Below are 144,179 nucleotides of genomic sequence, written 5' to 3'. Positions count from 1 at the left end.
CTTCATCAAGTCAGTATTTAGTTAGATATTATTTTGGACTATAGAAAGAAAAAAGAAATAATATAATTTATTATAGAGAGATGGTGCTTTAGCTCATGTAACATATTTAAAAGGTAACCACCTTAGTGTCTAATAGAATGATTTAGTGGTTCTTGTGGTAACACAAAACTTTTAATGCGTTATTATTTATATAAGCATTATTAATATAACTTCACCATTTAATAGAGGTAGCCTTTCTAAAAACCTGACAGAGAATGGCATTATAAAGAATAATGTCAAACTATCATGACTTTGAAAGTTAATTCTTTCTATAAGATAATGCTTTACATTTTCAATGATATATTATTCAACCATATATTGTTTTAGAATTTATGTCATGCTAACAATACTGTTTTCTTTTGTAATAGCTTTAGGCAGCATTCATCATTTATTTTCATTCTAGTTTACACTAATAATAGATCTTGTTTTGAATATACTCTGCTTCCAAAATTAGATGTAAGAATTAAATGAAAAGCACATCATGTAGTAAGAAATATACCAGTATTAAGATATACATTTAAAACGCCTGATGTAAAAGATGACAGGGCAAAGCCTGAGGGTGGGATCAAATACATCATCAAGCTGGTGTCCCTATGCTATCGAAAGAGACCTAAAGTGGTGGGATTCAAATTTTTTTACTACCGGTTCTGTGGGCGTGGCTTGGTGGGCATGGCAGGGGAAGGATACTGTAAAATCTCCATTCCCTCCCCGTTCCAGGGAAGGATACTGTAAATTCTCCATTCCCTCCCCACTCCAGGGGAAGGTTACTGCAAAATCCCCATTTCCTCCCGATCATCTGGGAGTCAGAAGGCAGAGAATAGATGGGGTGGGGCCAGTCAGAGGTAGTATTTACCGCTTCTCCAGAACTGGTCAGAACTTGCTGAATACCACCTCTGCTTAAATCTAGCCCTCCTTGAAGTCCATTGACTCTTATCTAGTGTCAATTCAGATTGATAATTAGTAGATCAGATTCTTGTTTATAGGTTGAATGAATAAACTTGCCATGCTTTTGAATTCTATCCCAGCTCCAGTTTCTTGCACTTGATATTCACATTTTTTTAAATAGGAGAAATCTACTTTAACTAGTTTTTTAAGAAGTAAATGTTTTATTCTTTCAACTAAATTCCAGTATTAAATAATAAATTGCACTATTAATGAGTTGAGTTCATTCAAACCTCAGTCCAACAGGAGAGGTCACTATGTATTGTGTTTCCTAGAGCCTCCTATTTTCTCCAGAATCTGCCCAAAGTAAATTAAAACATAACGAAATAAAGCTAGTGATGTTGAATATTTTAAGCTTGGCATATCAAAAATTCCAAAAATGTGCACCTTGATTTAGTTGGTTTGTCTTACACACACACCCTGGACAAGAGAGGCCTCTCCAGACCTTCCCTCTGGACTCTCCTCTCCAGATACTCTAGAGCAGGGGTCTTCAACCTTGGCAACTTTAAGAGTTGTGGACTTCTCTTCTCACAACTCTTAAAGTTGCCAAGGTTGGAGATCCCTGCTCTAGGAGTCACACAAGAGGGCTTTGCTCTCACGGGGCCTCGGTAGCCTCAGAAAAACTCTGTTTTTGTCTAAAGACAAATCAGTCATGGAGGAAGAGGATTTCCTCTTTTTATAAGTTTTAAAACAGAGTGAAAAGAAGACAGTATAAGATATTCAAAGTACTTAATTAACTTATATCTGATCAAAAAGGAGAACTGGTATTGGTAAGATAAGCACAAATTCCTTAGATTCCATTTTAATAGCCCAGTTCAACACTTGTTAAGAACTTCCTTCCATTTCATCTTTCTGCTTCTCAAATACATTCCTGAAGAGTCAGTTGAATGAAATTATCCTGATACTTTTGCTTCCAGTCAAGGTTATTCTTGACCTACAATTGTAATACAAAATTAACACCAGATACATACAATCTCTTTAACCTCACCCAAGGGCGCTTGCATTATTGTGGACAAGCAAACTTCAGATGCTAAGTTTTAATCATTAGTATTACTTCTTTGCATTTAACTTTGATTTTTTTTAGTATTGAGAACAGACAAGTGATAATCCTATATGCAAAATGAAACACTTGAAGATATTATAGTTTCTAATTGCCAGCATAATTCTAAAAATAGCAAAATAGCATTTTCAGATACATGTCTAATATTATTAAAATGATCATGTAGCATATCATACAAAATAATACGTGCCATTAAAAAGATGACACACAATTATTTTTTATATAAATTGCCCAAATTATCTCCAGCATGTGCTAGTTGCAAAATTTACTTAGGAAAACTTCCATATACAGATCAAGGGGGAGGTGGGGTATTATAGTATTTTTGTTTTCTGAATAAGTTTCTGCTTCTGAAGAGACACATTATTAGCTTCATTGTCTGCCCTGATTCACATGCTTTAAAGCTTGAGAATATATATTTAAAACTGACCTTATTTTATCACTTTGTTCTTCTTCTGATGGCTAATATACCTGAATAAAATGAAGTGCTATGCGTTAGAAAACAGAAATAATCCATGAGGGTTTTTGGGGTCTTTTTGACAGAAATAAGGCTGACTTCAATATAGGAAATACAATGAATGTTATTTTAAACCATAAAATTATTTTATAGAGAATCTGGCATTGTAATGTAAATCAAAATTAGATTATAAATTTACCATCTTTTCCATTTACAAGATCTTGTAAGTAATTTCAGCAATTGTTCTATGGCTTGCTAAAATATATTCCAGTATTTCTGCAGTTTCCATTGTGCATTTGTGTTCTATTGCATTTATAGGAATTCTTTAAAAACAACATTTTTTAAATAGCCTTTTATTTTGTTTTTGTTTTTCTACAGACTAAAATAATGGGTGTTTACTTCATCTCTTCTCAAGAATTCTTGGCTAATGCTTATGTGTTATCAGTCCTCCTTTTTTTTGCACTTCTGTTACAAAGAACCTTTCTCCAGGCATCATACTATGTGGCCATTGAAACAGGAATTAATCTAAGAGGAGCAATACAGGTATTTCAAATATTCTACAGATTCATGTTGTGAAAGGTTTCTATTTTACAGCTAATTTAATGGAAAAAGCATTTTATTAATAAAGACCAGTATAACCCCATAGAGGTGGAATGTATTTGTATAAGTGGCATCAGGAATGCTAAAGCTCAAATTGAGCTAATATTAATGAGGGATCTGGAGAATAAGTAAAAGAGCTTCCTCAAATATCTTCAAAATAAAAAGAACAGAATTAGAAAAGGGGCTGTCAGTGAAGATGACAATTGCCAGTGAAGGTGACAATATATCAAAGAAAAGGCTGATGCAGTGGTGAAATGTAAAATTTGGTACTACCGGTTCTGTGGGCATGGCTTAGTGGGGGGCAGGGGTAATGTGACTGGGTGGGTGTGGCCAACTTTTTTTTTTTAACTTTTAAAAGCATTTTTTCTACAACCTCTTCGGCTGAAGAGGTTGTAGAAAAAATGCTTTTAAAAGGCTCTGATGATCCCAGCTGAGCCGCGTGATCAGCAGAGGCTTTTTTTTTTTACTTTTAAAAGCATTTTTTCGGCCGAAGAGATTGTAGAAAAAATGCTTTTAAAAGTAAAAAAAAAAAAAAAAAACCTCTGATGATGGCTCAGCTGTGCATGGGGGGGGCGCACAAGGATGTTTGCTACCGGTTCTCCGAACCACCTGCCACCATTGCTACCGGATCAGGCGATCCGGTCCGAACCGGGAGCATTTCACCCCTGGGCTGATGCCTTAATAAATCTCTTGATTTTTATCTTAAAAACTCAAAGTATTTAATGTCATGTCAAGTATTTAGTACTCAAATACTTAATGATATTAAAATGCATTTTACTGTGATGGTGAGGGCATTAAAAATGTGCAAGTTAACAGATACTCTTGAGTTAAGGAAAAATGGGAGATGGTCCATGCTATTCTTTCTCTTGTTTTACTGACTGTACACATCCATGGTCTAGAATATTTTGAAAACCATGTTTATATCCAACCATTTGCTTTCTTAAAATGCACACTCCCTAGACAAACCAGGATTTCACTCAACATTCTCCTTCTACTGTGACAAACTTTCATGTCCTTGCCTTTCATTATATAAGCTGCAGCTGTCCTACATGGCTCCTGAAATTAATAGCTCATCTGATTTCAGCACAAATAGATCATAGCTTGGGTTTCTATATTAAGAAAGAAAAAAAACAAGAAAAAATGAAGCAAATTGAACCTCTGATACCAGAAATAGTAATAATTAATTGCCAACAATAACCGTCAAATTGAAGGTCAATTTGGGGTAGTCGCACTGGCTAAGCCACCAGACTAGAAACTACGAGACTATGAGTTCTAGTCCCACTTTAGGCACAAAACCAGCTGGGTGACCTTGAGCCAATCACTTCCTCTCAGTCCTAGAAAGAACATAATGGCAAAATAATTCCAAAAAACCTTGCCAAGAAAACTGCAGGGACTTGTCACCAAGAGTCAAAACTGACCACGGGCACAAAAAAAGTTAAATTATTCTATCACATTATCTTGTTATATTCATATTACTGTAAATGTGATTTTGGAAAATAAAATCCTGATTCTAGTTGGATAGTAGTGTTTTTATATGTGTGATTTTGTGTGTGAAAGAAAAAGGATACCGTCTCTTTTTGGGTTATTAATATTTTTATTGAGTTACAAAGGATAACCACCTTTTTAATGCATGTTGAATATAATCTTTCAATTCCGAAAAGCGATGGAATCAAAGTATTTCATTTAATTATATCATGTAGGCTTTTATTGATTTTTTTCTAAATGAACTTTATTCCTTTAAGACCAAATTGTTTATTAAATAAATGATACTCCATTGCTGCAGGAGTTACAATTTGGTTTAGATTTACCATATTTTTCGGACTATAAGACACACGAGTATAAGACGCACCTTAGTTTTTGGGGAGGAAAATAAGAATAAAGCTGATTGGCGGCGGGTGTATCAACCTCCCAGAATACCCCCAATCAGCTGTTCCCAGAGGTGAATTTTAGCAACAGGTTCCTTGGTTGTGAGCTCTGTGCCATGCTTTTTTTTTTTTTTTTGCTTTTTTTTCTGCCTCTGAAACTTCTGAAACTGTTTCAGAAAAGACTTTGTTTTCTACCTCTGAAAGCCTCTGAAAGAGCTTCAGAAAAAAAGCCTCTGCAGCTCTGTTTGAGGACCTCTTTTCTGAAGCTCTGTTTGGGAGCTTTTTTTCTGAAGCTTCATTTCTGATGCTTTTTTCAGCCTCTGAAACCTCCGTTTGAGAAGCTGAGCGGGGCTACATTCGGAATATAAGACGCACCCAGATTTTCACTCTCTTTTTGGGAAAAAAAGGTGCGTCTTATACTCCAAAAAATACGGTAATTGGAAGTATATGATATTTATTCAAATGTAACTGGATATGCTGTTACATTACCATATTGTTGTAAAATGTTCACATGTTTAGATATGAATCTTGAAAATTATCAGTAATACTCAGAATATCATCGATATTCCATATCAATTTATATTCAACATCGGCCACTGGTATGCAAACTTTCTTTGATTGCTTAATAGCGCAGGGCAATGTTTCCACTAGGGAATTGAACATTAGAAGAGAAAAATGGTACTCTTACTGAATTATCTGATACCTTATAATAGATGAAGAAATAATATTTATAATAACTCTATCTGAGTAATTAAAGTACTAAGCTCCATATAAATATGCTTGTGTGAACATATGTGTACCAATTAATAAAAACAGAGGAAAAACCTTTTTTCTAAAACATATTCCCAAAAATTAATTTATAGCATATTTACAATTTTTTAAATTAAAGTCAACTCAAATTTCTCAGCCTGAATTTCTAAAATACCTACTAATAATCAGAGAGCTTCCTTCTATTTATAAAATCAGATAAATGCAGCAAGAACTATGGAGGAACTATATTCTGTAATCTCCATTATAAAGTTACTATTAAGCTAATAGCTATTAAACTATTAGCTAATAGCTTAATAGTTACTATTAAGCTATTAGCATCCACATTTTACATCTAGGATATAAAACAATAATTTCTAATCAATAAATTTCACAATCTGTTGGAACTTTACTCACATTCAGTACTACTACTATGTAAGTCTCAGAGCATGACCCAAAGGTGCTTTTTCAAGAAGCAGGTGGACTTCCTTTGTTTTTCTGAAGAAGCTTCTTGGATGAGAAGTGAAACGTCTTCAAGGAAAGACAAAGAAAGTCCAGTTGCCACTTGGAAAAAAAGCACTTTTCGGACAATCATGACCCGAATGACTGAGAATCTCCGTAGACACCCTGATAGCATGAGATAAGCTAAATTATATAAAAATGCTGCAATATATCTATTTGTATTAGATGTCCTGATGCTAGCATGTAATTTCAGCATTCACAGTATTCTTATAATCATAATATTTTGCTATTATCATGATTGGTTATAAATGTTATCAATATAGAACAAGATATTATCAATATGGAAGTTTGCTTTTTCTCTTTCAATTAAAACTGAACATTTTCATTCTAGACAAAAATTTATAATAAGATCATGAGACTATCAACCTCCAACATGTCCATGGGGGAAATGACCTCAGGTCAGATCTGTAACCTGGTTGCAATAGACACAAACCAGCTAATGTGGTTCTTCTTCCTGTGTCCTAATCTCTGGGCTATGCCTGTACAGGTAAGAAAATTAATGGATTATTAATTAATTTAGCCCATGGGAACAGAGGCAGAGGTGGGTTTCAGCAGGTTCTGACCAGTTCTGGAGAACCGGTAGCGGAAATTTTGAGTAGTTTAGAGAACCAGTAGTAAAAATTCTGACTGGCCCCGCCCCCATTCATTCTCTGCTTCCCAAGTCCCAGCTGATCAGAAAGAAATGGGGATTTTGCAGTAACCTTCCTCTGGATTGGGGAGGGAATGGAGGTTTTACAGTATCCTTCCCCTGGAGTGGGGTGGGAATGGAGATTTTACAGTAGCCTTCCCCTGCCACACCCACCAAGCCACACCCACAGAACCAGTAGTAAAAAAATTTGAAACCCACCACTGATCAGAGGTCAATGTAAAATGTTTACCTACTATACTCCCATGGGATCATGAGATCTAAGTTACTTGAATCTTCATAGCCTTTTTCTCTAATTTTGTAGTTATCCTGAGGTGGAGTATCCTTTCCTTTTTTGGAGGACAGCCTACATTTCTTCCAAAAATAACAATTGATTGCATGTCTAGAATCCTTCCATCCTCCCAAATGCCCTTTACCATCCAGTTTTAGAATTGCATCGATTACACAAATCAATGTCCCTTCTCTTTCCATCATTGCAGATTATTGTTGGAATTGTTCTGCTCTACTACCTGCTTGGAATCAGTGCCTTAATTGGAGCAGCTGTAATCATAGTGCTAGCTCCTGTCCAATACTTTGTAGCCACAAAACTTTCACAAGCTCAAAGAAGCACATTGGTAAGTTCTGCCAAGATTAGTGTACCCATCCAATTTCACAATTTCAGACTATAAATTTGTAAACTCAGATCTACGAGAGTGTCCTTAGTATACTTTGTTCTCAAAAGTGAGTTCTATTAGGTTTAGTGAGACAAATTTACCATTTAAGAATAGAAGATTGTATTTTTAGCGTATTTAATCTACTTATAGTTTCGAAATTACTACCCACCAAATTGAAAAAAAAGAGAGGAAGGACACAGTTTTGCTTTTCATTTTTCTAAAACAAAAACCTGTTAAAGAAATAAATCTTTGTATTCCACACAAAACTAAACCAATACAAAGCTGTGCAGATATGCCATGTAATCAGCTTAGTGACAATTGGTCTTGGATATATGATGCCCAGATTTAACATCCAACTTCCAACTCTTTTTGAAGTGCTTTTAAAGAGTATTTGGGAACTACAGATGGGTTCCCAGGTGTGGGAGCATACTGAACCAGTTTTCCAGACCCAGCATTAATTACTGCTTAGTTTCCAGATATAATGTAAGGTATTAGCATTGACATATAAAGCCCATTATACCTTAGCATTATAGTCCCTTCAGATTGCATACACCTGTCAATATCAGTTAGATCCACCAGAGAGAAACTGTTGCAAATCCTGCACTTTCAGGAAATGCAGGCAGTGTTGCTTCTTCATAGCAGTGTTGATCAAACAGGCTCCCTCTTTGTTGGTATTTTAGAAGTTCTTAAAGACTGAACTGTTTTGGAGAATTTTCCCCAGATGTGAACATGGCCATCTTTGTTTTATTTCTTGTATTTCTAGTTTATGTTGAATGGGTTTATTCTTACTGCTTTTGTTGTTTTTTTCTCCTATTGCATGTATTTTAATCTGTATTATTATATGTAACCACCAAGAATCTCTTTTGATCACTGTGGAATAGAAATATTATAAATAAATAAGAGGGGAAGAAGTATTTAAATAAAAATTGAAGCACAGGGTCTTTTTGCAACCAATTTGAATTTCCATGGATTGTTATATAATACTATATCTTATGATATCACTATAATCCAAAATTATTTTTATGCCAATGGTCCAGGAATATTCCAATGAGAGATTGAAGAAAACAAATGAAATGCTTCGAGGCATAAAACTACTTAAGCTCTATGCCTGGGAACACATTTTTCATAGTAGTGTGGAAGAAACTCGGCAAAAGGAAATGACAAGTCTTAAGTCTTTTGCTCTTTATACCTCTATATCAAGTAAGTAATTCACTTCTTTTTGTCCCCAAATTCAGTTTATATGTTTGTATAAATGTAAATAAGTTTTCAGTTAGTTTACTGCATATTTAAAGAAATTAGTTCCATACCAAGAAAACTCCCAAGGTATTGAAAAAATCCTGCACTGTAGTCTTTGGGAAATTGGTTTTCAAAGACAAAACCAATTGTATATATTTTTTTAAACAAAATGTAAATCAATAGAATGAATTTCTCCTGCTAGTTCATCATCAAATCATTTGTTCCCTTCCACCTGGAATTCTCCATGAATCCTCAAAAATTCAGTCCAATGGACTGGCTGAATTTTTTTGAAGGTAAAAGGAGAAAGTAAATCCCATCACACAAGCATTATTTCTTCAAACAAAATTTTAAGAAAAAGATTTCCCAGTCTTTGAGTTTTACTTGAGTTTATCTTTTTAATGCTAGAAATTTATTTGTGCTACACCTTAATATTGAGATAAATATTGATTTTTCAATATTTTTAAAAGTGGGCAAAATGTACTAATCCTGTCAATAGTCTTGAAGATTTAATTAAAATGTTTTTCAAGCAGCCAGATCAATATTAGTTAATATGCTTGCATGAAGCGAAAACAAAACAGTAAGCTGTATCTCCAATAAATAGTTGGTCCACATATCTTGCTAAACTATTCTTTACTCTTTTCAAATTGACTGGTTTATATGAAAATCATGATTTAAAACCTTCAATTTACAAAACATTCTAAATCAAACTCCAATATGGTGTAAGATCTTCTTATCTGTGGTCAAAACAGAATAATCAAATGTACAACTGTAGATACATGGGCATTCTTCTGCATACAGGCTAATGACTATCCTAAGATAAGGGTAAAATGACTATAATTACCAGTCCTGTATCATGAAATGACTGACCTTATTTTTCCATTGGGAATACTTCTAGCTTTTAGGCCGATAGCATGTTCAATCAATGTTACATCTGAATTCATTACTCCTTGTCCTGCCCTCATGTGCTTTGGAGAATAGTTGACCCCCTCTTCTCTGTGACAGGCCCTCAAAGATTGGAAGACTGCTATCATGTCACACATTGTCCTTCTCTTTGTTAGACTAGACATATCCAATTCCTGCAACCATTCATCGTATGCTTTAGGATCTTAATCATCTTTGTTGATCTTCTCTGCACTCTTTCTAGAATCTCAACATCTTTTTTATGTCATGGTGACCAAAATATTGTATTTACATACTGTACTTGTATGTATTGTATGTACATACTCAGTTTCCATAAAAATTACTTCACCCTAGTCAGGATACAAATTACCAATTACATAATCTGTTTTATACCAATAGTAGAGAATATGTGCAGCTCAGGATCAAATTGTTGTGTTTCTCCCCATCTTTAAAGATTATAAACAGACAAGAATTATTTGTAGTTATAAAACATTTATAGTAGTTTTGCATTTTTGATTCCACTTAAGTTAATGAGGCCAAGACTGAAATAATTTTAGATTTTTGACAAATGTGAAAACTAAGTACCAAACATTTAATAATGCATAAAGAAGTAATTGATTTGCAATTCCAGATGATCCTCTGAGGAGCAATTTAAATGCTAGTCGCTGCCTACAACTGATTTTTTTTCTCCCTGATACAGTAAATAATGTATTATATATGTCAGACATAAAAAAAAGGTCGGTATACAAAGGAGACCATTTCTCCATGAAATTTATTTGCCTATAATTCAGACCTAATGACTGTTACTGTCAACAGTTGTTTGGTATGAATAGTGAATTGAGCAGTAGAAAAGACAAAAGTAAGTACGTAGAAATGTTGCAGTAGTATTGTAATCTTAATTTTTAAGAAAATAATAATTTCATTGTAAAAAAGGAATTTATTATAAAATAACAAATCACTGCTGAGGCTTGTGAGAGCCAATTGTTAAATTTTCTGGAATGCTGTGTTATATAATATCAGACTAATACTGATTTTATAGGCTTATTTACCAAGAATTAACTTCCATTTTGTTGAATAGTACCTACTCCTGGATATAGAATTGGTCTATAAACAGTGTATATATATTAGAAGTAAAATAAGCAGTAGTTTTACAACAATATTGATTGTAACTATGCAATTAATACCAGTGCAGCATTTTAAGTGTCTCATAGTAAGAAAGATGATTACTGTGACATCTGTAAATAAATGCAGTGGATTGAAATGATTAAAACTGATTATAAGTGAAACATTTGATAACAAATAGGAGTTATTCACTAATTATCTCCAAAAGGATAAATAGTATGTCACCCAATCTGTTTTTAAGCAACTGAAAACAGTAAGCAGGGGCAAGGAAAAAGGCCCTGGGAAATTTTTCAAATTTGGCTGTACTTAAGACATTAACTTTACCCTTTAGCACTAGAAAGCTGCTTATGTTTTCCTTAGCTCCTACGAGATCTTATTTATCATGGTAAATGTTCATCATGAAAGAAGTCTCTTGAGATGGTGCTACACTGGCCCATGATAATAAACAACCAAATGCACAAAACATATGGCATATTGGCAACACTTATTATCATAAGTACTTTAACTCATTTTCTTTTCTCTATGGAATACAATCTTGATGTTTTCCTTTAAAAATTAATCTGCTTGAAGAACATTACTTCAGAAGACAATTCACCCACTTGCTTCCCTCCAGATGTCTATGAATTTACCGTGAACAAATTTTCTTATTTAGAATAGGCTTTCATAAGAGATCACTATGGGAAATGAGGGAGGGATATCCATCCACCCATCCTTCCATCCAACATCTCTTTAATCATTTAAAGAGATGTTCAATCATTTAATCATTACCTATGATTAAACAAATGTGGAATGCAAAAGTCTTTACAACTTCTAGGTGACAACAAAATAATACACAGTACTCTTTCTGGTGCCATCTAATGATTGTCCTCATTTTTGTAGCTCAGATCGGTACATCTACTTAGTCAGACAAGTCGTGATTCTTTTTCACTAACCTGTGCTAGTTCAGTTTACCTGCCACCAGATCCATCCTAAGAGCTGGCTTTTGGCTAGTGGGAGAAATTTGAAAAAAAAGGGAGCCCATAAGTTGAGATTTTGAGACCACTATGCTAAATCATAAGACAAAAGAAAATGCCTAGAAGCCAAACAAACTTTATGGCTTAACATGATGTGGTAAGCCAGCCAGAAATTAAATTTGAAAATGGCTTATGATAATATATTGTTTTAAATGTTAGAATTATCAATCCAAATAACTCTTAAGGTATCTTTTAATGTATTAATAGAGATAATGAATTGTCATTGGCACATAGGATGTGGGACATTTAATCTTCCAGCTCTGAGCTTAATGAAAATAGCATTAGCACTAGCACTTAGACTTATATTTACCTCCCCATAGTGCTTTACAGCACTCTCTTTGCAGTTTACAATGTCAACATATAGCCACCAACAATCTGGGTCTTCATTTTACCAACCTTGAAAGGATGGAAGGCACACTAGGATCGAACTCCAAACTGTGGGCAGAGTATGCCTACAATACTATATTGTAACTACTACACCACCAGAGTCTTTGTATTTGCATTTATGTTAGAAAAAAGTTCCGAGGGAGGGAGGAAGAGAGAGAGAGAGATCCATATATTAATTAAGGAACAGTGCTTTATGACTTTGCATATGTAACCATAGCCAATTCAGTTTATTGAACAAACCATTGTTAAGCAAACCATAGTTTAGCACAACATGTGAACCCTGTCAAAGAATCTTGTATTTTTTACAGGCTTATGGACACCCTACAAAATTACAAAGATTAGTGTCCATCTCTACATCATACATACTAAACTGCCTGAAATGAAATAGCACATTAAATCCATGTAGTTCTGTATTGCTGACACTATAGCCATCTTCAAGAACTCGGGGGAGAAATCAACTCAATTTATAGATGCCAAGAAATGAATCTCAGATTTTTGTATTTTTTTTTTTGCTTTAAAATATGTATTTTATAATGAAAATCTTTGCCTTCCCTCCAAATTTATGTTTAATTAAGTCTAGAAAGCTTATCTGTAGCTTATTTTATTCAATTCTGAAATATTTGAAATATTTCCTGTTTGGCTGCTGCAATAAGATTGCAGTGTAAACCAAGAAGCTGAAAGGAATATAAGAGTATCCTACTTCTGAAATAAATTGAACAATTTGACAGTTATCACTTGTTCAAATTAAGAAGAAATTTTGGCAACATAAGTAATAAACCATAATGATTACTGTAATAGAATGGATAACTTATATTTTAATGGCCAGCTGTAAAGAATTGTGTCTATGCCTAGACATAAGAGAAGAAACCAGTACTGTACATCAAATCTACCCAGAAAGTCCCTGGAAATTGCTAGTTCATTATTTTATTGCTACCATTCATGGTACAGAATTACTACCAGAACTGTGATGAATATAGTCTGGATTCCCAGGAAGGAGGAGTAAGAAACAATTCAATTCAGATGGTTTGTATGAGATAAAGAGAGTGAAAATTGCTTCTCCGTAAGAGTTTTCAGACTGTATGCTTTATGGGGGTGGTAGTCTGCTTTAGTTTGGCAAGGTTTTGTCTGTAGGTGAGGATCAATAAAGAAATCTGCTTGGAACAATCACAGTGTGTCTTTCTTTGAATAATACAATACAATATCAATGTATTGTAGCTATTCTACCTGACTAAAAAACAAGCAATTTAAAAGAAAAAGGCACTGTTGGAGTTGCAAATGCATACTTTGTTAAGCTAAGCATCATTTATATTGGGTGGAATGTCTGTAATTATTGGCATATTTTTTCTTATACTGCACTTTGTTATAGAAGTTATTACTCTTCTAAAGTAAATGAAATGCATGAGAATGAAAGAGATTTAGATACAAAAGTGTGTAAATGTAATATAAAAAAAAAACATTTTCCCTACAGTTTTCATGAATGCAGCAATACCAATCGCAGCTGTTCTCATAGTAAGTATAAACATTTATATTAAAATGCAATTTTATTTTTTTGAAAAAAAAATTGAGAAAGACACGCCTTTTTAGTAATGAATGTGTTGATTCTGCTTTTGCTGATTTTAAATTACTGTGAGGAGATCTGGGTCCATAAAGTTTGTTCATGCTATAGGAAGGAAGGAAGACACCAAATTCCAGCAATTGCTCTTCCCAATAGCTACTAGAAAAAAAGCTTTGCGGAGAGATAAGAAACATAGGAACAACATGAAAGATGATACTAAGGACTGCAGTAAAAGATGAAATATAAATTAAAAAGGTCAGTGTAAATCACACTGGCCTTTCCCATTGCAGATGCACCTCAGGATTTCAAGATTATGCTGAACTGAAACTCAGCATCATCTAGAAACAGAGTACTGGTTTGGAGCTAGGATGGATTATATTCTCGATGCATTGGCTGACAGAGTGATGGATGGGTAAAAAAAGAGTAGTAACTAGTTTATATTATTTTAAAAGCTATAGAAAATTATAATGTACAATAAGGCTGGTTTTGTTATTCTTGAATCTCTTGACAGTAACTGATTCCGTCTGCTACATATAGGACAGACTTCAGCTCATTCTCATTGCCATCTTCCTTTGGGTAGAACTTTCTTTTGGAACTAGTCCAGTAATAAAATACAATTAATTGTCTTAGCTGGGGCAAATTCAGGCACTTTTCCAGTCACAACTCATGGACTTACTCTACATTCAGAGAAACTTCTTTGATTCCTTTTATTTATTTACTTAATCTGTATGGCATCTTTTCCAAATTGTTCTGGGCAACTAATATTAAGAAACACCACCAAGTGACAACCCCCATAAAAGAATATGCAAGCGCACCCATAAAATAAATAAAAAAAAGAAAACTCTTACATAAATGGTCTATTTATAGCTGTATATATTATGCTGCTTGGTAATCATTAATAGTTCTATAAGAGTAACAGTTCTGCTGATCTTTTGGATATTTGAAGTTCAATAAAAATCTGACTGAAAATATGTCTTTAATACATAAATGATCTGATACCATAAATGGCATTTTGTTTTTGTTTTTCTAATAAGACGTTTGTTGTCCATGCTCATCTCGTTGTCAATGCTGACTTTTCTCCTTCGGTGGCCTTTGCATCGCTCTCCCTTTTCCACATCCTTGTGACACCCCTCTTCCTACTCTCCAGTGTGGTTAGATCCACTGTTAAAGCTCTTGTAAGGTAAGGTTTCATGAGTGAACTCACCCCAAAGTTAAGACACTTGAAAATAGTCACCTCCATTGCTGCAGGAGTTACAATTTGGTTTAGATTTACCGTATTTTTCGGACTATAAGACACACCGGAGTATAAGACGCACCTTAGTTTTTGGGGAGGAAAATAAGAATAAAGCTGATTGGCGGCGGGTGTATCAGCCTCCCAGAATACCCCCAATCAGCGGTTCCCAGAGGTGAACTTTAGCAACAGGTTTGTTGGTTGTGAGCGCTGCTGCGCCTTGCTTTTTTTTCAGCCTCTGAAACCCCCGTTTCAGAGTCTGGGCGGGGCTACATTCGGTGTATAAGACGCACCCAAATTTTCACCCTCTTTTAGGAGGGAAAAGGTGCCTCTTATACTCCCAAAAATACGGATATCATCTTTGTGGGTTTTCTACAAAAGGTCCGTTGTTGTTAGTAAATCATGGCGAATTTCCCTACATTACATTATCAGCTTCTCTAGAGCTTCTATTGCCAATATTCATTGTAGTATGCCTTGTGATTTTTGTGGGAAATGTATATTAGGATGTGAGAATCAATTTGATGTAGTTCTTAAGGCACCAGCTAGAAACTGGAAAACCATGAGTTCTAGTCCCACAAAGCTAGCTAGCCCTAGGATGCAGAAAAGAGGGAACTGTTTCTGAAAAACCTTTTTTAAAAACCTGCAAAGACTTGTTTTCAATCTCTGAAAATCAGTCATGATCAAACAGAATATATAGATGTAGAGTTAAAGGTAGAGGTAGAGATATAGAACATTTGTTAATTGTTTATGGAGGGAAATAACATTGATTCTGCTGAAACACTAAGGAAATACATCTTCTCAATCCTGCTATTAGTATTACAGCTGATGTCATGGTAGAATTAAATCTAAGCGTAATTACTGATGGAATTTATGATTAATCATATATTTGGGTTCTATGCAACTGTATCATCCTTGAATATGATGATGGACTAGAAAACTATGTATAGACTGAAGGAGTACAGAACTGTATACAAAACACAATAGTTTCATCCAACCCTAAAAGAGACACTACCAATTAAGGATATGCAATGTTTGCTGAGTAAGGAATATAATGTTCTAAAGAACAGTGGAATGTTCCATGTCATTCTATATTGTACCAAATCATACCATGTCGTTTCCAGACCACATCATTTCAGGAAATGTTTAGCAGTTTTTGAAAGTAAATACTCCATAATGAAAGGAATTTAACGTTGCACCTGAGTAGTGTAACTCTGAAAAAGACTTGTTTCATCTTGAACACCTTAAATTTATTCTAGGTTAGTGGACTGTCTCACAGAAATCCTCAAACTAGCCTGAAACAGCATGATACAGAGAGGAACACAATGTGCTATTGTTTATTGGAATATTCCTTTCCCAGATCAACACATTTTGCACATCCCTATTTTTAAGGGTTTTTTTTTTACTTGAATTTAATGCAGCTTATTTAGGACAGATGTGTGATATATAATGAGGAACAGCCATTGGCAATAAAACATTTACAATTTATATAATAGTATTAACATTGTCTGAAGTGGTGTAGGTTTCCTGCCTAAGCAGGGGGTTGGACTAGAAGACCTCCAAGGTCCCTTCCAACTCTGTTATTCTATTCTACTAGCTAGTACTGGTCTAATATCTTATACATACATGTTATAAATATTCTAATAAATAATCAATAGCAGAGATGGAGCCATCAAAACTTCAAGGTTATACTCAAAGTATAATGAAGTAATGAAGTTTTTCTGCTCATGATTTCAACAATAATTAGAATTCCACAGCTTTGTTCCAAAATGTATTTGGTGGATACAGTTATTCACCATAGAAACTGAAATGTGGCATAATCAAGCAATACATAAACAGTTATAAAAGCCCTAAAAACTGTCATGCAAAGTATAAATATAAAGTCCTAATAGCAAGTTATCTTAATATTCTTATTCAGATTCCTAAAGGGGCAGTATGTATTTTGGATCATTTTTCAGTGCATTATTATGCATCCTTACCCAATCAAAATGGAATCCTTAGGGCTAGACATCAAAATGGGATCAAGGGCTGCAGTTTCCTAAAGTAATGAACACTGCTATTGCATGCAGCAGTGGTATGATTTGTTTAGCTTGCTACCATTCTTCTCTTTTCATAGTGTCCAAAAGTTAAATGAATTTCTCTCGAGTGAAGAAATTGCAGAAGAGCACGATAAATGTTCTGAGCCAAGAAGCCCAGACAACCACAGCAAATATCAGATTCTTGTAAGTGTCATTTTAATTTGATTGTGAAACTGGCAACATCTCATTCTTAAATCTTTGCTTGTACAGTAATGCCAATAACTGTCATTTTCCTTGTAATTAATAGCCACAGTAGTAAAATTTAACATCTACTTATTGTAGATTATATGGTGACTACTCTTTGTTTAAAGCCAGCAGTGGATGATGAGACAGTTTGCTGGTAGGAACTGTCAGCTGCATTCTGAAACGATTGCAGGGGGGGAAATCCAATCCTTATTAGAATTGTTGGGATGCATCTCAGTCAACAGCACTGTATAAAGGCATGCAGTTTGCTGATTTGTTAGAGTCCCCTGGAACAGGATTAAATACCCAACAGCAGTAACAGATCCAAGATAATCAAGAATTGCACACTTAGAAAATGATTTCATGGATTATGCTGCACCATAGTTTGAATTAAGTGATGGGTTTAAGTAGTCAAAGTATCTTGTTTCAGGTATTTTGCTAAATCATGAACCATGGTTTGCACCCAGAAAAACTTGAGGTGATATTTTGCACTATGCTATCATAAAAAAAACCTCATTATGGCATAGTACAGTACGTAAACCCAGCCAAAATTGACGAAGTCCTTCACCTCTGCCTTTACTCAACCCAAACATTTGTGGTACAAACCACCTTTTCTTCTCTTAGCTAAGGAGTGCATCTCCTAGGAAACTAACTCATTGTCCATTGCTGACATCTGCATTCATGCCCCCACTCACGATGTTTCTGTCTTCCTGGTCTTGCACAGACCCTCAAAGTTGTTAACCGTAAGAGGCCTGCCAGAGAGGACTGGAACAATTACAGCTCTCCTGTAAGAAGATCTGTTAGCAGCACAGAAGCAGATGATTTTTGTGTAAAGGTGATAATAAGGTCACTCTTTCTAATTATGTTGTTTCTACTAAGTATAAAAATTCTAGTACTATAGTCCCATGCTGAGAATGCAATCCAAATTTATCTCCTGCAGTAGAGGACTACCAATTTTTTTTCTCGTTAACACAGAAAATAGACAACAATTTTGGCAATATGATTATCAGATTGGAAGATAGGCCTCTTGAAGGAGCATGGATTACTTTCAAGGAGAAAGAAAATAATAGTTTCCACATAGCTTTGTTAATCATAATTTGTTGATCACATCACAATTTATGTTCACATATCACACCATGCCATAAAACAGTGAGGCTCAATAACCAAAATCAAGCAAATCACATTATAGCTTAGCATAATGTATGAACCTAGCCATTTACTCTTTCCACTCCTTTAAGTTTCAGGCTTAAATTATGCTAGGGGAGGTGTAGCATCTGTAGTAATCTTTATGTCAATCTTATTAAGAATGAATAAAGGCCTCTGAGCAGATTCATTATTCATTCTTTCTCACATTAAGTACGAACTGAGAATCCCCATGTATCAGGGGCTAGAATAAAAGACTTCTATGGAAACAATGGTGTCTCCATACATATCTCAATCAATTTTTAAAAATAAACACAAAGTTGTTCTTTATCTTGTATGATTAGAAGATGGATTATGGGGTTGCATGTCCTCCATTTTTTGTATGAACTTCCACTTACTAACCTCTGTTTCCTAATCTGATTTTATTTTATATGAATAAATGTGGCTAATTGTAAAATTTATTTCTCCAACAGTCTAGGAGGATAATTGTCTATAGAAAGTAGAAATAGAATTTAATTGTTAGATATATAATTATTTTTATTCTGTGCTCAATATTGAATCAGCCTATACGCATTTTTATGTTTAGCATTGCTCTTAGTTATGCTGCATAACTTTATCAACTGTTAAAAATAAACAATGCTATCTTCAGATGAATTTATTCTCAGGAGTGTACAGAATTGCTTTTCAGACTTAAACTCTTTACAGGGGAAAAAAACGTAATCTGAGTTAATTTACTTCTAGTAAAAAAAAAAATACTTAGAGACACATTATTCTTATAACATGACTGTTCTGTACACAAAAGTCTGATAGGAAGAGTTATGGGATTTTGGTTGTTTATTACTTTTCGAATAGAAGATCTATTTTTTAAATTTTAAAAATCAAGATGCAATGGACTTGATCCAGAAAGAAACATACTGATGAGACAGAGAAATATTTATTTGATCTACTATGTTGTATCATGCATTCTATGATGTTGCAACAGAAATTTTAAATTATTGTACTTCTTTTGATTGAATTGGAAAAGCTTGGGAAGAAGCTCTTAGAACAGATAAGGACGTTCTGTACTCTATTATCTATGAACCTGGTTCCCCCCTCCATTCAACAGTTGCCTATTATCAATACTTTTAAAAAAGAAATTTTAAAAGGGAAAATATGTATGATGTTTTGCAACAACATAGATCATTTATGTTCCTGTTGCTGTTGCGGCCATAGGTCATGAATGGATTTTTCACATGGACGCCAGAAGGAGTTCCAACTTTATCCAGCGTTGATATTCGAATTCCTCAAGGTATTAATGCATTTATTACAATGATTAGGATTTGCAAATGTTCATAATCAAGCACTATGCAATAATAAATGCCTGAGCACAAAACAGAAACAGGAGCACATCTATATCTACAACGCAATATGTACTATGAATGAGGATGATCTTAGCAATGTGCATGAGAAAAAAATGGTTCATTTAAAAATCAGTTGCCTAATTGTTCTCTGGACTGGGGCAAATGTAAGTCAACATTTCAAGAATAATAGATTTTTTTCTATTGTTGCAGGTCAGTTAACAATGATTGTGGGACAAGTAGGCTGTGGCAAATCATCTCTCTTGTTAGGAATACTTGGAGAGATGCAGAAGATATCTGGGAATGTGATCTGGAACAGGTAATTTTAGTTTATTCTTTTAGTTGCTGTATAGCTTTTTGTTTAAGGTACAGACCTGTCACGTCTTTAATATATATGAATTATATTACTATAGAATGAATCCTGAATTCTATTGATATTGCATAAGTTGCTAAATACCTTCGCTTTCCTCATTTAATTAATTTATTTTATTTTATTATTTTATTTTATTTTTGAATTTGTATACCGCCCTTCTCCCTGAGGACTCAGGGCGGTGAACAGCCAAATAAAAACATCAAATACAAATATTAAAACACAGTTAAATATATATATATAGATTTGGCCCCATTAATTAAAACGATAAACAAAACAAAACAATTAAAAAACCCTTAAAAGGAATTAAGCCAGCCCGGCTTGTTGAAAAAAGAAAGTTTTAAGGGCACGGCGGAAGGCACTGAGGTCATGGATTCTCCTTATCTCAGGGGGCAACTGATTCCAGAGGGTGGGTGCCCCCACAGAGAAGGCCCTCCCCCTGGGGGTCACCAGACTGCATTGTTTGGCTGATGGCACCCCGAGGAGGCCCTCTCTGTGGGAGCGCACGGGTCGGTGGGAGGTCGTCGGTGGCAGTAGGCGGTCTCGAAGATAGCTAGGCCCTATGCCCTGGAGCGCTTTAAAGATGATAACCAACACCTTGAAGTGCACCCGGAAGACCACCGGGAGCCAGTGCAGTTCACGCAGGAGTGGTGTTACATGGGAGCCACATGAACAGCTACTGTAGATTCAACATGTAGATTCAACATGTGTCTTTGTGTCACAACCAGCTACATGTAGGGATGCAGTGGCTCAGTGGCTAAGATGCTGACCTTGTCAATCAAAAGGTCGGCAGTTCAGCGGTTCGAATCCCTAGTGCTGCATAACAGAGTGAGCTTCCGTTACTTGTCCCAGCTTCTGCCATCCTAGCAGTTTGAAAGCATGTAAAAAATGCAAGTAGAAAAATAGTAACCACCTTTGGTAGGACGGTAACAGCGTTCCCTGCGCTTTTGACGTTTAGTCATGCCGGCCACATGACCACGGAGACGTCTTCGGACAGCGCTGGCTCTTTGAGCACCACCCCCTAGAGTCAGAAAAGACTAGCACATATGTGTGAGGGGAACCTTTACCTTTATCTTACAGCTACATGTCCATGTTGGTCACAACCAGCTACACACTTTTTGTATCATTGTACTCGTAACTGAGAAAATTGATCACATGGCAGTAACTTTGTGACTACGTGAAAAAAGAACATTCATTTGCCTTCAAACTGGGAAATATATAAAGTTGCTTCAGTGCATCAGACAAAATAGGATAAGATCCTGTTGTGCAGGAAACGTTATAATATGTTAAACTTTTTTTTTCTCTGTTATTTCTGATATTACAGCAGCATTCCTGACAGTGAGACGGGGGAAGACGTTAGGTATGATAATTAATTTGATTCTGTCATACAACGCAAAGTAACAAAGACATCTAATATGATAGAAGATTTTTTTTTAAAAAAGAATCAAAATATTTTTTTATCCGAAAAACCGTATAGGCTATTTCGATGAGTATGTTTTGATGCTTGGAATGACCAACCACAGTGAATCCAGAATGAGTTACTGTATATCACAAGTCTGTGAATGTTGATCATATTTATTTACTTTTAAAATTCAAGCATTTCTAATGAGTTGCATTAGAAAAACTACTAAGTTACTGTGTACCTGTTTTGCAGCTCTGACATGGAAACAACTGTTGAAATGGAGCCCAGGTACAGTATTTTAAAAACAGTGTTAAAAAAAACTTGCAAAAATTTCTGTCAACAAAGCAGTTTCATTATGCTATAATTGTAAGATCAAAGATCTGGACTGTAAGATCTTTTATGTACTTTCTGTATAGTGTTATGTCAAAAAAGAAAGAAATCCCTAAATATCCAATAAGTTCATGCAAATGTCTAGATAACTTCTACTAACTTTGTAAACTGAAAAATTCTGCTTTATAGAGTATCTGCTTTTTATCATTATAATTCTCTGATGTGCAAAAATCAGAACAGCCCATATACTATATTACTAGAATAATACTATCTGGTGCGTCTATGCTTCTTTAAAAAAATACACTGCTAAGGTAAAAAGCACATTTAACACTGAGGGTCACTCAGATTTTGCTCTAGCTTCTCTGGAGCTAGTTAGAAAAAGAAGAAAAAGACAAAGAATTTATATCAAGACAAAAAGGCATTATTGACTAAATGATATTCTCAATGGTTGAGATACATAAAATCAAGGAAGAACTATATCATGACTAAAGGTACAACATAATTGCTAAATTGTGCATAATTTGGATAATTGCTAAATTATGCATAATTCAGGAAAATGGCATAGCGAATAAATGTTTCTGCTCATTAAGATGTCTGAGTCCCTATCTGTATGATTATCTATAAAAGTGATAAGTAGAAGTCAAGGATATAAGCATTCATAATGATTCATATGAATTGAAAATGTCCATTAACAGTACTTTTTGAAAGAAAAGTTTTTCTTCCAATTTTTTTTTTAAATTTGATTTATATGCCGCCCTTCTCCGGAGACTCAGGGCGGCTTACAATGCGTTAAGCAATAGCCTTCATACTTTTGTATATTTTATACAAAGTCAGCTTATTGCCCCACAATCTGGGTCCTCATTTTACCTACCTTAGAAAGGATGGAAGGCTGAGTCAACCTTGAGCCTGGTGAGATTTGAACTTGCAGTAATTGCAGGCAGCTGATGTTAATAACAGTGCTTTAGTCTGCTGCGCTACCAGAGACAATCTAACCACAGATGTCATATTTTATATTTAATTAATATGGTGATACATAATGTAGAATGACTCACCATACAATAGTTCAGAAGAATTAATAAATTTAGTTTCTTTTACTATTGAAATGCCAAACTGGGACGTCTTCCAGGGAGGTATGGCAAACTTAAGATGGCTTTGCAAAAGTGGAGCTAATGACCACAGCAAAGATCAAAGAAACAACAAAAAGCTAAATAAGATTTTGATCTTAGAAAGTTATAAATGGACTAAGCATCCATTTTAAGCATAAAATTGGAATATTGAAACTTAAATAATATTTTGGAATTAATTTTAAAGACAAACAGCTTCTCATGGGAAATCAATTCTGTTTTGTACTTTAGAAGACAAAACAAAGATAAGCAATTTCATAATTTTAAAAACTGGACACTAGGGGGAACTAAAGATTTTAGATAAAAAATTAAAACTCTGAAATGTTGCAAGACATTATAACAATAAGAACACCAAAGGAAACTTTTGAGGAGTGGAATGAGAAAATAGTAACTACAATATCAACAATGTCAGTAATAACGTCTGTTTCTATGGATAGACTATGTCAAAAAGATGTTATTTAAGAAATGAGAAATGTAGAACAAATTTTATCTGGCAAGCTAGAGATGGTATCAAAAGTGGATTTACAACTGATGGGCCAAGATAATGACTTAGAAAAAGATATTTCATTGATTATATAAAAGAAACTGACAGAATTTAAAATTTAAAAATGAAATGCAAATGACAAACCAAGAAAGTGATCTTCATAATTTTTCCTACTGGGTTTACAAAAATGGCTTATTAAAGCCTTGAAGAACTCTCTGTGATGGAATAAAGAAAAAATGAAGAGATATTAATCCTATGTCAATATTTGAATGAACTAAAGATTAAGACTATTAAAAGTAAAAGAAAAAAAAATAAAAGTTGGTTTAATGAATCATGGTTATTACTTCTGGCAATCTTTTATGAACATTGAAGTGACACCAGAACTACAAAGATGATGTTTTGTGGATTTGTTTATTCTGTAGATAAGAGATGTGTTATGGGATAAAGAGGGGGTGAAGAGTCACTAAATTTGTTTATATTTCCTGTGATGAAGATTCGAAGTCACATCTTTATTTCTTTTCTGTTTAAAATATTCTTACTTTTCTCTTTCTTCTCTTTTTGTCTTGCACTTTTTATTCCTTCTTCCTATTCTTTTTTCTTTTAAGTTTAGTTTGTATAAGATTTTACTATTATAATCAAAATTCTTAATAAAAAAATTATATATGTGAAAAATATCAAATTGGGAACTAAGTTGACATCAAAGTAATCTCACTACAATCTTGCATATAGTTAAGGCGAACAAATTTAGAAAGAATAACTTAACTGATAATGCACTTATCAGTTAATGACAATATTCCTTTTTTATGAACTCCCTTTTTATGACCCTGTAATCCTTTAATTCAGGGTAGAGTCAGGGCGACTGGGTGGAGCTGAGCATTTACTGGCAGGAGGCCCTTCCTGACACCACTCGAGAGTTCTCAGTATTTTTTTTCCTTGTACCCTAGGAGAGAAATATCTGCCGTTATCTAGGATTAAACTCTCAACCTTCTAAGTGGGAGGCAAGTGTCTTCACCACTAGGCTACCACATTGCTCATTCCTTTTTTTATGTACAATAGGAAATATTAATTTGTCTTTTGAGGAAGACATAAAACTAACATTATAGTGAAGAATCATTTCAGTATTTTTGAAAGCAAATAGACATCAAACATAAAAACACTTGGATGAATTCTTTTCTTTTCTTTTCTTTTTCAGAAAAAGAGGACCAGTGGCATATGCTTCTCAGAAACCATGGTTGTTAAATGCTACTGTGGAAGAAAATATTACTTTTGAAAGCCCCTTCAATAAACAAAGGTAATGTATTTAAGAGCCATGTAAAAACTAATTATAGTCAATCCTCATTATCATCCTGTCTGTAAACATTTTTATTGTTGCTGATAATGTTATTTTCCTAGCTACATGGTACAAATGTTGAGTTGTTATCTTTCAAATATGTAATGTTCTGAAGCATCAATCCATATTGATCGAGGATCTCTCTCTTCCTGAAAAGTCTCTCAAATAATATATTTTTCCAATCTGGAAAATTACTTATAAAATAAGTAAACAATGGGTTTGAGTACATTTCAGCACCATATACTATTTTTTTAGTTATAATATGCCACATTTGCTTCTGACAGCCTCCTTTAAGAAGTCATTTATTTATGTTTGTATTAATAATATGAGGCAATACAAGTCATACTCTCAAATTCTGCAGAAATAATATGGAATCACTATCATGATAGATCCATGGCAAGATGACCTCAATTATTCTTATTCTTAAGAATAATTCTAACATAAATAGTGTCTTAACACTCTTTATTAAATAACAGTTTCAACATAGAACTCTCACAGTTCTTATTATATCACCTTCTCCTAAGCCCTTCTTTTTCCCTTTTTGATGTTTATTTTTTTTAGATACCACCATCACATTTTAGATTTTTTCCCAATTTATTTTGTAGTAATCTATACTTCTCAGTACTAATAAATGAATGTTATTCTCTTGACCTACAGTGTTGACAAATTTAAACTTGCAAATAATCTGATTTAAATAATTTAGATCCTGAAGCCCCTAAAGGCAATTATAGATTATAATCTCCAAGAAATACAAAAGCAAGGTGCACTTTTTTTAGCTTCAAAATATTTGACAGTGAGCTATTAGAGTATAATTTATTTGCCTGAAACAGGTGGGATTCCCATTGGAAAAATAAGTGCTTAGCAAGCATGCATTTTCCAATGTGTGACTTTTCCAGCTGATTAATCTTGCTTTTAAGTACATGAAATATGCTGGTGAGGCAATCTCCACATGAATTGACAATTACCCTTTTTGTTTCCACAGGTATAAAGCAGTAATTGATGCTTGCTGTCTTCAGCCTGATATTGACATACTACCTCATGGAGACCAAACACAGATTGGAGAAAGGGTTAGTGGCTATGTATAATTAGAAAACATTAAGTACCCAAATGTTATCACATGGCCTTAAATCTGTAACTGGTGTTTGAGAAAACGGCTTTGTACAGCAAACTCAGTTTCGGTTCCTTGGGATGAAGGTGTTATACTTAATACACAGTGTTACAGCTTTTCTATCTGCCATACCTCAATTAGTATCTCTGGTGTCCCTGGCACTGACTGAAATACTGTATTGGAAAAGTATATTTATTAAACAAAGCATTTTTTCATTATCTAGAAAGCATTCATGAAAGTCATGTTAGAATAGTCCAATTAAAGTAAGAAGTAGAAAGGCATTTGTTAATAAACATGGAATATATTTTCTTACTGAAGATTGAAATCGGTACCAATGAAAATTCTGTCATAATCTAGGAGTTCAGATATTCAAACAGTTTGGGTCATCTAACAGCAACAATCTAGATTTGTTATTCATTATTCATCTAGACATTTTGTTCATTGCTTCAGTAGATCTAGACTTGTAGTTGATGTTCTTTCATGGACATGGTAGTATCAATAGAGCATATAATGGCTAAAATGCAATATTAAAAGGTAAAAATATTAGAATGTTATAGAATGTCCAAGGAACAATAGAAGACATTGAAGCCAAGCTACGACATAGAGGTTGATAGCATTGTCAAAGGACAGCTTTATTAATAATTGCATTTTAACTTTGATTTATATAATTTCTAAGTCATGAACACAATGATCCTGACTAAACTGTTACCTCAGTCTTACTTTTCCAGCTGTATTCTGGGAATAATTACCATTGACTGCAGGAGCTGTTAATAGGATGAATAATTGAATGATGAACCATTTTGTAATTTAGAAATAATATATACATTATTCAGATATTAATTAGGGTATTTTTAGAGTGAGTATGAAAATTCTGACTATCTTGATTAATACCTTTTTATACTTTTGACTGCTTTACCTTTTAAGCATACCTTGAAATAATATATACATTATTCAGATATTAATTAGGGTATTTTTAGAGTGAGTATGAAAATTCTGACTATCTTGATTAATACCTTTTTATACTTTTGACTGCTTTTAAGCATACCTTGAAATAATATATACATTATTCAGATATTAATTAGGGTATTTTTAGAGTGAGTATGAAAATTCTGACTATCTTGATTAATACCTTTTTATACTTTTGTCTGCTTTACCTTTTAAGCATACCTTGAAATGTCAGGTTTGGGAAAGCATAGTTTGAATAATAATGTCTCAAAATTGTATAGGTTTATAATTGAATTATTTTATCCTTTCCCCAAGGGTATTAATTTATCTGGAGGTCAGCGCCAAAGGATCAGTGTAGCAAGAGCTCTTTACCAACAGACAAATGTGGTATTTTTGGTAGGTTTACTCTTACTAATTCTACCATCTAAACTGAAAAGGCTTTCCTTTGTCTATAAATGACATACTTCAACCTAAAAACTCAGCATTCCAAAATTCCTGGACTAACAACAACCAATTCTATCGAGAATACATACTCTGGATCCACAATGTCAATAGAATATTTTCTCCAGTATGATGCTAGTTTCCACACCTAAGATCACAGTGGACAGATAAATTCTAGAAATAATTTTCCATTGTTATTTGTTCTCTCTGTCTCAACTGGGCTTTATTAACATTCCCAGCTAGCCCAGCTTTATAATCTGGCTTTTGCAGCTCAAAAGTGTTAGCTCACTGCTTCTGAACCCTTAGTGTTAATGTTTACACTTACATTCCACAGAGGGATAATGTGTTGCCAAAGTTGATGAACTCCTTTCCCTTGGGCTGGAAAAATGAGAATTGTAGCTTGAATTCTCTTCTTTCTCTCTTACTGTACCTAGTTTTTGTAAATTGGTTAGTTCCAGTACTTATATCCCACCCCAAACCCATTTTGTCAGCAAACACTGATTTTAACTCTCTTAAAATATTTTAAAAACAGAACAACTATAGTGCAGTATAGTACTGAATATCTTTAGTTGGTTAATATCCTTTTTTTTTAGGATGATCCATTTTCAGCATTAGATATCCACTTGAGTGATCATCTCATGCAAGAAGGAATTCTGAATTTGCTAAGAGCAGACAAAAGAACTATTGTTTTGGTTACCCACAAACTACAGTATCTGCCCCATGCTGACTGGGTAATGAAGCATCTTTATACTGATTTGTTAATCTTAATATTATGTTCATAAATATTCAAAATGGTGTGTAGGTGTGATTCAGCAAGTACTTTTAAATTGTAAAAGTACTATTAAGTACTTTTAAACTGTTTTAGTTTGGGGGAGGGGGTGAAGGCAATGGACTCAAGTAAATTGTGTCCCTGCTACATAAGTGTTTAACTTTGGTTTTTATGCCTCCACCTGCCCTTAGTGATGATGTTATATCATTGTAACCCTTGTAGATATTTCCTTTGTAACTTGGAATTGTTACTGTTCCTGGTAACCCTACCCCAGATAATGTTGTAAGACTCTCAGGGCAATTCATGCTTTATTTATTAATCTCTGTTAATTAATGCAACCAATTATAAGCAGTAAAATGCGTGTCTCATTTGCATATTTGCATGTTTGCATGGACCATATTTATTTGCATTAAACAGTGAAGTATGATTTGGAAAGGAGTAGGTTTTCATTTCCCTATCTCTTCCATTACATTTAGATTGTTTTTGGAAATTTATATCTAAATAGGGTACTACCTTTTTGTTATGGTTATAATAAGAGATAAAATTATAATAAAAATTAAATTAAGTTTACAGTTATTTATAAAGAGCCCTGGTGACACAGTGGTTAAAGTATTGCAAGCAAACTCTGTCCACAGCCTGGAGTACTGTCTTAATGGGCTTAAGATTTATTCAGCTTTCCATCCTTCCGAAGTCAATAAACTCAGGACCCAGAGCGTGCTGTAAAGCATTATGGGGCGGTAAATAAGTCTGGGTGCCATTGCTATTGCTATTTATCTCAGCCCCAAACTATCCAAATAAATGAATGAACATCATTAAATTACAATGTATTTCAGAAAAGCTCCATTAAAACTGTTAAAATAAACAGACCTCAGCAGGAACAGATATACAAAAGTTGGGATGCCTTCCTGAGATCACCTTGTATCTCTTGCTCACCAACTCTATTGGTCACTTCCATCTTTAGACTTATGGACAGAACCTCTGATCACAGATTAAAATCTGGGCAATTTATTTAATTTAAATTCTTGGACCTTCAAATTTGTTTCTTGTTGTATGTAATAAATAAGTAAATAAGTTTTTTACTGCATCAAAACCTAGTAATGTATTTGATTTCTGAAATGTGTTTCAGTCTCTCTTCTTGTCATTTATGAATTTGTCAGTAATTTAAACAGTGCAATGCAGTGGTGCAATCATTAAAATCTAAGTCTTGTGTTGTTCGGTCTTACTGAGCTTAATCTCTTGCACTAAGTAGGAACAAGAAGTATGTAAATGATGGAGTAATTCCACTAATAATATTGAACTATTGGCATTTGGGTCCTATCCATAAAACATTGTTGGAGGAAAAGAATTCATCATTTTATTGAAAGATGGCCTAATTTTAAAGAATCCTAAAACAAATGTCCAAAAAGGGAAGCATTTCAAATTATAACTAATCTGACATACTTTCAGGCATTTCATGGGAAATTTGAGCTAGCTTAGAGGTAGCCTAAAGTCTTTGAAGAGAAAAGACTGACCACATATTTTGGAGAAATGTTGGTTTCAGTAAACAGTTCAATTGATTGAAAAGGAATGATATGAAAACAGTCAGAAACATTTAGTTATGAGCCACTTCAATTTCCCCAAATCCAAATAATTTTGCTAAAAGTGAAAAATCTTTTCCAAAAATCCTTTCCACAGTAGTAGCAAGGAGGATCAGAACAATGCCAGCAGTATTATAGAATTGTAGTGCAGGCCTCATAACGTTGCAGACGTGTCCCAAATCATATACATATCCAAAATAGGCAGAGCTTGTATTGCAAGGTACATCATCTGCAAGACCTACAACCCCATTGGTCTTTTCTATTTTTTTCTGTAGTTAAACCACTTATCAAATCAAATCTTTATTACAATCATAGACCACATATTAAAGCACTTAAGCTTCCACTTGTAATGTATTTTCGATAGCTGAACACAAACAATTGTAAAGACTTCTTACCATGATTTATGGTTCAACTCAGTTGTCCTGCTATCTAATGGAAAGGAAAAGCAAGAGAAGGATGTTGTAAAATGCTTAGGGTTATATTAGTTGTTTCTAAAATCCATATGTGTATTCCAAACTACAAGTGTTAAATATGAATCAGATGACCGGAGTTGACTTAAAAGTTATACACATAATCAATGTTTGCCTTGTCTTAGGAGTACAAGCTTGTGTTGCTACATTACCTTATAATGCAGCAGTTTCATCATAGTCTGGTCACGATGCAATAATCCTTTGTTTCCTCTTGTGAAATTTCCCCAAAATTTTTAAGAATACCCATTTTTAAATAGGTGCAATTTTTTAAAAAATATCTATCCTGATTAGGATAGCTATTAGGATATTCTTTGACTTGATTTTTTTTTTCCATTTGCAGACGGTATACTGTAATTGGTAGGAATTTTGAGAGTTTGAGCTCTAATTTTGTCAAATTGGGAAAGACTGATATAGATGAACTAAGCATACAGAATGTCATTTTTCTAATCCTACTTCTTCTGGAAGAATTAATTTTTAATTAAATCCCCCTATAACAAAAGCAGCTATTAATGGATGATGTAAAAAGAAAACATTTTTGTGATGAATAAAAGGTTGATTTTTCCAGATTATTGCAGTGAAGGATGGTACAATTCAGCGAGAAGGCACACTAAAGGATATCCAGAAATCTGAATCTGAGCTCTTTGAACATTGGAAAACATTAATGAATCGCCAGGACCAAGAACTAGAAAAGGCCTGTTCTGTTTTGTTTTTCTTAATCTCAGTAGCGATAGGCAAAAATGTTTATCCTGGCATTTTAACATAATTAGATATTAATATTTTAAACAGGTATGTTGCATTGGAGGACTTTATGCAGTTACTATTTATAAAATGAAATGTATTAACTCTTTTAGTTTAAATGGTTATTTTAGTTCACTCTAAATTATCTTAGGAAAATATTCTTCTGAAGAATAATATACAAATGATTTTAAAAAATGCATGTGGTTTCCATTCTCATTAGATAACTACCTTGCTGGTTGAGAATTCTGAGAATTGAAACATGAAACATCTAGAATGTACCAGTTTAGGAAAGATGTCATATGTGAATTAAACATTTATAGTTTTAAAATACTTTTAACTTTTAAAACATAAAAGGAAAATATTTTTCTTCTGAATGAAAATAAAGTTACTCAAATTAAAGTTTTTAAAAATTGGTCTTTTTTTTCCCAATTCTTCTTACCTTCCTACAGTCATGCATTTCAACAAGCTAACATTTCTGTTGTAATTTTCTGTCATGTGAATACTAAAAAAAATGACAGTGAAGTAAACCATGCAGAATTAAAATGAAAGTTGGAACTTTGCATTTTAACAATGCAATCATAACTTTTTAAACAAGATGAAAAGCAATTACAATTTTTGAAGATGGTCTCTTTGCAGCTGCCATGCAGTGACTGTTTTCACCAGCAGAAATATTTGGCAGTGAAAAGCTGCTACCAACAATGTTACATAGCTTGATGGAACGTCCCCATATTTCATGATTGGGTTCTGCTGGATTCAGAGTTTTACAGAGCAAAGGAACTCTAGGTTTAAAAATAGTGAAACTTTTTTTTTAATTGCAATGGAGATTTTTTTTTTTTTACATTCTTGAACCACAGTGGATAGAATAACAACAACGAAAAAATGCACTTTGGATGTTAGATGTCATGATGAATCTACTGTGTTGCTTCTTCCCAGATCCACTTAGGATACTTCTGAAACTCTTGTTATCTAGTGTGAATCTTTTCCCTTGGAACACAGTATACAAAATTGTGACTCAGCTATAAAGTAAAGTTCAGAAGATTGGAATGGTTCAGTTTAGATGTGTTTCCATATGCAACTTACGTCTCACAGTTTCAACCCTGTCCATCACCTTTAAACTTGGTAACACAAGAGTAATGATATTCCAATCCAGCTTCTGAAACTCATACAATAGTTTGATTTCTTAATCCTTGTTAATGGCTGAGCCATTATAGCATCATAACATTATATCTTCATTAACCTCAAATGATACCCCTTAATGGAATTAAAAATTTATCGCCTCAAATTTATTTGGCTCATTTAATTTTTAATATCCAAACAATTTTGAAATATAATTATTTGACAGAAAAATATATAAAAAATAATGGTGGTACTCAAATTAACTTGTTTCCCTACCTTTTAGGAGACTCTAATTGAAAGAAAAACTGTATTAGATAAGAAGAATATTAAAAATACAGTGCATTCTCAAGAAGTCCTACTCCAAGATGAAGAAGAGGATGATGGTAAATTAGTTTTAGAAAATGTTTTATTTTCATTAACATCAGTTACTGTTTGTCAATATTTAGATAATAGGCAATAAGAAAATTTTCTTATAACTCATTAGTTCTCTTCCTGTCAATTTATAGAAGAGATGCCTGAAAGTGATGATGATGACAACTTGTCTTCTATCCTTCATCGAAGAACAGAGATGTCATGGCAAGCATGTGGAAAGTATCTCAGCTCAGCAGGACTTCTCTTCTTGCCTCTGTTGATCTTTTCTCAACTTCTAAAACATTCAGTCATGGTGTCCATTGACTATTGGCTAGCCTTGTGGACATCTGATGCTATTTCTTCTGAGACAGGGAAAAACTGCTCTTTTTGTCAGGTATTTGTGGTTCAAAATTCACCTTTCCATGTTTGTTCTTCCCATCATCTTTTATTATAACATCTCATAGCTTGACTTCATCAAGATTCCACCAATTAGATACACCTAGTGTGATATTAGTATATCTTATTGACCAAGCTAAATCTGGTTAATACTTGGAAGGTGGACTATTAAAAAAATATCACAATTGTAGGCCGGGCTGGAAAGAAAAAAAAATGATGGCAATCCAAAACCATCTGGGTATGGTTGCCAAGAAAGTATGGAGATATCAGTGAAGTCATAAGGTCTTAAAACTGTCTATGAAGAAAACTTTATCTTTTCTCATTTTATTAAGAATGATAAAACATATTTTTAATCTCAGGCCGCATCCAGTGCTTTATGAAAATTGAGTTCCAAATACTGATTACTTTTTTGCACAAGTAAAAAAGTAATAAAGTAAAGAAAAGATGAATTTAGCTGGAAATGATTATCTTGGTCTGACCATAATTAAATAACCTGTCACAGAATAACTAATTCTATAGTCTTTTTTTTTCCTCCTTTTTTTTTAGGAATCCAAATTTAGCCATTTTTCATATTCAAAGATCTTCAGCATTCTTTGTTGTGTTGGGATTATATTGTGCCTTGTAACATCCATAGCAGTAGAATGGACTGGTTTAAAAGTTGCCAAGAAGCTTCACTGTAGTCTGCTGAATAAAATTATTCTGGCCCCAATGAGGTATTGTATTAAATGAAACAAGAAAACAGAATGCTATCTTAATAAAGTTATGTGCAATCTTTAAATAACCCATGATGTTCAATTATGTACATTTAATTTCATTCTTTGTGCATCCTGCAGAATCGTGTTAGGAAAGTATACATTTTCCTGTCTCAATGGGCTCATTTTATTAAACAAACAATGACATAGAGACTCCTTATCACTAACGATCTCATAATTTAATGCACCCTGTTTATATGCTCCTTATTTACCACTTAATCTAATATAATCTTAATTTAATCAAGTTAATGTAATCAGCATAATCAAATAGTCTGTAATTTTAATCCAGCTCAATATGTTTTGCGAATCTTAGTCTATTCCTTTCTCTTTTAATATTTTTCTTCATGGAATTAAATAGAAACCGCTAGAGACTCAATTGTATATATGGAGATTGGAAGCAAGTTTAATAAAAAAAATTTAAAAGAGAGAGTTTTTTTCACCAGTATATTATATATTTGTTTATGTATGTGTTTATGCATACACAAACATATAGACATACAGTACATATATTCCTTGTTATGTTCAAGAAGAAACATAATGTGGCAATAAAGTAGTATTTGTGAATGTTAAAATTAAAAATATATTCCAAATCCTAAATTTTTACTGTATACAGGACGTGGTAGCTCAGTGCCTACGATGCTGAGCTTGTTGATCAAAAGGTCGGCAGTTCAGCGGTTCAAATCCCTAGTGCTGTGTAATGGGGTGAGCTCCCATTACTTGTCCCAGCTTCTGCCAACCTAGCAGTTCGAAAGCACGTAAAAAATGCAAGTAGAAAAATAGGGACCACCTTTGGTGGAAAGGTAACAGCGTTCCATGCGCATTTGGTGTTTAGTCATGCCAGCCACATGACCACGGAGATGTCTTCAGACAGCGCTGACTCTTCGGCTTTGAAACGGAGATGAACACTGCCCCCTAGAGTCAGGAACGGCTAGCACAAATGTGCGAGGGGAACCTTTACCTTGATCTATGGCATGTCATGAAATTTCATTATTAGATAGTCCATTTATGCTGGTTATACCATAATAATGTAAGCACTGAAAAGAAGCAAATCGCCATGTTCTTAAAGAATTTATGGTGTTTAGAAGCTTGACTGACCTGACTTCTTTGAAAGTTAGCATGACAGAAGGTTAACTGGAGCTGGGTCATGTAACTCCTATTTCGCTGCAAAGAATTTGAATTTTCTGTAACCTCTGCTACTGTCTAATAGACAGATTGCTGCAGTTAAGGTCTGAGTAGCTGTAATGTCATTGAGAAGAATTCTAAACCAGCATACCTTCTCTCTGACTTGTTAAATTGTTTTCATGTTTGATATAAATGAGAATTTAAAGATAAAATAATCCAGTCTCTAAACAATTTAAATAATTTTGAACATTTAGACTTCTTGGAGTCGTTATTTAATTAAAAGCAAATATCATTTTATTCCTTTATTTTACTTAAACTCTAATGTTAATTTTTATTGTTCTTTCTTTCCTTAATGCAAACTATTTACTAATCATTTCCTTGGTCTAGCAACGATTTGTACTTGCAAAATGTAGTAATATAATTATTTGGAATTCTGTAAAATTTATTGACTATTTGGTATTTTTTCATTAACAATAGCTAAATAAAATAATTCTAAAAGGCCTAGGCAAGAAAATCTGAAATACATACAAATCCGTTTTTAATATTCAATATCAAATTCTGCTTTTGTTATCTATTACAGATTTTTTGAAACAACACCCCTGGGAAGTATTTTGAACAGATTTTCAGCAGATTGTAACACTATTGATCAGGTATTTAAGAAACAATGGATTCTGATTTCTGTACTGAATTTCAATACAAAAAAAACACAGCAATAATTAGAATGAATGCCACACTCAGAACATATTAGGACCATACAAATAACATTCATGTGAAATAATATCACATATATACTATCCTGTCACTGTCAAAACATGGATATATAACATTTCCATGAGGACATCTTCATTTTTTATTCTTAAAATGAAAGCCCAACAGTATCATACTATTCAGAAATCAATCCTGCTGAATGCCGTGGATCTTGTTTCTAAATAAACATGTTTAGAGGTTGTTGTAAATAATGCAGAACATTCCTAAATGGGGTCACAGATGTAAATAAAATGGCAACTCCTTCACTGCTTCCAAATCTGTAGCTGGTTAAAGATAGGATAAGCACAGAGTTTCTGGTTGACTTGCCTTTGGTTACACTACATAGTAGTTTTTATGCCATCAGGTCAGTGGTGAAATCCAAATTTTTTTACTACTGGTTCTGTGGGCATGGCTTGATGGGTGTGGTATGGCTTAGTGTGCATGGCAGGGGAAAGATACTGCAAAATTTCCATTCCCACCTCACTCCAGGGGAAGGATACTGCAAAATTCCCATTTCCTCCCCACTTCTGGGGGAAGGATATTGCAAAATCTCCATTCTCCTTTGACTTCTATGACAAGTAAATATGTATTGAATGCAGTGGATCAAAGATTGCCCTCTTACATCTCATTTTAGCATTTCCAGTTTTCTGTTGTCATTGAAAACCCATTTGTCTTCCGGCTCCAAAGCAGTCTCTCTACTATTGGAGGAGGACTTTTGAATATCGACCAATAAAATTGCTTCATCCGTAGATTGTCTTTTTATAGCCTGACTCTTAGGCAAAATATGCTTATTCTGCAATAGGGTCATGACCATTTAAAATTTAATTCAACTTATCAGACATTACTTATGTGCAGCTCCTGTTTTAATGAATAGCTAGTACTGAGTTCAAGGAGCTGTCTCCCCAAATATCTCCCAAGTAGGCGTCCTATCCTTCACATTTGCTACCGAATTTCCAGCCAGCATGGGAGAAGCTCTATGGGGTGATTTCCATCCTCTGAAATCCACTGAGAAAAATATCTAATCTCTACTTATGAACAGACTACAGGAAGAATCTTTCTGCATCCCGCAAGGCTTTGCTCAGTAGTGCTAATAGTTTAGTATATAAACAGATGAACAATCTCCTGAAAGCTGCAGTACATAATACAGATGTAATAACACATCATGCATATACAGTACTTAAATCATTTTTCCCACTCCCTTGGCAAAAAGCTATTTTTGCATATAAACCCAAATAGCTGTGGTGGGTTTCCCCTCCCCCCTCTGACTGCTTGATCCCGCCTCCTCGATTAATCTCCAATCCACTTTTCTTTTCATCTCTTCTAGCCGTAAAACTCCCCCAGCCAATTCACTGATGACATTGCCCACCCGCCCGCCTGCCTTCCCTCCCCCTCCTTCCCTCTCTCTGTCCCTCTCCCTCTCTCCCTTGGCTGAGTTGCCTGGGGATACTTCTGAATCCTTTGTCCCTCTCTCTTGTTAGCTACAGAGTAGAATCTCAGGAGGGCAAAGGCTGAAGGGGAAAAGCCTTGTGGTTTTATCTCGATCAATCAGTAGTCATCTTTCTTCCATAACCTCAAATCTTTGACTCTTAATATCTTTAAATGTAAATTAATTTTAACTTTAAATTTAACTAAATTAAGAAAATGTAATCACATTTAAATTTATCTTGTAGACTACTGCTTTCTTAGCTTAACCTCCCCTTTTTCCCTCTTTTTCTTTGCCATGTTTCCAAGGCTAAGTTTCTTCTGCTCATCTCCTCCATCCCCTCTGCAGGTGTGTGTATCCCTGTATCTCTAGATTTAACCATAGCTCCACACCTAATTTATCTAAGTTTCATTTATTGCCTCTATACTCTTTGGGGTAATACACCTCCTCCCTAGAAGTTTTCAGTTCTGATTTCCATCCTAATTCTAAGCTGTCTAACAGGCGGCCATTTCATCTTTTCCTTGCTCTCATTTCTCGTCTGACTTCTTCCAGACCTTTGACCAGATCCTTAGCACCCATGGTAACTCTTTTAATTCTTCAGGTAAACTCTTGCCTTTTTTTTTTAATTTGATTTATATGCCGTCCTTCTCTGGAGACTCAGGGCAGCTTAGAATGTGTTAAGCAATAGCCTTCATACTTTTGTATATTTATACAAAGTCAGTTTATTGCCCCCATAATCTGGGTTTTCATTTTACCTACCTTAGAAAGGATGGAAGGCTGAGTCAACCTTGAGCCTGGTGAGATTTGAACTTGCAGTAAATGCAGGCAGCAGATGTAAGTGGGTGTTAATTAGTCTGCTGAGCCACCAGAGCGCCTAAATTTTTGCACCAGATTCATTTATTTCCAAACTCTACTGCAAGGTAAAAAAAAAATTAAATAGAATGTATTTTGCTGAAAGACCTAAAATCAAATATTCAGTGTTTGTTAATTCCTTTTGAACTAGAGATGATCAAATAGAACTGCTGATTTCACTGCTGCTTAATTCAAGCACATCATGGGTAACATTTATTTTTTCTTTTTTGTATGTGCCTGTCTGTTTAGCATATCCCTGCCACCCTGGAGTGCCTGAGTCGTTCTACCTTGCTATGTTTATCAGCTCTTGCAGTGATTTCATATGTAACACCTATGTTTGTGATAGCTCTCGTACCTCTTGCCATCATGTGTTATTTCATCCAGAAATATTTTAGAGTAGCATCAAGGTAAGAATTCCAAAATATATTACTGTATGAGAAGAACTGGTGTCTCTATATGAAGCTAGTGTGTGTGTGTGTGTGTGTGTGTGTGTGTGTGTGTGTGTGTGTGTGTGTGTTTGAGTCTGTGTCTGTGAGTCTGTGTGTGTCTGTGTGTCTGTGTGAATCCTGGAAACCCAAATAAAAGAAAAGTCATAACTAATCACTTTTGAGCTCATGAATATTCAGTTCAGAATAATACCCTCTTGGGACCATATATCTTATTTTTACAATTTTAGCATGGTCTCATTGTAAAATTACATTTCTGGGTGACTGAGTTAGGTATATTTTATATTTGCTTACAAAATAGAGTGAATTTCAAAATTACAGGGGAAAATGGATATTCTCACATATTTCTTACAAATTAATTTGTGCTTGCTTTAGGGATCTGCAGCAGTTGGATGACAGTACACAGCTTCCATTACTTTCTCACTTTTCAGAGACAGTGGAAGGGCTAACAACTATACGAGCATTCAGGTATTGATTTTAAGCCTGCATTCTTCTAATATTGCAAGAAATACCCTGGTTGTGCCCAGATTTTAATGACTGGCATAAATTCTTGTCATCATAGAACCAATTGGCTGAAGCAATGTGAGTAATAATGCAAGATTGGGTTTAAGCCATTAGTTCAGCAGTTAACCTGAAACTTTAAAGATCACGTAAGAATATTGTCATACTTGCTGAGAGGTTAATCTTTTGGCATGTAGAACAAAGTATTATCTTTGAATAATTCTCTGAGATAAAAAACTTTCTCCTTTTTTATTAAAGTACAATTCCATTACATTTTAAAACAGCCAAAACTTGAATTATAAATTGCAGATAATTTAGCATGACACACACTACTTCTAATACAGATAGCCCTTCCTTACCAACTGACTTCTTTAACGACTACTCAGGCTTAAAATGGTGTTTTAAAAAATAGCTTTGCAACCAGACCTCACATTTGTGACCATTTTGTGATCACCCTTTGCGTGCTTCGCAACTGGCATACATTTATGACCATTGCAATGTCCCAGAGTCACATAATCGCCATTTGTGTATTTTTAAAACTAATTTGTGATAAGCAGAGATAATCAAGAATATAGAAGTAAAATTACAATTTGCAGTAAGTGCTGTTTTGCTTAAGAATTATAACAATTCACTTAATGACTGAATGGGAAGTGATGTCATAAATCCATTGCGGGTCACATGTTCATCCACTTAGCAATGAAATTACTACTCCCAATTGTGGTTACCATGTGTGAGCACTAAATATAATTTTATGGATACCAAGAATAGAGTTAAGAAAAAAAACATCAGTTGCTTCTATCTAGTTAAATATTTAGCATCTTCTTTCCAGAACTCCCTGTGTTTTATTAACCTGAGACAACATTTTTCCTTGGAAAACATTTTCTTTCTCTATGTTGATTCATCAATATTTTCATTCACATTAAATTGCGTAGATGATGCTTCTTATTTCTGCAATTGAACATATTGTGAAATGTATGTTGTATACTTCAATTTAAAATTTAGGAACTGGAGCAGTGGTCCCCAACCTTTTTGACTCCGCAGAACGGCACCGGTGGTGGCATCAGGTGGGCGGGGGAGGAGATGGTTTTGTGCGCCAATCTAATCCCATGTGCAAATGGAGCTTCACATGCTCACCCACTGCTTGCGTGGCCCAGTTTCCAACAGGCTATGGACCAGTATTGGTCCATCAACTGAGGGGAAAAATCAGAAACAACACAATATGCCTCCAATAGAAAATTCCAGTTTCCAAAGTGTAGCATCCTATTTTTTTAAAAAAAATTACAAAGTCAGCTTATTGCCCCCACAAACTGGGTTTTCAATATATCCTACATGTAGCATCAATAATTATGCTGATGTGCACTGAGTCAGCATAGCCTGCAAACTATTTTCAGTTTTATGAACTCCCTGAATAGCAACAACAAAATTAGTTCTATATTTATGTTTTAATTACTATAATTATGACACATTTGTTAGGCTGTTGGAAATTTTTTCCTTCTAATTAGCTTTTTTTTTAACATTTATATGTTGACAAGCAAATTAGACCTATTGTTCCATTATATTTTTAAATTGTTGATTACTTTCTCCTTTTAATTTCTAGTTTTCTTCTTATAGGAAGAAGATAAAAATTCCCTAACCAATAATGAAATTCTATATGCAGCTTTGCTGGGACAAGTCATGTCCATCATGCTACCTCCCTTATGCTATCATTGGGTTAAAATGTCCTCTCCAGATTTCAGATTTTGCCTAAAATAATTGCTGGCAAGGCAAACTTTTGTGAATTGAATTCAAACTAGCTGACACACCTCTAACCCAAATTGAACTAGACATTTATCAGTTCCTGTATTTTATTTACCATCAAACCTCTGTGGGGAACTCAGCTATATTTAGATGCTCTTTTCAGCTGCCTTATGTGCTGTAGAAGTGACATTTGAAGTTTGGATTCTAATCACTAAGCAAAGAACTCAGATCTTGAGTTTCTAAAATTAGCTCAGTAATAAAAACAAGTTAAAAAGCTAGTTAGCACTTCTTTGCTTTATTTAACCTCATGCTAACAGTTTCAGATTTTGATAGCTGCAGTTTTCAAATATAGGCTAATAATTCACCAGCTATGCATGCTATTACCAAACCCGTAACCTCTTTCCTTTCCTCTCCATATAAATGTACCATGTTTCCCCAAAAATAAGACTTCCCTGGATAATAAGCCCTCCCCTAAAAATAAGCCCTCCCCTGAAAATATTTAAACGCATGCGTGGCCGGTCCCCGCCATTTCCTCTGGTTAGGGTTAGGGAGATAGAGCTGGAAATCAGGTAAGATGGCAAGAGGAGCCCTGTCTTGCTCCATGCGCCCCAAAATAATAAGACCTCCCCGAAAATAAGGCCAAGCGCTTATTTCGGGGTTCAAAAAAATGTAGGACAGGGTCTTATTTTTGGGGAAACACTATAGCGTATCAGTAGGTGCTGCATAAACCCAGCAATAATTTATTTATGACGAAATGAATAGAGAGTAGAAGAAAAACATGAAACAAATAATTATTTTACCTAGTGTGTCCTATTTTCAAGATTGAATACTTTCAACACAAGAAACTTAAAATACCACAATTGTTATAATAACCACTGTGTTCATCTGTCTTTTTTATATGTATATAAAGGTATGAATCCCGGTTTAAGCAGAAGCTTCTTGAATATACGGATTCTAACAACATCGCTTCCCTTTTCCTTACAGCTGCCAATCGTTGGCTGGAAGTTCGCATGGCAAGTACTTCAGTCTTGCATAAAGATATATAAATGCCCCCTGCCCAAATCTTTTCTTTTTTTACGCAAAATTGGTCATTCTTATGATCTTATTGCCAGTTGATTTTAAATGGAATGCCCATGTTTTAGCAATTGCACCCACCAGTATTCAGAAGCTAAAGGTTATTTCATTATTGTTTTTGTAGCCAGGAAATTCTTATCTGATTGAATTTATTAAATTAAAGAAAAGAAAATCTGACAAGATTAAACTCTTCCTATGAATAAAAAAAGAAAAAAATTTAATATGTTTACACATCATTCCTGTAAGTTTTTAACTTAATTTAATTCAGAACTCAATAAGGAAATGTTTACTAATATTATTTTGCATATTTAATCAGAAAATAGACATTTTGTTCAAATCCTTATTCAACCACAAGTGTTACTGGATTAACTTCTTTAGTTGTTCTCTAGCCTGTCTTAACTCAGCGGTTGTGGCAAAATAAAATAAACAGGAAAAGAACTGGGTTCCCTACTTAAAATTTCTTGTGGAAGGTCTAAGTAAAAACGTGATGACGAATAAGAACCACAGTACTTTCTTGGATGTTGGCATTACTTACACATTTCTTATATCTTTAGGAATATATTGGAGCATGTGTGGTACTTATTGCAGCTGTTACATCCATTACCAGTGCTCAAAGCAATAAACTCTCTTCAGGACTTGTAGGTTTAGGATTAACCTATGCTCTGATGGTAAGTGAATTAAAGAAAAGATGTTCTTTTCAGTGGTGAAATCCAATTTTTTTTACTACCGGTTCTGTGGGTGTGGCTTGGTCGGCATGGTGTGGTGTGGTGGGCGTGGCTTGGTGGGCATGGCAGGGGAAGGATAGTGCAAAATCTCCATTCCCACCCCACTCCAGGGGAAGGAAACTGCAAAATTCCCATTTCCTCCCCACTCCTGGGAGAAGGATATTGCAAAATCTCCATTCCCACCCTACTCTGGGGCCAGCCAGAGGTGGTATTTGCCAGTTCTCCGAACTACTCAAAATATCCGCTGCCGGTTCTCCAGAACCTGTCAGAACCTGCTGCATTTTATAGTTCTTTCCATTCAAAGGGATGTAATGTCTATTTTCTCCCAAATATACAGCATGTAGTACATTGCATGCTGAATTAACTTGAATGAATTGATTTGGTCAACAATGCTGATATACATTTCCAATAATTTTATTCATATGAACAGCCTTATTGCTGTAGATTTGTATGGAAGAACTACAAAATATTCAGACTCGTGCATAAGGAGAATCGTCCTTTTCTTTTGGAAACAGATAATTGTGATAGTCTTCAAAGCATCTTCTATTTTATACGCGCACTGCAAATTCTAATCTTACTTAGATATTGATTTTAGGTGTCTAATTACCTAAATTGGATGGTTCGCAACTTGGCTGATATGGAGCTTCAACTGGGAGCTGTGAAAAGACTCAATGCCCTTATAAAAACGGAAGCTGAAAATTATGAAGGGCTGCTTTGTGAGTATGTTGTATGATTTACAAAAGAACCAGTTTAATTATATTCAATGAAGCGCTGGATTCTTTTAAAAAATTGTGTTTGTTTCCAATGGTTAATATATGCATATACGCAAGCAAACAGACGTGCGCTATTTTCTTTTGGGATTTAGCTCCGGCGCAGATTCCTCAGAACTGGCCTGATCAGGGGGAGATTCAAATACAGAATCTGAGTGTCCGTTATGACAGTACTCTGAAGCCTGTGCTAAAACATGTCACTGCCCATATCTCTCCAGGACAAAAGGTAATATAAATATTTATCTTTACACTAACCATATAACAATTAAACTCAATTTAAATAAAACTACATCCAGCAGACAAAAACAGGCAATTATTCCAGAAACGTATTTCTTAGATTAGAGCTGTGAATATAAAAATAATGCCTTCTCACTCCATGAGTGGTCTGGTTCTTCCTCAGTCTGGGTTCTCTACTAGAGACCTGGGAGTTTGAGGGTTGTGGGGAGTATTTTAGCTGTTCCTAACCCTGCACTCTTCTGGACAGAGCTTGGATGTTATTCCCGAGATTTATTGGAGCCACTCTCCCAGTTTATGAGTCACAGCCCTGAGTACTCTCTTACTATTACTGGGACCACTTTAGCTTTTATTCTCTTGTTCCTCTTTCAGACCCTTGTACTTGTCCAACTCCTCATACTCCTTCATTCTGATGTTACTGTCACTTGGCACTGCTACATGTAACACTACAGCTTTCTTCTACCAAAATGTCTAGTTGATGGCCAGTACCTGCTGTGCATCTGGATCTGGAAGTCCCAGAGGGGAAAGAGAGAGATAGTCACAGAGAGAGACAATTTTGTCCCTTGAGTTAATTTTGATTCCTGGCAAATGCCTGGACTAGGACCTACAATTTTCTTGGCAACATTCTTAAATACTTGCTCCTTCTCAGGATTGAGAGAGAGCAAGTAAGTGGCTTCATGTTCAAAACAAAAATAGAATTCATGGTCTCTCACTTTCTAGCCTGCTGCCTTAAGCCTTCAGATTGGTTCTTATTATTAATAGTGTTATAATATTATTATAAAGTAATCCTACATACCGGTAGATAACAATGTATAGTTATCTGAAGGTAATGAACACCACTGAACACAATGGAAGTAACTGACGAATCTTACATAGGATAGCCCTCCTCTTATTAAAAAATGATTCTGAGACTATGTTGTTCTGATGAATGTATTTTCTGTTGTGTATCTTTGGTATTCTAACTTGGATGTAAGCCCTAGTAATTAGTTTTAGGTAAATATGTATAGATTTTTAGTCCCATAAGATATAGCATTCAAGACTACATATAGCTTTGTTTTTCATTTAAGGTTTTTCATTCAAATTTTTATTTTTCCAATACATTAGTTAAAAATCAATCTCTTCCCTCTTTAAAACCTTTCAACTCATTCATTAACATTTTTTTAAAAAATCACATGATATGCCATTTATATTTTGTTCTTAAATTTTCAGTATATTCTGGTCACATTTTTGGGATGGTATCTCATGCAGTAGATTTTTCTCTTCCTTTCCTGGACCAGCTCTCCAAATTTGCATTAGAGTAGGACTGGAGTCATTCTAATCATGGACACAGAATGTTGTATATAATCTCCCAATTTTTGTCTCGGGAAATTATGCAATTAAAAGAGAAAGACTGAAGTGATATTAATTAATAATGTGAAAAGGATCCATGATATGTATATATACACTTTCTACATAGTAGTATTTCTAAATTCTAATAACTTCTTATCTTCACAAGAATCTAACCTGCCACTGACAATTTATGATTCTACTGTATACTTTTAATACTAACCTCTGTACCATTCCTAGCTCAGATATTTATTTTTTTGATTTGCAGATTGGAATATGTGGCAGAACAGGCAGTGGGAAGTCATCCTTTTCTCTAGCCCTTTTTAGAATGGTTGATGCCTTTGAAGGTAAATTTGTACTGATAAAGTAAACACCTCCCATTTTTGGCTTATTTTAACGTTGGTTTTCTTTTATAACAAAGGGACCATCTGTCTTTTTCCCATTCTTCTCCCCCCTCCCCGCAATATCTCAAGAAGACATAAAATATATTTTGCTCTATTTGCTTCCCTCAACCACAGCAAAGGATTACCATTAATTTTGATTTCTAAAGTTAATTAATACGTAGCATATGTATATAATAATGAATAATATGAATAATGGGAGTGGAAGAGATCACCCAATTCAATTGGATAAATTCTTGTCCAGCCTCTGTTTAAAGTCATCCAGTAAAGAAGAGGTCACTTTCTTTTCTAACGTTCAATAGGATTTTTCTTACCTGACTGTAAGATTCACTACCCTTGACATGCATGCAGAGATAATAACAGAATACTCCCACTCTACTTCTTTGTCATGTTCTTCAGGTTCTTGAAATCATATCTCCCCATCCTCCTTTTTCAGGGTTTAACAAATATTCCTCAGCCTCTGTTCATAAGACAAAGTTCCCTCCTCGGCCTCTTTATCCTGCTCTGATTCAGATTTCAGTATTTCAAGGACTTGGTAACTTGAGGTGGGGGCCTGACCAATATAGAATACAGTGGAAAGAAATCTTCCTGTAGTTTGGAAACGATTTCTATTGATGCAGAATAAAATTGCATTTTTCTTTATAACTGGTATGTTACATTACTCACATTACATTATTATGTTCAGCATATTCTAAGTTTTTTTAATATTTCCCAATATTAAATATTTTCAAGAATATTTCCAAGCCAAATATCCCCTATTCTATACTATGTGCTAGAGTTAATTTCCTGAAGTGAAGAAATTTCAATTTTTTCCCACTAAATCTCAAATTATTTTCATATATTCTTTAACTTATTAATATTATAAGAGAGAATTCTGTTTCTTTTATATAGAACGGGGCTGCAACACCCAGTACTGATCCACAGTATACCAGCAATCAGGTCACACAAGCAAGCTAAACCCTGTCTGTGGGATGTAGGCAACACGCAAAACCACACCCCTTCCTGCCCACAGAAAATCCAATCTCCATGGAACTGGTCTCTGATGATCAAAAGATTGTGGGGGCGCTGATATAGAATACATAATAATTATAATATTAGCTACCCCACCTGTAAATCTGGAAGCATTCAAAAAATTTATTGTTTTATTTTATGATGTACACCACCCAGTGTATATTATGGGTGGGGTACATCATAATTCATAAATTATTATTAATTATTAATAAAAATGCTGATGAGTACAAGGAGTAAGCCTCATGTCATCCTGCCTGATCTCTTTTTGATAGCAAACTATTGGCCACCACTCTTTGAGTTTGGTTTCTAGGTAGCTAGGGATCTAACTTGTATGTCGAACATCTAATATCTAACTAGTTTGCTAATCAGAATGTCATAGGATTAGGTATTTACAATTGAATCACTTTATAATCTGCTCTAGAATTACGAATCTCCCAGGTTTTGGTATCATACTGATTGGTCTGTACTTCCCTGACACTTGCTTTTTCCTTTATTGAAGATAGGCTGGTATTTATTTTCCTCTAGTCATCTGGTATTTCAACCCCTGGACTTCTCAAAACTGATAGTTTGGACAAAATCCTTAGCAAGTTTCTTTACTATTCTACTACCCTAGAATGTAATCCGTCTAATCTTGGGCATTTGTACAAATTTGAGGTCAGTAGGCATTATCTGACCATATTAAGTTCAAGCTCGTATGCTGGTCCTACAATTATTCACAAATGCATGGAGGAATACATAATCTCTTAAACAGAAGATTGAGCCAAAATAGGACGTGGGTAAGAGTGCCTTTTCTTTTGCTATTTTCAATGAAAACTTGATATACTAGTTCTTTACCTTGAATATATCTGAAGAAGTCCTTTTTCAGTTTATTTGAATTCTTTGTACCATTCTGAACACATCTGAGCTGTAGCTTCCTAAATAAAGCCTACAGCTCCAGACCAACCACATGTACTTCATAGTGCCCTATACTTCTTCACACATCCTGTGTGACATTTTTGATGTTCACAGTTTAATTAAGCTTTTTGTGCAACCTCATTGATTTCATATGATATCTTTCCATTTTTCCCTTTTTGGAGTTATCTATACTTTTACTTTTAACATGTTCCTTTTTAAGAACTCCTGCTTCTTTCTTCTATTAGGTTGTCCTGCTATGGCAGGGGTGTCAAACTCAAGGCCCGCAGGCTGGATTCAGCCCACAGGGTGCTTAGATCTGGCCCATGAGGCTACCCTGGAAACAGCAAAGGACCCACCCGCGGTGCCTCTGGCAGCGAAAACAGAGCTCTGTTTTCACTGGCAGAGGGTTGCAGGAAGCCGTTGCAGCTGAAAACGGAGCTCGGAAGCCCATTTTTCACTGACAGAGTGCTCAGGTGACCACAGGTGCCCCCGACACAAGTAACATCAAGCTAGCCACGCCCACCCTGGCCGTGCCTACCCCGGCCCCCCAAGGTCAAACACAACCCTGATGTGGCCCTCAATGAAATATGGAATTCTATTTATCATAGTTTATTCAAATTTATTTATTTTTTATTTCAAAGTATTTCTTTACACTTAAAATCCAGGATTTCAAGTTCATGTGGTCAGTTTCTCCCTATTTTTCCTTCTGCTTTGTCTACTAAGCCTTACCCATTAGCTAAAATCAAATCAAGATTAGCTGATTCTCATCCTTTAACTGCTGGTGGGAAAAGTGGCCAGGAATTTGCTGGTAGGATCATACTTGAGCCATCACTAATTAGACCCATCACTAATACTTCATGCTCTTTTTTCAAAGATGTGCAATTCATCTGCAACTTTTTCTTGGTCGTATAAGGCATTTAAAATAAATTCTTCACAGCAGATAGTCTCATGGCCTTTGATCTTTATTTTTTCAAATCAAAGCAACTGCATCATTCCCATTTGTGCAGCTGTTTCAGAAATTGGTCTTAGCTCATTCCATGTGCGGCTGCATGCACAGCCGCTTGGTTTCACTTCTTTCCTAATGGGCAGTATCATCAATACTATAGTGCTGCTTTTATTACTTAATCCACTCATTTTAGCCATCCATCATGACATTCATTCACCTTTGGGTCCATCTTTGACATTTCATGCACACGTTTCTATCCTGAAAATCTTGGTTTTCATTTTCTTTAAAAATTGATTTGTTTTATCTTTTAGATGCTTATACATAAATAATGCAAGCATCAGTATTTTCAGGATTAAAAAAGCAACAGCAACAACCTTGAATCACCATTCACTTTGAATGAAACTTTTCTTGTTACACTTATCAAAATCAGAATTTTCTGTTTCTGAGACTTAACAAGCTTTAAAAACATTTAATTTGGCTGGATCATGCATTGCTTTATATTAAGCAACCTATAACTCTCTAGATTAAAGATATGTCATGCTTCCATTTCTCTATTTTTTTTTTTTATTGTTAATAGGGCACAAACACACTCTTTCCAGTCTTGTATATCAAATAATTCTCAGTGGCATAAAAATAATCAAAATAATTATAGCTATAAGAGCATTCCATGTTAATTGAATAAATTATTGTTCTGTGATATGATGTATTTCCCATTGGTGTAATCTCATATCATTAGAAAATATGATGAACAGTATTAATTTTTGTGTTTTTTTAAAAAAACAACAACAGGAAGGATCATTATAGATGGCATAGATATTGCCAAGCTTCCTTTACAAACTCTGAGATCCAGATTGTCAATTATTCTCCAAGACCCCATTTTGTTCAGTGGCACAATCAGGTAAGTATTCCAATGATCAAATTTAGTCATCCAATTGTCCCATTTAGGATAAAGAATAATATGCAAAAACATAATTAATTTCTGATGGAAGTTGCTCTTCCATTAATATCAATAGATAAAGAAGAACGTGAAGGAAATGGGAAATTTTAATGCTTTGATGCATTTTTGGTTGAGACTGTGATCTACCAACCCCTGGTTCCATAGTTCACAAGTTGCTCAAAAAGTGTTTTAACTTTTCTATATGTGCCTCTTCTTGAAATTTATTTTAAATGATGTTCTACTAAATGTTACTATAAGAATATGAGTCTAATTGTTTCTTATTCTTATCTGAATGCATATTTATAATGTATAATACAAAATAAATATTCATTTTGCTTAATTCCTATCCAAAGAAGCAGTTTCTATAGCCCATAAAATAAACGCAGTGGTATGTGTTTATTTTTATGCACTTTTATAAATATATTTCTATATTTGATGATGTTGTTCTTAGGCTTTTGTCCCACTACAACCTCTCCAGAAATGAGGAATGTATCTATATGGTGGTTATGTGGCTACATTGAAAAAATGTTTCATTTGCTAGATCCATACCTTGCATTAAAATAAGACATATCAGTAGTAATAATATATTGTGCTTGCTACAGGTTAACAAAAATGCAGACAAGCTCGAGTCTCCTTAGTCATTTTTATTTTTGCAGATTTAACTTGGATCCAGAAAAGAAATGCACTGACAGCACCTTATGGGAAGCATTGGAAATAGCACAACTGAAACATGTGGTGAAAGCTTTACCTGGGGGGCTAGGTAATAATTCCTTTAACTGTGGAAAGACCGGCACTTAAAACATTTCTACTTGAATTTTAGCTGTTTTAGATAGAGACTACAAATGCTAACTGTATTTATAATTTGCTTATTTTCCTAAATGTTTTTCTCCAGAAAATGGTTGATACTATAAACATAATTTCAAAGTAATGCAGTCAAGTGATCGAGCTATATTCTCAAAGTCTGGCCATATTACCATTGTTCAGTTTTATCTGAAGGGTTACTTTTGGGGGAGGCACTATGTTTCCTAAAGGAAGAAGCTTCATAGTGTTGGAAGAAATATCTATCTGGTTCAGTTCCAAGTGGGGAGAAAGACACTGGAAACATGGAGGCTGATTGGAAAGATGGTTAAATGAAGGATAACCATCAAGCACATGGTCCTGGTGCAGCTGACCACATGGAGTGGAAAGTGAGGGTTATTTATACCCTCTCTTGGGCTTTGCCCTTGAGCTTCCTATTCCTGTGCAAGCTATTGGCTGCTGTAGGGGTCACTGCTAATTTTGTAGGCTGTCTGAGTCCCAGGCTTAGTTGAAGCTTGCTGGGTAATGCAACGAAGGGGCTTGTTGTGCCATGTGGTGAGCTCTGCTGCTAGATAGTAGAGGGCTAATCCTATTATGTCCTGAGGGATCATGTCTTAATCCCATTACCCTGGAGTTGAAGGTGTTTTGTTTTGTAGATAAGATGGCCCAGTCCTGCTGGAGCTATTAAGAAAGATGGGGGCTGCTTTCTAAGAGCATGTTTTTCATTTAGGGAAATATAATATTCTGCTTTTTTAATATTTCTCAAAATATTTCATTCTTCTAGGATAGGGGTAGAAGCTAACTTTGTACAATAGTCAAAGAGCTGCCATCAAGAAGTTCCTGTCTCAAGTTTATTACATCATAGCCTATTCCCCTTCTTAAATACTGGGGCTCAAAAGCATTTAAGGGTGTAATACCCAAGGATCTATACATTCAGTTGCTCCTGGTAGCTCATAGGCAATTATCATGGATCTGCAAGCTTCAAGTCTGAAGATCAGGGCCTGGGTGCTCCTTAGCTTCTTCTTAGAATCCTAGCAATTATATTTGCAATGGCTTTCAGGCTGCCTTGAAACTTAGACCCATGTAGAATGAATAGCAGCCATTAAATTAAAATGTTACTGGGGCATGAAATCCTTTATCCATTGCACTTGTCATGATGCAATGGGACAACGGTATCCTCAAAGGGTGCAGGAAGCAGTGAAGTAAGATGTCTATTACTGCATTTCAAGCCTATCCAGTCAGCTGAAGTTTGGAGTTCATTTCTCCCTCCATAAGACAGAAATGAAAAAAAAATACTTGCAAGAATAGGGAGAAAACAAAACAAAGGAGGCAAAACTGATTGTTGTAATTTCAGTCCCTGGTCATGTGTCTGTTAGGTGTGGTTTTGCATGCTGGTCGAAGAGATCTGTATCTGTACAAATAGTGTAATTGTGTATCTGCATGTATATAAGGGACAGAGGAACATAATACATGAATTTTGAAATTAAGTGGAAAATAACATGTTCAGGAATACAGGATTACATAATGTAAGTAATGCTTGTATATGAGAAAGTGCTTGTATATGAGACTTAAAGTGATGAATTGATATAAGGAAGATATCCATGAGTTTCCATATGACTTTCCTTTTCTAAATATTTGTTTTAATCAGATGCAATAGTCACAGAAGGTGGAGAAAATTTCAGCCAAGGGCAAAGACAGCTGTTCTGCTTAGCCAGAGCGTTTGTACGGAAAACAAGTATTTTAATCATGGATGAAGCCACAGCATCTATTGATATGGCAACTGTAAGTTGATGGGTTCAAACATTCTTAATACGTAACAGTTTTATAAGGAGACAGAATTCTTTACTAATTACTGAAATACTGCTCGGTGTTTCCATGTATATAAGGGATTTCATTAATTAATATAAACATTTGTTATATACTTATGTAGGAAAACATTCTTCAGAAGGTTGTAATGACTGCCTTTGCTGATCGTACAGTAGTGATAATTGCAGTAAGTATATTATATTTTACTGCTGAAATGTTATCGATTTGTAACTCTGAGCCTATTTATTTCCTGCTTAAAAAGCAGTATCCCTATTATTGCAATTTATATTTGCAAATTAAGGAACCAAATTGTCCATATTTCTCTGTAAATGGACCCAGCAATGGAATATGGCTGATTGGTTTTATATCTTTCCAGCAATGCAACCAATAAAATAATATAAAGTCAACAAGCAAATTAATAATATGAAAACAGAATTAACATAACACTGTAGAGATTAAAGTTATCTTGTTCCTTCACAATGACAAACCAAGTCTGCCTTTTTTATTTCAGATTTATAAGATTTGCCATGAAGTGGGTATATTATGTGGTTTGGTGAAAATAAAGTGATAACAACTTGCATGCCAGCCTGTAAAATATTTTCAGCCAAAATAGTAATTATTTTCTAAAATGTGTATTTTGAATAGAAAAGAATAATGATCATTCTATTTGGCAATTATGGGGCCTGCATTCCAAAATATATGAAAGATATTTGATTGGAGAAGACTTTGTATCTTTCAGAAATAGTTCAGAAATTGCAATTAAAATTTTAACCGTACCTGTTTGTCTTACAGCACCGGGTGCACACTATTCTAAATGCTGATATGATTATTGTCATGAAGAGAGGAGTTATTTTGGAATATGACAAACCAGAAGTTCTGCTGGAAAAAGAAGACAGTGTATTTGCTTCTTTTGTTCAAGCAGACAAATAGAGGCAATATAAGTAATTAAACCATTTGAAAGGACAGTTTTATTATCAATTTTCTAATTATGTAAAATAGCTGTAAATAAAAATATTTAATAATAAAAAGCTTAGTCTATAAGTTCTTGAGAAATAAAGTACAATTGCTTTACCTTTTAAGTGTGAGCATCTTACTTTTCCAGTAGGAGCTATTGAGTTATATATATTTTCTTTTCCTCTGATTTATCTCCAAATTTCATAATGAATCAAAAATTTAAAAATAAATAAAATCAAGTTTGCATGATGAGATATTTAAATTAATACTCCGCCAGATGTTAAAAGTTAACACCTTACATTAAGCCATGTCTATCTCTAACAGGCAAAAACTACACCAGCAAAATAATTCTGTAACTACACCCGTAGTCATGTACATTTGAATATCTCATGGATATGGAATACAGGTAGTCCTTGAATTACAACCACAATTGAGCCCAAAATTTATCGTGCTAAGTGAGACATTTGTTAAGTGAGATTTGCCCCATTTTACGACCTTTTTTGCCACAGTTGTTAAGTGAATCACTGCAGTTGTTAAGTTAGTAACATGGGTTGCTAAGTGAATCTGGATTCCCCATTGACTTTGCTTGTCTGAAGGTCGCAAACGGTGATTACATGACCTTGGGACACAGCAGCAGTCCTAAATACGAACCAATTGCCAAGCATCTGAATTTTGATCTCATGACCATGATGATGCTGCAATGTTCATAAAGATGAAAAATGGTCATAAGTCACTTTTTTCAGTGCCTTGTAACTTTGAACTACAAAGTTTGAGGACTGCCTGTACATGGTGGCAGAATAATAAACAATTTTAATATAAAACTATTTCCCAAATTATTGAGACTTCAAGCCACCAGCAGCTTTACTTGTCAAAAGTAGTTAAATGAAAATATAATGCAAAATTTGGTATACAGAAGCAGACATGATATTCCAAAAACTGAACAATTAGCTTCTATTAACAATTTAGCTCATGTAATAAAACAATACAGATTATAATTGTCAAATATGCATTCTACAGCTTACTAACATTTTGCATAATTGGCCAGTGGTAATCATGTGGCATGTTAAATATCAGTCTTCGCACTTCTTATGATTTTAAACTCTCTGTATTTCAATTTTAAATTCTTTCTATCAAAACCTTTATGGTTCCTAAATATGGAGAAACATGTGCCATCAGTATGGACAGAAGACTCATCCATTTTTAAAAATAATTTTTACTAAAGGTATTATGCAATAGTAAAAAAAGCATAAAAGAAAAACAGCAAAGAAACAAAGAGAAAAGAGAAAGGAAAGAAAAAGAGAAAACAAGTAAAAGATCAGCTTCCAATCTTCTTTGAAGCAATTCAAATAAATGTGTCATTTATCCTTCCTCTTTTAAGATTGTATCATAGTTCCCTTCAAGGTTCACTCATTTTCCAATAGACCCATGAGCCATTTATCCTGAATGTTGTGTTTTCCAACCACAAATTTCTATACGATTTATACACACTTTTCTCAGCCAGCACAGTACATTATGTCCTCAATGTGACAGAAAGATATTCATTGTATTTGCACCCCATTGGTTAAGAAGCATGCACATGTTGGGGGAGATTCTGCATGCCTGAGGGAGAGAACACACTTGGTCTGTCAGAACTCACCTGCTGCCTAGCACAGAAAAATATAAAGTAGGGATTCTGTCAAGCCATGGAAAAACGAAGAGGAAAAGTTGCTGATTTTAAAATCCATCAGCTGTCAGAAGGATATCAAGGGGTGAAGAATAAATATTTTGTATTATCCCAGAATCACTCTGTTTCTAGGATCCTTCAACTACCCCAACCCACCTCACAGGATGGTGGTTGCAGAGAAAAAAGATAGAAGGTAATATGATGATCACCACTTTCAAGTTCCTGAAGGAAAGGCAAGCTCTAACTCTAAATAGGCAGTCTTTGTGGAAGTGTAATATTTAGGTTATGCATCATTGAAGTTCAGTTTGGTACAGGTGTCAAACTACAATGCAGGAGAGTAGATGTTTTAGACCTCTTTTAGGCATGAAAGCCAGCTGGGTGATTTTGGGCCAGTTACTTGATAGGGTTATTGTGGGCAAAGAAAGGAAGGAGGAGCCTTAGGTATGTATGTTGCCTTGTTTTGCCAAAAAATATCAAAAAATTAATAAATGGAGACAATGTAGCACTAAGCATGCTCCTCTCCATAGCTTTTTGGCTTAGCTTATGTAAAAGTACAGTCTGAAGACAGTATTATTCATTCCACTGCTATGTTTTCAAATCCTTTTCTAATGTCTCTCATACCAAGTTTGTTTTTCCCACTGATCTTGCAAACTGATCTATTAAAATTTATCAAGAAAGGGAAACAGAATAACAGAGGAACTTTTGAATGTGAAGGTTATTTGGACTACAATATGTAAAACATAACTTTATAGTGCAGCCGTTGTATACCAAAGTTTGCTGAAATTAGCAGTTCGTATGAAATGCAACTTTATAAAAAGTATAATACAGGTATGTCCAATCCGCAGCCCATGGACCACAAGTTATTTATATATATATATTAACTATATTGTGTATAGGTAGTCCTCCACTTACAACCACAATTGACCCCAAAATTTCAGTTGCTTAGTGAGCCATTGTTTAGGTGAGTTTTGCCCCATTTTACAGCTTTTCTTGCTAAATTGTTTCTTGCTAAATTGTTAAATGAATCACTGCAGTCGATGAGTTAGTAACCTGATTAAGTGAATCTGGCTTCTCCATTGACTTTGCTTGTCAGAAGGTTGCAAAAGATGTCACATGACCTGCAACACTGTAACTGCATTAATATGAACCAGTTGCCAAGCATCTGAATTTTGATCACGTGATCATGGGGATGCTGCAAAGGTCGTACCTGTGAAAAAGACATATGTCACTTTTTTCAGTGCCATTGTAATTTTGAAGTCACCAAATTAACTTTTGTACATCGATAACTACCTGTACTTTATATGCAGCCCAAGACAATTCCTCTTCATTCAGTGTGACCCAGGCAAGTCAAAAAGTTGGACAACCCTGGTATAATCCAATAAGAAGCTGGGCTTTTATTTCCTTAAGTCAGATGAATTGCAGATCTGCAATCTTGGCTCTTTTTCTCACCCCAACAGTAAATTCATACTTAAATGTTTATGTTTCGTATCTGAATAGAATAGCTGTAATAGAAGTATTGTATTTACCTGCGAATCAACTTCACCCACAGAGATTATATCCTTTCTTTTAGGAGAATATAATTAAAGAAAATCTCACTTCTACCTTCTCAGGGAAGGTGGGAGGCACTGTATTTATGCACTGTAACCTTTAATAGACCATACATGTGATGTTTGGCTGCTGAGATTGATTTTGAGGGGGAAGAATAAAAACACACCCCGACTCTTAGCGGCGGCCGGCACTCTGCCTGCGCCGATCCCCAGGGTGAAACCTTCACGCTGGGATTTCCCGGCGCGAGAGCGCCCCCTGCCGACTCTATTTGTCTCTGGTTTAAAGAACGGGCGGTCGAGCGAGGCGGCCGCCGCCACCTGACGACTCCTCGCGTGGGGTTTCCTCCAAAAGCCCGGACGACCCTTTAGTTGGCTTGTCGCCCGTAGCTGTCAGGAGCAATGCCGCCGCCTCGCCGAAGTCGAAGCGAGCTGTGATTGGCGTGCGCAGCTGGAGCGGGGGGGGGGAAGCGGACGGCGCTCGCCGGGAGTGGCGGGGCGGAGAAGGGGAGTCGGGCCAGGGCAGCACGAGCGCCGGCGAAGAGGCCTTGGGGCTCCGCTGGCTAGCGTCCCCACAGCGTTGGCGGGCACGTGGGCGTAGCCGAGGCAGGGTCGGTGGTGGTGGTGGGAGTAACCCATGCCAACCATGCTGTCCAGGAAGGGGATCATCCCGGAGGAGTACGTGTTGACCCGGCTGGCCGAGGATGTCCCGGATCACACGCGCCACCGGACCCGGGAACGGCGGGCCAGGTTCGTGGGCAAAAACGGGGCGTGCAATGTGGCGCACAAGAACATCCGGGAGCAGGGCCGCTTCCTGCAGGACGTCTTCACCACCCTGGTGGACCTGAAGTGGCCCCACACGCTGATCATCTTCACCATGACCTTCCTGTGCAGCTGGCTGCTCTTCGCTATGATCTGGTGGCTCATCGCCTTCGCCCACGGGGACTTGGACCACAACACCCAGCGGCTGCGCCTTCAAGCCGGGCTCGAGGGTCGGGAGGCGTCGGCCCACTTTGTGCCCTGCGTAACCGACATCCATTCCTTCACCTCCGCCTTCCTCTTCTCCATCGAGGTGCAGGTGACCATCGGCTTCGGGGGCCGCATGGTGACCGAGGAATGCCCCCTCGCCATCCTCATCCTCATCGTGCAGAACATCGTGGGGCTGCTGATCAACGCCATCATGCTGGGCTGCATTTTCATGAAGACCTCGCAGGCGCACCACCGCGCCGAGACGCTCATCTTCAGCAAGCACGCCGTGATCGCGCTCCGCGGGGGGAAGCTCTGCTTCATGCTGCGCGTGGGCGACCTGCGCAAGAGCATGATCATCAGCGCCACCATCCGCATGCAGGTGGTGAAGAAGACCACCAGCCAGGAGGGCGAAGTGATGCCCCTCAACCAGATCGAGATCCAGATGGAGAACCCCGTGGGAGGCAATAGCGTCTTCCTGGTCTCCCCGCTCATCATTTACCACGTGATAGACAAGAATAGCCCCCTCTACGATGTAGCCCCCGCCAGCCTCACTCACCACGAGGACCTGGAGGTGATCGTCATCCTTGAAGGGGTGGTGGAAACCACTGGCATCACCACCCAAGCCAGGACCTCCTACCTAGCCGATGAAATACTTTGGGGCCAGAGGTTTGTGCCTATCGTGTCGGAGGAGGATGGACAGTACTCTGTAGACTATTCCAAGTTTGGCAACACGGTGAAGGTGCCCACTCCAAACTGCACAGCCAAACAACTGGAAGAAGACCGGAGTATCATGGACACCATCTCCTTGTCACCCAAAGGCACCATCAGGAAAAGGTCTGTTAGGTTAAAGCCCAAATTTACCATATCTGAGGAGACCTTATGACAACTCTGTGGACTTGCCTGTGATAGCAGGCATAAGAGACTGGGAGGCAGCCTCTGTTTCATTTTACAGGTTGGTTCCATCGATATATGGACTATATTTAAAGTTTGTGGTGCAAGACAAAGTGTGTGACTCAGGGTACTGTCAGCAAAACTGAGCACGCATAAAGCTTTCTTCAGCTTTCTTCTGTACTGTATTTGCACTTGAGATAGGTAAACCTCTCAAAAAGATAGACGTCTCTTTTTTTTTTTCTTGAGAAATTATTTTCTATGTTTGGGATTGAATTATTTCTTTTTCCACAATGAAAAGGCACTAATACTGTAATCAGCTATTTATACTTACGAAAAGATAGTAAAGGCGCAAGAGGGCCCATTGATGTGGTGATGCTATACTGAATGAGTAAATGTATTGATTCAATTCATAAAGGATAACTGCATGCTTCCTTTTATTGCCAGTGAATTAGGAGGTATATTGGCTTATGGTATGCAATAGATTATATAATAAAGTTAATTCCATATGTTGTGTTAGGACATACTGGAAAAAAATATTTTTTTAAAAAAAATTAGATAATTAGGAGGGAAAGCAGTCACAATTGTGGTCTGCAATAGAAAAAATGAATTTCTGAGTAGTACAATCCTATCCAGATCTACTCAAAAGTAAGTTCCACTGAGTTCAGGAGGGCTTATTTTTAATTCAGTGAATATAGGATTTTAACTTCAGCGGGTTTAGAGTGTCATGGTCACCCTTTGCTGCTATCCCAATCTTTTTTACTTAAAAATAAACACTGCATATTATTTGTATGAATAATATTAAATTAATGTGGGGCACTTTTATGTAACTTAACTGCAGGAGTAGATCCTTCTGTACAAATGTTATAACCGAAAATTGATCTTTCCAACTTTTTGAAAAAGGATAACATTTGAAAAATTATGGATATTTTTAAGGAAAGAATACTGGGTAATTAACTGGTTTGACCTTCCTCGTTGCCTTGATTTTCAGTTCTGATAATATTCACTGACAAATAGAAGCAGTAGGGTTGACAAATGTAATCCTAGCTGTCATGTGAATTTCTATCTCCATCAAATGGCATCATTTAATAAGCTTGTATCAAATTTTATTTATTTTAATTGATGGTTTTTTATAAACCCTGCAATGTTGGACTTGGATGAGGGAGAACCAAGGTTCAAATTTTACTCGACCATGAAACTCCCTTCTAACCCTGGGCCAGTAACTTTTGCTGTAGCCATACCTACCTCACTGAGTTCTATCTATGCTGCCTTGTTTCTTTGGAGTGAAAGCATGCTAGAAATAAAATAAATACATGTTATATTAATTGGTACAAAATGAGGGCATATTGGGGTGGAGACAGTTTACCAGAATAGGTCAGGAATTTAATTAAGCTAATAGATGTACAAAGATTAGAGACATTAAATTCCATACTTTATTGCAAGTAAATTAAGAAAATTAAGGATTAGGCATGGTGATGTTATCAAAAAAGGTGTTACTTTATTTACCAAACAGCATACTATATGCATTGAACTCCAAAGATAAAGTCTTAATGTATTTAAAATTAGCATGTATATATTTAACTATAATTGCATGCCTTAGTTTTTACTTGTAATAATAAGGCAATATTTTTATGTCATCAGTAAATCAGAAATGTCTGTAACATGGAATAAAGTGGCATAACCATGTTAATTTTATAGACCAATAACCCAAAATAAAAAGTGCATTTATTTAAAAAAATTATTAAAGTGTGTGCTATTAAGATTGCTATTAAGAGCATGTGGTTAGTATAATTGACTATTTTTATATGTCATGTTTACAATTTCTGCATTTGTGCCCTTTTGTTCTAGGGATATGTTCACTCTTAATTTCCCAGATGATCCTTTCAGTCTTTACAATATGCCTCTATTTAGTTATTGTTAAATGACTTCATACACAACTTTTTTGTGGTTAAGGAATTTGAGAACTTTAATCAAAAGGTAATAGATGTGCTTTTATTTCTGAATTCCAATTTCTAGCAATGCCCATATATTAATTCTGCTTCTTTAGGAACACAGTTATATAGAATTACTTACATTTTTGGTTAATGTAATGCATTTTATAAAAGGTGAATAATGAAACTCATCCTCCCTTTCCATATCTCAAACCACATAAAATAAGAACCCTTTTTCTGGCAAACCCCCCCCTTATTCTATGCCATTGCATAGTTTAAATAATTAACTAGCCAATCTTGAGGGTATATATTTTGCCCTTTATTAAAAGGTATAATTAGCCACAGGAGTTAATTGTGATATAAAAAAGAAAGAAAACAAGCAAGTTACAAGTCATAACATCCAAGTTTATTTTGAAAAAAAAAAACAGCTCTGCTTCCTCCACAAATCTTTTCTCCGTCATTCCTGAGGTCAGGAGGATGAAGTTTCAATCTTAATTAACTATAGATGGTCCTCAGAAATAATATCCAAGGAAAAGATTTAAAGACAAAAGTAACTTCAGGATCTTCTTCAGAGATTTCCTGCTTCATGGCAGTTGTCCAATTCCAAAAACTCAGGGAAGCTTCAGAGCAGCCTCTGATGAAGTGTGAAGAGTAGCAATCCAGAAATAAAACTGAACAGAACGGTTGTATGCGGAAAAGCTTTTCACTGTTAGGCCTGTATTGTTTTCTGATGTTTCCATCCAGGAAATATATCAAAGCCACCCCCACCTTACACAGCCTTGTGTTCCTTCTTGTACAGCCAGAGGGTTGGGTTTTTTTTTTTTTTCAGATGTGTAGTTGGGGACGTACTGCTCCACCTTTACCTGAACAAAAACAAATAATCGGAGCTGTCACTCAAACTGTTAACCTGCTCCTGCTGCTGCTGCATCAGATGGTATCTTCAAATAGTACAGCAGGTGGTTTCCTTCTCTTCACCCCTCATTAACTGTCATCTAAACCATAGGAACTGTCACGTTCAACATCTGTTGCATGCTTTCATGTGGCAAATTTCTTATGCAAAATTTCTACCATGAAAGCATTTCAAACTCCAAAATAAGTCCTGTTGCCATGACTAAACTTCCCGGCAACTCTACTTAGATGACTGAGAATCTTCATTGACATTTTGTACCATGAAACTATATAAGGGGATATTTTATAGTTAAGATTGTGATTGCACTTAACAGACATTTTTCTTTAACATACATTCAAGTCACGGTTTGCTCGCTTACAAATTTAGGATGCACATCCATACTTCCAGTTCTATGTAAAATGATCGCTTTTTTTCCCCTATATGCTCTTCCACTCTTAACCTTCCACATTTAATCAGAATAAGAACAAAACCTACAATCTTCAAGTGGACATGGCTTGGAGGATTTCTATCCCAGCCAGGGGATAGGACATTCAGAGCTTCCCTATAAATGATTGCTTAGATTCTGTTTGAACTCCAAACCTCTCTTTGTGACTCCATTATTGTCTTCATCATCATCACAAGGTTTTTCCTAATCTTCAACTTCTCCTACTATAAGAAAAGCCCAATCCATTTAGTCTCATCACCTGGGCAGCAGAGAACAAATTATTGCCCTTTTCCCTGTTGACAGTTCTGTAGATAATGAAGAAATACTATCACCCACTCTATTAAAACTGATTTGGTTTTCATGGGATCAACATTAGTTTAAATTCAAAACAGCATTGTACTGTTATCAATGGGATATCTTTATAAGTATATCCGTTCTACTAGCAATCCTAAAAACTTTGAGGCTTTAGTTCCAAAGTCAGAACTGACCAACAAACAAACAGAGCAGAAATAAGGATTGAGATATATTTATATAGATCAGTTCATCCTTGTGGTCGTCTTGAATCTAAAATTTAAATTTGATCTAAATTTAGTCTTTTGAAATAGTTTTGGTTTTATTCTTTATGGCTTTTTAAATTGTTTTTATGGTATAAACTGTTGGGAGTCATTTTCTGAGTCCAACAATATGAAAACATAATAAATATTAACCCCATTGCACAGAATGTAGATAACATACTGTATATGTGTGAGAGAGAGCTCAATCTGATCAATCCAGTTCAGGATTAAGATCTCTTCAGTGAACATTATAAATTTAATTTACCAGCTTGGTTCAATGTGGTTTAGTGGATTTCAGAAACTAGGGTTGAAAGAGAAAATCTGGTTCAAAGTTACCCAGCCAACTATGCCTCAGGATGGAGCAGAACTTGTATCTTGGAGCTAAACTAAACTACTCAGTTGAGAGATGTGAGAGATTCAAAGCTCCTCTAGACTCCAAGCCAACTCCTATTAATTCTCAGAGTTTGGAATTTCCTAAATTCAGGAATCACCTGTCAGATAGAAGAGTGAGATGAATGCGGTGAAATATTGTTCACTCCTAGACAATAGATCTCAGATGGAATGGACGAACTACTTTTGCCTTAATGACTTGTTAATCAATTAGAAAATCAATACACATGCTATAAATTTAATCTTGGCTGGCCAAGGACATTAAAACATGGCTAAGATTCAAATACATTTAAATAGGTCCCATTAACATAAGGGCCTAATGCCAAATGCATTCATTCAAGGTATTGGGTGGGAAATAAAAATGGCAACAAAAACAGAAATATGAGCTATTTGTTGAATTTTTGATAAAATAACATTATATTCATTTCAATTTCAAAGAAAAATCTTTTTTTTTAAAAAAAAAAGGTAATTCACTTCAGAACAATAGTTTGGTATCCTAAACAGTCCACACATATCACCAGAATTTAGAATGAATTGGTCCAGAAATAAGACTCCTGTTTTTTCGTTTGGTGTATTTTATTTATTTATGTGTTAAATTTATTTGTTGTCTATCTCGCTTTGGGGCTATTCTAGGTGGCTCCATGTGCTGTCTTGAAAATTTGAAAACTCCTCCCACCACATCTATAGAGATCTATAGAACTCCAGTGAGAGTTCTAGTCTTACTCTAGGCACAGAATCAGCTGGGTGATTTTGAGCCAGACACACTCTCAACCCTAGGAAGAATGCAATGGCAAGCCACTTACGAAATCTTGCCAAGAAAACTGCAGTAACTTATCCAGGCAATCACTAGGAGCCAATACACAGACATGCACAGATTTCCCTTGAATATCAGGAGGGGCGAATAGTAATTTAATATTTAACAATGCAAAAAGCTGTTTAGCAATGGGGGAGGTGGACTCTGCTTAATTGGAGACTGGATGTTGGAAGGTTTGGGATGCTATAATAATGCTCTGGTCAGAGATTTAGCCAGATGATCTGCATTTTTCAACCTCTACATTTTATGATTATTTGAATAAAATGGGGGGTTATTATTAACAAGGCCAAAAAGACAGTAAGGAAACACAACATAGGCAAATGTACAATTTAAAAAAAATAATTTTCAACTGGTCAAAACAAAATGAGGGTTTGGATCCTAAAAAATAAAAATAAATCCTTAGGAGGTAATCATGCTGCACTTATCCATTCCCTTGAAAGTAAATCACATAAGGATGCTGGGGGTTGCATTTAGACCTCATTCCAAGTCTGTCTTGCAATGAGAAAGGTTATAGCAGCGTGTTGTGTTTTGTTTTGTTTTTGAAAGAAATCTAACACCTAAGACAGTGCCAAGGAGATGATCAGGCGTATCTACTTGGACAGTACTAATCTATCTGGAGTGTAGAGGACTATATCCAGACCAGCCTTCGTTGTTAGTGACAGAACCATCCACTGATTCAGTTTTGCCTGGAGAAAGATCATTACATCTGGCAAAGTATGCCCATTAATGTTGAAATCAGCCTCTCCAACATGGAATCCTTCAGGCCTATTGGATTACATCTCCCATCATTCCACACCAGTCTGAGCACACTGAATTGTTGGGATAGTAGTTCAGCCTATCCAGAAAGCTTCAGAATGGAGAAGGATGCATGGTTGAAACTTCCTCCTGGGCTGAATAAGGCTGAGCCTGAAACATGTAAGTACCTTGTTTGTCATGCAGGAATCCAGAAACCATCCCATATTTGGAAATTCAGCACCGCTGATGTCCCATAATAGGGAGGCCTGACAGGCTGTAAGATAACAACTTGTACGCTTGGAACTGAATACAAAGTGGGGGAGGGATCTCACGCAATAGCATCTCTGTTGTTCTCACTTGTTAGTTATTGTGTGAGTTTCTGGCTGAGCTCAGAGGCAGAGAATTGCAGTGGGCACTCTTGTCTTCTAATGCATGGTTGGGGGAGATCTTCATGACATGAGTGTTCTCTCAGCATGGCCAATCTGATCAGTGGACCACTCCTGAAGAAGCTACAGGAATATAGAACAATAAGAACCAAACACGGTGCCTCCTTTACTAGGTAGAACATTGAGAGCGTCACAACATGATCCAACGGCTTTCTGCATCAAGGTATGTGACACAATAACAGCCACGTAAGAAAGAGCTGACAGTTCAGTCCAGGGAGGAGGAATTGACTAAAACGTTGACACAAATAATAGAAGGTGAGATGCACAGTTTGTTTGCCTCAGCCAAGGTCAACTTTCTTGCTTATATTTTGCTTCTGTTAAAGGTAGCACACGTTAGAAGGCCACAGGCCAGGCAGCCCCTTGTCGCTTCATGGGTTGCAAATGCAAAGAATTCAGAGTTGGTGTAATAGGAGCAGAGTTGCTCAAGGCAGTGGAGTGAGTAAACACTTTGGTATGTCCTAAAGACATGGCCTCTGTCAGAGGAGCCCTCGCCACACAGGAGGCATTCCAGCAGCTGTGTCTTGATGGTCTTCTGAGTCACATCACGACTAAGGTGGAATAAACAAGCACATGCGAATGAATAAGGGGGTTGAGGAAAATAATTCTAAACTCCCACCTCCTCCATTAAACTTTTAAATTTAAACTTGACTAAACTCCTTCATTCGCCATTAAACTAACTAATTTTCAATAGCAAAGCAAAAATAATGGCTCCTCAGAAATCACCACATGGATATTTTTATATAATTGGATTCCCAGTCTGTCACCTTCATTGTGGATTTTTTTTTCTCAGTATGAAATATTTTATTCATATTTATATTTTATTCAATTTGTATACCGCCCTTCTCCTAGTGGACTCAGGGCAGTGCACAGCCAAAACTAAAACACATACCAATACAAAATTTAAATTTTTTTAAAAAAATTTCATGACTTTGGCCCCAAAATTTAAAACATTCAAACTAAAACCCATTGACAATTTAAAAAACTAAAAAAGCTAGAAAAAAAAGGGGGGGGAAATATTGTAGATCAGCAATACTTCACATCACTGGCAGGTCACCCTGATCTGCTGGAAAAGCTCAAATGCTTTTCTTCAGCCTTGAAAGAGAGAACCGATCAGAGAAACAAAGAAAGGTAAGAAAGAGAATGGGTGGCCCAACTTACTTCAGACTCCACTCCCTGATGGCTTCACCCCTACTCAGAACATGGAACTCAGCACAGTCCACCTACAGTATCCCATTACTACTGTGATGGCGAACCCATGTGCCGGAAGTGGCACACAGAGCCATCTCTTCACTCATTGCTCTTCTGGGTTCCAGCACGCCAGCCAGCTGGTCTTCATGCGCATGGGAGCACCGGAAACCGGAAGAGCAGCCTCTCGGTGCACATGCACACGGCAAGAAGATGACCTTCTGGTTTCCGGCGTGTGTATGCGCACTAGCCAGCTGGTCTTCCGGTTTCTGGTGTGCATGTACGCGCAAAGACCAGCTGGCCGGTGTGCCTGCACACGCCAGAAACTGGAAGATCATCTTCCCGGCATGCACATGCACACCGGGCAGCTGCTCTTCTGGTTTCTGGCACACACATGTGTGCACTCCCGTTTCGACACTTGGTGCCGAAAAGGTTCGCCAACACTGCATTACTGCAACCTTGTGTAGCTTGGCATCATCTTGGTCTCTTCAACTGCAACTCCCATTATGCCTCACCAAAATCTATTCTCAAGGATAAAGTCTATGTTATTAAAAGAAAATAAAAAGTTTAAATTAGCTATAATGCTTTTAGAGAAATGCAGCCCAGAGTCACATTGTTTTGAATTGGACAGCCTTATAACTCTTCAAAATATATGAGTAAATAACTAAGCAAGCAAACTAACAGGCTGTCCTAAGATGGTTGAAGCTTATAATTCAAGAAAACTTCTCTAGAAAAGAGAAAGTCAAAAGAACCAGGTTTTTTGGGGTGCTGAATTCACACATTGCTTTAACCAGTGGGTTCTTTTAAACATGGTTGCTTGAACAAGCCACAATGGCTAGATTCACAGAACATACTATACTGTAAAACATGAGTACCCAGTATCTGGGTTTACATGGGACATTAAGCTATAATGGAATGCGTTTGTCTTTGTCTTGGTTACTTCAGCTTATACGGCAAGTTGTACTGCTCAGATTTCTTCATCTTTATCACACTTGAACATTTTGATTTGTTTTGGCAATGTGTTGCTTGTACCTTCTTGTAGCACCACTGTCTCCTTTATTTCATACCTGGAGGGAGGGAAGCAGAACACAGGGATATCCTGAAGAGGGACTGAATTAACATCAGTTTGTTTAAATTAAATCCATGATTAAATATGTCCCAGTTCTGAAGCAGTCTTTGCATTTGGATTAATGAGAAGACAACTCTGCAAATTTGAAGTGTGTTTAGACATTTCAGTTACTGTGCAGCAAATGATGCTATGTACTATTTTTGATTATGTGGCAAGGAGTTATGTAACACAAAATTATGTGTCCTGTCCCAGATTGTGGCTAATAAAAGACAGAACATCAAGTTCAGTTTATGGTTCTTCAGTTTAATGAGGAATAACTTCAGAAGCATAGATTTCTTATGTGTGTAAACGCTTCCTAGCAGGGTGTTCTTTCTATTTTGTTTTTAAAATAACTGTGGCCCTAGTAGGGTGATTGGATTGGAACAGTTGTGATGGGCAAGGCTGGGATGGATGCTTGATACAAAGCATCTGCTACTCCTGTACTAATCAGATAATATGCAGAATTTTGATTAGCTTTATATAGAACTAGCTGGACACCCATGCTTCACTATGAAACTATGTGCTTGGGCTTGATAAATTGATACTTACAGTCTGAAACTTAATGTAGAATGTGTAACTCCATAGCATCAGAGTGTGTTAATATAATGCAACTGGCAGTTGGAACAGAGGGGGAGCGGGGAGTAGAATGTCCCAGCCTGCAGCATCCATTGGTATTCATCTGGCTAGCATCCTGTCAGTGTGTTAGAGAATTGAGGGGTTGTTTGAATTAGAAACTCAAACAGTATTTGCTGTGTGAGCAAGGAGGAGACAGGAAGGAGGCTGGGTGTGGCTTAGCTCAACTGTTCTGTAGTAAAGCTGCTGTGAAAGTAAAACTGAAAGTGAAACTCCTCTCCTCTGCTTGTGCTTTGCATTTAGAACAAATTTCTTTTCAGGTGGGGAGGGGGAGTAGAACTCCTTAGCATCAGAGCATGTTAATAATAATATAGGAAATACTAATGCTCTGATGGTCATTTCAAAAAGTCCTTTCTTAGTGAGCGCCTAGAAGCCAAGAGGAACATATGTGGCAAATTTCAAGTTTGTAGGCTTTATGGTTCTGGAGATTTCATGATTACGGCGTGAGTGGTTTTCACTTTTATATATATATATATATATGTGTGTATATATATATATATATATATATATGTGTGTGTGTGTGTGTGTGTGTGTGTGTGTGTGTGTGTATATATATATATATATATATATATATATATATATATATATATATATATATATATATATATATATATATATATATATATATATATATATATATATATTGCAATTTTTGTGAGATGGGCAGCCATACAGTATAAATTTGATATATAAATAAAACTAACGGCAAATCAGAAACTTCATTTTTTCCACATTGCAAATTTCTTAACTCCTTCCTTCCTTCCTTCCTTCCTTCCCTCCCTCCCTCCCTCCCTCCCTCCCTCCCTTCCTCCCTGGTTTTTGAAGCATCAAATGGATCATAACAGTTTAGTTTCTGTAATCTACTTAAATTATTTCTTCAGGATTTTTTTGTGGGCTGTCCCTGAAATATGGAACTAATAGAGCTGGAAAGAGGTCCTGCTAAGAACTTAATTTTTAATAGGTGTGTGTCATTATTTTGCACTCGTACTCTGAAATAACTTCTGATAAAAACAGTGTGGAGCTATTACAATGGATTAACCTTTTTAAAATATACTTCTCTTTTTATTGTTTATTATTAAATTATACATTAATAATATGTCCTTTGATAAATTATATATTATGAAGTGAAATTAGTATATCCAGGGATGTGATGAGTAGATAAGTAAATCAGAGAAGTATAACCCCTAACAATTTGTCTGTAAGATGAATTTTAAAACCTTTTCCTTAACTTTTATAATAAATTCAATTTTATCATGAGAGGGTCATCTTAGATTTGCCAAAGATATAATAATAAAGACTGAACTATTTTTTATCTGTTTAAATATTTGACTGCTATTTCCTATTTAAAATCTTGCACTATATTACAGGAGTTTACAATTGTAATTAAATAAACTGTAGTTAAAACAAGTATAAAACCGCCCATTAAAATAATAATGGAGGACAAAAGGGGCAATTTTTTATAAATGTATAAATTTAATGTTTTAATTTTTTATTTAAAGTACAAGTTATCTATTTTTTCTGAATTTTTAAAATGAAAGCATTCTGTAAACAAAATATATTAATATCTTTTCAAATGGTTTGAAAAAAGTACATATACAAAAAAGCATAATAGCCAATTAAAAATAAAAAAAACTTAAAAGGAAGTATTTCAATAAAATGTCTCTAGTTTTACTAGAATACAAATGTAATGTTATGCTTATATTCTAGTAAAATAACTATATAAAATGGGTGGCATAAAAATGGCATAAAAATGGGTGACTTATGCTTTCCATTTATAGTAAATGTGCTGATAGCTGCCCAATCCACGCCCATCAAACTGGGATTAAGAGTAAATGGAATGTAAATTATGATTGTCCAATACTGCTGCATCCAGCAGAGTTTTCCTGAGGGGATGGACTACCACCTTTTTAAAACTTCTATTATTTTTAAAATAATAAAAGCATTCATTGTTGCTTGGATGGATTATATATTCCCTCCTGGAAGATGTTATCCAACCGGGTAAACATGGAACTAATATACGGTTGGCTACACTCACAGCACTGACGATCTTATACATTTCCTTAGATCCAACAGGTCCAAACTCTTCTCACTTAACTACATTAGCCCAGTCCCAGGATCTTGCACAGCTGAAGTCTAACTCAGAGTGAATTCAAACAATTTTATCCAACAGATGGCTAGAATAGTCTTCACAATGGCCTTGTAGATGTTTGTAGGTTCTTCCTTCTCCAGGGAAGATTGGATTATTCTGATCAAAGTGGCTGGACAGCTCTCTGCAGATGCAATAACAGTTGAAAAATAACTATGTTTTGCTCCTCTTCTTGCCACAAAGTAATACTTCAAAAAAATCCTATCTTGGCTCAACCACATGGCTGATATCTGAGGTCTCTGAAATCAAATCTAGCCATTCCATTCACTGCTTCTGCTCTGGGGTGGCAGCTGTGGCTATATTGAAAGCCCAGGTGGCACCTTTCCAGAAGAGGAATTCTTTGTGCCAAACCAGGTCTTGATTATACATGCTGTGTGAGCCCTCTCACCTGTTATTAAATCATGAGTAAGGGGAGCTTTAGCTCAGGTGCCCCTGATGCAATGAATAATAGTCCTGAGTGATACCAGGATCAGATTTCCAAGTATCAATCTGCTAGGGAAAATGAACTTGATTTACTATAGATTCTCTCTCCCAGATTCTTTCTTGTTCTCCCTACAAAGACCATCTTCCCCTTCCCTCCTTTCTCGATCATATTTTTTATTACTGTCAACTATAAATCTAAATACAAGTCCCAAATTGACACAGTTTATCACCAATATGATAATCTATGCACATATCTGCATTTTACTTGCATTCAAAGTTTAATACTTACTTTGAAGGAGTTCCTAATGGTTATGACTCATGGTGATGATATTGGGTTTCCTCAAGAAGATCAGAGAAATCTTGGAATTGGACGAGAAAGAACAATCAAGTCAACTCATTTAAACTTTGGAACATATTTCAAATCATATCACAATAATCTAAGTATAGTAAAACAGTCAACTGCCCTCAATTGTCTTTCAGAAAGAGCATTCCATGCTGTTGTAGGACCAAGAACTATGGAAGAAATATCAATTGCTGTTTGATACATTCAACATTTCATTGCAAAAGGAAGAGATTGGTGTACTTAAGGTTCCTATTAGGATTTGTATACTTCTTAAGAACCAAAGTCATGGATGACAATACAACCCAGTGACTGCTTTTGTTAAAATAATAGCAGTATTGAGCCACAAATTCTCCTTTTTCAATATGTGTGTAGTGTCATAATGAACGTATAAAAGGAGCAAGACTTATATCATGTTAATGTGATGTTTTCATCAGATGGATTGGTTTGCGCATCATTGCTGATGCCACTGCTTCTGAGTAGAATCCATTCTAGCAACCATACTAAGAATCTTCTGATTTTTAGAAATTAACATGGTACAAACATTTACCAGAGTAGATCATCAAGCAATTTTTCATTATCCTCAGTCTGTCAGTCTATTAGCTTTAAAATAGCACCTTCAGTATGTCTCGTACAAACAGAATAGCGTGGCCATCACACAGGAATTTGAAAAAAAAAGTTTGCTTGTTGAAATAAGTCAGCCCTATTTGTGGCTCACTTTTTGCATTTTGATATACTTTTAAGAGTTTCTGTCTTCTAATATAGATGGCAGCTACCACACCAGCAAGATGAGAATCGAACTGACATAGATTGGGGAAGCTTTATGCATCCTTCCAAAAGATAACATGCTGTAATTTTGTGCCATATGCGGTTTTTGATCCATTATAGTTATATACTTCCTTCCTTTCCCTGTGCAGGCAGATATGGATAGTTAAGTCATAATAAACCTAGAGCAATGTGGGAGTAGGCTAGGTGCCACTCAAGAGATCTGAACAGTCACATAACTTTCTGATCTGGAATAAAGGACCATCACTAGTACCATAGTTACATACAGATTGTGGGCTGTTTAGCATCTAGGTCAGTACCTATCAAAAGGTGGCTCAAAGACCCCTAGGGGTCCCCCAAAACTCTCTTAGAGGTCTGCCAATTCAAAATTATTTGCCAGCCTATGTTGAAAAATAATACAATATAAAAAGTCTGTCAACCATTTGTGAGAAACATTAGTGGCAACAAATGTATCAATTTTAATTTTCAATAGGATAAATATTGATAAATATAACCCATATAAACAAAAGCACTTTTAAGGTCCTCCATGATTTTTAAAGGTAGGAAGGGATGCTGAGACCAAACAAATTTAACACTGATGCGGGTCACAGATATCAACAGCCTGTATAAGCAGATACAGCAAAAGTCTTGTTTTAGCTCAATAACGTCTATGGTGGAGTGACTAATAGGCCACTACAGAGCCCTTTTCTTTATATAGCTAACACTGCTTACACTACAGTTTTTCCCTTTTTTCATTGTTACTATTTAGTGAGTGAGAATTTTGGATTCATTACAACAATTGGGAGACAACTGTATATTCAGTTGTTGGAAAATAGTCACTGGTCTGGATAAATAAATAAATAAAGTATTTATGTATGTATCCAACTTACCTATTGTATTCAGTGTTAAGCTTTTTTCCTCAGTAGATGTTGGATGTTTAACTTCACATCGTACTGTCTTCCCAAAGTCCAGTGCTTTTGGATCCAAGTGTATTTTACTAACAAAATAACATAAGTGATCTTTTCCAATCTCAATATTCTTGGGATTGATAGTTTCAGATATTTGTCTCCAGCCATGGTACCATCTGACTTGTATATCATGAGGTGCAAATTGTGATATAGAAATTTCAAGGAGGATATTCTGATGATCTGGGGTCACCTTTATTTCAGACAAAACAGGCCGCTTGACTAAATGAGAAGGAAAAACAATGAGCAGAAATGACAATGTAAATAATATGTTTCCAAACCTTGGCTTAATATTATTAATGCAAGAACAATTTTTAATATAAGAAAACACTTTTAAGGATTGATCCTCTGGAATCTTGCATAATGGAACTATTGCATAAGACCAACTGCACAATTTTTACCAACCACAAGGTGAAGACACTTTCTGCACCATTTGCAACAAAACCCAATGAATGAAAATCATGTCTGCAACCTTCTCTATGACTGACCGTTTAAGCTGGTCATAGCAAACTTTTTTGTTGTTGTTTTTGTTGTTGATTTCTCAATTTTTATTTTACTGAAAACATTAAAATACAAACTAAAAAAAAAATAATACAAAAACAAAATAAAGCTAAACAAGACTACACCAAAAAAAAGTACAAAAAGACAAAACAAACATATACATGTTGTTGAGGCTTATTCTACAGTTTTTTGTGTGTTTCCAGCACTTGGTTGAAATTCAGTGACAGCATTACATATGATAGTATAGGCATCTACAGTGGAAGGAGAATGTGTGTATGTGTTGTGATGTGTAATTCAAGTATGAAAGGACAGGGGTTGTGTTGTGTCATCATGCTCCATCATTTGGGTGCCATTGTTGTTGGAAATGGATGTCTATGCATCTTACTGGTAAATCACATAATCTTATCCCATAAATATTTTCCCATACATGATAAAAAGCCAGGGGTGTCCAGATGGCATGGTCAAAGAAGAAAATGAGATGATGATGAGTACCTCTGCTCCCACAGATGTTACATCTGGGCTGTGGCTTAATTCCTGGTATCCACAGCACAAAGGACACAAGACAGATTAACAGTGCTACAGACAGGGAGATTTTCTTTGAAGTAACATTGCAGGTATAGGAAATGGGGCTGTGCCACACTCCCCACCTGTTAAATTCTATTACTTTTAATAAAGCCTAAAAAGGATAAACGGAACCCGACTTCACCAATTAACATCAGAAGAAAACTAAATTTAAAAATTGGTACATACCTGGAAGTTTTAGATACACTTCTCTTGTAATAGGTTTTCTCAATCTTGCATGGCTCACCCTGAAACAAATGGCCTTATCACAAACTGAAGCGGTAGCTCTTAGTTCAAACACGGAAGTTAATTTGTAACAACCATTACAGGCCATGTCTAAATCCTCTGTGACTACACCATTCATTACTGAATTATCTCCCAGGAACCACTGAGTACCAATTTTTTTAGGATTGAAATCTGTGACATCACAAGTTAAATTTACACTTTCTCCATAATCTGCATCACTTGGTTCAATAACAATATTTGAAAGTTTGGGAAAATCTATAAATGTGACAAGACAGAGAAATCAATATTAGACAAGGAATCACTGCTACATGAAAACAACACCCTACTCTACAAAGCATCAGATGAGATAAGAATAATTTTTAACACTATATTGTTACCACAAGAAAGAAGGAACCATCGTTCAATATGAACTTGTGCTGTTACAATAGATTAACAGCACTATTTCACACAGAACAGTGCTCATACATGAAAGCAGCTCTTAATTGATTTAGGCAAGTAGCAATTATTTCCGTTTCCCTGCTTCTTGTGTACATATGTTAGTCATGCAGTGAGACATCAGTGCTTCTCACTATTTGGTTTGTTTCCACACATTAATCCATGGCATGTTATTATATACTGATGTGAACTTAGAAGTAAAATGTGTGTAACAATACCATAAAGTTTGTTTATCTAGCTAGATAGCTAGATAGCTATCTATTATCTATCTATCTTGACAACTGGTTCCTATTTATGACAGTCGCAGAGTCTCAGGGTGATGTGATCACCTTTTGTGACCTTCTGACAAGCAAAGTTAATGGGGAATCCAGATTTAATAACTGGGTTAGTACCTTAACAACTGTCTATAGAGATTCTCAGTCATCCAGATCATGGTTATTCCAAAGGTGCTTTTTTCAAGAGGCAACTGGACTTTCTGGTGTTTCTTTGAAGACTTTAACCCCTCTTTCAAACCAGTAGATCCTTTCTGTCCATATGTTTATGAAGTGGTTGTTTGTTGTATAGGTGGTTGTTGTTGTACATTGGGGAAACAAAACAAACACTCCATAAACGCATAGCACAACACAGGAGAACAAACACATCAGGACTAGATTCACCAGTCCATCTGCATTTAAAAAAACAAAGGCCACTCTTTTGAAGACAACAAAGTCCATATTTTGGACAGAGAGGATTGCTGGTTTGAAAGAGGGGTCAAAGAAGCCATCTATGTCAAAATTGAACAGCCCTCTCTCAACTGAGGGGGAGGGATTCGACATCATCTGTCTCCAATCTACAACAGAGTCCTTTCAACAATTCCAAGAAGGCTCCACACCCATTTGCACCACTCAGGTGGCCATGATGACACAGATAAATGTCCAGGTGACCTTAATAATCCGCTAAAAGAATGCAAATGACCAGCTGCCTGCAAGGAATATAAATCCTTCCATTTCCCAGCATCCAGTCAGAGCTGAAGAAGCTTCTTGGATGAGAAGCGAAACGTCTTCAAAGAAAAACCAGAAAGTCCAGTTGCATCTTGAAAAAAGCACATTTGGGACAACCATGACCTGGATGACTGAGAATCTCCATAGACACTCCTATATCCTTGGATATAGATTTTTTTTATAGCAATGATAACAATCACCTTTCAGCATGACTGTATATCCCTTCCGTACAATTTTCTTGCAATGATTTATTTCAACAAAGAATTCTACTTCATGGTCTTCTGCACTGGGTATAAAGGTTATTTCACTCGTCCTGGAGTACAGCTTTGACATTCTGTCCAACTGCGGTTCCTCTGTTTTAACTGTAGCATCCATAAGCTCTTCAAAGCCCTTTCTCCAATAAATGTCACACTCAGGTGGATGGTATTCTGTCAATAGGCAACTCAATGTGATGCATTTCCCACACTCAGGTACAGAGGGCTTACATTCAATTTTGCAAACTTTGGGAGCCAGAACTGTAAATAAAGCACAACAGCAAATAACAGAGTTAATATTCAGTACAGAGTTGTGAAGTCAAACCACAAACTTCTCTTCCCACATGACTGTTTAGCTTACACAACTAAGTGCCAAAGTCATCATCCAAACACAATAAAGTGCCAAATGGATATAAATTATACATCTGATGAAAAATGAAATAAAAAATGGTCTCAATGATAAAATAATATCAATGAAGATTTCTAATTTGGTATGGAAATAGATTTTTGCTTGCTCATGTAATATTCCACAAAGGCACATTTACACACTTTAAAAAAACAGAGATCCTGTAATCCGCACATAGATGCAACTAAAGCTATTAGCATATATTTCCCCATTTTGCACATCCAACTTCTAGGCAAGTGTTACATGAAGCTACACCATAAGCCATCAAAGAGTAACCTACTCAGCAATATCCCGTTCCGCTTCAGAAGAATATTGCATGAAAGAATTGAGTTGATTTCAGATACCAAACCCTGGTCTGAGAGCATATATGTCAGTGATGGTGCGTGCATACCCAACCTGAAAGGTGCAAGGTGCGAGACATGCGCGCATGCACAGCAGAGACCCGAAGACCAGCTGGCTGGCAGGAGGTGGGGGATCCCAACACCCGCAGCACAGCAAGAGGTAAGATCTTTTTCTTTCATGAGTTCTGTTTCGTTGTTTGCAGGGAAACAGAAGTTCACGAAAGAAACGCCACGGTGATCTGACATGCCATGCACATGCCAGCAGAGAGGGCTCTGTGTGCCACTTCTGGCACGCGTACCATGGGGTCGCCATAACAGATATATGTCTTCCTCTTCTATTACCAGGAAGGGGTTTTGTAACTTAAGTATCGATAGATGTATTTTTTATACACATATTGTAAGAGGAGTCTTATTCTGAGATGCATGGAATATTATTCTGAGAAAAGAAAGTTTAATTGAAATCACACCTTGTGGCAATGTGGGAAGAGAAGAATTGAAAGAGGGAACAACAAAAGAAAAAGTAAGGGATTGTGACTATTATTACAACAGCAGTAAAAGTTTAGAAGTGTCAGTTGTTAAAAGAGTGGAATTATATCAGAGGAACAGGATTTATTATTATTATTATTTTATTATTTTTTTTGCAAAAGATGAGCTGCACTTTATTGGAATTTCTCTGTGCCTTAGGCCTTAAGAGTAAAACATGCAATGTACAATATAGGATAATAAAAACTGTAGTTTTTCTGTTCCACTTACCCACAATGTCCATCTGCCATTCAGATTCTTTGTATGCTTGTGATCCTTCAAGCTTAGCTCTGCAGACAAACCTCTTTCCAGAATCTTCCACTTGGGGGTTATACTGGATCTCGCTGATGCAAAAGTAAAGCCCATCAGCACCTTTTGTGGGTGGAGTTGAAAAGGAACTGTCTAGAATTCCATCATCGTTATTCCAACAGACTTCAAGGGTTTCCGGAAAATAAGAATGAATTTTGCAACTAAGAGTGAGCGGTTCATTTGATCTTGGCACATTTGTGGAACAATGAACTTCATGAAGCATTGGTAAGGCTAGAAAGAAAACCAAAAGGGTTTCAATTCAAACAGCAAAAATGTGATGTGCAGCAATATGCCCAGATAATAATGAAGAGCCTTCAAAGGCAATGCCTGAGTCTTCCAAAGCTTTGATGACATCTCTTACCATTTTTCCTTGCCCACTATTCCATAGCTGTTTATTTACACAAAGCAAGGGAGGACCAAGCTAAGGAACCCTGACTGTAGAAAAATCAGTATCTCTGTCAGCTGAAAGGTCAAAGGTGTCTTATTGGATATATCATCCCTGGCCACCAAATTGTTTCTTTATGGTGCGGAATAGAAGGATCAATTAGTGTCCCAGTTTCCATTTGTGTTTGGCTGCCATTATATAATTAAAAGGGTTAAAGCTGGAAGAACCAAAGGCCCTCCTTCTTCGGGACTATCCATGCTAAATATCTACAGTGTTGTTTCAACTAGAAAGTTCTGTTCTTTTTTACACACATATAGCTAGATCAGGGGTCAGCAACCTGTGACTCTGGAGCCGCATGTGGCTCTTTCACCCCTCTGCTGCGGCTCCCTGTCACTCAAAATATGCATCACAACCACCAATGTGCACCCGCCAGCACGCAATTTATTGAGCTTTTCAACCCCCAGTAGGCCAACCATGGATAAATCCAAGAAAAGTAAAGTTTCAGAAGAAAACAGAACGTTTAATTCAACTACATATGCTAGTTTTGGGGCCGCTCAAGAAACAGTCAGGCACAGGAAGGGTTTTATGGCTCCTGGTGTTTTCTTTTCTGTAGGAAATGGGTCCAAATGGCTCTTTGAGTGTTTAAGGTTGCAGACCCCTGAGCTAGATAGACAGATAATGTAAAATGTTGTGTTTTGTTTGAGTTTCTCTCTCTCTTTACTTTTGTCTGCCTTTTATCCTGTTTTAACTATTTTTAAACTTTGTGATGTTTCACAAATAAACATCAAACTATTTTTTGCTAGCTGAAATGAGTGATGTATATGCAGCTATGATCTGAATAAAGGGATTGACTGGGATGTACTGTGTGTAAACTAAACTGAAAATCACCCACATCAATTTTCCAACAATCTAGAGTTGCTTAATGGTGGGAAATGTATCTGATCTAGATCTCTATCAGTATTCAGATCTGATACTAGTATTAGAACTTCATGTGATCTTGATTCTGTCCCTCTATTAAAACAATCCTAGGCTGCATTAACAGAGGGATAGAATCCAGATCATGCGAAGTTCTAGTAATGCTTTACAAAGCCTTAGTAAGCCCACATTTGGAGTACCGCATCCAGTTCTGATCACCACAATACATAAAAGATGTTGAGACTCTGGAAAGAGTTCAGAGAAGAGCAACAAAAATGATTAGGAGCGGGAGGCTAAAACATATGAAGAACAGTTACAAGAATTGGGTATGTCTAGTCTAATGAAAAGAAGGACTAGGAGGAAGATTATAGCACTGTTCCCATAGTGGGTTTCAAAATTGTTTACTACCGGTTCTGTGGGTGTGGCTTGGTGGGTGTGGCATGGCTTGGTGGGCGTGGCAGGGGAAGGATACTCTAAAATCTCCATTTCCTCCCAATCAGCTGGGGCTTGGAAGGCAGAGAATAGATGGGGGCAGAGCCAGTCAGAATTTTTACTACTGGTTCTCTGAACTACTCAAAATTTCCGCTACCGGTTCCACAGAACTGGTTAGAACCTGCTAAAACCCACCTCTGCACTGTTCCAATATTTGAGGGGCTCCTACAAAGATGAGGGGATCAAACTATTTTCCAAAGCACAAAAGGCAAGAGAAGAAACAATGGTTGGAAACTAACCAAGGAGAGAAGCAACCTAGAACTAAGGAGAAAATTACTACAGGGAAGAGCAATTAACCAGTGGAATAGCGTGCTTTTCAAGGGGAGACTGGACAGTCACCTGTCTGAAATGATACAGCGGCTCCTGCTTGAGCTGTGGGTTGGGCTATAAGGCCAGCGAGATCCCTTCCAACTCTATTATTCTATATTCTATCTAGACAGATGTGAGTGCATTATCCAATATAAAAATAATACTTAGGAAAATCCTGTGAATAATGATGTGGAAACATTTTAAACAGTCTAAAATTATCTTTGAAAAAAACATAATCTGTTAAAAGTAATACCTGACGGGAAAACCCTACAGATGAAAAAAACTCCGTGTCTGTCATCAAAAAATGCTTTCCAATGAAGTCAAATTTTAGCTAGGGAAGTGAACAGATATGGTGGATTCAGCTGCACCTCAGCTGGTGAAATGATAAACAGCATGGACAACATTTTATATCTATAGAGTGTGACATGGAATAGCATCTTTCCTCCTGATCAGCTGGGACTTGGGAGGCAGAGAATAGATGGGGGTGGGGCCAGTCAGAATTTTTACTACCGGTTCTCCAAACTACTCAAAATTTCCACTACTGGTTCTCCAGAACTGGTCAGAACCTGCTGAAACCCACCTCTGATTCAAATACTAACCAAGATACATCTAGCTTCCCTTTGAGATGTAAGATACTTCAAAGAATTTAAAAAATGTTCATGGATATCAGATGTAACACATAGCCATAAATATTGAGATACAAGTAATGCTGTTTCCAGCCCATCCATGCCAAGATATAAACAATATCCTATCACAATTCATATTCAGTGCATGGATTGTAGTCGAAGATACAGTATCTGCTAGGACCATGGCTGGACCAAAATTAGATAAATCTCCTCTATTTTCATACATCTTGAAACAAATCAGTTCTCTTATAAACCATAAAATAATTTTAAAGTTTCAGCATCATTTAATATTCTGCCATAATCCTCACTTACCTATGACTTTAAATGATTTCCTTTTAGAAAAAGATCCATGCTGAAAGCCCTTATGTTTAACTTCTAATAAAAGTTCAAATTTCTTCAGCTTCTGTATATCTGGATTTATGCAGATTTTCCACTGGAAATCATAATGGGTTTTTGGTTTTGATTTCAAATCTGGATAAAATTTGAACATGTCCTTTAAGTTTCCAAGAAGAGGAAAATTTTCATCATCTTCCATAGGTTCTTCAACTGATGTTGTATGCCAAGAGGCTATTTTCTGTTTTGTATTTTGGACTTCAATTACTAAGAAGAGGTCTACCTGCAAAGGCTTGGGTCGAAAGTGTGAAATCAAGCATTGCAACTGTGTTTCTTCCAAATGCTTCAGTTCCTCACTTCCAACCATTTCCACGGATGGTGGATCTATAAAAAAAATAATGGAAAATGGAAACCCTGTTGCTTGAAATGTTGCAGCAATATTTTAGGATTATTCTTTCAACATTTTACAAAGCATTATTCTATGCTTAAAAACAGTTATATGTGTTTCTACTCGGTGCATTTCACTGCTGTGTTATTAGACTGGAAAAAAATATATATGCAGGGATACTCTGCCCTGCTCCAATAACCAAACCCTATTCTGACTCAGGAATGAGATAAAAGACTTGATACACATTTATGGGGAGAGGTATGAAGAAATCTGATTGTTGGGTTCTCTGGCTTTTTTTTTCTACTTTCACCAAGAATAGACATCCCTCCATCACTCTCTTTAACATGGGATGGAGGGAGCAGAGAGGAGGTGAGTTCACACAAATGGCCAGACCAGCAAGTTTACTCATCTGCCAAAATTCGCTCTGATTTTGTACTCGTGTTCTGCACAGGTACTAGAGTCGTGTTCCAGCTGATAATTGGATTTCTTTTAGACAACAGTTTAATGCTGTTCTGGAAAATGATATCTAAAAAGATTACATAGATTTAGATTTAGATTTAGATTTAGATTTAGATTTAGATTTAGATTTAGATTTAGATTTAGATTTAGATTTAGATTTAGATTTAGATTTAGATTTTATTTGATTTATATACCGCTCTACTCCCGAAGGACTCAGGGCAGTGAACAGCCACAGATATAACACATAAATACAAAATTTAAAAGCAAAGTAAAACCGAATTAAACAATTTTGGCCCAAGACAGATTTAAAACACCCCAATAATTTAAAACAGATTAAAATTTACATTTTAAAAAGGGAAAAAGGGAAAAGATTAGGCCAGGCCAGCCTGATGGAATAAAAAGGTCTTAAGAGTGCGGCGGAAGGTGCACAGATCCGGGATCCTCCATATCTCCGGGGCAAGCTCATTCCAGATAGTAGGTGCCCCCACAGAGAAGGCACTACCCCTGGGGGCCGCCAGTCAACATTGTTTGGCCGACAGCACCCGGAAGAGCCCCTCTCTATGAGAGCGTACCGGCCAGTGGGAGGCTATTGGTGGCAGCAGGCGGTCCCGTAGGTAACCAGGTCCTAAGCCATGGAGTGCTCTAAAGGTGGTAACCAAAACCTTGAAACGCACCTGGAAGAGCCAGTGCAGCTCGCGCAGGAGAGGTGTTACATGGGAACGCCATGTCGCTCCCATAACCACCCGCGCAGCCGCACTCTGCGCCAGTTGGAGCCTCCGGGTGCTCCTCAAGGGGAGCCCCATGTAGAGAGCGTTGCAATAGTCCAGGCAGGAAGTGACAAGGGCATGAGTGACCGTGAGTAAGGAGTCCTGATCCAGAAAGGGATGCAACTGGCGAATCAGGCAAACCTGATGAAAAATCCTCCCGGTCACGGCCGTCAAATGCTCTTCTAAAGACAGCCGTGAATCCAGGAGGACGCCCAAGTTGCGAGCCCTCTCCATGGGGGCCAGCGATTCACCCCCAATAGTCAGTAATGGCACCAACTGACTATATCGGGATGTCGGAAACCACACCACTCGGTCTTGGATGGGTTGAGCCTGAGCCTGTTTCTCCCCATCCAGATCCGTACGGCCTCCAGGCACTGGGACATCACTTCAAGGGCATCGTTGGGGTGGTCCGGAGTGGAGCTGTACAGTTGAGTGTCGTCAGCGTACTGGTGGTACTTCACCCCAAAACCACGGATGATCTCACCCAGCAGCTTTACATAAATGTTGAACAAAAGGGACAAGAGGACCAACCCTTGTTGCACCCCACATATGAGGGGCCTCGGGGTCGACCTCTGCCCCCCTGCCAACACAGAGTGCAACCGGTCGGAGAGAAAGGAGGAGAACCACCACAACACAGTGCCCCCCACCCCTAACTCCTCCAACCGGTGCAGCATGATACCATGGCCGATGGTATCAAAAGCCACTGAGAGATCTAATAGGACCAGGACAGAGAAGCAACCCCTGTCCCGAGCCCTCCAGAGATCATCAACCAACACGACCAATGCCGTTTCCGTGCTGTACCCAGGCCTGAAGCCCGACTGGAAAGGATACATTGTTTCATCCAGGTGCTGGGGGAGCTGTTGCGCAACCACACTCTCAACAACCTTCGCCACAAAGCGAAGGTTGGAGACCGGACGATAATTTGCCAACACTGCCAGGTCCAGGGAAGGCTTCTTGAGGAGAGGCCTCACCACCGCCTCTTTCAAGGTGGCGGGGAAGTCACCCTCACCCAATGAAGCATTTATAATCCCCTGGAGCCAGCCTCGCGTCACCTCCCGGGAAACCAGCACTAACCAGAGGGACACAGGTCCAACAAACATGTGGTTGCGTTCAGTCTGCCCAGAATCCTGTCCACGTCCTCAGGAGTCACAGGATCAAACTCATCCCAGATAACATTCTCAAGACCTGCCTCAGTCATCCCCCCTGAAACTACCCAGTCGGAGTCCAGGTCTTCCCGAATCTGAGTGATTTTGTCATACAGATAACTGTACAAAGTCCTCAGCTCTACCCTCCAAGGAGTCCTCCCGTGCTCCCTGGTGGAGCAGGGAGTGGGTCACCCTAAACAGGGCCGCTGGGCGGTTATCTGATGACGCAATAAGAGCAGCAATATAATTACATTTTGCTGCTTTTATCGCCACTAGGTAATTCTTAATATGAGATCTTACCAGTGTTCGGTCAGATTCAGAAAGACTGGCCCTCCAACTGCTCTCTAGGCATCTTTTCTGGCACTTCATCTGTCTTAGCTCCTCAGTAAACCAAGGAGCCAGATGAGAGGAAATCCTCATTTAATGATAGCCCTGTTTAGTGATCATTCACAGTTACAATGCTGATAAGAAAATAATTTTGTAACCAGTTCTTGCATATATGACCTTCACAGGTCTATAAAGCAAAAGGAAGGATGAAGTAAGAACATAAATGCCATTTTACCTAGCGACTGCTTCACTTAATGACCGAGTTACCAGACCCAATTGTGATCGCTAAATGAGGATTACCTGTAATTTGATAGGTGCAACATAATTGCCTATGTTTAATCTATTTTCCAGTTCCCCCTGTAGGTCTTTGCTTCTGTGTGGCTGTTCTCTAAGAGTTTTCCAATAATGATACTTTAAAATTAACCTTCACAAATATAAATTTTGGCTGCAATTTTATAGATAAATGATGGTACTGATAAGACATATGTAGAATGACTTACGTTTCTTCAAAAAGACAAAGTACAGAAGCAATCCAACTAAAAGAAAAAAAATCAGGAAACCTAAAACCAGCCGAATGATTAACCTAGTAGTTGAGTTAGGGTCTGTAGAAAGACAATAAGAAAAGAAATTATGTTGCTTCTGATACAAAATATTTATTGCTCTTGGTGCTTTTAATAAGTAAGCATTTTACATGTAATTACATAATAAGAAACAAACAATGCTGATATAGGGTATTCTGTCGTAAGCAAAACACTGTCAGGGGTGTCAAACTCAAGGTCCGGGGGCTAGATCCAGCCCACAGGGTGCTTAGATCTGGCCCACAGGGCCGTCTTGAAAACAATGAAGGACCGCCCCATGGTGCCTCTGCCAGCAAAAATGGATGAACCCTGAGGGTGGCCCTCCCAAGCTCTGTTTTCACTGGCAGAAGGTTGCAGGAGGCCGTCACAGCTGAAAATGGAACTCAGGAGCCCTTTTTCCCCGGCAGAGTGCTCAAGTCACCACAGGTGCCCACGATATGAGTGATGTTGAGCTGGCCATGCCCACCCCAGCCCTCCAAGGTCAAACACAACCCTGATGTGGCCCTCAATGAAATCAAGTTTGACACCCCTACACTAAGTTATGAGAAGAAATTACTGCACCATCTAATAGCACAATCTAGTTGAGTCTGGGCCAGAATTTATGAGATGTGGACCAATTCTATCAGTCACCACAGGCCTATCAGTGCATACAATATATTGGGGGGGGAGGGTTGCCCCCATTATGTACTAAATAATATTTCCTTACTCTGAAGCATGGATGCCATTTTGTTGCCTATTGGTGCTCTTTGCCTTAAGTTTTATTTTGTGGAATGTTTTATCAACATGAACAATTTGAGGTCATGTAGAAAAATTGCCATACTGCTTGGAATTCTGGGCCTTGTAGTCCCAACGCACTTGACTTTATCTTTCCATTTCTCTTCTATTAGTTATCTCACTTTTTCATAAACACTTTTAGATAGAGCATTGTAGATATTTTCATAATTATTTCAGGGATATGATTCTACCTCAGTCTGTAAAATTATAGGTAAAAGTTATGCACCACTGAGATCAACCCTGCTGAGAAGTCAGGAGGAGCATTTATTTAATATAATACTTCAAGTTCAGATAACCCTCAACCTACAACCACAACTGACAGCCCAAATGTCTGTTGTTAAGCAAGAGAACGGTTACATTTTTCATAGTGAGTACCTGTTACTGTTAAAGTTACACTGTAGACTGGATATCTGGCAAATGATTCATGCTGTACAATACAACTATAGACGTTTCCTTGATCTTGTGAAGATGGTTGAAGTCTCAGTTTACTGGTGGTGTTGTAAGTGCCATCATTATTTCTCACAGAAGTTCCCGTGCAAATATCCTCTGCAAGTACACTTTTATCCGACATCTGCTTAGAATGCTCTTGCCAAAGAATGACAATTGCATCAGGATAGAATTTATTCACTGTACATGTCAGTGTCTTTACGTTTCCGTTTTCAATTTCAAGTTCCTTGGGAGACAGTTGGACAGTTGGTTCAACTACATTGCATTTGAATAAAAATGGAATTGGTTATTGATTTTTCTACATAGGTTGTATTTTATTTTGCCTTTCAGCTTCCCAAACAGCATTTGCATGTAACATCCAATTCAAATAACAGCTTTTCCAAAGACTATGAAGAAAGAAAGAAAGAAAGAAAGAAAGAAAGAAAGAAAGAAAGAAAGAAAGAAAGAAAGAAAGAAAGAAAGAAAGAAGGGAAGGAAGGAAGGAAGGGAGGGAGGGAGGGAGGGAGGGAGGGAGGAAGAAAGAGGGAGGGAGGGAGGGAGAGAGAGGGGGAGGGAGGGAAGGCAAAATATGAATCAGCGTAGGCATGTGGTGGAAACAAGGTTGTTTTGAAAGGATAGAAAAATATAGAGACACATAGTGAATGGTATAGGTATAAATTAGTTTTAGCCATATTTCTTTCTTTTTTTATTTTCATGCATATACAGTAATTTCTTTTGTGGGGTTTTTTCCTGTACTTTGCACAGCAGAATTAATGACTAGGATTCTTCATTATCTCTAGGCTCCTTCCTGTGTAGCACATTCTGTCCTGTCCAAACTTAACTTAATTTTTTAAAAAAAAAACTTAAGTGTCAGAAAGAAGTAGAATCACAAGCAACATTTGTATGTAGAATCTCTCTCTCTGTCTCTCTTTAACATGTTAATTTCCAGATACCTCCAGCTTTTGTTCAGGAGAAGTAGGTTCCTAGTGTTACATTACTTCAGCCTGTTTTACCATTTCATTGTTATGCCATTCAAACCCCAACAAATATTTTTAATTTTTATGTGCCATTATATCTAACTCTTTAGGTAGATAATAGCAGAACAGTGACAGACAAGACCAGCCAGGGTCCAATGAAGATGGAAGAAGATATGCCTAGATTACCTTGAAACAGCCAAAAAATATCTCTGATTCTTGCTGATCACCCAACCTTCCCAACAAGAGAGCAGGTAGCAAAGCCTCATCACTTGTACATCCCTTGTGTTGTGTTCTGCGTGCCGCTGGGAGCCGTCCTCCTAGCAGCCACGTGTTAACTAAACTGTTACTGATTGGCCACCTGTTTGACAGCCAAGCTATAAAAGAGCTGTCAACAGGCGCGCGTTGTTGTTGTTAGTATTGAGTTCGTTGCTTGTTAATAAACGTTACGATCTGTGATCTGGCTCGCCTCAGTCCTTCCGAACACTAGCGAATTTAACACCTTGCACCTTTCAGCTTGAAGAAAGTTTCTTTTTAAACACCTGTAAGGCTAAGAACAACCTACAGGTGTCTCATTCTTTGGCTGAAGGCAATATCATGGAGGTATGACATAGAAAATATATTTGTTTAATTCAATGCAGGCACTGCCGACTACAACTAATTAGTTGCCCTAATAATAAGAGTTATTTATATTGTAGTTAAATAAAATGAGAAAAGTGAACAAGAATGGACAATGTTGATTCTTGGCAATTGCCGGGAGAAATCCCCGCAGTTTTCTTGGCAAAATTTCAGAAGTGGTTTGCTATTGCTTCCTTCCTAGGGCTGAGTGTGACTGGTCCACCTGGCCTCATGCCTAAAGCAGGAGTAGAAGTCACAGTCTCCCAGTTTATAGCCTGATGCTTTAACCATTACACCACCCACAGGGATTCTTGAGACAATATAAAATGAAAAAATGGGGAGGAACTTTCTTTTTTTTTTCCTACCTCCCTCTTTCCAGGGTTCCCCTTTCTTACAACGATCTAGTTGGAGGGGTCCTTCTTCATAAGAGGAAGAGATTTGGAATGCAATCTTATGCAACTGGCATTCAGATAAATCTTAATACAGTTTAAGAATGGCAAAAGAACAAGTTTGCTCTCTGGAAAGGTATACCACAACTGTCACTTACCAACTAGATTTAGAATGGTGGCTCCTTCAACTTTATTAGAAGTAAGAATCACAAGGCATATATATTTGCCCTCTTCATTAAGCTGTATTTGTGGAAGGAAAAGGGCAGCGTTTCCATTTTTTAACTGAATTGTATCCAGTCTTGAACCATTTCTATTTGAAGAATGTTTTCCAGCAACAACTGAATAAAGTTTTTCTACTTTATTCCCTTCAAATGTCTCCAAATACCAGATGAAGATTGTTTTTTTGATATCCAATTCTGGAGGAGGGTAGTCAGAGATTTGACACTGAAGTGTCACATTTGTACCCAAGATTGCTGTCTTCCGAGCTGGCATGCTTACTTTTAAGGCTTCTTCACAAAAAAATGAAAAAAATTACAGATTACAGATTATTATGATTAATTGTACCTTCCCCCCCCTCCTTTCCTCCCCTCCCAGTTCTCACATTTCAAAAGGAGTATTGCAAAAAGCAGTGGTGGAATGGCAAGAGGCAGAGAGCAATTAGAGGTCATAAAGACTAAGTGAAATATTGACTACTTTTTGGAGTAAACCAGAATTTGGCAAGGAGTTACACAGTCCAGGTGACACAATTGTGACTGCATAATTACAAGCAAATTACTACAATGGATAGTTTGTTTTTTCGTTAGCTAATTACAGTTCATCTATGGTCCAACTAGAATGTTTCAATAAGGAGTCAATTGGCATCAATGCAGTATGACAATAAAGAAACACAAAAAACTCTAATCTGGAGCACCCAGTTCAGGCTTAATAGAATGTCTGAACCTAGCCCCTGTGCAAAAGCCAGAGGCCAAGATGGAGCAATTTACTACATTTAAACCAATAATCAGCAGCTTGTAACATTTCATTTGCAGTCTGTAAATCTTATAATACTCATTTCACTAATCCCTCCCCCAATATAGTATCTCTTGTAAAAGGTAAAGGTAAAGGTTCCCCTCGCACATGCGTGCTAGTCATTCCCGACTCTAGGAGGGGGTGCTCATTTCTGTTTCAAAGCCGAAGAGCCAGCGCTGTCTGAAGACGTCTCCATAGTCATGTGGCCGGCATGACTAAACACCAAAGGCGCACAGAACTCTGTTACCTTCCCACCAAAGGTGGTCCCTATTTTTCTACTTGCATTTTTTATATGCTTTCGAACTGCTAGGTTGGCAGAAGCTGGGACAAGTAATGGGAGCTCACCCCGTTACGCGGCACTAGGGATTCGAACCGCTGAACTGCCGACCTTTCGATCGACAAGCTCAGCGTCTTAGCCACTGAGCCTTGTAAAAGGCACACCTGTAAATTAATTTCACTATGATGAATGAATGTGGTTTTTTTGTCAAAACTAAAGGAAAGATCAAGGTAATATTTGCATTTTGAGGCTGGGTTTTATTAAATGATGAACATATCAGATTAAAATTATATTTAGATGAGCATAAGTTTGTAAATCACGGTTTATGGTTCAGGGTTATCAGTAGACCAGGCTATTGTTAGTTTAAACAAGGAGTTAATATAAATAATAGCACAATAGTAACAGCATTGCCCAGTTGAGGTGTTTTCAAATTCATACACAGATCCAGAGGACGGAGTTTAATGAATAAGAGGGCTTGTTCCTGTGAGGAATAAGTTAAGACGTTTACCTTTGCTCTGGGCGAGGAACGCATTTTGCAAAACGCGTCGGCGCTGTCGAGGGCGCTCGTTGGAGAAGCCAGGGCAGGTGGCTCTCCCCTTCAGAGACCGATCTGTGACCTAAAGTTGTGCCCACCTGCCTTGCGAGGTCGGCCCCGTTTCTCCTCAAAGAGCCCCCAGACCCCTCCACACACACCTCAGCCAGGTCTCAATATTTCTCAGACTCGACAGTTTCTGTTTGCATTTGCCCTTGAGGCGCCCTCGCCTCGCCGCCACTCAAAACAGCAGCGAGAACGTAGCAAAGCACTTCCGCCATCCTCACCCTGCCACTTGCATCCCGGCCACCTTGGATGTATAGCAAGCGTATACTCTATGTCTATAAATATGAATATATATATGTGTGTGTGTGCGTGTGTGTGAATGTAACGTATAGCAAACTGTATAGCGGGCGCGGAGCTGTTTTTGTGCTTCGTTTTTGCTTTCTTACCTGCTGGTCCAGGAACAGAGCTGAGACACGCCCAGAGGCTAAAGAAAAAGTAAAGTCTTCGAACCGAGCTTGATTCCTGGAAATTTCTGTGGACACATCGAGGCAGTTTTCTCACCCGGAGGCCAGAGAGAGTCGTCATTACCCTCTTTCCTTTTGTTTTCTCAATCTGGACTATAGTTTTCAGTTAATCGCGCTCTAAAGAGTAAACAGAACCCACCCTACACAGCTGTTTGCCTGAACGACGAAATCTCTCTCTCTCTCTCTCTCTCTCTCTCTAACCTGCGAGGCAGGACAATGATCTTTGTCCCGGAAACGTTCATTTTCACTCCTGGTCTTCCAATGATTTTCAGCTGCTGAAAAACTGAGAAAGAAAATAGTTACCTGGTGCCTTTGAAGAGTCTGAAGGTAGCATGCTCAGGCACCTTCTTAGTAAAAGAGGACCAGTCTTTTACTTCTCCTTTAAGTGGAAGACTGGAACAGAGACTCCTACTGAATTTTTTTTAAAAAAAACCCAAAACTTGCATTTAATTAGTTTTGAAAACATTTAATTTACTGAAATTTCCTGTCAGTGAAAACAAATAATCAGTGTAATGGCTTGCCTCCAGAAGTTGTGAGTGCTCCATCTCTGTAGATTTTAAAGCCATTTGTCCCAGAATGGTATTGCAGGGGTGTCAAACTCGCGGACCAGATGCATCACACTCTGGCCACCCCTATCCCTGGTTTAGCGAAGGGAGAAAAAGTCGCAATACATTATGTGACGTAACTACGCAAGTTTGACACTAGTGGTATAGAGTCTCATGCTGGAGCAGAGGGTTGGACTAGAAAGCCTCCAAGGTCCCATGCTATTCTATGATCTATGTTCTACTGGGTCAAAATACATTTCTTTTTTTTAAAAAAAGACAGAGGCTATTACCTTTAGATTCTTGAACTTGCAGAGCTCATAATCTCCCTTCTCCATAATTCCTGCTAAAGTGCCTGAATATAATCAATTTAGACACTGTAATCAGCAGCAGCATTCAACATCAGAAGTACAATAGTAATTGCCATCTTGTGGAACAATCTCTCTTAGAAGCCTCATTTGCAGATTCTTAACTTGACATTATTTTGCAAGACAGTCAAAATAAAGCTTTTTCATAGGGCCTTTGAGGTGGAGCCTAACACCTGATCAGTATTCTATTGGAACATTTTATCTCTGTACTTTTGTCACGTTTTGTTTTGATTTGCTTGTAAACCACCATGAATTGTTCTGATTTGACAGCACGAACAAATTACTGTTTTGACAGGCCTTTGTTGCATATCTTTGTAACTGCTGAGGCCAAGGAATTCTGATAGTGGATTGTCTATTCTTTGCAGAATACCCATCTTTTGCTCAGCAAATGATACCAGGGATTATGGGTTGGTGGGGGAAAGGGCAAACCAAAATCAATTTTAAAACTGGGCCTTTTCTTCCAGCAGCACAGGCATGATCATCTGTGTTTCTCATCTGAATAGGGTTCTCACTCTGAATTCATTCCTTACCCATAAACTCCATGTAGAATAAAAGCTGGAACAGAATGGAATAGGCCAGATTTGGCCCTCTTACAATAGAAGTAACACCAGAAGTACTGCGGTGACAGTAGTATTTAATAATTTTCTTTTCAAAATTATAATTGGTCCTGAGCGCTGCGGAATAGGTTTTCAATGAGGATATCTCTGTACTTTGCTCCATTCAGCTTTCCCTTAACACTGACCATCTCCCAGACCCTGCTGCTTAAAAACACACTCCACAGCATGATGCTGTCACCACCATGCTTCACTTTTGGGATTATATTGGGCAGGTGATGAGCGCTGCCTAATTTCCTCCAGATGTAACGTTTTGAATTGAGGCCAACAGTTCAATCTTGTTCCTTACAGTCTGAGAGAACTTCGGGTGCTTTTTTGTAAACTCCAAGCGGGCTTTCATGTGTTTTGCACTGAGAACAGGCTTCTGTCTAGCCACTCTGCCATAAAGCCCAGATCAATGGAGATCAGCGGTGATGGTTGCCCTTCTGGAACACTGTCCCATTCCCATCTCCACACAGGATTTGTGGAGTTCAGTCAGAGTGATCATCGGGTTCTTGGTCACCTCTCTTACTAAGGCCCTTCTCCCCCGATTGCTCAGGCGACCAGCTCTTGGAAGAATCCTGGTTGTGCCAAACTTCTTCCATTTGAGAATTATGGATGCCACTGTGCTCTTAGGAACCTTCAATGCAACAGAAATTTTACCTTCCCCAGATCTGTGCCTTGCAGTAATCGTGTCTCTGATCTCCGCAGGCTGTTCCTTTGACCTCATGGCTTTTGCTCTGCTACAGTATGCATTGTCAACTGTGAGGCATTCTATAGAGGTGTGTGCCTTTCCAAACCATGTCCAATCAATTTAATTTACCACAGCTCAACTCCAATCAAGGTATAGAAACATGTCAGCAACGATCAAAAGAAACAGAAGGCTCCTGAGCTAAATTTCAAGTGTTGTTGCGAAGTCTGAATACTTGTACCAATGTGATATTTCTGGTTTTTCTTTTTAATAAATTTACATACATTTCTAAAATTCTGTTTTCACTTTGTCATTATGGGGTAGTGAGTGTAGATAAATGAGAAAAAAATGAATCTCAACAACTGTAGAATCAGGCTGCAGCACAACAAAATTGACAGAAGTGAAGTGGGTCTGAATACTTTCTGAATGCACTGTATATGTTTTTAATTTCATCCAATGTTAAAAGACCACTTAACAATCATTACCATACAGTATGGCAAAGGGAGGAGCTGTAGAAGTGTTAAAAGATAAAATTGTACAGTATGTGCTGAGTTAACATGCCATGATTTTTAAAAGTCTTATTTATGATCGCTATATGCTTTTGAGATGTTTTTTTTTTCATTCCACAGCCACCAGAAGAAAAAGATAGAAGCAGTAACCAAAAGAAACTGAGTTTGAATCCAATTTAATCTGATTAAAAATTATACAAAGCACAAGTGGAACAACATTCTTCTTACAAATATTGCACTTGAGAGCATATGGATATGTACAACTTTGCCATTCTTTACATCCAAGGTATTTTTGTCCTAATAAGGTTAGGTTCAAGATGAAGTTGTGCAGGAAACCTGATAGTAAGCCAACCACTTCTATGATAAATTGGCCACCACCAGAAATGTACCATCTGAATACAACTTGCTTTGAGAAGAAAGGAATATAACTTATTTTACAATCCATTTGGAAATGAAATGCCAGTGGCTCCCTCTCAATGGAAGGCAAATGGGATACTGAATTTCACAGTTCCTCTTGTTCAGGGGATTGGATGAGTGATCTTGGGATGAGGAGACTGGAAGAGCAGATAATTTGGCAACCGCCAGATCTTCCTCTTCTACCTGTAGATAGTTCAAATTTATGGTGTTCCCCCTCCCCTTCTCAATTCTAAAATCCATTGCTATCAAATTCCAATTAACAATAATTGGGTGAAAAAGTATGCAATCTGATTCCAATTGTCATCGTCCCTGGTGCTGTGAATAGTTTCACTGGCCTCCGCGGGTGATCATACTCCATCTCTCTTTGCAAATTTTACTTGGTAGGGAGTAGGACATTTACAATAAGACATTGATAAACTGAACATTTTAGAAAGCAAACTGAAAAAGACAATAACTGGGATTGGATTGCACACTATCCAATTCTTTGATTGTATTTATAACCTAAAACAAAGGGATGAATACCATATAAAATTAAAGGGCAGTATATTAATAGAGGTATAAAAATGTGCTTGACAAAAAAAAAGAGAAGATAGCTTTTACCAGTCATATTTGTAACCCACAAGAAAGGTTCACAATATGTGTTCAAGATGTTGACTCTAGAAAACGGAAAACTTTTTGTGGAAGTTTCTGTTGATTGGTTGCGTCTATGGTATAAGAAATAAATAAATGGTTCCTTCCATTTGGCTGCCCTACACCATGCAATATGTCCTAGAACTACACAGAGCAAACAGGGAAGTATCTAGTTAGCTTAAAAGAGGAACAAACTCCATTCGCAAACCTAACAACAGGCTGACTGCATTAAAAAATTCCGATATTATGTTTCTAACTATAAGAGGAAAGTTGTGAGAACTTACTACTTTATAGAGCCTTTAGGACTTTACATTCTGCTTTTGGCACATTTCGCCACTGGTTCAATTACAGCCTTGGGTAAGTGAGATTAAAGGAAAATACTGAACAGGGAAGAGGCCACATACTCCAATTAATCCAAGAGAGAAAGAAAACTTGCACAGGGTCTTCAAATTATCTACTTGGAATCCCATGGTCCTTAATAAGATCCAAAATGGGAAACCTCCTAGTGTTATGTAATACGTAAAGCATGAAAAGGTCGCTCAGGAAAGAACAGATTTTTTTAAATTGTTAAAATTGTTTTATAAAAAAGAAAGTTTAATCCTTTTGGAGGTCATAATCAGTATTATGCAAACTTTGTTAATCAGTAATCCTTTAATTTTTCTGTTAAAAGAGTGTGTTCTTCATTTTGTTATATACAAAAACTCTGGGTTTAAAAAAAACACCGCCTATATAAATAATTATACATTATGTCCCATTTCCTGGAAATAAAATTATAATTTTTCAGTAACAAGATGGCTTTGTGTTCTTATTTTTTAATCATCCCTTTTCTTTTTCAGTCACAAAGAAATGTTACCCTCAGAAAATAATTTGGATTTTAAGTCTTATTACGAATTGAGGAGAATTTAGACCAGCAAACATTTCTATTTACATCAACAGTAATTGCATCAAAATCAAAGTTAACATAACGGAGGAGAGGATGCATTTACCGGTTGAAATAATACATTGGATTTGGCCTGTAAGGTTCTGGACATTTCTAATTTGTGTTAATATGATGGAGAATGTTTATATGCACGCCTTTTGCCCTTGTAGTCCTGTCTAGTAATGTAATTTAAGTATTTCAATAACATTCAAAATGTAGTTTCTGACAAACATTGTTTGAAACACACTGATGGTTCTGAAATGACTCTTTGATGAAGAAGGAAAAGACAATGCAAGGTCTTTGTTAATTTTAAAAATATTTCTGCCATCTAAAGAGCTTTCCTTTCATACTTCATAGAGAGATAAATGCAACTGGCATGTTACAAAAAGGAGGAGAAGAAAAGTATCCTCTTTGCAGCCAAAATGCAGCGATGAATTGCATTTAGTTAGCAACAGTAAAGATGGCTAAATCAATGCACTTCAATGCACAGTATTTCAGTGTGAAGATTTGTCACATTGATATTCATAAGCTTTTATAAAACAGAAGATACATTCACTGTTTCCCATGGCTCCGTGCTGCAATTACACTTCTTTTAAAAAGTAGAATTTTTTGAAATTGGATCACAGATGTTTCTTTTCAATGGATCTTGAAAACCAAAGGAATTGTTACAACTCATTCATCCATAGCCATAAAATTACAGCTCTAAGTTGTTGGCACTTTTGGAAACATACCATCATGAACTAAAATGGAGGTGGAAGTGTTATCTTTTGTTTAGACCAGTTCTAAACTTCTCCAACTTCAAACCCATTAGCAATGGAGAACATCAAGAAATTTAAAGGGTTTACTCATCTGAACTTTCTGCTTGACAGTATCTCTGTAAATGATTTAACGGTGAAACAGGAAAAAGATTTTCAAAAGCACAAATGATAGGAAGCCAAATTATACCTGAGACCAAAAAAAATTCTGCAGGGGAAAAGTTGGATATCCTGTTGTCTACCTATGTGTAACGACAAAAAAAGAATATCAACAACTTTAAGATCCTGTATTATATCATTTGTGCCTTTGAAGATCTACACACTGAATTTGGATTTTAATCCTGTATGAATCCCACATGTGAAATGAAACATAAAATTATCCTTCTTTTCACATTTCTTTTTAGTCTCTGATTATTTCACCCACCCACCCCCAAAATATGTATAAACCGAGGCACAAATGGTTAAGGATGAGACTGGACGTGATCTGATCTAGCAGCTGCTTCTTGCACTGGTATATTTCCTGCCGCCAAAGGCTGATTGCCTCCCACTGGATGATTTTGCACATTTCCATCTAATTGTGACACAGCTGTAACACAAAATATTTTTTTTAATTTTGTTAATTGTTAATTGTGTAAGAAATTGTTTCATAATACAAAGCTCAAAATCTCATTTCTCATTAAGTAATGTTTTGAAAAAGTCCAAGCCCAAACAGTATTTGCGTATGAGACCAGATATTTCATCTATATATAAAATGTTGCACAAAATATATAATACACATTATTGTTCGATATATTCTGACATAATGGTAGACATTTGAACATGATGCTCACTGCTGGGACAGTCATGTGACTGGGGGATGCCGAGAGATGGAGCAGCTTGCTCTCCTTCCCAACATGAGTTCCAGAACTTTCAGGAGGAGATTTATGCTAAAAGGTAACTAAGCAATTGGTGATGGCGGGGGTGGGTGGGGAGGAACATGTGGAGTTCTGGCGGGAAGCACGACCAAGGCCTAGAGGGATGCCAAGGGTGGAAAGCAAAGCAGAGGTGCTCAGAGTGTGGGGTAGACCCAGGGCAGAGCCTGCATTAGGTCTCCCAGGGCCTTCCAGGGGGCTCTACTTAATGACCACATTGAGGAGGACAGGAATGGGGGGGTTGTTAAGTGAGGAGGTCACATGGGCACTTCACTTAATGGCCATCATGATTTCTGACTGTAATGGCCGGGTTCTGTTACCGGTAGTCCTCAATTTACAACAGTTCATTTAGTGACCGTTCGAAGTTACAACAGCACTGAAAATAGTGACTTATGCCCGTTTTTCACACTTAAGGCCATTGCAGCATCCCCATGGTCACGTGATTTACATTCAGATGCTTGACAACTGACTCATGTTTATAACGGTTGCAGGCTTCAGAAGTCATTTTGCGACCTTCTAACTAGCAAAGTCAATGGAGAATCCAGATTCACCTCACAACCCTATTATTGATTTAACAACTGCAGTGATTCACTTAACAAATGTGGCAAGAAAAGACGTAAAATGGGACAAATTCACTTAACAAATTTTTCACTTAACAACATAAATTTTGGGCTCAATTGTGGTCATAAATTGAGGACTGCCTGTATAGTCATTGGTTGAGGGCTATCTGTGTACTGTTGTGGTAAAGGAAAAGCAGTCTATTTCACTGTCTTGTTTTTTTACTAGGTAGGCAAATAAAAGGAAACCAATGGAAGAAAAACAGAGCAGGAGGAAGACAGTTACTTACCTGGTTGAAATTTCAGTTCTCCATCTGGACTTGATGGAGGATGTCCTTGATGTAACTTCTTCTGTTCCATTTGTTTAACAGCCTGTAAAACAGTTAATTTATATGTAGCAAGATGGAGAACATTTAAACCAAGGTCTCAAAATTTCCTATAATAAACTGGCATTTATCTTTGGTCTTTCTTGCCATGCTAAGACAGATTCTTCTGTTAAAAAGAGCCAGAATCTGATTTTTTTTTGATGGACCAAGCAGGAACTTACAACTGAAACATACCACAAACACACAAGGCAGAGTTACAAGGGGGCACCTCTTTCCTGAACTCACGTGTTCAAAAAACCAGCCACGTTATTTTGGCAAATAAATAAAAAAGTACCAGAACAGACAAAATAACAACATACTAAAATAATTAACCCTCTGCTGTCTTTCCATAACTCCCAGCACAGCTTGATAAGGATTCAGGTGGTTGTGAAAATACTAACAGACAACTGCACATTCTTTAGTGAACTGGTTAACAGACTTTCAGAAAGCCTCTTTGTTCAGAGCAGGGGCACTAAACATGGCGGAAGTTTATGTCCCAGCAAGTTAAAAGATTCTAAAAACAGAAGTAATACAGTTATAGAACTTTCTATAATCTAGTCCAGGCGTGGGCAACTGTGGCCCTTTTACAACCTGTGGACTTCAACTCCCAGAATTCCTGAGACAGCCAAGCTGGCTCAGGAATTCTGGGAGTTGAAGTCCACAGGTCATAAAGGGGCCATATTTGCCCACCCCTGATCTAGTCAGCTTCTTTTTAAATAAATTTTGTAAAAGAAGACTGTGAGAATTCTGCTTTAGGTCAGAAGTGGGGAACTGTGGCCCCTTTATGACTTGTGGACTTCAATTCCCAGAATTCCTGAGCCAGCTGGCCTGGCTCAAGGATTCTGGGAGTTGAAGTCCACAAGTCATGAAGGGGCCATTGTTCCCCATCTCTGCTATAGGTAAAGTTACTACCAAGGATCTGGCATTCATTTTGCCCATCAATAGAGCTGTCCCTGTCCCTCCAGGATGGGGATGCTTGTCACTAGTGAGCCCGTCCCATGTAGGCAGTACAGGTAATCCTCGACTTACAACAGTTCATTTAGTGATAATTCGAAGTTACAACGGCACTGAAAAAAGCGACTTATGATCATTTTTCACATGACCGTTGCAGCGTCCCCATGGTCACATGATCAAAATTCATATGCTTGGCAACTGGTTCATATTTATGAAGTTTGCAGTGTCCCAGAGTTATGTGATCACCTTTTGCGACTGTTTGATAAGCAAAGTCAATGGGGAAGCCAGATTCACTTAACAACCGTGTGACTAACTTAATAACTGCAGTGATTCACTTAACCCTGTGGCCAGAAAGGTCATAAAATGGGGCAAAACTCACTTATCAGACTTCTTGCTTAGGAGCAGAAATTTTGGGCTCAATTGTGCTCGTAAGTCGAGGACTACCTGTATAGGCAGTATACATCGCAGCATAGATGTCCTTCTTATTAAAAGCAAAATGAATTAGATTCCAAACAAGCAAAGGAAAGCTTGCAACTGCTCTAATTGTACCATTTCAAGTTCTTGTTTCTGAGTCTGAAGGAAGTCTTGTTGCCGCTGTAGCTCTTCCCTCTTTTTCTGAAGTTCTAATGCCTGCTTCTGCAATTCATCTTCTTGCTGGTAAATGTGACTTTCAAATTCCTTCAGATCTTCTTCAGTAAAGACCTGCTGCTGATCCAGAGTCTCAAAAACAACAAGAACAACAAATCTTAACTCCTTAAAAGAAATCTCAATGGGGGGAAAAAATCAGACTACTCTATATCTGTATCGGTGCCCAAGATTTAAGATGTTTGGTAATCACCTATTTTTGGACAAGGAGAAATTATGCTTTTAAAGCATTCTAAAATTCCTCCCAAGTAAAAGGCAAGGACACAATTTCTCAACATTGCCCTTACTGTTCCATCAGCTTCACATTTCCCTATTCCATGTACGCACCTGGAGTTAATTTGCCTTTGGAGTACATTTAAAAACCAAATTACAATCAACCTCCTCATTAAAGGGAGAAGAACTGAAGCCTACCACATCACAGAGCAACAGAGACCACCTGCCAATAGAAGACCTTGTGTCTGAGCATCTTCTGAGCTGCTTCTGAAACCGATTGTTCTTCCTCACAACAATAACAAAGATGAACTATGTCTACCATTCTTGGCTTTTTCTCTGACTTTTTCCTTGGATGAAGTTGAGTCAAGAAAATATATGGACTGTATTTGTTTTAAATGGATGGTTATTCACAGACTTAGTCTTCATATTCCCATGATTTCCTTTGAGTACCATCCATGGAGTGGAAGCTCTTAAGGTTCCTTTGTAACTATGGACTATTACTGTAAGAAGAGAAACTTCCAGATATAGTAGCATTAAGGTAAAGGTAAAGGTTCCCCTCGCACATATGTGCTACTTGTTCCCGACTCTAGGGGGAGGTGCTCATCTCCGTTTCAAAGCCGAAGAGCCAGCTCTGTCTGAAGACGTCTCCATGGTCATGTGGCCGGCATGACTAACTGCCAAAGACACACGGAACGCTGTTACCTTCCCACCAAAGGTGGTCTCTATTTTTCTACTTGCATTTTTTACGTGCTTTCAAACTGCTAGGTTGGCAGAAGCTGGGACAAGTAACGGGAGCTCTCTCCATTACGTGGTGCTAGGGATTCAAACCGCCGAACTGCCGACCTTTCTGATCGACAAGCTCAGCGTCTTAGCCACTGAGCTACCGCGTCCCTCTCCTAGTAGCATTACAACTGTATAATATTTTTAATCATAGTCAACTTTGGGATAAAATGTACACATAAAGGAAAAGACAGGTAAAACAATTATTCTCTTTTGCTTCCAACTTTAGTTATTCCTTTGCTCAAATTCTATTGCCATAATGTGCATGCTTACTTAGTTTCAAACAATGAAGTTACTGCACAGAGAGAATTAGGCACAGTGTCCTTAGACTCACTGTTCAGATTTTATTTTCATAATGTCATTAATAAAAAATACAGATAAATACAAAAGAAGAAATAGGTGATTAAAAGTTCAAAACAGATGGGCCATTTGCTGATGACTATGATCAATCTTAGTTCGAAAGTGTCATTAGTACCTCCCAGCCTTCTGGCTCCAAAAACTCTCTTTTCTGTGTAGCTCTCATGAACTCTTCCATGGTGACTAACCGGTCTTTGTTGATGTCAACCTTAAGCAAAAAAAAAACAAAAAACCACAGTTTAGGCTATATAATTTATTTGCAGTTCTTTTCCCATGCAATTGCACTTTTATTTATTGATTGATTGATTGATTGATATTTTTAAATTTTATTAGAGTATCAAAAAGCAAAATCAAAAACAAATGTATAATAATTTTTCTATCATGGTGTAACATCGCCAAAATATCCATATATATATTAAAAATAGAAAATATTTACAGATTTTTGTATACAAATTTACCTTTCCAATACTTATTGCATGGGAAAAAAAATATTTGCAGTTCTTAAAACAAATGGAAATGAGGTTGCAGAAAAGTCATGACAGAAATTCCTGGCTAATGCTACCCTATTTAAGAAAATCCATATTTTGGTACACAATAAGTTAGGATCAGTTATACTGCATAAAACATAATGGTAATAGGGATGGGAATAAATTGATAAGTGCCTAAGGAGCAAAACACAAATTAATCTCATCTCATGGGGTGCTGCAAATATTTCTATCCTGATGAGAGATGTGCAACTTCTCTGTAACATTTAAAATTCCATGTCATTCAAGTATCAATAGCATGTGAAAATTTAATATTTTCTTATTATGTGGCAAAACAAAACAGCAACCGTCCCCCACTCACATAACCAGATTGGAAATATCAAATTTGCATGATAATGGTGAACCTGACAGAAATCTCATTCATTGAGAAGCTGGTTTTCGCAATGACCACAGGCTGGTCATTCAACAGATTGAAGGAAAGGTAGAAGTTTTAATAATTGTATAGCTTTAAATATACTTACTGTAAAAAGTTGTAAAGTTGTAAACACTAGCCAGAATAGCATTCTTATTGATTAAAAATAAAGTTGGATACACGTAAACATTCCCATCCCAAGGCAATCTGTTCATGAACAATTACTCGTTGCATTATTTAAGTAGATATCATTCAACAGCAAATTGTAATAAAGCTATCCATATAAGGATAACTAAACAAGTAGTAATAAACTTACACTGTATTGAGGTGAGGTCAGGAAAGCTCTGAAATAAGCATTTTCAGAAGCATGTTCTAGTTTGGGAAATATGCCCACTACTTAAATACATATTTACACACCTTTAGTTAAACATTTTAACTAAATGTTTTAACATTTAGTTAAAACAGCAGAAGTTTGCTAACAGTTATTTGCAAAATGTGTGCCCTGAAAGTTTACCTCATTCATGACATGCTCTCTCATTCGTAGCCTCTCTTCTTCCATTTCAACCATATCATCCTCTTCATTTTTGGGGTCATAGACTTTCTCTAGCTAAAATTAAGATTAAGAAATTTGCTTTGAACAGGCCATCCAGATTTTTATTATTTTGTTATGAAAATATGTTGCTTTAATGCTATTTATTTATTAAACTTACACCTCACTGCAAACAGACAACTCTCAGCAATTTAATGAAGCATATGAAATAGCAAAAGTTAAAATATCCACAGTATGATTGACATCATAAACAGCAAAAGCAACAAAATACAAAGATCGACAAAAATAGATATTTTTGAGATAAATGTTTTCTTTCTACATATTTAATAGCACATACTGATATCTAACAATCAATTTCGGATTAGCTTTCCTTGGGAGATATTCAGAGATTATCTGCCTTAAATGTAGCTCACATTGAACTGTATATAGCACAGTCAAACTTCAGTACATGAAATGTTTAACAACATTTTGTATTATGTCATCAATTGCTTTATCATAATGTTTATGTCATAAAATGTTTTATAAAATTTGCCAAATTTCAGTTCCACGGGAGTCATGGTTCCTGGATTTTGGACGCATTCTATAATTTAGCCCATTTGAGGTACCTTGATTCAAAAGTTTCTGCCCTTCAGTTAAAGGGAAATTATTTATGAGGTTTTAGTATTATATAATTGACAGAGGAGACTGAAACTTCAATGTTCAAGGTTACTAAATCATTAAGAAATTGAGGAATTAACCTTCTATCCATACAAAAACATCTCACATATCTTTGAATATATATGCCTAGTTATGGGACATTTACACATGATACTGCTAGTCTCAGCTTAATGAGTGCCAGATATTTGAATGTATTTCACATTAGCCACTCAGCAATGTTTAAGAAAATCGTTCATAGTTTATAAAAGATGAAGTCCAAAATGATGGGAGAGTCTGTTTAGATTAGGATATATCATTCTAATGATATTCAGTACTACTGAAATGAATTCATAAGCTGTTTCTTATTATTCAACTAGTATCTGAAACAGTAGATACTGATGATCACTTCTGTTAAACATTTTCCTGACATTTACTATATTTGCTAATGAAACTGTCCTTCAATTGCTGCAATTGTCCCAAAGAATACCTATAGAAATAATAGTACTATTCTGCTTTGTACAAGTTCATTAGACTTTGAGTATGATATATTTAATTAAACTGTGGAAACTCAATTTCCATTCTAACATTCCCATTCAATGGTCATTATTTGCTCATGCACTGAGCCAAATGAAACCTCATGATTCTCAAATAATCCAGTTACACATATTTACCTCCCTGGTAAATAGAGCTTCTAATTCCTGTTCATCCAGAAAACCATCAGCATTGACATCTGTTAAAAAAGTCATATAAATATATAATTAGAGACACTAGCTCACCCATCCATAATTTTAGACCACAATCATTCCCACTTTAATATTTGTATATGTTGCCGCAAATCATATGGTAAGCTACCTGATTAGAAAAAGTGAATGCAAACCCATGTACAACAATGTGTGCGTGTGAGTCCATGCACGCACATACACATACAGAAACACACAGTATATTGTTGTATTATATATACTGTTGTATAATATGTGGGGGGAAAAACATTTCATGCATCTGTTGAGGTTTTCTGGAAAAGCACATGCCATGATACATTTGTTAATCTGAAAAGTGCAACAGGATTGTCAATATTCTGTGATAATTCTGTTTCTTAATGTTTTTTAACTATGAATCTTACCGTGCAATTTGAAGAAAGTCTTTGGATCAAAATCATTGGGGTCTAAGCCATCTGCTTCCTCCCATACCTCTTTCAATTGGTCTTTACTTCCCTGAAAGGTGATAATGAACACCAGTTGTGCAAATGATTTCACAGAAGCTTTTAACATAGAGTTAAAATCACATAGGTTACTCAATGGACTTCAAAAATCAAATTAATTTTCCCCTAAAGCACTCTTTTGGGTTTTCTTGTCTGATGTACCTTGCAAGGAAAAGATTGTAATACCATTATTTCTCTGCCACTTAGGATAAACTCATGGAAAACTACACAGATATAAAATATATTTTATATTCACTCTAAAAACAATTTTAATCCCTCTGCAATGCCCATGTAGGATGACTGACATCACTGTGACAAAACGATGGGTAGAATGTAGTCACATTCCAGTTTCCACAAAAATGTGGAAAACATGAAGATATTTTTGAAAAAGCCCAGAATCTTTCCATTTTTTAAATGGTATCCTATTTAGTTAAGAAATCATTGTATGGGAAGCATAGGAAATGGCATTTATACTTGGTTATAGTCTAAAAGCTTAATGAGATCAGTGACCAACAATCAAGCTCAAAAACTGTAATATTTTAGTGTGGTAAACGCTGTCATGATATTGAAATAAATGAATAAATAAATGATTTAGTATCCATTTAACTGACCCTTGTGATCTTGACTTTTTCAGCAAGGGATCTCGGCCAACATGTATACAGTTCTGATGAGTTCCATTATCCTGGTGGATGACCATACTACAGATTTTATTTGATGTGTTCCCTTTTTAAAATTTATATTTGTTTGAAATACGGTATACAACTATATAATATATAAAAATATAAAATATATAAAATATAAATATATAAAATATATAATATTTTGTATAATATTTTAATTGTTATACTACACCAGAGTTCCCCAACCTTTCCAGGTGGGTGGCTTGGACGTATACATGTGTGCGGGCGGGCGAGCACCTGTGATGTTTCCGCCCATGTATGAGTGGGGCCTAGAGCATCTGTGATGAGGCTCACGCGAGTGGGGCTGCGAGTACCCACGACAAGGTTTGTGTGAGTGGGGCCACAATTACCTACAACAATACTCTTGCGAGTGGGGCTGTGCACATGCACAGAGGTACATGCACCAGCCAGCCACTCACATGGCAGGGTGGTGATTAGCCCGCGGCCCACAGGTTGGGGACCCCTGTTCTACATAGAGGGACTTGTGTCAGATGAGTGGCCATATAAGTTTGATAAACAAAATAAATAAAACATTTTATACAGTGTGGATAAAAACAGCGAACTTACAGGATGATTAACTTTGGGGTGATCACCGTGCTTTTTTTTCATTTCCTCATATTTAGCTTCTTCTTGGTGCCTCTTTTCTTCATCCAGTGTTTTTAAATATTCTCTCCTTTCATGTTCTTTCATCATCTCATACTTCTTAAACTCCTCATGATGGGTTTTGTCATAGTTTTCTAAGTCATGTGTAGCCTGCAAATAAAGAGTTAAAAATTGAAACAAAATCTGTTTTTTTTTTTCCTAGAGTGAGGATAAACATTGAGCTAAGCAGCATTAAGAAACTCCTGCTGACCAGGCCATTTTCTCCTTTCCCTCAGGACATTTTTCTCGGGATATATCCAAGTTCATAAAGAATTCCTGAACAATAAATTCCACAACCATCTTCTTCGGATTAACCGAAAATGAAGATACGAAAAAACTTAGAATTACTATTGTATACTAAGTATCTTCACTGCATCTAAACTTAGAATAAATTGAGCTTTTAGCCATACTATCTAAAATTACAGTAGTCTTCATTTAGTGACTGCCTTGTTTAACAACCATTCACAAACACAACTGTGATGAAAAAGTAACTTTATGACCAATCCTCACATTTCATTGTATCCCATAGATTCTGAAGGGAAGTATGGTATTTTGTATTGTCTCTAAAAAACAACTCTAATTCTTTTTTCATTTGCTCTATATATTCCTTTTCCTTCAGTATCTGTGGGCTCAACGTCCATCTCCTCTTTTTCCTTTGATGTCCTTTCCATATCAATATTACCGAGTTGTGATCAGCCCAATTGTTTGACATTATTTCTACTGTTTCTATCTCTTGAATAAGTGTCTTAGTTATCCATACCATGTCTATTCTGGACCAGGACTTGTGGGGATTGGAATAATATGTAAATTTCTTTACCTTGGGGTTATAGAATCTCTAACTGTCTATTAAATTTAATTCTTCTACTAGGTCCATAAAAGTTCTAGGGAGTACATTTTTCTTTTTTTTTATTATTCTGATCACTGCTATAATCCTTTTTTACATCTACAATTGTGTTGAAATCGCCAATTAAACATACATTCTCTGTTTTTTCTTCTAATATCTTTTCATGTACTTTTTAATAAAATTCTAACTGTCCATTATTGGGCGCATAGATGACCACCAATAAAACATTTTTATATTCTAATTTTACTTCTATCATCAATATTCTTCCTGCTGCATCTGCATATCTCAAATTACCCTCTATTCCTTCTCTAATATACACCAGTATTCCTCTTTTCTTTTCTTCCGCTAATGCTACAAATGATTCTAATTTTTTACATTGTAAGTATTTTTCATCCTGTTTCCTTATGTGCACCTCTTGGATTATATTCTTTAATGAGCATTTTCTTTAATACTCTTCAGTATCTTATGTAATTCATTTAATACTATAATTGTCTCCCACAGAGAAAACTCAGCACTATTTCCTTAAATCCTTGCCTCACTTATAAAGAAGGTATGGTGTTACAGGAATGCTCTACCAGTGATTACCACATACTAACTATTACTGACACTAGGGGGTGCTAAAAGCTCATTTTTTAATGCTTCTGCCTGCATCTCTAGAAAATAGGAATAACAAAATTGACTTTATTTTGAAGTGTGATTGTTAACAGTTACTGTCACAATTAAACTGACTGGCCTTGGATATTTTATTTTATCTTTATTTTATTGATAATATTTGTCTGCTGCCCATCTTACTTCAAAGCAACTCTGGGTAGCTTGCAACATTAAAAGCAATAAAATTGTAGAAGATAAGTATTTTTAAAAGCAATAAAAATAGAATAGACAAATAATCTTTAAAGTAGAGAGGTGCCATTTGGACTCACCATGCTTTGAAAGCAGCCCCCAAATATCCCAAGATTACCACAAATTTGTTAATTGTTCAGGTATCATAAAGGGAAAATTATTAGATATAGGCATAGACACATTAAATATTTAATTAATTAGTTTTAGATCTCCGGCCAGTTTTTAAAATACAGCTACCAGCACATCACTCGAAGTATAGACTTTGACTCAAAGGAGGCTGTGCATTTTGATTTGGATCAATTTTTTTTTTTATAAATGATCCAGTTTGGTTAGTGTTGAAGTTGCTAGTCTCGAAACCAGGGGACTGTGAGTTCTAGTCCTGATTTAGGCATGGGAAGCCAGGTTGGCGACTTTGGGCCAGTCACTCTCTCTCAGCCCAACCCACCTCACGGGGTTGTTGTTGCAGGGAAAATAGGCGGAGGAAGGAATATTAAACATGTTCACCGCTTTGAGTTACATACAAGGTAATAAAGGTAGGGGGGAGATCTAATAATAAATCATAAATATATGTGCAATCTGTGCCTTTCAATAATTCTTTTGAAGGACTACAATATAGGAGCCATGATCATGAACTTGTAAGTCCCTAAGGTGCTTTTTCAAAAGGCAACTGGACTTTGTTTTTCCTTGAGGACATTTCACTTTTCATCCAAGAAGCTTCTTCAGTTTCTGACTGAATGGTGGAAGATGGAAGGATTTATATTCCTTGCAGCAATCCTTCCATCCTTCACCATTCAGTCAGAACTGAAGAAGCTTCTTGGATGAGAAGCGAAACATCTTCAAGGAAAAACGGTCCAGTTGCCTTTTGAAAAAGCACCTTAGGGATAACTGTGACCTGGGTGACTGAGAATCTCCATAGGACCTTACATAGGACCTGAAGCAGTGGTGGGATTCAGCCGGTTCTGTCCAGTTCAGGAGAACCGGTAGCGGTGACTGCGGTAGGCTCTGCCCACCTGCCCGGATGTAATTACATCCTATTTAGCCACATTTTTGAGGCTGTGCACATGCGCGGAAGGCACGAGTGCAAACATGCGCGGAAGGCCGAACATTCGAGAGCAGCGAGCACGCACATTCACATTTGCGAACCAGTAGGGAAGGTAAGTGAATCCCACCTCTGCCTGTAAGGTGTGGACAAACAGGATTGTTTGCTTGCCACTCAGCTGGGAAGAGAGGGGCATTGCCTTCCTCCTTCCCTCCTGCAACAGGGACTAACACAGCTTCCTTAATAGAAATCTGTCCTAACTTTATTTTTTATTTTTCTGTTCAACCGTCCCTGATTCTCAGAGACTGCCTAGAGAAGTTTTGTTGGGAAGGTTTTTCAGAAGTGCTTTGTCATTGCCTCCTTCCTGGGGCTGAGAGGTGACTGGGCCAAGATGCCCAAGGCAGGAATTGAACTTAACAGTGTCCTGATTTCTAGTCTGATGCCTTAGCCATTACTCCAAACTGGCTCTACATACTATCTTTACACATTTATTTATTTCAGTTATACTTTTCATATCTGCAATTCTGTTTCTTGATGGAAGCCCTCAAGAAAGAGAGAGGACCATCTTTTTAATTTTTTTAAAGTTAAGTTTTAATTAGTAAGTTAATTAATAAATGCAATCGTTCATTTATCCATGGAGCAGATGTTAAACAGATATACACTTAAGCATATTTTAAAGCTATTCAGGATCTGCTGCATTGAAGAAGCTTTTCCTGCCATCACTGAATGGTTTTTTTAAAGTTGCAAATGAGATTTCTAACATTGCAAAACAAACTATACTATTATTCGGAAAACTGAGTACATTTAAACTGATTTGAATACTAATTAAACAGACTGTTAATCCGGTGAAACAATATTGGTTGACTAATATGAAGTTACTTCCACGTATAATAAAATGTGAGAAGGAATTAAATTGGCTCAGTTTAAAGGTTTAAAGACTTAGTAAAAATATAAAGCTGCTTATATTGACTTGAGAACATTCATTCCATGATGCACTCACTACAAGGAGAACAAGCAGATGGGCAAAGGGCAGTTGTTAAAGTGTACAAATCTTATGTAACACAACATTATATTATGGATCCAAATGGAGTTCCAAGTTAAGATTCCTGAGATAACTATGAAAGGTATTTAAAACTGACAAATTAAAGAGACAAAATTTCAGACCAGTACAGAAAAATATATTTTTAAAAAAGAGAGAGAGAGAGAGAGAGAGAGAGAGAGAGAGAGAGAGAGAGAGAGCAAACAATCATCTGAGAAAATATTTGCTGGACACTTACAGCTTTGATTAGCATGTCTAAATCTTTAACTTCAAAAGTGTGAGGGTTATGATGGTTCAGATGCTCAAACTGTTTGAGAAGAGCTTGATGGTCTATGCCAGAATCTAAAAGCAACCCACACAAAAACAGAACCGTGGTGACTACATTGATAGATACAATACAACAAGCACTGGGTAGAATTCAAGAGCGTATCTTATTTTATATTTCATATAAAATAAGCCAATTCATATTTTACAAAGATATTCATAACCGACAGCATTCACAAGGTTCAACAGAGGTTTTTCATTAGATGAAAAATGCCCAGGCGATATAAAAGGTAGGCCTCAACAGGTTGCTGTTGTTGTTGAAGTTGTTGCTAGCAGGACGCCTACAAACATAGACTCCAGATATAAAAACTGACTAGCCCAGATCTTGAATTGTTTTCAGTCCTGGTGATAAGATGGCTTCCTCCATGGCATGTGAGGATAACAGGCCTGCTCAGGACAGGCCAAATCGCTTGGGGTGATTCTTCCCTCTAATCTGAAGGCAATTTCTCAGGTGGCTTAACGCTTGCTTATGTGGAGATTACAAAAATCTGCTTGACCTTAACCACAGGAACAAGGTGTAGAGAGAATGAGAATATACGCCAGTCAGGAAAAGCTATCGATAAGAGACAGAAAAACCTGTATAACTGGACTGCCATTGGGCACTTGAGATTATGAATAAATTTAGGTTGCAAAGGACAGTGCTTGGGTGTTTAAATAAAAAGGAGGAGGAATGTCCAAAGTGCTCTTAAAGTATGACAACATTTTTAAAGAAGAATGCCTCTACTTTTGCTACTTGTTGATATGCTATGCAATCCAAGCAAGATATAGGTTTGCAGCTATAAATTAAATTATCAAGTTATTTTCCCACAGATTTTTTTTTTAGACACCAAACAATTCTTACTAAGGAAATAAAGGCGCACTAACCATTTCCAAATCAGGAAATTATAATCCTAGCCCTCTCCAAAGAATTATGCCTTTTGGGAGCCTTTGTATAAGATGAAGAAAATAGATTTTAAAGTAACAATATTTTACTGGTAATATTATTTATTATACCCTACTTGGGTATAATCAGAGAGTTTTAAAAATTGATATAAAATTTTCAGAACTCCATTAAGGCAACATTGGTTGGGTATGAAGTGCTTTCTTCCTATAGCCAACTTCATCTTCATAATATTTGAGAAGTGACTTGCAGTGTAGTGATATGTTTTGGAATGGAATAGTTTTAGTCAAAATAAGAGAAGGAAAAAAGAAATGTAAAAGGGATAATTGTGTAAACTGGCCCTAACTCTCCAACATGGCTTCTGGTGTTGGCATGTCAATATGGAAGGGGTTTCCCATCTGGATTGTTGCTTTTTGGGATTTCACACTTTGGTCTACAAACCAAGAACTCCCTGGTAGGTCATCTAAACACTATTCTAAGTTTGATTCTGTTTAACTTTTTGAAATCAGCCAAGGTCACTTAATTGCTACCATCTGCTGTAGAGAAGATTAAAACTCTTCCACAATTAAAGTTGTCATTACACATGATGAATTTTCATGATTTGAACATATGGATTATTATCTGAAATACTGCATTCCTCCCATACAGAGATTTACTTGAATGGTTTATTTAAAAAATAACACAAAGCTACATGACAATGTCACAATGGAAACCCCTTCTTTAAACTGATTCAATTTCAAGCAATTTATTTTGCAGATGTTGTTTCTTCAGAACAAGCTTGTCATTCTCACCCCTAATTTCTGAGTAGATCAAGAATAAGTAATGAAGTAAAAAAAAACACAGGAACAGTTTTATCTGATTCAAACACAGCTGTAAATGAAGGAGAAAATTGAAACATTATTGCCAATTCATTCTTTTTTTTTTCTCCTTTGTCTACTTACCTTGAAATGCATCAATCTTGGCTTTGATTAACATCCTTAATCTTGCAACTTCCTGCCTTTTCAGTTCATCCAGTTTTGTTCTCACCTTATGGCCAACTAAGTCTAGCTCTTTGCTTAACTTTCCACTCTGTCAACAATAACAAAGCATTGACACAAAAAGTCATTATTTTTCTAAAGAATAATTTCATTGGTTACCATCTATAACTGAATGCACTAAGTAAAATAACATTCCATTCTCCTAAGAGAAACCAACATCTAAAATTTTCAAACACCAAGCAAAACTTTAAAAGCAGAGGGTGTGAGCATTGATAAGTTATCTTTTTCACTTAATAATTCAGTGGAAATCAAACTGATTGAGAAGGTACCTAAATAGCATATACCAAAGACTGATGCACAATGATGTAACAGAGTTTATGCACAATATTTAGTTATTAATACTAACTATTAGTTAGTTAGTTAGTTAGTTAGTTAGTTAGTAATCAATCAATCAGGTTTATATGGCCGTCCATCTCACCAAAGCTAACTCTAGGCGGCATACATTAATCCAGTAAAATAATAATTTTCAACTCCTGGATGGATTTTTGAGACACTCCTCCCAAAGGCAGAGCCTTCAGCACTAGCAACAATTTTCTCCGAAACATTTTAATAGACATGCCACTAGCAGTAGTTTGAAGCAAATATATTTAAACTACAATTATGTACAATATGCAGCATCTTCTATGTACATCACAATCACTCTGGATTAAACTGTCCTTTCTATATTGAACTGAAATCTTTGGAATGAATGACACCAAGAACACATGCTGCAATTTGGCTGTAACAAGTCATAACTTGATATTGGGATGATTTGCTTTATTAAAATGCATCCTGGAAAAGGTTGAACAATAATGTTTTCATTTAACATTAATTTCACAGGTAAATTCCCCAATACTATGTCTCAGCTGTTGTTTTTTTTTCATGCCAGGAGTCAGAAAGGAAAATCATTCCTCACTTGAAGTGAGCTGCTGCTTATTAGCCATTCAACATCAAACTCCCTTCGACTGGCCTGCTGTTTCCACCTCTGGTTGAAATCCATCAGACAACAGGGAAAGTTGCATAGGAAAGTATGGACTAGTGGATATTTTAATCTGGATAAGATATTTGTTCCGGGGTGGTAGAAAAAAATTGCGTACAGGAATAATAAAAGAACTCAAGAAGATCATAGCATGGGAATGCTGTAAAGTATTTCTAAGACTCTTCAAAGTACTCCAGCTAGTATTGTAGTAAGTACTCTGCACCACAGGCGCACTGAATTTAGACATTGAATATGGCCTTCCAGATATTGTTGAGCTGTCCCATCTTCCCCCCCCCCCGCCCTTCCCCTCCCCCTCTGTAATTGGATTTTAGTGGTTGGCATTAACTTATGTTTTTATATTTATTTATTTATTTATTTTTCATATTTCTATGCCAACCAACTCTCCGACGACTCTGGACGGCTTACAACAAAGACAATATGAACAATATACAATAAGAGACATTAAAAAACCCATACACACCACTCATGGCGGGATCTCGCAAGATCGCAGTGGCGAGATCAACGGCCCCAAGCCTGCCGGAAAAGCCAGGTTTTCACCATTTTCCGGAAGGCCAGTAGGGTGGGAGTGGTCCAGGCCTCAGGAGGTAGTGATTCCAGAGAGCCGGGGCAGCCACAGAGAAGGCCCTTCCCCACGGACCTGCCAGCCGACACTGTTTAGCTGACGGGACCAGGAGGAGGCCAACTCTGTGGGATCTTACTGGTCGCTTGGAGCTATGCGGTAGAAGACAGTCTCGAAGATAGCCTGGCCCTAAGCCATATAGGGCTTTAAAGGTAATAACCAACCCCTTAAATTGTGACAGGAGACCAGTAGGAAGCCAGTGCAGCTCACGGAGGATTGGTGTAATGTGGGAGTACCTAGGTTCATACATATACATATACACATATACATGCATGTGCATGTACATATACATATACAGCATACATATATGATTGTAAGCTGCCTAGTGTTATCCTCTGGTAAGATGGGTGGCCAATACATTTTATAAATAAATATATCTTTCAGCCCACCTCCCCAATCGTCATGCTGACCAAGTATTGGGAGTTGTGTTCAGCAATGGCCAAAGGCTGCATGATATTTTATGCTTTGGATTGGAGAATAACCAGTGTGGGATTCAGCTGGTTCGGGCCGGTTCAGGCAAACCGGTAGCTAAATTGCTGGCTGGCTCCACCCCACCCCACCACTTCCAGGAGTCCCAACGCACCCATTTTGGTTCCCAGGTAAGTGCAGGGAGGCTTCCTAGGCCCAAAATGGGGCATGGGGGATGCGGACATCCCCCCCCCCACTGCCCTTTTTTTTTTTTTTTTTTTAAATTTGATTTATATGCCGCCCTTCTCCGAAGACTCAGGGCGGCTTACAATGTGCTCAGCAATAGCCTTCATCCTTTTGTATATTTATACAAAGTCAGCTTATTGCCCCCACAAACTGGGTCCTCATTTCACCTACCTTAGAAAGGATGGAAGGCTGAGTCAACCTTGAGCCTTGGCGAGATTCGAACCCTGCAGTAATTGCAGGCAGCTGGTCTTAAGCAGCTTAATAACAGGGTGCCTTAAACCCTTGTGCTACCATTTTCACTCCCAGGGGGCTTCAGGGAGGCCTCCTAGGCCCAAAACGGGGCATGGGTGGCACTTCCCCCCCGCGGCCTGTTTTTGCTCATAGGGTGCAGGAGGCCGAATGCTGCCTATCACACCCCTTGGCCATGCCCACCATGGCCACTCCCACCCAGCCAGTCATTAGGGCAGAGAACTGGTTAAATTATTTGAATCCCACCACTGGGAACCACCTGAGCGTGTACATAATACAAAGTCAAAAATCATAGTTTACAGATCAGAATTGCTGGGTTCACATAATATATGTAATCAAATCCATGTACTGTATTTTGGGTTTGCCATGTGAGAACCCAGTTGTTTTTTGTATCAGCGCAAGTTAGGTAATGTAGACATTGTTCGGAATTGCAAAGTTTAAGAAGATTTCAAGGTAAATATTCCACGAGAAAAAGATGTGTTGATATCACAAATTAATACAGGATTCAAAATAATTCATTTTAATTTTCTACTAGAAAGCAGAGAATTCTAGGTTTTAGTTTTTAGGGTTGTTTTTCCAAAAGAAGCTACATATTTAGTATTGTTTGAGAGACATGCTTACAGCAAGTGATTGAATTCTTTCTCAATGAACACAGGGTAGGTAAAACCACAGATCTCATTGTTTTCATTTTATTAAAATTTGCTAGTTATTATGCTTACCTTTATTTCCTCTATGTTTGCTGTTTGAAGTTTTTCTCTGAAATGTGTATCTGTCTCCAAAACTTCTATTACTTGCCTGAGATAGGCATCATAATACAATCCAGTGTCCTTTTAAGATATACATATAATTACCATTAGCTTAATAAAGTAGAGGCAGGGATGAGAAATGTTGCTTTATCTATAAAAAATATTTCATCTACAGTAGGTGTGCCTTATCCTTGCTGATTTTTCAACAATCAATTATAATCTTTTGTTGTTCAGTGCTGAAGGTGTAGCAAATTCACACAGCAAGAATTAATTTTAAACACAGACACACATCCTACGAGTTCAGTTCAATTTGAAATGCCAAGTTTTGGATTTCACTGGAACCTATAAAAGAAGAAAATATTTTTCTCTTTTCTCTCTGAAATTATAAGGAACTTTCTAGGTTTGATGAACTGGTCTTGCAGTTCCAAGACATATAAAGATTGCCAGATTGCTTTGAATGTTTTTAGCCTGCTTTCCGTCAGAAGCAAGTCTTATTCAATGCATTAACTCTTTCTTAAAATGTTTCTGCCAACAGAAAGCAAAGGCCTGCTTGTCCTAATCAGGCCAACTTTGTTTAGGAAAATAATTACAGTCTCTTCCACTTTGCAAAGTGGTCTGTAAGTTTAAACCAAACTTTGTATTTTTTTCCTAGACTAAGCCAATCTCCCTGTAAAAATTTCAGGACCAGAAGCCAGGTGAGAGGAATTTGACCAAAATCAAGGATCCTGTGGCTTCGATCAAAAAAAAGATAACAACCTGTCAAGCTCCACCATAAACTACAGATAGCCTGCGTTTTACATTCCTAATTGGAATCAGGGTTTCTGTCGCTAAGTGAAGCGATCATTAGGTGAAACATCATGTGACTGTGCTGCTTTGCAGTAGTAGTTCTGGTAGTCTCAGTTCTGGTCATTAGGTGAGGAGTCATTAGATAAGGACTTCACACTTCTCCTGCCCGGCATGAATTGCCACCCTCGTCCCTCTGCCTCCTCCCCAGACAGGCCTGGAGAGAGAGCAGCCTTCAGCATTTGAGGGTCTGCCCCCCTGCCCTGCTTGCCTCCACTTCAATTCCGGGGCCCCCCCGCCTAATTTCCCCATCTCTGCCCTTTGAAACGTATTCTTTTTACCCCATAGGATGGGAATAGCTCAAATTCTAGCATTTACAAATGTTCATCCCTTAACATTCATTGACCACTCAAAGTTATGACTACATTGAACAAAGTGGTAGTTTGAACCAATCCCCAACGTTATGAACATTGTGGTCACATGATTAAAATTTGGGCAATTGGCAACTCGCTTGCATTTACGACTGCGTGTGCATTTCAACCTGTGTATCTCCTTCCCCATCTCTGTCCTTTGGGACCCCCTGCACTCCGCCAATGATGCCTACCACTACTATCCCCCTCGCTGCGCCCAGCTGATCTTCACCATCTTCTTTCCCTTGCTGTTGGCCCTGGATCCAGGCGCTGGGCAAGGGTGCAGCCTGAAGATATGCACACCGTGCATAAGATGGCATTGCCAGGCTTGGTTGTGAAGAGGGGGTCAGGAGGGGCTTGCAAAGCCTCACAAGACGTTGTACAATGCTGCCCACACCACCACCCTGTCTCTTCCCCAGTCCGGCCCAGCAAGCTGCCAGAGCAGACAAAGCTCTGCCATGCTATGCTTCCCACATACACCTTGGGGCTGTGCCCTTGCCCAGCACCTGGATCCAAGCCAGTAGGGGAAGGAAGAAGATGGCAAAGGACAGTGGGGGTATAGGGCAGTAGGGGTAGGTAGCAGCAGTAGAGTGCAGGATGGAAAAAGGGCAGAAACAGGGGGAGATAAGTGAGGGGGGGATTGAAGCACACACTGTGGTTATACGTAATTGAAGGCAAGGTGCCCAAATTTTAAGCAAATAACTGCAGAGGCACTACACTGTCCATAATTGGTTGTAATTACAACTAATTCAGCAATGTCATAACTTCAAAAGTTGCTGAATGAATGGCTGTTCAGGGAGGATTACTGCAAATACTAAAATTTGAACTAATTCCACTCTGAATGTTATTTATTTGCACCCACGTTTATTACTTTTTTGCAAATAAGGCAGTGAGAATGCATCCAACACACCTTCCTTCTCCTATACTCCCCACAACAACAACTCTGTGAGGTGGGTCAGGCTGAGAGGGAGTAACTGGCCCAAAGTCATCCAGCTGGCCTTTCATGGCTAAGGTGGGAATTGAGCTCATAGTCTCTCTCTTTGTAGCCTGCTGCCTTAACCCACTAGACCAACCTGGCTGTAATTAAGTATACTTGTTGAGAAATAACCTTATAGCCTAGAAACTTATATAACCTTATAGCCTAGGACTGTGATGGCGAACCTATGGTACAGATGGCACGCAGAGCCCTCCCTGCGGGTATGCGAGCCGTTGCCCCAGCTCAGCCGCGTAAGCTTCCCGCCGGCCAGGTGGTTTTCGGGTCTCTGCCACACGTGTGGGGAGGGGCGCATGCGGTAGGGGTGCATGCATATGTGGGGGGTTGCATGCACGGGGCTGTGTGCGCATGCGTGGGGGCGCACACAGGGGGGTCGTGCATGCATGCGTATGGGCCATGCATGCATTGCATTATGGGTTTGCACTCGGTGCCGAAAAGGTTAGCCATCACTGGCCTAAGACAATGTTTTAAACCTAATTGCTTTTATTTAACCTTTTTTATCTTGTCTTTCTTTGGCTCTAATATTCCCAGAACTCAACAGGGAAATATCTAAATGCAGCTAATATGTATGCCACAGAGGACCTAAACACTGGTAATGGATTACATTAAGAAAACCACATTTAATGAAATGACTTACCGGATTATCTACTTTTGCACTGTCTTTTTCTTCCTCCTGTACTTTTGTCTTGTCCACATCTATCGGCACTGCTTCCAATATAATTACAACATAGGTCAGCAGCAAAAGACATTGTTGTAATAAAGTAGTTCTCCATCTTATCTGAAATAAAACAAGATATCACTCTGAGCAATTTCCGGTATTATACTCTGTATTTTTCCCTGCTTTTCCCAGTGCCAATATGTGACTCCACCATAATATCCTGCACTGGTCTCTCCCCCGCCAATCTCTATAAGGACCTTACAACACACATCACACTGAAACTGACTTTAATGTGCAGCACACCTCTGCAAAACTAGCCTGTTTCCCACCCACACATTATATTTATTACAACAGCCAGCATACTTCTATATTATTCACACCAAACCACAGCTATCTATACCTATTTTTCTCACCCTGTTTTCAATTTACAATCAATGCATTGTTTTTTATTAGTCACAGACCAGCATTAAAAACGACGACAACAATAATAAAAAACAAAAATAAATATCAGACAAAATAATATATTACGATTAGTGGTGGCTTATCAGTGGGCAGTTAAGAGCCTGCCTAATTTTGCTTAGAGCATAACAGAATTTGGCCACATTCAGAGAAACTACTTCGAACTGATCTGATTAGCAGTGGTTGTACGTAAAAAAAGATGAGTATTTCCTGGATGTTATATTAGGCAAGGTGTTATAAATTGAGCCCCTGAGATCTTACAGAAGATGAAATATAGCTGGATGTGAGCTGTAGTTTCAATGGCTCCTTGTCCACAAGGGCATAATCTCAGCTGATATGGTACAGGTAATCCTCAATTTACAACAGTTCATTTAGTGACTGTTCAAAGTTACAACAGAACTGAAAAATATGACTTAATGACCATTTTTCACAGTTACGATCTTTGCATCATCCCCATGATCATGTGATCAAAATTCACAACTGGTTGACAACTGGTTCATATTTATGAACTTTGCTATGTCCCAAGATCATCTGACCACTTTTTGCGACCTTCTGACAAGCAGAGTCAATGGGGAAGCCAGATTCACTTAACAACCAGGTTACTAAGTTATCAACTGCAGTGATTCACTTAACAACTGTGGCAAGAACAATCATAAAATGGGGCAAAACTCAACTTAACAAATGTCTCCCTTAACAACATAAATGTTGGGCTCAGTTGTGGTTGTAAGTCAAGGAAGTTTTTGTGAGAAAGCCCTGAACCATATTGATTCAAAATTGCCTACTGTAAGCAGAGAACTAAAACCTGTAGGAAAGAAGAGAAGTATTAACCAATGTGCAAAAATGTAGATCCATGCACCTGTTCTGACTTTGGCTAGTTTTGCTTCCTTCCTTAGTATAACATTTGGGATGCAGTGCGCTATCTTAAATACAGCTCTTAGGAATTTGGACCGCACCCTTTCCAGAGGAATAAAAGAGGAATAAGATGCCAGCTAAGCACCAAAGAATAGTTGTACAACAGCCTGAGCTGAATATAACTTCACTGTTGCTGGAATATACTGTGGTCCAGTGATGGGTTTCAAATTTTTTTACTACCGGTTCTGTGGGTGTGGCTTGGTGGGCGTGGCAGAGGAGGCAGAGAATAGATTTTTACTACCGCTTCTCCAAACTACTCAAAATTTCCGCTACTGGTTCTCCAGAACTGGTCAGAACCTGCTGAAACCCACTTCTGTAGTCCTCTGGAAAAATAGAGTGAATTGCTACTGCTGTTTTTTAGGCATTTGGGATAACATAGTTTTGATGTGCACTGTGTTTTATGGAGCTATGAAAAATTATGCCCAAATACTTAAAGGATTTGACTTGTCTGATGTTCTGGCCATTTATCTTACAGGTGTGCAGGTTAGGTCTTTTTGCAAAGATCATGATCTTAGTTTTACTAGTGTAGATTGCAAAGGCCTCTTCAAAGTATTAACTAGGCAGACTCGCGTTCAAGGCTCATCTAAGCCCAACTTGCATTTGTGATAAAAGTACTATATCATCTATATATAACAGGGATGGCAATATGTCTATTAGTTAATTTTGAGGGAGGGTGCTCTAATTGGTTTAATTGAGCCACAAGTGGATTTACAGAGAGATTAAACAGCGGAGGGGTAGTGTGCATCCTTGCCTTTCTCCTCTCTAGGTTAGAGTATCATCGCTGCATTGAGTCTGGAGTTTTTGTAAAGATTGTGCATAAGCAATAATAGGCATATGTCAATGGTTGTATGCAGAAGCTTAGACCAGAGCCTTTCTCTGGAAACTAGATCAAATGTGGATCTGAAATCAATAAATGTAGTATTCAAAGATGAGCCTGGTTTAGACATGTATTTTTTGGCTAGGTGCTGAAGAATAATAGCATGTTGATAATTAGTGTCCAGACCTGATGCCTGCTGGCTCATCTGCAGTACATGCTCTAAGTCAATCTACTTGACCTGTGGTGAAATGTAAAATTTGTTACTACCGGTTCTGTGGGCGTGGCTTGGTGGGGGTGGGGGTGGTAATGTGACTGAGTGGGCATGGCCAACTTTTTTTTTACTTTTAAAAGCATTTTTTCTACAACCTTAAGAGGTTGCAGGAAAAAATGCTTTTAAAAGCCTCTGACGATCCCAGCTGAGCCGTGCGATCATCAGAGGCTTTTTTTTAATTTTTAAAAGCATTTTTTTTGGCCGAAGAGGTTGTAGAAAAAATGCTTTTAAAAGTAAAAAAAAAAAGCCTCTGATGATCGCATGGCTCAGCTGGGCATGGGGGGAGGGCAGGGATTTTTGCTACCGGATCTCCGAACCACCCGCCGCCATCGCTGCCGGATCGGACGATTCAGTCCGAACGGGGAGCATTTCACCCCTGCACTTGACTAATTTGTTGTATAAGCGTCTAACATAGAAAGTAAAGGTTCCCTCACACATATGTGCTAGTCATTCCCGACTCCAGGGGGCAGTGCTCATCTCTGTTTCAAAGCAAAAGAGCCAGCGCTGTCCGAAGATGTCTCCATGGTCATGTGGCTGGCATGACTAAACACCAAAGATGCATGGAACACTGTTACCATCCCACCTAAGGTGGTCCCTATTTTACTACTTGCATTTTTTATGTGCTTTCGAACTGCTAGGTTGGCAGAAGCTGGGACAAGTAACAGGAGCTCACCCCATTACGCGGCACTAGGGATTCGAACTGCTTAACTGCCGACCTTTCGATTGACAAGCTCAGCATCTTACCACTGACCCACCGCATCCAAAGTGTCTAGCATAGAGCCTACTAATTATAATTAAGAGGCTGATAGTTAACTGGCAGGGTTTGGGTGCCCTTTTTGTAAATAGGCACAATAATGGCTAGGCCCCAATCCTCTGGAATTTCCACAATCCAATCAATATAAGTAAACCAGAAGGCAAGAATAGGGGTCTACCATTCCAGAGTAGTTCATACTACTTCAGGCGTGATAAAATCATTGCCTGGAGCTTTAGAAAGCTTTCACTGATCAATCATCTCCAATTAATAACCCCATAATCCCTTGCAGGGTGGAGTCTGGGCAACTGAATGGAGCAGGCCGGATGCTCTTCCTGTCGCCAATTCAGAGTTATATTCAGCAGATATATTCTCATCATGCCCAGAGAGAGAAATATCTGCTTCTACCTAGGATCAAACTCATAGCCTCCTGATTGTGAGGCGAGAGTTCCACCACTAGACCACCGCACCAAAGCTTTCACTGATCAATGAGTGGCTTTATTTCAGAACTTGTAACTGGGGCCCAATTTGGGAGCAGGTTAGGGTCAGGAATCTCTTTTTGTGAATATAATGCTCTAAATGCCCCATACAGAAGGAGGTATAAGATAACGCCTTATTAAATGGGTGGGAGGCTCTCAGATGCCAGAACAGAATAGAGTTCCTGGCTTGGGATACTGGTGAACTTTTTTTTTTTTGGTAGATGTTTGTATTGTTTCTTCAGGAACCAAGCTCTTGAATAGGATGCTCTGCTGGGTTCTCTTTGTATAACTTAAATTCCCTAATTGATTTACTTTTAAACTCAAAACATTCTGTATATCAAACCAGGGTTGAGAGGGGTAGGCCCTACCCTCTTATTTTCCTCTCTTCTTTGATATCTGGGTGGAGCGCACCATCTGTAGTAACTGCATCAATTGGGCAGACATCTGCAAAGGGGAATTATCAGAGTTCTCACTAACTATGGTAGTATGGAAATAGAAGCAGCTGAGAGATTTACTCACTAAATTTCTGGGAGCATTTAACATAGATCAGTCCCGCTCTAGATCTGATTCCCGAACTGGAATGGGTTCTGTTTCCATAAAACAATTATCCAAAGGTTTTATGGCTGTAATACCTAGGAGATGATCACGATCAGTTTATCAATTTACAATAATCCTGTTTAAACATCTACCAGGATTATGTGCCCACAAACCTTATGCCCTTAGTTTGCTAAGCAAGCAAGACTTCCCAACCTCCTTCATTCTCTTCCCGGGCTTCTCTCACTCCTGGATTTTTATTTGAAAAATCAATTGCAATCTGAATTCCTTCCAACTCAATTTCTTTTTTCCATCCTCCAGTTGATCTCTGTTGCAATGCTACAGACAACTATAACACCAGCTACTTTCTGTATTCATTCATGCTGACTCATCTGTTTTATCTCTAGCTCTCAACGCCTGTCAGTCTCGTCCTTTTCTCACTCACTGATACTTTCAAGATGAGGCTTCCAGGGTACTTCCAAGTATTTATAAACGTGAGGCAGGGCCTGTTCCTCAGCCAGAGAGCTGTCCTCATCACTACACATTCTTTCATTGTCCTTATGCAGCTAAAGCTTTCTGTCCTTCACCAAGGATCTGGGGAGCTACTCACTCACCTCCAACATTAAAAGCAGTGGTGGGATTCTACTGGTTTGGCCCGGTTCAGCTGAACCTGTAGTTCTCACTTCCTGCCGAGAGTGAACCGGTTCTCTGTTGCTGTGAAAGTGGGCCTGCCTGCCCACCCCGGGTTATACTGACCTTTATTTCTGCTTCTGAAGCTCAGCTGATCAGGGGCAGCAGATTGAATTGGCCCTCCTCAGCTGTTTTCCTTGCTCCTTTCCTTGTTTGCAATGCGGAAGTTCAATTTTATGGAAACTGCGCACACGCGCACTCAGCGAACTGGTTGTTCAACCAGTAGGATCCTACCCCTGATTAAAAGTGAAACACTGCTACACTTTTTCACAGATCTGAAACTTCTTTACTATCCATTTTAAACTGCTTTTCATTTATATCAAATCTTTTCAAAATCTGCCGGGGAGTTCTCTCCAATATCCCTCTCTCGTTGTCAGCTAACATTCTTCTACCCCATCATATTAAACCCCGCTCAAAAATAGTTAATGATACTAACAAAGGATAGCATTTTAAAACAATAACTAATTCTATCTGCTGCAACAATAGCAAATTAAAAGGCCTAATTAATTAATTAATTAATTATTCTTTACTATTCCAAATTTTCATATGGGATATTAAATATTTATTTCCGATATTGGTGAAAAAACACGAACACACTTTATTCTAGCAAGGATGGAAATACTGGAGAAGTTCTCAGTAGCAATTAAATTATTCTATGGTTTCCTGAATGGCAGAAGATAAGAGAAAATGGCCTTTTGAAGGACTTGCCTTGAAGGACAGGAAGAGCTGCTACCAAGGCAATGGTCAGATAAAAGAAACATGAGTCCTGAGCAGAAATGTAGCATGTGTAAATGTCACAGACAGGCTCTTCCCTGATTCATATTAAAGGAGAGAGGAGAGGATGTTTGCAAGATTCTGTTGCCATAACTTTACAATAAAAATAGTACATTATAGGCCTACATGATTGATTTCCTAATCTTGGTCTACCTTGAAGGGCTAACATCAGTGGTGGGTTGCTACTGGTTTGCATCGGATCGGGTGAACCGGTAGCAGTGGCAGTTGCTGCTCGCACAAGAGCAAATGCGCACAAGAGCGAACGATAATGACAGGATTTGGAACCCACCCTTGGCTAACATCAGCCATATGTCAACAACAGATTTAATTCCATTCTGTTGTTGGAACACAGCCAGCCCTCACATATTTGCCAAATAAACCCTTAATCAGGATTAGGAGTAAAACCTTTTATGCAAAATAGGACAATGCACAGTGGGGGATAAATGGCAATCATAACTTCAAATTATGCATGGAAGTAGAAATATAAGAGGAAGGCATGAGGCTCTCTTTTAATCTTAGGATAAGAGAAATGAGTCTATGTTCCTTTTCCTTCTTCTTTTTCTTTGTAGTTGGAAGAGCAAATAGAAAGACTGGCTCCTTCTACATTTCAAAAGACAGAAATGCAGAGTGAGGCCACAATCCCTACTGTTTCTTGGGTATTCAGATGAAGAGAGAATTATCCTATGTGGGTTTCAGCAATCCATCCAAATAATTACATGAAGGCAACAAAGAAATACAAAAAGTTTACTCTGCTAACATCACAGTAATCATCTGGATTGCTGCAGCCCAGATATGGTAAGCAGAGGTGGGTTACAGCAGGTTCTGACCAGATCTGGAGAACTGGTAGTGGAAATTTTGAATAGTTCAGAGAACCGGTAATAAAAATTCTGACTGGCCCCGCCCCCATCTATTCTCTGCCTCCCAAATCCCAGATGCTAAGGGAGGAAATGGGGATTTTGCAGTATCCTTCCCCTGCCACACTCACCAAGCCAGGCCCACCAAGCCATGCCATGCCACGCCCACCAAACCACGCCCACAGAACTGGTAGTAAAATGTTTTGAAACCCACCACTGATGGTAAGTCTAAAACAAGTGTAGGAAGTTAGCACCCACCCCTTAACTAGAAGAATTAAAAATTTTAGGAAATATTAAAAAGGCAGAATATTATGTTTCCTTGGATGAGAAATGGAGAAGCATGTTTTAAAAACGAAGCAGCTCCCACCTTCTTGCCCCCGCCTTTTGTCAATGGGCCAGAGGCAGAAACCCAATCCTTTGTCAAAGGATCATCATCTGCAACACAATAGGACCCATCTAGCAACAGAAACTCACCATATGGCACCTGGGAAGATTACATCAGCCAGCAAGGCCAGCTAAGACCCCCACCCCCTGGGAATCTGACAACCAATCAGGATACTCTTTCGGGGCCCCAGGAAGTTCAAAGCCAGAGAGGGCATAAAACCAAGGGACTTGCAGCATCTCTGCCCTTTTCTGTTCAGGAACTCAAACCATGTGATCCTGTCCACCATTAAACCATCTTTCCAAGCAGTCTCCATGTTTCCAGTGTCTTTTTCCCCACTTAGAGCTGAACCCAGAAGGATATTTCTTCTAATACAAGAAAGGCAGAAAGAAAAAGATTCACTCCCAATGCACGACAGAGAAATTGTCAGCTTAATAACTGTCCTTACTCCAATTTACTCTTATGCTATAGTTAAAAGTTTAGAATTGGACAGAAGTATTTAAAATGGGTGAAGAAGAAAGAAAACAGTAAAGTCAGCAGAAGACAACCGGAAGTGTCACCTGGTTTACAGGTCGGCCATTCTCTTAGTCAAAACCATCTCGCAATTTTGCTGTCATGGATATAAAATTATAGGCCGCTCCAAAAAATAAATAAGTAAAATTGGAACAGTCTTCTGTGCCAAGATGATTTCAAAAATCATCTGGAAAGGGGAAAACACGTTAACACTTTTTCTTTCTTCTCTCTCTTCCTCTCTCTTTCCCTCCCCCACTCCCTGCCATGTATATGTGTGTGGAACTTCACAAAAACCAGAATGGGTGGAGCTCTAAAAGTTCTAATGCAAAGGCCTCTTAAATTCACACTGTCTACTCAGTGAAAAACTCATAACATGGCATATTATAGCAACATCTTTCTGTTCTTCTTCCCAGCAGTAAGTATTGAGAAATACAGTATTATACAGTATTTTGCCTGTGATACTAATGGTAATGTATAACTACCATGACTATTAGCCAGTGAGGCATCAACAGTGAGAACAAAGTTCAATTTTCCCACTTGGTAATGAAGGTCACTAATCATTTGCCCTCCTACAACTCATGCTGTATAATAAAGATAATAAATGAACAGATAAGAATTGTGTACGGATTTTGAATGAAATGGGGGGGGGGGCAAGGCAGAGAAAATAGCATATATGATTTAAGGTCATAATTTGCAAGTATTTCACACATTAATTTAAAAAATGGGAAATGTTTAAAAAGAAGAGGTGCGTCTTTGGCTTTGGCACAGCAAAAGAAGAAAAGGTAGGCACTAGTCAAACTTTCCTTAAAGATTGTATAACCGGATCATTGCAGCTGCAATATCTCATGACAGATGTAAACTTTATTTCCAATGACAGTCGTAATGCACATGTAGAGTGTTTTCTGACAGCCTGGTTTCAAAGCATGTAGCACTTTTAAAGATAAATACTGGCAGTTCAGCTCAATCTTGGAAATGGATGATAAGCCACAAAGTTATGTAAGAACGTGAAAATTATGCACTAGGAACTTTTTAAAAAGCTCTTTGAAGGCAGGCAAATCAAGAGGTGGCCAGAGCATAGTATCTTTGGTTATGTTCTCTATAAACAAGAATGGGCTTGATTGGACACATCAGACTAAGCTGAGTTACTAACCATGCTGATAAGACTTGTTCAAGAAACATTTCTTGAACGGCACACTTTATCTTTTAGGGGGACAGAAAGAATCCCCAAAGAGAACAATTTAAAATGTACTATGCATTAACCAACTCTTATCATTTAAACTCGATTTCAAACTATTGTTCTTTATCCTCTTGTTACTTCTTTCATGCAGAGGCTCAACTCATCTTTATTTTAACACGTGGCACACTGAAACATCTGCAGAATATGTGCCAGAGAAATCTATCACCATCTTCTAAAGCCCACCTGCCAAATACGAATAGCATCACTGAAGCCCATTCCTTCCAATTCTCATCCCAGGAAAGATATCCAGAAAGGCATCACATGAAATGGTGTTCAAGATTAAAACAGGCAAAGAAAAGTAAGCCAGAAGCATAGTTTCTAGCTGTATTTTGATATAAGGCTATGTCATTGGTGGGACAGGACAAATTATTAAAATCCATAGCTTGCTTATTCAATCTTCTGGGCCAGGGGTGGGCAAATGTGGCTCTTTTACAACCTGTGGACTTCAACTCCCAGAATTCCTGAGACAGCTTGGCTGTCTCAGGAATTCTGGGAGTTGAAGTCCACAAGTTGTAAAAGAGCCACATTTGCCCATCCCTGTTCTGGGCACACATACAATACAGACTTTCTCTGTTCTGAAGGAAGCAGAACACAAAACTATGGTTAACTGTTTATAAAGAGTTTGTTATCTCACTTCTTGTGGGCAGTAAAAGCCAGAGCCCCAGTATACATATTTGGCTGTTTGCCTAACTACAGCAGTCTCATCTAATTGAGGACTAAGTGAAGAGATGCACAATCCCAACTACTAAGCCATGCTGGTGCAGTGGTTAGAGTGCAGTACTGCAGGCTACTTCTGCTGACTGCCGACTGACTGCAATTTGGCAGTTCAAATCTCACCAGACTCAAGTTTAACCCTAACCCTTCCATCCTTCTGAGGTGCATAAAATGAGAAGGTAATATTGGGGGTAATATGCTGACTCTGTAAACCGCTTAGAGAGGGCTGTAAAGCACTGTGAAGCAGTATATAAGTCTAAATGCTATTGCTATAAGCTGTCCTTGATTAATGACCACTCATTCAGCAACCAGTGCTGAACCTATATATATATATAGTCTCCCATAAGTCTCAGAACAAACAACACAAAATGTCTGACAAGCCTGAAAGTGGTGATTTGAGATATTACCCCATTATGGCCATTTAACAACTTGATCTACATAAGAAAAAAACCCTGACTACAAAAGTATTATACATTTGAACCTATGAATTAAAAGAATAAATATTTGACCTTTACAGGGAGGAGTCATAAAATATGGGTGTGGCTGGCCGATGAAGTCCAAAAAGACAGAAATAGTGCTATCCCAGTCTCCCATAAGTCTCAGAACAAACAACACAAAATGTCTGACAAGCCTGAAAGTGGTGATTTGAGATATCACCCCATTATGGCCATTTAACAACTTGATCTACATAGGAAAAAAAACCTGACTACAAAAGTATTAACCTATGAATTAAAAGAATATATATATATATATATATATATATATATATGGCAACGTTTCGACGAAGTCTCATTCATCATCTTCAGGCTGGTGTTTTCGGCTTCGTGCTGATTGCTCCTAGAAGCACGAAGCCGAAAACACCAGCCTGAAGACGAATGAGACTTCATCGAAACATTGCCAAGACACCTCCAATTTTACGCAGGAGAAAACCCGAATAACCAAAGACCTACATATATATATGTAACTTATATTTTGCTGATATATATATAATCAGTCCTCAAAGTTCCAGTCCTTCTAGCACCCTCGAGGTTACGTGATTACAATCTGGGCACTTGGCACCCGGATCGCAATTATGATGGTTGCAGTAGTTACATTTATCACATTTACCTGATTGCATTTGCGACCTTCCCTGTTGGCTTCCCTCAAGCAAAGTCCATAGGAAAGGTGACAGAAAGGGTTACAACATGCTTCACAGTAAGTCACACACACTCCAGCACCTTTTTCCCTCAAGAAGCCTGGCTAAGGCACCATGGCATGCTCTCCCATGCATCGTGGTGCACTTTTGTACACCAAGCAGCAGTCACCCTTGGCTTCACCACATTGTGCCACGTCTCAGTGGCCACGAGTATACTTTCATGCACTTGATAGAAGTTATTCCCAGCCCAGCTGTACTTACATGCACTACAATCACCGCTCTCACACTCTTGCACATCTGGCAGCAGACATCCCCTGGCCCCACCATGCTGTGCCCCACTGGCCAGTCATGCACATTCCCCTACTCATCAGCAGCCACCCCCAACTCTGCTGTACTCACGCCATGCCAGCCATGCCATGCACCCTCTCACCCTGGCAGCAACCACTCATCTACCCACCAGCCTGCTTGTGAGCCACCTAGGAATTGACTGTCGGCTTCCTCACAGACTTTGTTGAAAACCGGCAGGAACTTTGAGGATGTCTTAGCTGAACCACAGAAATGGGGATTGCCGGGATTGTTCATGTCTAAGCAATGCTGTCATGTGACATCACGCTTTACAATCACATTGCTTAGCAATGGAAATCCCAATCCCAATTTGCCATCATAACCTAAGGACTTCCTGTACATGCTAGCAGCTAACTTATCATGATCCGCAGAGTACTCCCACATTTCTCTCAGACATCAAAAGTCATTTATACAAGGGATCGTTCTCTGGAATCTTTCTGGCTCCAAACCAGCCTAAAATAAATCAAGGTCATTTTAAAAGAATCAAAAAGCCTTTTATTTAGCAATGACATACTGTATATTCATTGATCTACACAAAAAACTGTGAAATGGGATAATTGAGAATACAATCAATTCAATGAAGAGTAATACATTCTCTTTTTAAGAAAATTCTGCCAATTATATTGGGGCCAACTAAGACATTGATATTTGCAACCACGGAATGATCAGACATACTGTTCTGGCACACAGTGGAAATCTTAAGCATGATCTCTCCCAAATTAAGCCCTGCAGAATGCAATGGAGCAGACTATCTGAAAAAGTGCTTAGGGCTGTAGTCTCAGACCTAAAACAAAAACTGGATGAAGCAGACAGACCTAATATACATTGAACAGTATTCATTTCCTTATTGGAGAATGAATTACATGTACCTAACACAATTTCTTCTGCCATAGTCAATGACATTTAATCAATGCATTCCTTTTTTTTTAAGTGAAATGACTGATCTATATTTCTTCTTGGCAAAATGAACAGAATTACTGGCTTCCAGGGAAGGACAAAGTGGCTACATTTTTGGCAATTGTGATGAAGATGGAATTTTTGTTTAATACAGTTTGGCAGCCAAGGTTGAGAAAAAGTACACCTGAAAACTTAAAGGTACAAAGGTTTGCAGATGCAGCTTTTCTCAGCCATAGTTATGCAATTATTAGAGGTACAGAACATATATCACCATAATCACTTGCTGAAACACAGCCAGTTTATATCTTAGTATTGACCAAAATAACTGAAATGCAAGTTTTAAGTGTGTTTTAAGTGAAAAAAAATAAACATTATTAAAAAGTAATTGCTGAGAAAGACTACTACATCAAGTTATGCAGTTAAAAGGGGAACATTTATACATTTATTTGATTAGATCTTTGGTCAGCTCAAGGCAAAATACATATCTAATGCCCCTGCCTCCTATTTTTCCCCCAACAACCCTGTGAGGTGGGCTGGGCTGAGAGTAAGTGACTGGTCAGAATCACCCAGCCAGCTCACATAGTCTAGTCCAGCACCTTAACCACTACTACATCAAAGAGACTTTCTGTTTGGCAAATCACTGAAGGACTGGATCTGTTTCTAGACTGAGAAGCCCATTGAAAGGCAAAGTAATATACAAAATTATCAAGGAAACTTTGATTACTAAAAATCTATAATTCATCATTTAAACTAAAAGCATGAATTTGGCTCCATCCTCATCTCTCCCACAATGTTGCTTATTTTGTTTGGTCCCTTTTTTTCCTCTTGCCAACCCATTAAGTTTGACTCTCAACAAGGTAATGGAGGACCATTTAAGATCCACTAAACCTGAGAAGGTGAAACTGAAATACTTTGGTCACTTAATGAGAAGGAAAGACTCACTAGAGAAGAGCCTAATGCTGGGAATGATTGAGGGCAGAAGAAGAAGGGGACGACAGAGAATGAGGTGGCTGGATGGAGTCACTGAAGCAGTTGGCGTGAGCTTAAATGGACTACAGAGGATGGTAGAGGACAGGGAGGCCTGGAGGAACATTGTCCATGGGGTCACGATGGGTCGTACACAACTTTGCAACTAACAGCAACAAAATCTGGGAAGCCCACACAATTGGCAGCAAATACATATCTTGTATGATTTATTTTTTTTAAAAAAAAATCTAACCAAGGTGGTCTATATAGTATTTGGAAGGTTCCTGTAAACATGGGGTAGACTAAGAAGTTGAAAAAAATCCTGGAATAAAATAAAATAGTTAGCTTTTGAATTTAGAAAAGTTTTATATTATCCTATCCACAACTTGGACAGTTGCTACAGAACAAGCCACTATTATAATGTCCTCATCCAAAATGTATTGATAACCACTTTAAAAAAGGAACGTATTAACTGAAAACAGATTTATAAATAATAATTGATCAATATCCTTTTTTATGTTCAGTGGCAATAGTTCACACACACGAGACAATATGGTCAGGTATGATCACAACTGAGCCTAAAATTTCTTTGCTAAGAAAGTTGTTAAGTGAGTTTTTGCTCCATTTTACAACCTTTCTTGCCACAGTTGTTAAGTGAATCGCTGCAGCTGTTAGGTTAGTAACACAGTTGTTAAGTGAATCTGGCTTCCCTACTGACTTTGCTTGTCAGAAGGTTGTGACCCCATGTGACCATGGGTATGTTACAATGGTTGCAAATATGAAAAATGGCCATAAGTCACTTTTTCAGTGTCATTGTAACTTTGAATGGTCACTAAATGAATGGTTGTATATCGAGGACCACCTGTATTCCACTTAAGACTGAAGGAATACTTTCACCACAATAGGAATGAACCAATTCTAGTTTCCTAGTGCATCTCAACACATTGACATACACAACCATTGTTTCAACTCTGTGTATAGAATCTTTCAGATGGTTAAAACATTAGGTCAGAAACAACAGCCATAATTGAAGAAGCTGAGATCTCATGATCTTGAACAGGTTCAACCAGCTATCATTGTATCATATCCAATTAAAGAATTTCAAAACATGAAAGCTGATGAAAAAGCTTGACGTTTATGATCAGATCTGCATAATAAACCTCAGAAATTTAACTTATTTACCACCCAGTACATTCAGGCAACTCTGGATACCCCAGTGTTTTTAAATCTGATATTATTGGCACAGGGTTATATGGTTTTATGAATCCCATCTCAAAATTCCAGGTTACCAGATTTTGTGGGGGAAAAATACTTTCCATTCATTATCTCTATAAAAAATAATTCTAATTATCACAGATGTTAACTCATTTTATGCTAAGTTGTCCAATAAAGTTGAATTGAAATCTTTAAAAGTAGCATCTTTGCTGGCGTTAGAACATTTCTGATCATCGTGTTTGTATGCATTAACAATTACTTCTCTTTATCTGATTTGATTCTAGGACTGCCCAAATGCCATGTGACTCACACAGTTGGCACTACGGTCACTCCCATAGCTGCACAATACAACGTGTCAATGTCTTTTAGCTAACTCAACTCTTGCTTATCTCTTATCCTTAAAAGCGGCTTCTTGGGGATATATTAGCGGCATTTTTCATTAATATTCTCCATATGCCTTGGCAATGTTCTATCAGGACTTCGCTAACTTTCATGTACCTTATCCAATACTAGGAAAATACATAATGGGCATCATCAAATATAGCATCTATAGCCAATCACAATACCAATGATATCTGTTCAGACTCAACAGAAAAAAACACAAAGTGATGTAAATCAAAAATTCTTAAAATAAAACTCTCACAAAACAAAATGAAAATAAAAGAATAAAAACATCACCAAATAGCACTAGGAATATTTTTTCTAAATAATCCCAGAAGAGAGAACAATGTAACACTGCTTTTCACCTTCAGTTCCAATTAAGACCAGTTAAAAGAGGTAAAAAAAATTTTTTGCAGCCCTTTAAAGTAAGCCTATACTTGCTAAAAGAGACATTGATAACAGACCCAGAAAACAAACCCCACAAGAGACACAGTCTCTAGAGCAGTTCAAAGGATTTGAAAAGAATTATTTTGGCAAGAAACAGCCGCTTTTGAAGTTCTTCAGAGGTTCAGCACCATTTCCCCTTAACAAGACCAAACGTTCTTACCACACCAAATGTGTTAACCAGCTGACAAATGCAAATGCTACATCCAACAACTGGTTATTGCTCACTACAGTGTTAGATTGCATCAACGTAAGTGTAGATTCCAAATTACAGAATATGACAGTTTCAATTTAGTTTGCATGATCAATCCCCATTTCAAGCATTATAACAAAACTGGAACAGCAATAATCAGAACTATGATAATCAGGTTTCAACCCTATGAAAATGCACTGAAGGAACTAGGAATGTTTAACTTTCTGAAGAGAAAACTGAAGGAGAATAGGAGATCATTCTATTGTAGAGTGCAAGGCACAGAATAATTATTCTGATAGAAAAACAGATTCCAATTGAATATTAGAAAAACTTTCTACACAGGAGTTCAATGATTAAATCAATTACAAGTACGCAAATCAATTACGCTGCTCCCCTTGGTTGGATAGTTCAAGCAGACGGCAACAACTATCTGTGGGGGATATTTAATTTGGATTCCTTGACTAAGCAGGGGATTGGCTTCGATTGTCTAAATGGACCCATTCCAACTCTGTTCTTTTAATCCGATTTATCAAGAAGGAATTGTTTAGATGGCATCTAATGTCCAGCAGTCTTCTTTTTTGGAGTTTATAGCTGTTCTCCAAATTGCTTTATCCTATCTGAAGTGGAATAGTTGGAGGCTATACCATTTTTCTGAAATTTTTCTTGCTAAAGATTTTTTCCCCCCAATTCTAAACTCAAGTCATTAAATCTATGCCACTTTTATATCTCAAATTAGCAATCTCAAATTAGAGTCTATATTGCTGGCTCATGATAAGACAAATACCAATTTTCAATATTAAAATGTAGGAATAGCAGATGTTTGAAAATTGATTGATATACGCTATAAATCACATGCACTCATTTTTTCCTACTTCATGGAAGAAATTATGGATATTTTAGTACATGTGATACAGTAGCTACAGTAAAGCTGTGCAGCACTTTGGATATAAAGAGTAAAGGGGACTCCAGACCTTTCTGAGTGCTTATGTATCTCCTCTCAATATGCAGCATACAGCTGCCTTCCAAAGCTTCACTGAAATCCTTTGAAAACATATATTTGATTGAAGGAGCTGCTGATGTATCCTACCTGTGTGCCTAGAACTTCCCAGCCAGAAGTTCTCACATCTTGAAAGTTGCTGAGGTTGAGAAATACTGGTCTAAAGCATCTTTACCCGTTTTAGTTCAAAGCACTAACAGGTTCTGCTAATTTGCTTGCAAAACAGAGATGTTCCTAAAAAATAAAAGAATGGAGAGGAATCCAAGGGATCCTCTGTCCCAGCATTAGAAAACATGTCACCCTCCAGATGTTATTGAACTACAACTCATCCCTCAACCATATTCACTAAGTGAGATGGGCCTTTTGGAAGACCTGAAAGATAAAGAACTGGATAGCTTCTGCCACGTGGATTAACAGATGCCTAAAAAAAGAGACAGTTAACAATCCTTCCTTATTCCCATTGTGTTTAGCCTCAACAGTAAACTGAAAACATTGCTACTTGTTCAGCCACAACAGAATCATCATATTTAGTTTTATAATTAGTCTTTCCACTAAAATGCCAGAATGGCTTATAATAATAAAAATACAGAAAAAGTAAATCTACTATTAAATATAACAATTATAAAGACAAAAGGGAAATAATAATTAGTGGTGAAGAATTACTGATATTTTTGGTAATGCAATGTATTTCACCTAATGCTTCTTCCTTCTGCTTTAAAAACACCCACCTAAGAAAATGTTGCAACTCTCATAGTATACAAAACCTTGGTAAAACCGTTAGTTTCAACACTAAACAGACAAAGTGTGGTCTGTGGTTATATGTATTACCTCAAGCTTAACAGTCATTTGACATTATTTTGAATATTAATAATATAAAAACCATACATATATAAATGGCCCTTTCTTCAAGCAGTTTAAGTATTATTCTTAAACTAACTTATCTTAAAAACAGTTCTCAACTTACTTCTAAATTATTGAAATGAAATGGTGCAGTTATATTTTCAAGAAATACTTTAAAAGAGCAATTGGTCCTAAATTAGCCAGTGAGCTTGTTGAGGGCTGATTTCAGATCTATCTTGCATTATATTTAAGGAGCGTGCATAAGCGCACCAGCGTGCCTACCGTCCCTGTCCTAATGTTTTCTTTTATTCGTATCCTTTTCATGTATTTATAATTATGTTTACACTTGTATGTTATAAAATACATGCTTGATGAAATAAAATAAATGAAATAAAAAATAAATAAAATTATATGGTTTATTTATATAGCACCCGCAATTGTATACCATTATAACAGAACTCCACAGATAATTTGTAAAAGGTACGCAAGGAGGCTGCAATCTAAAAAAATTGAGAAAGATAGAGATAGAATGCAAATGAAGTTACAAAGATTTAACTCTGTTAATTACCTCATGCCAATACTCCTACATGGCAGGGCACATAATAATGTTCTTAAATTGCAGGTAGATAGTTCCCAGTTTAACTTCTTAATAATAGCATTTTAATGGCTTGTCACATCATCAAGAAAAGAATGTTCAGATTCCTGCAGCAGATGTTTTGAATGCTTCCAATAACATATGTTAAGATTTTTTAATATCTTTTTTTTTTATATCTTATTTTAAATAAGCCCAATATGCTGGGGGAAAGGCTAGCATGAAAGCATGAATCATCATGAATCAGAGCCTTGGTAGTACAGTGGTCTAAGGCACCCTGTTATTAAGCTGGTTATTAAAACCAGCTGCCTGCAATTACTGCAGGTTCGAATCTCGCCAAGGCTCAAGGTTGACTCAGCCGTCCATCCTTTCTAAGGTAGGTAAATTGAGGACCCAGTTGCGGGGGCAATAAGCTGACTTTGTATAAATATACAAAAAGGATGAAGGCTATTGCTGAGCACATTGTAAGCCGCCCTGAGTCTCCGGAGAAGGGTGGCATATAAATCAAATTTAAAAAAATAAATCATCAAACAAAGGAGGATGAAAAATTCCATGCACACAAGGGAAAAAAATAAATTCCTTCTCAGGTGTACTTTCAATAATAATTTTCAACTTTCTATTAAAATATTGCTAAACTATCAAATGTGGACTTTATTTCAATTGGGCATCATTACTATTATGAACCAACCTATAGAAGTTAATTTGCTTCTAACCAATATATTTCAAATGCAAATAGATCTAATAACCTGCTTAATACAAATCACTATACTTTATCCTAAACTGTTCTGCATTTCATATACATCTTAATAACCAAACAAAGCCGATAAATCATTTGCTAGTTTACTACAAAAAAGCTATTCTTGGCTCCTTCTCAATCTTCATAGGGGCAGCACTTACAAAATGTTAAGTAAGTAACATTTTTAATTACATGCATTTTAAAACATGCATCTTAACATATAACAACAGTTAACTCAGTGTATATAAATTACTGCATTTTTATATATTGTTACACATTACAGGACCATAATTAGAGAAATGTCAGTTTAGTAGTAATGGTTCATTTTCTTCGAATATCATAGGAGTTTTCTGAATATAAATGACCATGCCTAAAATAATGATAAATGATATAAACATATCATTTGTATGGGATCATACTACAAGCTGATATGACAAACATTTCATCATCCAATAATGATACAGTACTGTAATGCTAGCAGCTTACATTATTACTCATCAGACTGTGCTTAAATGCCATTTCCCACAACCCCATTAATTCCAGTTTAAAACTGTCTTTTAACAACAGCTTTCCTAAACTTTGGAAAACTAGAGTCTGAAATACGGGATGGTGAAGCGTAACCACGACAAGGTAACTTCCACATTTTAGCTCCCCTACGTCTACTTTAGTGAGTGATCCCACATTGTGCTTTTAAGTGCTTTTGCCCCCACTCAAGGCAGCATTATGCAAACCTTTGCCATTTCAGTTTGGACCTTTGGCTGACTTTAAATCATTACCCACTCTTTGTAAAGCCGGAATGCTTTCATCCCAAAGGAACGGAGGGCATTCAAGAAACTTTACTTCCTGCCATTCCTGCTGTCATCCAATGGGGAACCCTGAATCCATATGCTAAAGGCAGAAATCCGAGATGCTAACCCTTTGGACCGGTTCTGCTTCACCCACACTGCAACCTTCTTCTCTTGCGTTGCGGTGCTTGTCAAGTTTTCCAACTTCCCGCGGAGAAATGCACACACTCCAGGGAGAGCCAGCCTGGCCACCTTTCTATAACCCCCTTTGACAATGCATGCAATTGTGAAACAAAACCCTGAGCACTGTTGGGTAAGGAAGAAACTTGGGGTAACCCAAGCTGATCACCCATTGCTCAGCTCCGGCTGCCCTCGCTGCTCCGGCATTAAGAGAAAAACCTTACCTGCTTCCTCCGCTCCATAGCTCTAGAGGTGGAGACCAGGTGATCCTGAGCAGGTTGCTTTCTCTCGACGGGAACCCTCGAGCCGGAACAGCAAGATATCCCGGCGTTGGGGTTTGCTTCGTGCACTCCCCTCTTCCTTTCTCCCTCCTTCCCTTCCTTCCCCTCCCTCCTTCTCTTTGCCGATACACCCCCACCCCCGAAGCTGCTCTCTAGACAAACCTAGTCCCCGTTCCCATGGTGACAGGTACCGCCTCTTGACGCGCACGGATTGGCGGAGGCGCTCCCCTTTCTGGGACTCGCGTAGGGCTACGATTGGGCTACCTCGAGACAACCAGTTTCGGTTGCGCGACCAGAAATTAAGCGACGAAGGTGCGTTGCACCGAGGGAAAGTACGTGGCGCTAATAAGAGCGGGCGGCGCTTTTTTTTTTTTTTTCAAAACCTGATTGACGCGCCGCTTTGAGAACGGGAGCCGGAGGAGGAGCTACGGAATGCAAAGGAGCCAATGGGAGAAGCCTAACAGGGAAACCCACCGAGGGTCCTTTTCCTTTGATAATCTGTCGATGAATTTCCCTTCGCTTGTTTTATTTGAGGGGAGGGATTGGTGGGAGGATGGGGCAGCCTGCTGTCGAATGCAGTAACCAGCATCTGGAATACACCATAGAAACAACATCATTAACGGTCCAATCTATAGCCCTGGAACGAAGATATCAGGGCTAATCATTGTCTGGACTGCAGAAATCCGGTTGATCGCTGAACGGAAGAGGGAAACGTGATGTAGAAATCTGGGATTTTTGCACCTCAGATATGCTAATCCTGCAGCAAATCAGCTTCATGGGATTCCGCAGAATCTTTTTATACTTACTGTGCAGCAGCGAAACGACGGTAGTAGCCAACACATTGATTATACGTCGTGCTGAAAATCCGCTTTCCTAGTTGGCTTGTAAATTGTGGGATTTCAATTCCCAGTAAAGTTGCTGGGGAGCTGGAAGCACCAAGTGGACCGAAGCAAATGTGCATGGATCCAAGTACATTATATTTGATAAAGTTGTGACAAGGGTCTGTTGTTTTTGCTACAAATACCATCAAACAACTTGTTGACTATTTTAGGTTCTTGGTAACGACTTGTTAGGTGGACAAAGGTGCCAAATCCAGTGTGAACATCTGGCTGACTGTAACCAACTATAATAAAAACTTACGCATTTAGTCTTATTTTATAAGGGTTGGATGTTGAGGATGGCCTAGCCAATTAACCTTTGTTTTGTGGTATCTAGAGAGAGTGTGGAGAGGTTTATTTTTTTTCTGTTGAGCCTTCAGGAGGAATTTAGTTCTAAATTGCTCTGCAGATATTGAAGTCCTGCAGAGGGTTGGAGGGTTCATTGTCAATCAGATTCTTAGCCCCACCCATCCCACACAATTGCCACCCTTTTGAGCTCTTGTCTCTTATCTCGGAGGGAGATACTGAAATTCCTATAGACAGAATTATACACTAAGCATAATTTACAATAATAAAAATAACATGTAACATTTGTGTAACTGGAAAAAAAAATAAAATTATAAATTGTCAACTTCCTGGCTCTTCATAGACAACTGAAGAAGTAACATTAATATAACTATTTCCTTCTACACAATATCTTTCATAAATGTATTTGAGTGTTGGGTTGATTCTAATGTAGATAAAAGAAATAATGTGAATAAAAGAAAGGAATCATACAGTCAGATATATGGGCTCTGCAGGACCCTCTCTATTCACATTATTATAAGGGGAAGACGTGCTTAGATACATGAACTCTGAGAGAACCCCTCTATTCACTTTATTATAAGAGAGGAAAGTGCTTGTTGGAAATTATATTAACAAACAGTTAAACCCCATTAAGTGGTAATATATCTTCTGAGACCTACATGTCACGAAAGGACCGCCATATGGAAAACATCTGAGTGACCTCACTGTGAATGACACAAAAGACCTATATGTTACAAAAAGTTACTTAATCCAATAAATTTGCCCAAGGACAGTAGTAACTCTCCCATTAGCAACTCCGAGCACTTAAGAAAAGTTGTGTGGCTAAGATAATTTTATAAACTAAGATTAATGGTTTAAGTAATTAGATGAACACATTATCCAATGTATGTAACCATATAGGGAAAATCGGATATATGATCTCATGTTAACCATATATGGAAAATGTATGATCTCACTGAATCCTTTGTCTTAGAAATGTATAAAACCAGTTGTATCAGGGTTCTTCCCTTGTTCAAAGCTTCATGTACAAAAATGGCTCTGAACCTTGCGCAATAAAATTGTCTCTGGCTGACCCAGGAATGTTGCTTGGTCCTCATCATTCCACAACAATTCTGAATAATTTGAAATAATAATTTCAATAATGAAATTATTGGAAAAAATACTATGTTGCCGGGAAAACATTCTTTTTCATGGCTACTACTTAGTCATTTTAGCCTGTACTTTAGTCACTGTAAAAAAAGGAACTACTTTGCCTTTTGAGAGAAAGTTATGCAAGAACCTTATAAAGATACGTTTGGATTCTCCTTTGCAAAGGTTCCATATAAGGAATTAATCCAGTTTGAGATTTATATAATATACTGAATGATTACTTAAGCATACAGGTTAGATTTACACAAAATGTGATTGGCTTGTTTGATTTTAAGTTGTATGTGAAAACATTTACTATATGATTTATTCATTAAATGGTAATACTATTAATTATATCTGGGTGGAATCAAGAATTTCCTGCCTGAACTCTTTTTCTCGTACAACAGCATGGTTGAAGGAATTATAAATTGTGAGGTCAGAGGAAAACGAAATGCATGGTTATAAGCTAGTGTCAACAATTTCTTACCACTCTGGGCTACCACATCTTTGAAGAAACAATATACATATATTAAGATCCTTAATATTATTCTGCAATAAATATTATCCCATATTATATGTGACCTTTGTGGGAAGTCCCCCACAAAGAATGAAATATTTTGGGAAATATTAAAAAAGACAGAATATTATATTTCCCTAAAGGAAAAATGGAGAAACATTTTTTTAGAGGCAGAAAGCAGAACTCAGTCTTTCTTAATAGCCGACAGCAGATGCCAGCATTTAAGGAGATAAAGAGCTTATTGAAAGAGGAAGCCAACTATCTAGATGGCTCCATTCATAAGCAAAGCAAATATTGCCAACAAGCCCATTCAAGACAGGATATTTCAAAACTCCTTGCAGCAACGTTTGACAGCTAACAAAAGCAGAATGATAGGATTAGTACAGCAGCCCTTCACCCAAGATCCAGCACAGGACAAAAGCCATTAGCCACAATAGGAATTGCCCAACACCCTTTCAGAACATAAGCCCCTTCATTGCACAACTCCCCCCCTCCCCAGCAGCATTTCAGGACCTGTATAAAAATCCTGGCCCTCATCTAGCTAATTGTTCAGCTGATTCAGAACTGCATGCTGTCTTTGTGTGTGGTTCTGTTCATCAATAAACTTTCTTTCCAATCAACCTCCATGTTGTTTCCAGCGTCTTTTTCCCAGCTTGGAACTGAACCAGATGGATTTTCCTTCCAACACCTTAATACTAATTTCTCCCGGTATTATTATTACAAGGAATGGAAAAACCTATTGTCAATAATCTTTGTAAAATAGTCTTTCCAGTTGTTTTGTAGCCAGTTACAGGAAATCATGATTGATTTTCCAATGAGAGTAAAGAATTCGGAACCTATGCCAGGTATTTTCCCTTTCTCAAAGAAGGAAATCAAATTTGGCAAAACTACTACATATCTGTTGCTAAGAAATCTGCTGTTTGTTCCTGAAAATTAGGCTTATTTTAGAAAGTGTTCAGACACCGTATTTCCTTAATAATCATAGGAAAAATATCAGTGGTAACGTTTCTGTCATTGGTTTACTTTTAAAAAGTAACTGAAGCAAGGAAAAGGGGCAGACAAAGGTCTGGTGACCCCCAGAGTTCCCAAAATAGTAAGTCTGAGACCTTCACCTTTCACCCTGTCAGCTCAGCCAGGTTGCTAGAGATGGAATTTTCGGAAAACAAAATCTGTGCATTGTTATAGAATTTTCTAATTATAGAAAAAGGCTCAATTTAGACAAAGGTTTTCTGGAAGAAATACATGTAAGAGGACTTCATCTCAGAGCAACTTCCTATAGCTCTCAAATGTGACAATAAACTTTAGAACACAAAATATTTTATAGCAATGATAAATGTCAAAGAAAGAAAGGTGGCTTCAATTCCATGGATTCTTGCGTCATTTCTACAGGAATCAATGAGTATGAAAATATTTTCATAGGGAAAATAAATATTTAAATATTGAATACATATACATCCCAAAATAGGAACAGTTATACATGTCCTAATCAGGAGTGGGTTCTACTTACCTTTACTACCAGTTTGTCACAGGGCTGTGCGCGCATGCGCTCTTCTGCGCATGCGCAGAAGCGTTCTGATGACATCGGGGTCGGCGGGCGGAGCGTCCCATCGGTTTTACTACCGGTTCTATAAAACCGGTGCGAACCGGGGGCAACCCACCACTGGTCCTAATGACATATCTTAACTAGTTAGAAAATTATACACTGATTACCAATTCATTTCCCAATACATTTAGGAGTTATTTGAAAATAGCTACATGTGGTATCTGTAATGATTAGCATGCTTAAGAATTGGCAGATAAATATTGCTCAAATATCTAATGTGATAGTAAAAAATGTATATTAGTTTCATGTAATTTATTCTATAAATTGTTTACTGAAATTTTCAATATAACAACCAGTGATACTTCCTATTCGATCTACAGTACTGATTGCATGCCCTCCCCACCATAAATATAAAATGTATTTACAGTACAATGTATAGCCTTATGCATAAACTTATTTATTTCTTAGAAATCCCAGATAGAAAGATCTGATTATTTTAAGGGATATGTATATTTTACATTCGTGTCATTTTTACATTGGCTAAAGGACTAGGAATAGTGTTTAGCCCAATAATGCCAAATAAATAATACACAATTCCCAGCAGTTCTGGATAATAATGCATACGGTGTGAATTGCCCAAATTCTGACTGAATGTACATTATACAAATATGCAATTCTCTAAAAATAAAAAAAATAGGTAAATATGTTCCAGAGCTCTCTGTCTTTCAATATACAGTACATATAGTTTATTTAATGCACACATATAATTCAGTTAACAAATACACAGTAGTTTATAATCTTGTGTCTATGGAAATTCTCAAACATCCAGGTCATGGTTGTCCCAAAGGTGCTTTTTGTCAACTAGACTTTCTTGGGTTTTTTCTTTGAAAATGTTTTAGCTTCTCATCCTAAACTGAAGTAGCTTCTTGGATAAGAAGCAAAACGTTTTTTTAAAAAACAACAACAAGAAAGTCCAGTTGCCTTTTGGAAAAAGCACTTTGGGGATTTATTCTTATTCATGAAGAATGATATACAGAGACAAACTTATGCTCTCTATTTCTGTATTTTTTACTTTCACATACAGCACACCATCTTATCTCACCAAATATTGATGGGAGCCACAACAAAAATAACAATAAAGTTGTGAGACTGGCACAAAACAAACAGCCAAGGTCATGAATTACAGAGCAAAACTATCTAGTATCAATGGAATATTTTTTAAAAAATTGTGCCAATATTGCTGTACAAGTCTGCTCAAATGTATAGCTTCAGATCCTTATGGGACTTTGCCCATTTTAATTTATATTTGGATGTTTATGCTTTTGGTCGTCTCTCTTATTGCAGAGAATAGTGTATACAAATATTTTTATGAATAGGGTTTGTCCTCTTGATCTGACATTGGCCGCCTTCAAATCCATGCTGTTTTTTAATAAATGCTGCTCTGTCAACCCCACCCATTTTAATCCTCAGAATATCCACTGGGAATCTAATCTCAAGAAACAGGAATCCTAAATGGAAAGAGCCATTTCCAAAATCTCAGCCAGCCAGGGAAGGTGAGCCAGTCGGCTCCCATTCTAAAAGAACCACAGAATACCACCATTTTTTGTGAAATAAATGCTTTAAGAAAACCTCCACTAAATTAGACTTTGTTTAAAACCAGTACAGTAATGTATCAATATTGTCAAGGATCAAAATGATCTCACTAACAAAACATGAACCAGCACAGAGAATAAATTCTTCAAGGTTTAAATAACTGAATGCACAATTGCCCTGAGGTTGGGAAAACCTTTTTAAAATGAGAACACACAGTACTAATACAATATTAATAACCGACTTCAGAGATTAGATGGGTGTTTAAAATTGTTGTTGGAGAAAGAACTTCAGATTCTTAGCTGACCTCTTCATTTTCTAAAAATTATGAATGTAAAAATATATTTATAAAAAAAAATTAAAGATAGAATAAAAAATAAATAAGATAAGGTCTGCAGATTCAAACCGTATAGATCAGTATTCTTTATTACACACAATGGACAAACTCCAATGGGCTAGAAGTGGTAGCTATCACAGCAATCAATATTTCAGGTAGTAAATTTATACTGATAGCATGATCCTTCGTGAGCTCCCCTTTGAAAATAATCCAAACTGGCTGCTGTTTTAGAACTGTTGGCAGAAAATCCCAGTTTATGTGCTATGTAACAAAGCTGCTTCTTCAGTTTGGTCTAAATCTCCTTCTACTTAGTTTCAATTGATGACCTTCTAACATTGTGAGAGGAGAAAAAATCCTTTCTCTTCCTGATATCTGTATCACATATGTGTTGATAATACCTCTACTATATTTCACATATCCTAATTTAAAATTTAAAAAAGGCCCAGCTATTGTAGAAGAGTGGCACCACCCTCTAATAATTCAACACTTATTAGACTTTTTCTAGATCTGTACTGATATCCTTCTTACAGTACTTTGACCAGAACTTTAAACCCCAGTTTACACGTAACCTTCCCATGGCTTGATATGCCTTTATTATAATGGTAATTTTATTTTATTTTCTTCATAATGCTAAAAGTGGAAGTTACCTTTTTTTTATAGCAACTGCAACCATAGGTGATACTGTCAACAAGCTGTCCACATCTCTTTTCTGATCAATCACCGCCAGTTCAGAGCCTATTAATAGTAAAGTTTGGATTTGTTATATCAGTGTGCGTTACTTTGCATTTATAAAGCAATGAGAGATGGATATTAAGTACTGTAGATCAAATTTTGTTTATAATATGCAGGAAACATTTTTAAAAATAGTTCAAAAACATGTTGTTAGATGATTCACTATCCAATATCCATCTCTCTCTTACACTCTCTTTATCTGTCTATCCAATATACACAGTCTTTGGATCCTGGGCATTATACTGTATTTTATGCCCTTAATTAGGTGTTCAATATATTCCACCTTTCCTCCAGAAGCTTAAGATAACATGCACAGAACTCCCTCCTCAAATATTATCTTGTGAAGTAGATTGGTCTGAGAGAGAATTGCAGCGTCATCAGTGAATTTCTGTGCCTGGAGATTTATTTGAACCTACCTAGATCTTCCAGTTCTAGTTTGACTCTTTTATTTTCAGAGCAGGTCCTCTTTTAATATTGATTCTAAAATCTTTAAAAATCTGAAACATTATGAAGGTTGAGATGCTCTACTTACCTTAAAGATTCAAAAGAGAAACAATTCTAGAAACATATTATCCAGTAAGAAGAGTCACTATATGAGATAGCTATATAAATTTGAGATATAAATAAATAAATTTCAAATTGACAATCTTTTTTTTTTCTTCCCAAGTTTGGATATCCCCTCATGGTTCTTTCATCCCACCCTTTCTCATTTTTAATTGACTCAGTTAGAATTCTTTAAACTTGAAGATAAACTATAATTTAAAAGGACATTACAGATCTAAAGAAACTAAGAGGAAACTCAGTTTCTTTGGGCTATTTGAATAAATCAGAAGGTATGGATATTCTTTTCAGCATTTCATCATATCTTAGTCTTATTAAAAGGGTTAAAAATCTAGAAAGGAGTTATGCAAAGAAGAGAATTGTTCCTTTATTCTAGAGAAACAGAATAAGTGCATCCATTTACCTTTTCCAGTTTAAAAGCATAGCTATGCTCTAACCTTGTGTATGCTGTTCTGTGGTGAATGCACTGTAATATCAGCACTGGGATTGAGACAAAATCTACCTATCATATCTGTCATTGGGTAACAAGCACCACCAACTTGTATATGCAATATTTATTTGCTTCGTACACACTTTGTATACAGACTTTGGTATTTTTCCCATCCTTGCTTTCTCTACCAGGATTGGCCTTCTACTGTATTCAAAACCTGTATGTTACATGTTGCCACTATATAGCAGATTAAGCAATGGAAAGGAATAGATCTGCTTCTCTGCTCTAGGAGAATGAAGGCAGAGTGGATAATCAGAAAGAGTGAGGAAGATATAAGAAGACATGAGGAATGATAGTCTTTTTCTCATTGGCTAGAAAGGGAGAAAGACAAACCCAAATAACTGGCAGATGGATTAAAAGAGAAAACAGAGGAGTGTATGGGAAAAAAAGATAGCAAAAAAAGGAATAGACTTACCTTATTTTATATCTGACCTGCCACTTCTACCTTTAACACTGCTCACTACCAATATGGTCACCACCTATAAAAAATGTCATCCCCAGTGGAAAAGAGGCTCCCCATTCATGTTGTAAAATGATAACGCTTTTCCTTGCTTTATTTAAAGTTTTATAAAAACAAGTTGTTTTCAGTGCTTGCTAATATACATGAGCAAAAACATGCATCAAACATTTCTTTACTCGTGCACCTGTCTGATCTGCTCAAACGAAAATATTTTTGTAATACAATCATATCGAAGATATAGTTTGATGTCTTGATAAAGCTATGTTCCTTCTCAGAGGGGATTTAAAATTATAATGAAGTGATATAAAATACAACAGCTCTTTGTCATGCCAGTTATTTTTGTTGCAGTGCACTTTTCTTTTTTTCTTCTTTTTTCTTTTTATTTATTTTTATATGCCGCCCTTCTCCAGAGACTCAGGGCGGCTTACAATGCGTTAAGCAATAGCCTTCATACTTTTGTATATTTTATACAAAGTCAGCTTATTGCGCCCACAAACCGGGTCCTCATTTTACCCACCTTAGAAAGGATGGAAGGCTGAGTCGACCTTGAGCCTGGTGAGAATTGAACTCTCAGTAATTGCAGGCAGCTGGATGTTAAATGCTGCCTTAGTAGGAGGCATTAGCCTCCTACGTCACTCAGGCTCCTTTTGGGGTTGTACATTATTTTCTGTAATGAAATCAGCTATTTAATTAGCACTTACTGTTTAAAAATGTAGTTTAAATGTTCTAATATTCAATCAATATACTATTTACTTTAGACACCATTTTTGACAGAAGGCAGTCCAGTCTCTTCTTGAAAACTTCCAGTGATGAAGTTTTCCCACAACATCTATAGGGAAGCTGTTCCATTGGTTGATTACGCTCACTGTCAGAAAATTTATTCTTATTTCCAGATTGAATCTCTCCTTGTTCAGTTTCCATCCAATATTCCTCTTTTGGCCTTCAGGTGCTTTGGAAAATAGCTTGACCTCTTCCTCTCTGTGCCACCCACTTACTATACAGCAAATTAAAACAACCATTTTTATTTCACAATATAGTCCTTGACCTACAACCACAATTGATTCCAAAATTTATGTTGCAAAGTGAGACAGTAATTAAGTGAATTTTGTCTCATTTTACCTTTCTTGCCACAGTTAAGTGAATCACTGCAGTTAAGTTAGTAATATAGTTGTTAAATGAATAGGGCTTCAATGTTGTCAACTGTCATAAATATACAGGTAGTCCTCAACTTACAACAGGTCATATAGTGACCATTCAAACATCACTGAAAAAAGTGACTTATGACTATTTTTCACACTTATGACTGATTACAGCATCACCATGGTCATGTGATTTACATTCGGATGCTTGACAACTGGTTCATATTTACGACGGTTGCAGTGTCCCGGGGTCACATTATCCCCTTTTGTGATTTTTTGACAAGCAAAGTCAATGGGGAAGGCAGATTAATTTAACAATCATGTTACTACCGGTAATTTAACAACTACAGTGATTCACTTAACAAATGTGGCAAGAAAAGTTGTAAAAAGGGGCAAAACTCACTTAACGAGTTTTTCACTTAGCAACATAGATTCTGGGCTCAATTGCGGTTGTAAATTTAGG

General features: G+C 37.2%; 4 protein-coding genes and 1 long non-coding RNA gene across 7 annotated transcripts in view; 2 read left to right on the top strand and 3 right to left on the bottom strand.

The window, feature by feature from the left end:
- Window positions 1–52,234, top strand: part of ABCC8 (ATP binding cassette subfamily C member 8) — a 65,124-nt gene extending 12,890 nt beyond the window's left edge. For 2 of the 3 annotated variants that reach the window (XM_060687715.2, XM_087879631.1), the window contains 33 exons: window positions 2,874–3,038; window positions 6,561–6,716; window positions 7,355–7,489; window positions 8,566–8,728; window positions 13,655–13,695; window positions 14,776–14,921; window positions 17,086–17,191; window positions 17,955–18,065; window positions 19,586–19,661; window positions 19,924–20,029; window positions 21,405–21,440; window positions 21,735–21,770; window positions 24,613–24,711; window positions 25,733–25,817; window positions 27,119–27,199; window positions 27,838–27,975; window positions 30,626–30,751; window positions 32,198–32,297; window positions 32,421–32,659; window positions 33,208–33,374; window positions 35,116–35,185; window positions 37,807–37,964; window positions 38,379–38,471; window positions 41,152–41,254; window positions 41,870–41,983; window positions 42,636–42,756; window positions 42,906–43,036; window positions 44,639–44,717; window positions 48,412–48,520; window positions 49,216–49,319; window positions 51,006–51,139; window positions 51,288–51,350; window positions 51,956–52,234. In XM_060687715.2, the coding sequence (XP_060543698.2) occupies window positions 2,874–3,038; window positions 6,561–6,716; window positions 7,355–7,489; window positions 8,566–8,728; window positions 13,655–13,695; window positions 14,776–14,921; window positions 17,086–17,191; window positions 17,955–18,065; window positions 19,586–19,661; window positions 19,924–20,029; window positions 21,405–21,440; window positions 21,735–21,770; window positions 24,613–24,711; window positions 25,733–25,817; window positions 27,119–27,199; window positions 27,838–27,975; window positions 30,626–30,751; window positions 32,198–32,297; window positions 32,421–32,659; window positions 33,208–33,374; window positions 35,116–35,185; window positions 37,807–37,964; window positions 38,379–38,471; window positions 41,152–41,254; window positions 41,870–41,983; window positions 42,636–42,756; window positions 42,906–43,036; window positions 44,639–44,717; window positions 48,412–48,520; window positions 49,216–49,319; window positions 51,006–51,139; window positions 51,288–51,350; window positions 51,956–52,093 (3,729 nt within the window). In that variant the 3' untranslated portion in view covers window positions 52,094–52,234. The remainder of the gene's footprint in view (window positions 1–2,873; window positions 3,039–6,560; window positions 6,717–7,354; window positions 7,490–8,565; window positions 8,729–13,654; window positions 13,696–14,775; window positions 14,922–17,085; window positions 17,192–17,954; window positions 18,066–19,585; window positions 19,662–19,923; window positions 20,030–21,404; window positions 21,441–21,734; window positions 21,771–24,612; window positions 24,712–25,732; window positions 25,818–27,118; window positions 27,200–27,837; window positions 27,976–30,625; window positions 30,752–32,197; window positions 32,298–32,420; window positions 32,660–33,207; window positions 33,375–35,115; window positions 35,186–37,806; window positions 37,965–38,378; window positions 38,472–41,151; window positions 41,255–41,869; window positions 41,984–42,635; window positions 42,757–42,905; window positions 43,037–44,638; window positions 44,718–48,411; window positions 48,521–49,215; window positions 49,320–51,005; window positions 51,140–51,287; window positions 51,351–51,955) is intronic. The other variant, XM_087879624.1, reaches the window with a different exon arrangement.
- A 3,381-nt stretch (window positions 52,235–55,615) lies between these two features.
- On the top strand, window positions 55,616–58,920 carry KCNJ11 (potassium inwardly rectifying channel subfamily J member 11). The gene has a single exon (XM_034416962.3). It carries the CDS (start codon window positions 55,962–55,964, stop codon window positions 57,174–57,176), a length of 1,215 nt encoding a protein of 404 aa, XP_034272853.2. The 5' UTR covers window positions 55,616–55,961; the 3' UTR covers window positions 57,177–58,920.
- Window positions 58,921–67,849: 8,929 nt separating this feature from the next.
- On the bottom strand, window positions 67,850–87,939 carry NCR3LG1 (natural killer cell cytotoxicity receptor 3 ligand 1). Its single transcript, XM_034416963.3, has 11 exons — window positions 87,680–87,939; window positions 85,569–85,919; window positions 83,379–83,705; window positions 82,152–82,253; window positions 78,545–78,949; window positions 75,428–75,736; window positions 73,874–74,188; window positions 72,202–72,513; window positions 70,876–71,172; window positions 69,170–69,239; window positions 67,850–68,581 (listed from the first exon to the last, which is right to left on the bottom strand). Exons 1-10 carry the CDS (start codon window positions 87,816–87,818, stop codon window positions 69,190–69,192), a joined length of 2,607 nt encoding a protein of 868 aa, XP_034272854.2. The 5' UTR covers window positions 87,819–87,939; the 3' UTR covers window positions 67,850–68,581; window positions 69,170–69,189.
- A 2,681-nt stretch (window positions 87,940–90,620) lies between these two features.
- On the bottom strand, window positions 90,621–134,369 carry NUCB2 (nucleobindin 2). Its single transcript, XM_034416964.3, has 13 exons — window positions 133,979–134,369; window positions 114,641–114,781; window positions 111,790–111,897; window positions 108,474–108,600; window positions 106,567–106,670; window positions 102,492–102,677; window positions 101,167–101,257; window positions 100,718–100,776; window positions 99,375–99,467; window positions 98,082–98,171; window positions 96,518–96,688; window positions 94,940–95,021; window positions 90,621–93,767 (listed from the first exon to the last, which is right to left on the bottom strand). Exons 1-13 carry the CDS (start codon window positions 133,994–133,996, stop codon window positions 93,643–93,645), a joined length of 1,395 nt encoding a protein of 464 aa, XP_034272855.2. The 5' UTR covers window positions 133,997–134,369; the 3' UTR covers window positions 90,621–93,642.
- A 4,757-nt stretch (window positions 134,370–139,126) lies between these two features.
- LOC148116500 (uncharacterized) lies at window positions 139,127–142,597 on the bottom strand. Its single transcript, XR_015730120.1, has 3 exons — window positions 142,533–142,597; window positions 140,982–141,069; window positions 139,127–140,315 (listed from the first exon to the last, which is right to left on the bottom strand). It is a non-coding gene; the product is annotated as an uncharacterized LOC148116500 (long non-coding RNA).
- Between the last annotated feature and the right edge of the window lie 1,582 nt (window positions 142,598–144,179).

This window comes from Pantherophis guttatus, chromosome 1, assembly GCF_059756535.1.
Source record: "Pantherophis guttatus breed Tessera chromosome 1, ASM5975653v1, whole genome shotgun sequence".
Taxonomy (NCBI): Eukaryota; Metazoa; Chordata; class Lepidosauria; order Squamata; family Colubridae; genus Pantherophis; species Pantherophis guttatus.
The sequence above is the reverse complement of the archived record's forward strand: the minus strand, read 5'-3'. Positions and strand labels throughout refer to the sequence as shown.

What these genes read in the sequence shown, in the direction of transcription:
- NUCB2 (XM_034416964.3), bottom strand. An exon ending in CAAACATAGAGGAAATAAAG is followed by an intron (nt 108,601 to 111,789) that starts GTAAGCATAATA and finishes TATTGTTGACAG; the next exon opens with AGTGGAAAGTTAAGCAAAGA. An exon ending in GAGAGCATGTCATGAATGAG is followed by an intron (nt 98,172 to 99,374) that starts GTAAACTTTCAG and finishes TTTTTGCTTAAG; the next exon opens with GTTGACATCAACAAAGACCG.
- NCR3LG1 (XM_034416963.3), bottom strand. Translation starts at nt 87,818, where the DNA reads ATGACGACTCTCTCTGGCCTCCGGGTGAGAAAACTGCCTCGATGTGTC. An exon ending in GAAATCATTTAAAGTCATAG is followed by an intron (nt 75,737 to 78,544) that starts GTAAGTGAGGAT and finishes TTTTCTTTCTAG; the next exon opens with CCTTACCAATGCTTCATGAA. An exon ending in ATGGCAGATGGACATTGTGG is followed by an intron (nt 74,189 to 75,427) that starts GTAAGTGGAACA and finishes CTTTATTTACAG; the next exon opens with TTCTGGCTCCCAAAGTTTGC.
- KCNJ11 (XM_034416962.3), top strand. Translation starts at nt 55,962, where the DNA reads ATGCCAACCATGCTGTCCAGGAAGGGGATCATCCCGGAGGAGTACGTG.